The 142,173-nt window shown below is 47.8% G+C and overlaps 1 protein-coding gene across 1 annotated transcript; it reads right to left on the reverse strand.

Annotated features, from left to right (window-relative positions):
* Positions 1 to 43,305: 43,305 nt before the first annotated feature.
* LOC144262234 (uncharacterized) lies at positions 43,306 to 118,823 on the reverse strand. Its single transcript, XM_077811915.1, has 5 exons — positions 118,639 to 118,823; positions 96,696 to 96,774; positions 92,388 to 92,878; positions 61,870 to 61,923; positions 43,306 to 43,456 (listed from the first exon to the last, which is right to left on the reverse strand). The coding sequence occupies exons 1-5, from the start codon at positions 118,741 to 118,743 to the stop codon at positions 43,328 to 43,330; spliced, it is 858 nt and encodes a 285-aa protein (XP_077668041.1). The 5' UTR covers positions 118,744 to 118,823; the 3' UTR covers positions 43,306 to 43,327.
* Positions 118,824 to 142,173: the final 23,350 nt, after the last annotated feature.

Raw genomic sequence — 142,173 nt, forward strand, 5'->3', positions numbered from 1 at the left:
ATTATTATTTAGGGGTCTGAAGTCAAAGGATGAGTAGGAGGCCTAGCACCTTGAGGTCACACCTAAAATCTGCATATATAGTTAGAAGTGATATGAACACCCATGAAAATAGGGAACTAATCCAATGAGAGCTAAAGCATTTACTTAGACAAATGCAAGTTGGGCCACTTAAGAGAAGACATATGCAGGCTAGCAAAGGGGGAGCAGATGGGTGAAAAGCAGAACTTGGAAAGCAGTGACGGGCCAGTGGTGGACAGCAAATGGGTTGGGTGACACATTCTAAGGTTCAACTCAGACCAGTGAGAGACCATATCGCCGCCTGCCCTGTAACCCTGGGTGCCTTAAATGCTCTGCTGCTGTGGCTCATAGTCCGGAAACAGCAAGCAGGCAAGCATACAGTTCCCTGAATGTCCGTGTGCTGCACAGCCCTGGTTCAGCACTCGGACCCCAGCAGCCTGCCTATAATGCAACTGCCCCACCCTGGTCTCCCCCAGCCTTGGTTACTACTTGCAGGGTGATCCCAATGCATCCCCAGTCCCTAATTTCCCCAAAACCATCTGCCCTGAAACATCCAGCCCTCTCCTGGAAGATTTGGAGGAGTAATAAGGTCCATTGCTCCTTAAAGAGACAAAAGCACAGAAGCTTGTTGCTTTAACTGGAGTTAACAATCCCTTCAATTCAAACACAGCACTGGGTTGGTTTGGATTAAAAGTAAAACAAGTTTATTAACAAAAAGAGAGGTTTTAAGTGAGTTTCAGCACAAGAGGAAAATACAAAATGGTTACAAGCAAAAGTAAAATATGCTTTCTAGTGTCTTAGCCCTGGTCTACACTAGGACTTTAGGTCGAATTTAGCAGCATTAAATCGATGTAAACCTGCACCCATCCACACGATGAAGCCCTTTTTTTTTACTTAAAGGGCTCTTAAAATCGATTTCCTTACTCCACACCTGACAAGTGGATTAGTGCTTAAATCGGCCTTGCCGGGTCGAATTTGGAGTACTGTGGACACAATTCGACGGTATTGGCCTCCGGGAGCTATTCCAGAGTGCTCTATTGTGACCGCTCTGGACAGCACTCTCAATTCAGATGCACTGGCCAGGTAGACAGGAAAAGAACCGCGAACTTTTGAATCTCATTTCCGGAGTCTGCGGGAACTGTGGGATAGCTACTCACAGTGCAACACTCCGGAAGTCGACGCTTGCCTCGGTACTGTGGAAGCACTCCACTGAGTTAATGCACTTAATGCACTTAGAGCATTTTCTGTGGGGACACACACACTCGAATATATAAAACCGATTTCTAAAAAACCGACTTCTATAAATTCGACCTAATTTCATAGTGTAGACATACCCTAAGACTTAATCAGCTGCAGCCTTGGTTCAAGGCAGATTTCTTCCCAACCTTTCTTCTTTGCAGCCATGTCTGACTTTCTCTGAGTCAAGACCTTCCACAGAAGTAGAAAGTGCTGGTTCTCTTTGTCATCTTAGGTGAGAGATCTTTGCAGGTTTCTCACCTATATTCAGTTTCCAGAGGCTTCAATCCCCCTGGCTGAAGGACCCATCTTTCTCAGTTTGCAAGAGTTGTGGTCCCTTGTGTCTGTCCAGTGATGGATGCCAAGATGACTGCTTCTCTCTCTTTATATCTTCCCAAACTCAGTCTTTCGTCGCCAGACTCAGGCTGACTTCATGCTGTTCTTCCCTTCCTGTGGACTGCCCATCCATCCCCTGTTGATTTGTATGTAAATAGGGTTTCCATTGTTTTTGGTCACACCTAGCTTAATTTCATTGGAGATAGGTGAATAGCCTCCTTCCCTCCTGGCTGGGAGGAAACCTGTTTATCCCTTTGGTCATAGACTTGGAAGCATAATGTCAGTGAGTATTCATAAAAAGAAAAGGAGTACTTGTGGCACCTTAGAGACTAACCAATTTATTGGAGCATGAGCTTTCGTGAGCTTATGAAGTGAGCTGTAGCTCACGAAAGCTTATGCTCAAATAAATTTGTTAGTCTGTAAGGTGCCACAAATATAGAGGTTGTCTTTTGGGGATCAGAAGTAAATTCTAGAGACTGCAGCTCTGATTGATACGTATGTTCATCTTTTAAAATGCAGTACAGCTGAACCCAAAGAAATCTCTCTAGCAGAGAAATGGATATTCAGCCCATTACCTGCACATTGGAGAAATGCCTCCAGCATTATAACCACCACCAAAACCAGCCATCACATGTATGAACTCCATCCACCTGGTGTTCTCTAATCTTCCATTCACAAGCTGGGGTCACGTGAACCAGCGTCAATCAGTGAACTGAGACAGTCCGAAATCAAGAATGATACCTTCCTCATTCAGAGATCAGAGTGACAAATTACAGATTTTCCAGTTTCTGTCCCAGCTCAGGAAAGAGTAGGAGGTTTCATTCCACTTGGGGACCTAGTACCAAATCCACCCAAACAAGAACACACACAGCTTTATCTAATGTATTTTATGCCGCCATGTTCTGATATCTTGTCATTGCCATTGGCCACATCTGTAGTGTTTGCAGAAGGTGGCCACTATGTAATTAGGATTATAAACAGTTTTGCAATCTCATTTGAATAAAAAATTTCATGCTCTAGGGCATAAGCCAATCTCTGACTGATGGGGGTTAGGAAGAAACCTATGGCAGCTCTACGCTTTAACCAGGAGTAGCCAACACGTTTTAATCATGACTTGCCTCGGTCTGTGCTAAAATGTGCTTAACGTTGTGTTAGTGAACATGTTCTCCAAGACAATCCCTGTATAGACCAAGCCTCAGTAGATTAGAGAGGGTTTTAACTGTGAATGTTTGTTCAATTTTTTTTATATCTGTAGGGTTTAAAGGAAAATAAGTGTCCGTGTGTTCAGAGCCATGAAGGGGTGTGTTTTAGATCAATCTAAACAAAGAATACAAAGGAACTGAGGGTCTGTGTAACACTGGAAAGAGGCAAACACCACAGTCACTCATACACAGCAAGGCAGACTCTATAGACCAGGGTTCCTCAACCTGTGGATCGGGACCCAAAATTGGGTTGCCAGAACATTTTGAAGAGTCACGTGGCAGCTCCTGTCTGACGGGGCTGTCTGGGCTCACCTCCCTGCTGCAGGGCACTGCAACCTCTGGGGTCCCAGTGCCACTCAGGTTTGGCCCAGCCATCACGATGACAGGAGTCGGGGTAGGCCAAATTTGAGTGAGTGGCACTGCAACCCAAGGAGGCAGGTCATAACTCCACTCGCACAAATCTGATCCAGTTAGGGGGCAGGGCCCAGAGCAGAGAGCCAAGCCCAGCCAGCCCCAAAGCGCAGGAGTTGCCACTGTGGGGTGAGTGCCAGGCAGGACCCAACTCCCCCGGGGGGGCAGGACCCACGGAAACCACCCTTGGACCCCCCACCCCAAGACTTATTTACTGGGTTGCGATAGGCTATAAACATTTACAAAGGGGTCCTGAGCCCAGAAAGACTGAGAACCTCTGCTATAGAAAGTTGGACTGTTTCCTCAGGGAGATGGTGGAATCCCCATTGGTCCTGATCCTGTAACATGCATGTTAGGTAGTATTACTCATGCAAATAGTCCCACTGAATGCAATGGGGCCACTCCTGCGAGTAATGCTACTCATTTGTGTGTTTGAAAGATCTGGCTCATAGCTAGTCATATAACAGCAGACTGGGAAAGCAGTGGAGAATATCCTGTAGGAAGCTATCCTGTCCTGGCAGGAGTGGATGGACAAACTAATCTTCCATTGTGATTCTATCATTCGGTGCAATCTTCTGGCTAGATGTGATGCAGTGGGAATGTTCTGAATGTTTTTCTAAATACTGTGTGTATGCCTCAGTTTCCCTTATGTGTTACTCAAGTATCTAGGTGGTGGGACAAGGGTGTGTGATCATTGCAGAGACCCCAAGAGGGCAGGTATGACTGCCGTCTGGCTGCCTAGGCACAGACAAGGGCCAACACTATATCCTGGCAGCTGCTGTCTCGGGCCCATCCTCTGCAAGAATCAGCTGGAGGTGCAGGCCAGGTGACCTATTTGCCCAGGAAAGAGGCAAAGGATGGAGGCGGGGCAGAGGGTCTTGACTGAGTCTGGGCTGCTGGAAGCTGATCAGTCTCCTGGTTTGGGACTCAGGGGCAGAGCTCTGGGCTCTGGATTCCCCCTTTCCTCCAAGATGGACTTTGCTGTAACTTCCTACTTTCTGTGCTAACAAGATCTGTTCTGTGTTGTGTTCCCAACAACTAATAAACCATTCTGTTTTACAATGCTGGCTGAGAGTCACTGCAGACTGCGAAGTTGGGGTGCAGGGCCCATGTAATGCTTCCCCAGGTGTCCCATTCAGGTGGACTCCATGCGTGAAGCTGATGGTATGACCGGGATGCTGAATGCTCCGAGGTCAGACCCAGGGGGCACTGATGCTGAGGAGGCTTCTTGCCCTCATGAGAGTGTGCCCTGAGGGGAGACATACTACACTCAAGTCCTGTCTGACTTCGTTCAGAGCAGTTCCAGAGCACTGAGACTGTGACTCCGTGACACCAGTAGATGGTTATTACGGTTTAATTAAATGATCAGCTCTCTGAACCAATTAAATGATTCTCTTCTGTCAATAAAAGAGTGTTAGAAATTAGCACTGTATGAGGAAGATGCCCATTTAACTCCCTTTTCATGAGATCCTGGATTGGGCCTTATTTTTCCTTTAGCTCTTGTCACCTTTTGCACAGAAACTTAGGGCATTTCTGAATTCCCTTCAGCCTGAAATAATGTCTCTGCATTTATAGCACTGGTTCTTCCCCTTGTGAGTGGGTGGGAAGCTCTTATTTCAGAAGCCTGTAAATAACCAGAGTAAATGCGAACTCCAACACGCACACATCCTTTCTAAACAGGCAAATATTTTCCCTAAGAATAATTCCTAGGTTAACCTTTTGTCAGGAAAACATGAAGGGTGTATCGTGATTGAAAACACTGCTCTCGTGTTGACGAAAAGGAAAAGGCAGTGCTTTTGAATGGGTTTGGAAATGTCAAGTGGGAGACTGCACAGCATGAATTATAAAAGCCAGTAGAAGGCAGAGAAACAATGGGTGAACAATTATTACGCTGAAATAGCTGGTAATTCCTTGTGTACATCACAAATCCCTCTGTCAAGCTGCGAAATGATCTTTAGCTTCATTTAATTGTGCAGTCAATAGTTTTCTATGCAATGGGTCGAAATCTGATGGGGCGACCTCATTTGGTCAGCGGGAGATTCCAGCTGTGAACGTGGCTTGCAGCCATATTTCCTCTGATTTTGAGCTTATATCGGTGATTTGCACTGCCTTCAGTAGATTTTGCCATGTTCTGGGGAATTTTAGGATTCTCTTATTCAAAGAATTGGATTGTTAGGGAAACCAGTATTTGTGGTCCCATGGACTGGGGAGCAGTTCCCAAGATGAGGATCCCTAGCTATTGGCTTCCTTTAACAGCGAAATCCAGTGCCAGTCTAAGGTTAGTAGCAAGGTGGTAGCATTTGTCTGAAACTCCCCACCCTGTTAGCAGGGATTAATCCTGCTGGGAAAGAGTTAAATGGATCTGCTGACTGAGTGAGGTAGGTGGTGTGGGTTGAACAATCCTATGGTAGGAACCCTAGGAGCAGCCAAGTTTGAGCAGAAGGCATGAGCTGAGCTTTATCCCACTGTTGTGGTCAAACCCCAGACAGGCAGTGTGTTTGCACTTTACACGGGGTGGGCTGTGATGCAGTGGACCCAGACATCTCCAGGCCAACTACTACCCAAAACAAATAGTGCCAGTAAACCAAGGCAAAGAATTTTCTACAAGCTGAGAAACAGCTTTCCTTTGAGACTCCAGATTCAGTATCGAAGTGAGACAGTCCCTACAGGGGCAGCACCACCTGTGAACCAGCGCATGGGGGATTCCGCACTAGAAGGTTGCCTGGGGAACACGAACTATCTTCAGCATGTGGTCCTGCTCTTGCTCCCATTGGCATCCATTGGAGCAGGATTGGGCTCCTTGTGAGTCTTCTCTGGGGAACCCTAGTCCTAATCTGCTCGAATTCCAGCCCTTCAGCACCATTGAGCTATGACCCAATGCAGATTTCCAAATGGTGTCGTGATAAGCCCCCTGTTCCGAAAGTGATGGTGCCTGACAAGGGAACCAGGAAGGAAATTAGCTATCACTCCAGAACAAAAGAAGCTCCTTCTTGTGGGAATTGGAGCCAGACATTTGCTGACAAAGCAATTCCTCACCAATCATCAACACTAGGAGACTGCAGGTCAACAATGACAAATCTGCAGAGAGCCTGGCTTTAGAGCATGAATTTCCAGATGGAGGAAGAGGATTTATTCTCTAGCCAAAGACTTGGTATTAAGGGAGCACCTGTAGTTGTGGGCCTTTTAGCCCTGGAGTTCTCCCTCCTTGGAAGGGAATAGGAGAGTCAGAGCCCTCACCTTCTTAACCCAGTTCAATATACTGTTGCCATTCCGATGTGTGAATCAGAGCAGCGGCATTTGTACCATGACATGTTGGAACCCGCCGTGACATTTACTTTATGTGCGATCCCCTCCTTTTCTTTTTCGTTTTACCACCTCCCACCCACCCCCAGCGGTGTGTACACGGGTGCTGTGATTTGTGCACAATGCAACATTCATTGCCCAGGCTGTGGCACTTAACATTAATGGGATGAAGTTTGTCATGGGATTTGCACCGGAGACTGCCTGCTCGATTAGCGCCCACCGTTATCCGAGGGGGAGCGTCAGAGCTGAGTGACTGTTTGCTGCTGAGCTACATGGGTAACACACCAGTTGTTGGGTGACCTCACCTTCCCAACTCCCCCCATCTGTCTGCCTGCCTGCCTTTATTTGCCATTTATACACATACCCTCCTATTGTGCATCTTGTTTGTCTTTAACAACCAATGAGCAGGAAGGGGACATTTTTGAAGACAAACATTTGGATGGAGTTAGTCCTTTTCTCCCATGGTAACAAATCTCCTTGGCTTACGCTTGTTAACTTTTACTGGCACAGGGGATTGAAGAAGCAAAGAGGAAGGGAATGTAGTGGAGAATCTGAGAAGAAGAGGGAGTGTCCAAATTCATCCTTGGTGTAACCCTCTTGAGTCAAGTGGAATATTTTTGTTTCAGATGAGCCTATATACACAGTCGTCAGCTGTGTTGTTGAACCTTTATCAAACAGAAAATCTCTGGGGGGAGGGATTGAACCATGTGCATGGGTATAGAACACTGCTATAATGGGTGACAATGTAATAGGGGCATAATTCCAGGAGTGGGAGAGAGATGTGTCATGGGCTGTTGGTAGTATTACAGAGCAACTTGTGATGACCTTCAAGCATATAAAATAATATAGGGAGTCACTGTACAGTCATGCACCTGCCTCATACTGATCCCCTACGGAACTTACTAGTCGAATGAAAATATTCTCCAGCAATTGCAATACACAATAGGAAGCATCAGAACATGGAAAATCGGAACAGTACCTCTGTAATTCATGGGAGGCACCTTTTAAATATATTGCTCTCCATGCTTGGCCAAAGGCCTTGCAAATCTCACTTAGGGGATCTTGCCTCTTGCTATAGTATGAGTGTGATATCAGTGCCGTGCAGGGTGTCCAGTCAGTGGGGAGCAAGCTTGGAGCCCACACGCCAGGATTCCAGAGATCCCTACATGACGAGAGCTTGCCCCAGAGTCTGTGTGTGCATGCGGTAATTCAGTGTTAAGGTTATTTCTAGCTGCTTTTCCTGCCATAATAAATGGGGAGTGTTTTGAAAGGAATTAATGAAAGACTTAAATAGTAAATCAAAATGTTCAATGCATTTCACCTTCTCTGCTTCAATATTTTCAAGACTACTAGGAAAGCAAATGCAGACACAGGAAATAAGGAACAGATGCACAAGTGCATCGTGGGATATATAAATTAACATGCAAGTGAGTGGACGTGTGTAGTAATAAGGAGTTATAAGACCACACATGTGCCATTGACAAGGGGCTGTAATTTCACATGCTGCCAACACCCTGGAGTACCATAGCAGAACAAACACTGTTCTCTCGTTGGCACTGGTAAGCCTGAAGTCAGGGACATTGGCTAAAAGTACTTAGCCCTTTGCATACATTAGCTAATCCGCTATCACACTGGCCTCCCACAACTGAGCAAACTTTACAGAGGGGCTCACAGACAGACAGGTTCAGTGTGACTTGCCCAAAGCAGCTCACGGAGTGGGTGTCAGAGCTGTAGGCATTCCAGGCTCCCAGCCCGGTACTCAGGACACTAGACTGTTCCTCTCCCTCAGGACCAAATCCTGTTTTGCCTTTGCAAAGACTAAATACATGAGACATCCCCAGGGGCAGGGAATGGAATACCAGTGCAGTCATTCTGTTGCTGCTATTCCAGCCCATAGGCCATAGTGTGGCCTGCACTTCCTTTACCCCCACCCCCATGTGCATAAGAAAGTGGTTTGGGCCACTGAATGCACATAGTTGCACCCCTGCTGCCTATCTCCCCAACACTCCACCAACCCCTTCACCTGCAGGAGTGCCTCCTGCAGGGCTTTTCTCTGGCCTGACCTCCCTCACCGCAGAACCGCTGCAGAGCCCGTGCTTTGCAGGCGTGTGCCCATTCAAGAGGGCACATGCTTTGGTCCTTGATGAACAGCTAGAACCACCTCAGTGATGTCTGTTCAGCTTGATTTCTTCTCCCCTCATGAGGGCGGAGTGGCTTCTGCAGTGCACCGTGTGCTTCCTACTATTCACAGGAGGAAGGGCTGTGGCTGACCCGCCAGCGAGGCATCTGAGGCGCTGCCCCACTCAGAAAAAGCAGAGACTAAAGTGCCGTCAAAACGAATGCACCTCCATCGCAGTGCTATGCTCCACTCACAGCTGTTAACAGCCTACCTAGCCATCTATGACTTCTGTACGTGCACCATTGCACTGTGCCGTGAGGAATTAGGCCAGCTGGAGTATTTGGGCCAGATCACTGCTTCCCCCAGGGAAAGCATGTGGAAGGAGAGACAGGGGAGTGGGGAGGGTGATGAGCCAAATTCCGTGTGGTTCCCCTACCAGAGGATTTCGCCAGTTGTTCCATCAAGGGGTTAAGGTTTGCCACCCCCCTGAGACAAGCAGCGCTTCACCCCTAAACTGTGCTGATCCCTCAAGATCCAGGAAGCTATAGCCTGTTCTGTAGCTAAGTATTCCACACTCAGGGGTTATGCTAAGTAACATCGTGAATCATGAGTAAGTAAAGTGAGGGGGGTGATAGAGACCAAGATCTAGGGCCAGAAATAGGGGGTCTCTGAGTTACTGACAGGAATGTATCACCCTCCCTTGCTCCATGTAGCAGATTTCCCAAGCATGTACTGTGATGAAGGTGACGTGTGACACGTGTACGCATGTAGAGTGGCGTGGCGGGGAGCTGTGAGAGGCGGATATTCCACTGGGGCCGAAACATGCAGTAGAAATCCCAGAATGGAAAGGGAGTGGGGGGGGGGAGGCAAAAGCAAAGGGAGGAGGATAAAGAAAGCAACAGCAGTAAGTCCCCATTGGTTGTCGGGGGGAAGATGGTGAGGGGGGTTCTTCTGGTGAAGGAGCCATAACAATTTCTAATGATCTCCAGCTGAAGGAATGAAAATCCTGCTCTGGGATTCATTAATCTGAGTAAAGGCCTCCAGTCCTCTTGTAGGAAGTTTGGGTTATTGGAGGGATCAATTAAAAACCCAGAGAGGGGAGGGCAGGATTATTTTAACATCTGGTCTGTGAAATACTAGTACCTTGTTTGGAACAGTGGCTGGCCGGTCTGACTGTGCGGAGTGCCCCCCCAGGCAATGTATTCAGCAGGCATTTCTTGGTCTTCAGGGGGTGGCATGGGGAGGGTTGTCATGGGGGGGAATAACATTGGTGGCAGCAGCAGGATTAGAGCAGGTATGAAGCAAACACCCAAAGCAGTCAGCGCTTCTATCAAGGAATGTGAAATGAAAGAAAAGCCTCCTACCCTAACGCACTGTTGGTGCAACTCCATGAGCCCTAAGGTGGGGGAATGTGTCCCCTGCAGGGTAAATCTTGTCCAGTTTTCCTCCATATAGCCATACCCCTCCACGCACACTGTCCATCACTTTTAGAACTGAAACCTGACGCTTCGGGTCAGTCAGTCATTAGTCAGACAGATGCTGTCTGGCCTGTGAAGAGTAATGGGGGAGGCAAGAACTTAATGGGAAGCGAGTCTCAGTGATTTGCTCAGAGGCAGCCTTTGAGCGAATACACAGAGCCCATTTCAGGAAGCCCCGAACTGCAGGTCCTTATTCCATGGGAACAGATTGGAGAGCGAGGGCAGCGGGGTCTGTCCATCCGTTTGCCATGCCTCTCACTGGAGCTCCTCCAGGGAGCTATGGAAGACTTTTGTTCAAAAGCCCCCAACCACTCCGCTGGTTTCAGGTCTCGGCTTCTCTCACCCTCTTCCAAGTGAATCCCTGGCTTCCAGGGAAGATTTATGGTTCCCTTTGAAACCATGCAGCAGCTAGCAGTTTCCAATGAATATCATTTTAAGCCAAACCCCAGACTCAGAGTATGAACTCACACACTCTGAAAAACAAGGGCGGGGGTGGGCAGGGCCAGGGGTTTGCACGAAGCCCTGCAGCCTGACCCATGTCTTAACCCCTGCAAACGGGAACGGTGGCGTTTCACACGTTGCTGCAGCCAATGATGACCCTCCTCACTTCTGTCTAGGGCCTGAGATGCTCAAGAGGTGGGCCTGAGCCACACAGTGCAGAGCCGGACGCAAACATTCCCCACGACAGGTCCAAGCCACCAAGTTTGGATCAGAACTTTCCCAGGTTTGGGAAAAACCCCTCATGGTCTTACTCATGCACAAATATGGAGCTCCACCCTGCATAGCAGCAGCAGTGGTGCGAAGACCAACCTTGATTGGTTAGGAGATGGACTGACTGGACAAACTCTCCCCCAAGCCCTGGTTGGGTAGTGTAAGGTGATGAGTCAATCCTGTGCTAGGCTCCAGCCAATCCACAAGCTAGGAACTGGTCTAGTGACTCTCCGGGCAGGTATATAAGCCTCACAAGGGGCCTAGCAGCTTAGTCTGCTCAATGTCTCTCCAGAGTTTGGAGCGCTTCCCTGCCTGACAGTGGCAACAGACTCCCCAAACCTTAGCCTACTCCAGACCTGTTCCTAGTCCTGCTCCAGGCTTGCTCCCACTCTGGCCTTGCTCCAACCCTGCTCTGGACTCCTGATTCTGGCTATGGCCCCACGGCTCTGACCATGAGGCCTGACCATCCCCATCATGGCTTCTGGTAGGAAATGTTAACCCTGTCCTGTTGCTAGCTGTACTCTCATTGGAAGCTGGGAAGGACATTCTATAAAAGACCATAAAAGGGGCCGGGGGGTGCATGCCTGAGTATGAAGTCACTAGGTTTGCACTATACTTCACTCAAGAATCAACCTCTGCTCTGAGAGCTGGTGGGTTGAAGCTGGAGGAGCCATTGGACTGTACGGTCACTGATGGCGTTAGAGCTCCTTTGTTAAGCAGCTTGGATTTATTCATTCTACTTGCATTAACTCTGCCAGTTAATGATAGTGTGGTTCTGGCCACGCAGGTAAAGTTGTTGGACTAGCTCTGTGACTCTGGGTAAGTTCCCAGCTCCCCAAGGGCTGTAGTAGGGTTTGCCTCCCCAAAGCAAGGGGTGGGAGTTTGGAACAACCTATCTTTGTGAGGGGAGCCCCCTCACACAATTCCAGTGACGTTCAGACATGGGAGCCCATCTACATATGCGCGTACACACAAGCTCACTCTCTTTCATAGATCCTCCTCCTTTCTGTCTCACATGGAGCTCTTCTTCACCTTCCTGTCAGGTCCTGGATGTATTGGCTTTTCTTCTCCTCGGACCTCTCTCCCCATGCAGCTGCATGTTCTTTGTATGTTTCACAACTCACTCTCTCCATGCCCTTGACATCAGGTGGGTTTGGTAGGTTCTCTGCCCCCAAAGGCAAGCTGGGAAGTCAGTTGACAGCTATTCCTCCCTGGCCAAGTGCTTGGCCAGGTAGAGTTAAAAAGAGGGGCTGTTGCTATGGGGCTCTTTGCATACCAGCTGTCAACAAACGCAAACAGTATGGAAAGTAAATAGCAACTTTTGCTCCCACCCTTCATAAGCACAGAACAATACTTAGCCTGAAGAGCGGTCATTGTTTCCATTCTGAGAAGGCCATTTTGTGTCACGCCCTGAAGCGTCTTGGAGGGAGGAAAAATCTCCATTTACTCCCTTTCTCTGTCTCCACCCTTCCCCCACACCTTTTGTGGTCTCTAGAATATCGTGACCAACACCCACAAGGCTAGAATATCTAACCCGGGACACTAGAACAATTTTTATAGTGGGAGTGCTGAGAGTCATTGAACTAATCTGTAAACCCTGTCTATGATGGAAACCACTTCAAGGTGGGGTGCAGCAGCACCCCTAGTTCCAGCAACTCTAATCTAACCTTTTCCTCTTTGAAAGCTGAGCTCCTGAGGTTAGTCTCATGTCAGACTCCATATTTTCCCTGAGCTAGTCAAGGGAATATTTAGAGAATGAGAGCAATCTTTATATTAAAGACAGGTCAGAACCATCTCTGGATCTGGATCCAGGTTGGAGCTTGCTGACCCAAGTCCAAACACCAATTTCCATCACCCTGAAATCAGTGGCAATTCAGATTTGCAATCCCAATGTTTAGGATTGCACAGATCCAGGCAGGGATTTAGCTTGTTCTCTTTGCAAGATGAGAAGTTTGTATCTGGATCTGCAGTTGGGATAGAGGGTTCTTGTCTTCTGCTACGTTATATAGACCCTTTCATCCACATGGATCCCAAAGTGCTTTATCACTTTGTCTGTTGCCGCAATGAAGCCACAGGGGGGAGTATTGCAGATCCAGAAGAACAACCTCCAATGATGCTAAAGAGTTTCATTCATGAGATGAAGAAGGCAATTGCATCCAGTAGGGGGAATTTAAGGTAGGCAGAATGTAACTATCCCAACTGGAATTTTACAAGAACAGAGTAGCACCCACCTCTTGTCAGAACCTTGATCTCACCTGTCCTTAAAAAGACTGAACCCCCAGTAGCACAGTGTCTCCCACCAGCATGCTGGGACATGGATCTAATAGGGAGTCAGAGAGAAGAGCGCCACCTACTATGAAGCATCAACAAGCTTCTTGTCAGTCTCATGACATACAGAACCATGGTCTCGGTGCTTAGGGCACCAGCCTAGGGCTTGGATGACCTGGGCTCAAGTCCCTGTTCTGCCCCAAACCTCCTCTGTGACTGTGGGCAAGTCACATAGGCTCAGATCCACAAAGGTATTTAGGCTCCTAATTTCAATGGAAGTTAGGAACCTAAATACCTTTGTGGATCTGGGCCTTTGCCTCTCTGTTCCTCAGTTCCTTTCTGTTCCCATCTGTAAAATGGGAATTGTAGTACTGCCCTGTCTCCCAGGGTTGGTGGGAGGATAAATGAATTAAAGATTGTGAGTCACTCATAAGTGTCACAGTTCGGGACAACAGCATCTGTATTTCCCCTCCAGGGTCCAGGAAGAGCACCCACATTCAGGCGCCCAGCTCTCCACCCATTTCTTGGGCAGAGACACATGTATCGCTCTCTCCTGACCGGGTATCTTCAGGCTAAATGGTTCCCTGACCACACTGTGAGTTCCCCAGCAAGTCAGACTGCCTCAGGAGGTCTGCTTAGCTTTCTCCTCAGAGGCTATAAACAGTGTAACTGTCCCTAGGTACATGGCACCACACAGCCCTTTCTGAGCAAGCACATTTATGCTTAAGGTAAAAGCATTACAGAGAAAACTGCTAAACAATAAAAGAACCGACTCAAGTGCTAACAAGGTTACCAGATCACCCCCAACTCCAGCAAGGACTCTGGCAAGTGAACAGTCCTTCAGACCCTGCCCAAGGGGTTTTTCCAAGCTCACAAGTTTATAACAGCTGTTAGCTCAGAACAAGCACCCCCATGAATTTGAGAATCACTCCTTTATGCAGTTTGAGCCTCTGGTCTAGTCCTCATGTAACGGGTGATCAGCGGACAATGGGTTTCTCCTCAGGGGGCAGCTTCCTTTTTAATACAATGAGCCGCTAAAATACTTAAACTTAACTCTGTAAGGTGTACATTAATTCAATCAGGTTTGGCCAAGAAATTGCCATACCTGTCACAATAAGTATCATTCACAGATAGTCTACTGCTTCCCTTCACTCTTAGGATCCCTTATAAAATAGGGTGGCTGGGGATTTCTGAGCCTCTCTGAACAGGCTTGTTTGAGTCTGTTGACCCAAAACCCAACCTTATGGGCGTAGCAGTCTCAATGCCACCATGTAATTGATGTTCATGTTGCCAGGTGATTGTGCTACAACTGCAGCCCAGAAGAACTTGTGCTCCAGGAACCCATCCCCAGAGCAAAGGTGGTAGGAGCAGGCTCATGACACTGGTCTGTGACAGGACAAGAAGAGCCTACAATTTGGGAGGTGAACTCTGTGAGTGGTAGGAGGGTCTCTACAGCAGGTGGCATTCCAGAAACCCCTTTATGGAACATCATGAAAGAGAAGTCAGGAGAGTTCTCCATGCTGACAGCCCCTCTCTACCACCCATGCTTCATCCTCATAGCATGAACTCTACTGTGCTAAGCATCATGTTATGTACGTTACTACTATGTAAACACATTGTGATGCAATCAGAGTTTGAAGAAACTATGAATCTAGAACCTGAACAAGACCCATATTTCTTAGGATGTGTTCACCCTAAAAAATACCATTTCCCCCAGTCCCTAATCAAATGGTTCAAGCTAGAACCTCTTCTCTCTTCAGGATCCAAGGCATCACTTAGCAAAGATCTCTGGGGTGTATAGGGCCTGGAAGGTGCTAGAGAGAACCAAATCTTGTGTTCTTCATAGATACTTTTATCCCAAAACACATCGCCAGAGCTAGACAACACAGTTACAGTATTCAATAGCAGGAGGAGGAGGGGAGCGTGTTAAGAAGCACTGGTATGGAATTAAAGAGACAGCATCTTTTCAAAAGAGAGTTAGAGAATAAGTGAAGAGATGGAGAATCAGAGAAGCCAAGAGATACAGGAAGTCTGCTCCAGACTGTTGGAGCTGCAAAGGAGAAGACTCTTGCATCAATAATGCCAAGATGGTGAGGAGGAGTGAAGGGCTACAAAGGGCATATCTGAGTAGAGAGGGTGGGAGGGCTGTAAAAAGATGTCAGGACCCTAATTCCCATTTCTCCAGGATATTCCCATCCCTGTAACTCCATTGAATTCTGTGGGGTTGCTCTGGATTTTCACTATGTCAGTGAGAGGGGAATCAGGCTCCGGGATCTTGAGAGAGGTGGCATTAGCTCTGTCCTGGAAGATTTTTAAAAGCAAGGAGGGCAGTTTGGATCTGGACCTTGACACGAGCAGGGAGGGGAGCCAGTGGAGTTGTTTGAGGCCAGAGATGGCGAGCACTGACACAGCATGCCTCTCGCTGCACAACTTCAGAAAACTGGCTCGCAATAATCTGTTGTCCAGTGCAGCGTTCGAAACCCAATCTTAGTAAACTCCAGTATCGGCTCTAGATTTCAGTAGTTGTTATTATCCGTATACTAAACAATACCAGTGCCTTATTGAAAGCACATTTGCAGAAGTTTAACAGCAATTAAATGCACATGCATCTCTTGCATGGGAGTTTAGTCTCCTGGAATATGGGTTTAATAATTGAGTGGTATTTAGTTTACATGCCGTGAGTGTGATATTAACTCTAAATGAAAACCTCATTGGAGATGCCTATTTTTAAAGCGTGGTGGCCTTTGCAGCTGGAAGCAGGATCCATGGGTAAGATGTGAGAACTGCTTTGGAGATGCTCAGGCTGGTAAAAGTGTGAGGATCACACAAGTATAACTAACCTCCATAAATACAAGGGCACAATGGTCATGAGTGGAGATTGAACCCAGAATGTTCCTCACCCAAAGCACAGCACTTGAATCTGAACTAAAGTAGTGTAGGCTAGTAAAAAGCTGTTGAAATCACTGTGACTAGCCACTAGAGGGAGACATGATCACATGCACTATGGTAGATGCTAGACCATGTCTCTCACTAGTCGTTGTTGGCCACAGTGACTTTAAAAGCCTGGTAAAAGTTCCGTCAATTTTGCCTCACTCCCTCTTGTCATTTTTCATTTTGGGGATCTCTCTTCACATCCTGGCTCTGGGCTAGAGAGGAAGCAGAAAGAGCACTGTTTCCATTTTGGCTGGAAGCAGGCAATCCTGGAAATCTCACCAGACAGCCCTTTTCAGGAGATGTCCAGCCCCATTTCTGAAGACCAAAGAAGTTCCAAACTGGTTCTGAGCACAATCTCCATTCTACTTCATGGGAGTTGCTGGTGCTCAGCACCTTTCAGGACCGGACCCACAGTTGGGGTGCAGGCATCTGTTCTTTGGGTGCTCATGTAAAACAAGTCTCTGAAAGCCCTGAGCTTCATCTGTTATGAAAACACACTTCCCTGATCCCTGGGGTTACAGAGTGTGGAATCATACATCTAGCCCTTTAAAATTGCTCCAGTCCTGGAGGAAGAAGCTCAGTGTAACTCAGTGGAATTCACCCTGAGGTAGGAAATCCTCTGTAAGACAGGAGGAATTTTAAAGAGCTCCCAGAAGCAGTGTGAGCTAGTGATGAAGGCACTGAACTAGGATTCAGGAGGCTTGGGTTCTCTTTCTGACTCTCCCAGTGAGAGCAACCTTCAGGAAATCACTTTGCCTCTCTGTGCCTCAGTTTCCCCACCCACCCTGTATCTGTCTTGTGTATTTAGAGGGTAGGCTTTTTGGGGCAGAGACTGTCTCTTACTATGTGTTTGTACAGTGCTTGGCACCATAGGCACCAACTCTGTGGGTGCTCCCATGGAAAAAAAAGGTGGGAAGAAGCGGGGCAGGGGCTTGGAAGAAGGGGTGGAGCGGGGGCCAAGCATCCCCTGGGATCTGAGTAAGTCAGTGCCTATGCCTTGGCACAGTGGGGTTTCAATCTCAGCTGGGGGCCTGCGAGTGCTAAAGTAATATAAATAATAAAAAACAACAGGACTTGTTGTCTTCATGTGTAGGTGAGTGAGATTTCGGAAGATAAGGCCTATTAATGCTCCATTCCTTGGAAGCCTTAAATCAAGGCTGGGTATCTTTCTAAAAGAGATGCTCTAGCTCAGCCAGAAGTGATGAGCTTGATGCAGAAATTACTGGGTGAGCTTCTCTGGCCTGTGCTATGCAGGAGGTCAGACTAGATGACACTAATGGTCCCTTCTTGTCTTAAAATCCATGATCACTGCTTAGGGTTAATTTCTTTGCCATATAGTGTGTTGAGGACTTTCCTGCAAGGAAAGTTGCTGTGGGAATAAAGGGGCTGAGATTAAACGGTACCTTCTCTTCTCAATATTAAAAACCAAGCCGAATGGCCTGGGCTGAGTTTCTCTGCCTCAGAGCCATGCCTGGCTAATGTCAATGTTTACCTAGGAGATAGCAGAGCTGTCAGGATACAGTCCATGTGGCCACACATGGAAACACAGACAGGATTCCTTGGCCCAGAAGGATGAATGAAGGAGGGGTGAGGGTTATAATCACAGCAAAAAAAAAAAAAAAAAAAACCAACAAATCACAAAGTCACACAGCCAACTAATGCAACCGTTCCTATTTTTACTTAGCAATTTACATCCCTGGCTCCCTTCCTTAATTCATCCATTATTAATCTACAAATATCTCCCAGTTCTGCTGAGATAATAAATCAGAGGCTCTTTGAAGACGTTGAGCAGCAGTACAGCAACAGATACACTTTCTGAAATAAACATTGTAGGGATGAATTCTCCCTTTGATGTGTGGCATGCAACCCCCATCCCACACACCACTGTGATTAACACATTACTTTCTGCTAACACACTGAGACTGTGTTAATGGACATAGCAGAGTTCTAAGCATGACAGAAATGTATAACACACACACAAAAAATACTAGGTTAAAAGAACATTATTAAGGTTGCAAAGTCAAGCACTCAAAAACAAAATGGCAGCAGTGGTAACACAGTACCTCCTAGTCCTATGCCGGGCTAAGGGTCAGTCGTGGCTCAGAGACAAGAGTGCCACTTGCTGATCTGACACCACATCATGCAATAGCCAGGCTTTCCCTTTAAGGATTCACATCCATGTACTGACCTGGACTGACCCTGGTTAATTGATATGAACTGACAGGCTCTCAGCAGGAGGTAGGAGAACTGTGAGCTTATTGTCTGAGCTGCAAGCTGATTCCACTCTGTCTGCAGGGCGGCCTGAAGCTGGGAGTATGAAGTTAAGGGAGGCGAGATTCTGTGAAGCGCTGTGTAAGGGAAAGTCACTGCTTCTCATTAATATTTGTAATCGTCAAGCCCCCGTGTATTCTGCAGTATGTTGGCCACAGAATTGGGCTTCTAGAATCCAAGATTCCATTTGAAAAAATGTTTCTAGCCCTTATGGTCATGAAAAAAACCACCTTGAAGATATGACTTGAGTGTAATTGATACAATGTTGTCTTCCTGAGTCTGCAGAGAGCCTGAAACAATAGGTCTGAGAGTGATGCACTTTTTCCATCTCAAAAAGCTTGTTAACTCTGAAACCTAAAGATGATTCAGGTGTCAGTTTTGTTTAACTGTTTCACTATTGGGCATTTTGTCAGAAACATGCAGCTGAGGTTTCAGTGCCACAATCCTAACCAGCCTCTCACACCTCCTCTGGTACCGAAAGCTCCAAGTGCCCCTTGCTCACCTGCCAAAACCTCCCGCTTCTCCCCTGACAGCATTTTCAGTGCAGATGCTTGCTGTCAACAGAGAAATCTTTGGCATATCAAAAAATGAAAATGTGGCAACAGCTGGGGGTTGCATGGGGAGTACCTGGACACCACTCCAGACTGACTGGGGAGGCCCCCTGCACTGGGGACATTCCATGGGGCCATCTCTGCCAGTTACCCACCCAAGGCATAAAGGGGTGGATCATAACAAGTATTAGGCCCAAGCCTTCCAGTTCCATAACCTCCCACTCCCATTTGCCCCAGGTTGTAGAGGCCTGGCCATCCCCCAAAGTGTATAGGAGTTAGGGGGTTCACGTCGTGCTTTGAGGCAACCACTCTGGCTTTTAGCAGTCGATCCAGTGGAGATATGTTCCCAGAATCAGCATGCACTGCAGCAGGGACAGGGTAAGTTGGAATATCAGTGGCTTATTGAATCAGTTTCTTCTTCATATTCCCTTCCTCTGCTCCCCCAAAAACAGCAAAGCAAAGGAAGGACTGAAGAAATCATCTGACGCAAATTAATTTCCTGTAAATACTGCTGAGCGAGTTTAACCAACCCCTGACATCCGACACAGTTCAAGTCCTGGTGAGACAACTTGACAAGGGGGATCCGGTGAGCTCTATAGGCCTCAGTGTGAGCTGGAAGCAAACCATGCCGAGCTGTTGTTGATTCATCTCAGGGAAGCGGAGGAAGGGGCTGGTGTTTAGACAGATGTAGGTTGTATATCACAGGCAGAAGAGCTGAGCAGAATGCAGAGTTCCCAATAATCTGTTATGGATTTTTTTTTCCATTACGGTTTTAACGATCTCAAAAGAGCTTTCACTCCAGCTGCTTCTCAGCCTATCACTCCAAGCCGTTGAAGGCTGCTTTGATTGAGGTTTGTGGATGAGATGTTCTCTGCTGAGGAGTGGACTATGCATTTTCTGTCAGGCAGAGATCAGTGAGGAATAGTCTATTGTGAGTGATGGCTGCAGGAGAAATGGAGACGCAAAGAAGTTGTGACTGGCCCCAAGTTGCAGAACTGTGACTAGAACTCATGAGTCCCAGGCTAATGCTCTAACCACTCTCTCCTTTCTCTTTTGAGATGCTTAATCATTTAGTTTTTTGCTTCTGTCTCAGGAGTCTTGCCGTTTCCTGCCTCAGGATTCACTGAAGCCTACAGCAAGGAGGGCTGACTTCAGTGTGATTGACACTTGTTATGGGAGAGAAGAGCCCATGCTGTCCTACTTCCATACAGCAGGTTAGGACACAGGAACTAACCTTCCGGACCCATATCTGAACAGAGACTGGAAGGAATTCATAGGCACTCTATTAGAGATGGACAAACATCACCAGGTCCCAGGGGTTCCATTCAGGTGAGCATCCAGAAGTCTGGGGGCCTGATTCTCCTCTGACTTAAACTAGATTGACACTGGTCTGACGCTACTGATGTCTCTTGAGTTACTCCTGATTTATATCAGTGTCAGTGAGAGGAAAATCAAGCCCTGGATTCTCATCTGAACCTTAGTCAAGACTCTTAGCTCTGAAAACCCTGAGAAAACTGGTTTTCTCATGAGATTTCTCATAATACCTCTCTTAAGTCAAGTTAGAAATGCAGTGATAACAGCCCTTCTCAGGACATTTGAATGAACACTAGCACTAGTGGTTACAGTGCAAGCCTGGGGATGGAGTTGGAGAGATGAGTTTTGTTCCTACTGTGGCCACTGATTTGCTGGATGGCTAAGTCATTGCAACTCTCTGTGCCTTAGTTTCCCCATGTGTAAAAAGATAATAGCACTTACGCCTCACAGAAGGTGGGAGTGGGAGGGTTGTGAGGCTTAGCTTGTGCATGTTGGTGCGGTGCTTTGAGATCCTTACATGGTAGGAGCTACATAAGGGCAAAAGTTTTCAAGAAATACATTTTTAACTGAAGTATTTCCACTCTCACTTCCTATCAAAATTAGGCAGTGCACAGGAATAACAGAGACATGGGCCCAAACCAAACATCCGAGTTTTCACCTTGAACCTGTCTCTATAATAAGCCAAATCTGACCATCCAAAACCTGGAGGAAGTTCAGGTTCAGCTATGGATTTTGAACCCCTGCTCTCTCCCCCCAAAAAACCATGAAATTTAAAAAATAATAATAAATGTGGGGTTATTTTTCTTTGCCTTCTGGTGTCTGAGTCTTTAGGGGTCATATCTTCAAGCTTTTCTTTACAACCACAAGGTCTAGAACTGTGCTTTATTTGTAAATGAAAGTTGAAATTCTCACATAATCACATGACTCCAGGAGCTGGGGCTTTTGTGAGACATGAGATAACATCAGGAGCCTTGGCACCAATGGGTATGTTTGTGTCTGGTAGCCCAGTTTAGAGACATGGGGCCAGATCCTCAGATGGTGTGAATCAGTGTAGCTCAGCTGGCACACAAAGAACTATGTCGATTTACATTAGCTAGGGATCTGGCCCTCAAAGTTACCGAACCTTTCAGAACTTCTGTAAAAGGTCCCAGTTTGGGTGCTATTGGTGGTCGGGAGTCTTCCCAAACTGATTCTTCCGTTCTTATGCTGTAGCCATTGAGATGAACAGCAATACTTCTGCATGGGAGTAAACACCAGTGTGGTGCCTATCTCCGCAGAGCAGCAGAGACTCCAGTGAGAGGTAGCCACCCTCTGATCTTGACTTGCTTCAATGGACTATCCCAGGAGCTGTCAAAAGACATTTCCCTGCTTACATTTTGCTCCTCCAGTCTCACATGAATGCACAGAGACATTTGCACTTGGGTGGTTTAATGCCACATTGCAACATTACAATGCCAAAGATCACAAAGCAGATGTCAGATATTGTGTTGTCACTGAAGATGTTTCAGGAGCTTTTCAGTGCCTTGCCTGCAGTATGAAGGACTAGTAAAAATAGTAGGGCTGGCTTGGGAATGCCTTAACAAATCTCAGGCAGATGTTGGACTGACAGATAAAGTCAGGACAAAGTGGTGGGATGCCTTTACTTTTCACACAGGAGGGAGTGTGAAGACAGATTCCAGTCAAGAACAAAGAGACAGAAACATGGGGAAGCTGAGGGGAGGAAGGGGAGAGCTGTAGATGTTTTTCCTTGCTTCCTTCAAATCTCCATGAGCTTCACACGGTTCCATCCTTCTCTCTTCACATTTGGAACCTCAAGAGTCTTCCAGATGGGCTACCAATGAAGGTCACAGCTCTGAGGTAATATCACCACTGGGAGTCTTAGGGAAGTAACACGTGTGAACTTGGCTATAAAACTCAAATCACCGTCAGAAATCTGATGACACTGAGTGTAAGGTTCTGATGGGAAAACAGGTCACTAACTGTGTGGCATTGTTCCATCCTATGGAAACAGCCTAACCCTGCCGAGGTCTTCAGACAATGAGATGCTTTTATGTCTGTGAGTTTCATAAATGACGAGGGCCTGACTCTCCACTGCAGTGCTCTAGTTTTATCCTGGTGTAAATCCAGTGATTCCAATGGAGTTACATTTGTGTAAATCAGGAATAAGGCAGTTGAATAAGGCATTCATTTTTAATGGGAAGAGTAATTAATCATTGGAACCATTTACCAAGGGTTGTGGTGGCTTCTCCATCACTGACCATTTTTAAATCAAGGCTGGATGTTTGTCTAAAGCTCTGCTCTAGGAATTACTATGGGGAAGTTCTATGGCCTGTGTAATACAGGAGGTCAGGCCAGATGATCACAATGGTCCCTTCTGGCCTAAAAATCTCTGAATATATTAATAAACTCTGACATTACAACTAATGTGGATCTTGGCTTATAGACTATCTTCCCAGACATAAACTTACTTCCTGGAGTCTCAAACTTTGTTTATAACTAACCCCTTCAGATTTAGATTGTAAAGTCCCAAGATAGGGACTTTGTCTTCTAGTCTTCCGTTAAGTATCATGGATTTTTATGATGCTTATATAAATACTAACATCCCAGATTACATTGTAACAAAACTGTGATAACCTGGGATTTCACAACTGTTGCAGTACTTCACACCTGTCACTTGAAACTTCGCTACAAACAATGGGGCTAAATGCCTCTCTCAGACCTCTCTGTTCTAAAAAGCATTGGCTGCTCTCAGTCAAGCAGAAGGAGGATCCCACTTATCTGCTTGCAAACTAGGGCCTATGACACACAGTAGAGCCATTCTCATTTTCTCCTATAGAGGGCAGTAGTAGTGCACATTTGCAAGGTCATTCAAAATGTCATTAGCCAGGTTCTATTTTTCTTGCTGGAATCCTGATGAAGCTTGTAACCCCCGCCAATGGTTCTCCAGAGGTTAACGTATCTATTTGGATCTTGGTTAACAAGCTTATGAAGCTCAAGCAGGAATCTGAGGCCTGTTTTATTTCCTCATAGAGCTCGTGATGGGGACAGGGCTCTGTTGATTACCTCAGGATGCTCTTTGACAGCTCAGCCAAAGCGCAGATGCTTTGTGTTCTGACCCCAACATTGAAGTCAATTCTTGCTACCAGCTTTATGGAGGAGAGGAGGAGCTCTGGAGCTCTGCTAGTTGCTTGCTGAGGGTCCCTTTTAATTTGGTTTAGTAAACTCTAGCAATGCTTTCAAACACAGCCTGCTTTAATTCACAGCAATCTCTTGAGTGCACCATGAAAGGAGAGCTCCATATGGGCTGGATTATATGGTGGTGCAGTTACTTTTATAGCTGTAGATTCCTGCATGTGTTTCAGAGCTAGGCATACTTATGCACAGAGAGCCTCCGGAGATAAGGGCCAACATCCCAGCTTGAGACACCTTAAAGGGCATGGAGTTTCACAAGGCAGGTGCTCCACACTTTTGAAAATCAGGCCTAAATTGTGTCAAATAAGGCCCCTTAAAAAAAAAGCTGAGGTAAGCTTATGCTCAAATAAATTGGTTAGTCTCTAAGGTGCCACAAGTACTCCTTTTCTTTCTGCGAATACAGACTAAAACGGCTGTTACTCTGAAACCCAAAATCAGGCGAGTCACTTGAAAATATAGGCCAATGGGTGGGAGTCAGACACACCAGTGTGAAATGGGTGTGAAAACACTATCATGCTGATTTGTGAGCATTTTACATCTACTCTACACTGAGTTTACCTGAGTGTAAATGACTGCCCTGGGTGAAAGGCAGTGGAGAATAAGACCCAGAGTAACACCACTGACATCAATAGTGTTACACCAGATTTACACCCATTAGTAAGCCAGGGTTAAATTCTGCTTTCAGTTATACCATTCATTTCAACAGAGTTACTCTGGATTTTACACCATTGTAACCGAGATCAGAATCCGGCCCCTTAGCCTTTCACCAATACCTCTGTTTCTCACATGTCCAGAAAAAGCTTCTTGTAGTTGCTCTAGTGTTTAAGAAAGGAGACACTGATAATGTGTGGATGGGAAGGCCAAAAAAAAAAAAAAAAAGCAGTGAGATTCCAAAGAATTTGCAGCTGTCCCTCCTTTCCACCCCCATCCATTGTCAGCTGTAAATATTTATCTGGCAGGCTCTAATGAAAGACATGGACCAAAATAATCATAATTTCAACATGGCTGCCCTCCAGAGCTCTGAATTCAGAGGACTGCATTTTCCACCAGCGTTGTGTTAGCCAATGGTGCTGTGGGTTCATATGCACTCGAATGAATTCTTTGTAGAGAGTTGCATAACATCACAAATGTATTTTGTTTAAAAAACAATAAAAACCCAAGTGTGGGGATGCACGTGAGCCCTGCCATCCTGCAGTTAACAAGCTGGCACTGGTTTGGAATAGAAATGGTGAAAGTCAGAGGAAATGTGAAGTCAGATGGGGTTAGTTAAGCATTTGTAAATCTTTCCCAGAAGCAGCACACTCATTGTACTGATCTTACATTTCTATAGTTCATCCCAAAGTGCATTACAAACTCGGCAGAGAGGGGAGTCACTTTGCTCACCGTTGGCAGGTGGCACTTGCTACCGGTTCTGTAGCCTATGGCAATGCTGTGCAGCAATTTCGTACACGTGCAGAAGAACACCCGTGACCAGCAATTGTGTGCGCCTCAATTTGGTGGTATCCCACTTGCAACTCTTGTTTTTCAGAAAGTTCTGCTCTCTTACTGCCTGAAAATCGGGCTATGGTAATGTGTCCCCTTTGGGCACCCAAAATCACTAGTCACTGGACAGTGTAGGTCACTCTCTCCAACTGAGAGTGCAAAGGGGATTTTAGGGAAATAGAATGTCGTAACTGAGTTAGAATTTGGCCAGGAGAGTGGTGTTAATGGCCTTGATCTTGTGTGGGCGCGTTAGCTCCAAAAGTGGGCAGGACCTCTTTGTTTTTTTGCATCTTATGTGTATCGTGGAAGGCTGGGTCTGTGGTTGTTGCATTGGCCTGGAACATCAGAGACCTGGATTCAATTCCCTGTGCTTCAGTTCCCTGTCTGTCAAGTGGAGCTAAAAGCACTGCCCTACTTCACAGGGGGGTTGAGAGTGAGTGCATTGAAGATCATGAGGTGCTCTGACAGTATGATAATGAGTAGGCAGGGGCTGTGTAAGTAGAGAAATAAATGAAAGTGAAGGATGGCACAGAACCCCTGGCTCAGGGATAAAAATACCTGTCAGCATTTGATGGGGGTCAGTGGTGTACGTGAGAGGAGTGAGGTCCTTGGGAAGACCGTTCTTAAAACTCTGCCACCATATTGAGAGGATGTCCTAGCTTTTGATGGAGTCACCTTCTCTGTGAATGCTGTAAAACCATCCCAGGGGCTCCAAAAATATTTCTGAAGTGCAATTATTTGTGCCTTTGGAATAGACCATTGCAGAGATTGAAATGTCCCAGAGGAGGATTCTCTCCCCCCCATCACACACACAAGTTCTTCACCCCCACCTGCACCACCAGCAGCCCTAGCTGAGCACCGTGCTATATCTCAGCATGCTCAGGATCTTTTTCTGGAACAAAATCTAAACATTTCCAGCAGCAAGTGCACTTCATAGAGCTTGGTTTGCCAAGTGGCGCTGCCTCCTTCTTTGGCCATGGTTAGGAGAAAGTGTTTCTCTTTGAATGGGAAAACAAACAAACGAGCTTCCCATGTCCCTCACAGAACGCCTCTGCAAATTCAGCTCCACCCCCGACTACCCCCATGGGGCACAGGATTCATCACTGGGGATGGGGGTGCTATTTCTATGGGAGCCCCTGGTTAAAATGTTGGCAACACATTGCTGCACTGGGGTGTTTAGGCGCAGGGCAGGGAGGGGCTGTTTTTATCTAGTGCTCTACCCTGCACAGACTAGTCCTATTTTCTTCTGTCTTAACCACCCCTCCTTTTTACCTTTCACCCATCCCTCTTACCCCAGTCACATCCCCTCCCACTTTGTCTCTCTTTCGCCATCATTAAAAGTGCTCATTAAAACAGAGTGAGGGAGTCTCTCTCCTGCTCTGGCCCCTCTATGTTGCTGTGGTGGCTGCAGGGGTCATAGATAGCCAGCAAGGTGCAAATGAGGAATTTCTCCAGAGCTGAAACTATGTTGGACCACCATGGAGGATCCTATGCAGGCCCACCCTCAGCTTGGACACAGGGGCTGTGTTGGGGGTCGGAGGAGGCATGTCATACGGAGTGGGGGCAGGGCCACCGCATACCAGGCTTTGGCCACTGTGGCTTGTGCTGCAAGCCATAGGCCACCCTGGGAAGTTGGCAGTAAATTAGAGCAGTCCCCCTCTCCTCCCACACATGGTGGCATAAGTTAGACCAAGGTTTGTTTCCGCCCCCACAGTAGCCTGATCCAAAGCCCATTCAATTCAGTGGGAGCCTTTCCATGGTTTTGGATCTGGCCCTGTATGTACTGAGTTAACCAAGCCTTTGCTACTTGCCTGCTAGAGAGGCAGCAGGCTGAATTAACTTTGGTCCTTTACTTCCAGCGTCACAAACCAATCTGCTGTACAGCTCCCTTTTGTAAATGTATTGAGCGAGCCAATAATTTAGTCTCTAATTAATGTGTCTGCAGCATTGCCTATGCTTGCAATTTTATCACCGGTCTTGTGAAATTTGGTGTATTTCTTAAAGCCCCAGCCCCTGGAGCCAGGTCATTATATGAAAACATCAGCTTGCATTTTTCAAAAAGTAAGTTTCTAGCTCTTGAGATTACAAGAAAAATCTTGAAAATGAGACTCAAGTGCATCCTAAAGGTAGAAGAAGAAGAACCCAAAATGTTTTTTTTTTTAAATCTCATAACTTTTAAACCAATTTCATGATTTTGGGGGCCCAACTCATGATTTTTGAAGACTTGAGGTTAACAATACTACATCTGTTACCTGTTCAAATGGACACAACTGTTCACTTCATTACCTGTGTCTGGAGCATGATGGTCAATGGTCAGTCAGTCCAATAAACGATATTACCTCACCCACCTTGTCTCTCTAATACCCTGGGATTAACGCGGCTACAACAGTACCGCATGGGATGCTCTCAACTGGTACTAGCATCTCGTAATGTGTGTGCCTTTCCAAACTGACATACTGGCCTGGATCAATGGACTCTTGACATTTGTGGATGTACCTTATGGGCTGTACGGCAGATTTCCAGCGCCACTGGACCAGCCACGTGCAGTGTGGAAGATTTCACTCTCTCTGACTTCTCTTCAGACCAACTTCCCTCAGGAGCATTTGGAAGCATTGCAACCGCGTCCTCTGAATTAAGCTTACTCCTGCCACCCTAGAATGAAAGAGGATACACAGACGAATGCTAGGACAAGACCGATGTTATTGCCTGATGCCAGTCACATGACATGAGCCAGGGTTACAATAGGTTGTTCCGTTGTCACATGGCAAGGCTCAGCATGGACTGACTCCAGCAGCTATCATGACAGCAGACCCCCTTATTTAAGGGGCAGGTCTATGAGCAACTGGGTGTTCTGTCTGCCCAGTAGGAATGGCTCCTGCTTGCACCCTCAATGGGTTAAAGCTGTGCCCGGCTCCCTCAGCTGTACTTCTAATCATCTGTTTTGTAACAGGCCCGACGTCTGGCAGACCGGAGCACGAGGTAGCTGGCTCCTCTATCATTCTCATGTCTTTCAGGGCTGACCGTTACCACAGCGATCTCCAAGCCGAGGCAGACTGTGGCGGGGCGGAGGGTTTATTATTTCACTGCAATACTGAAAGTGCTGCCGTTCTGCCAGCCGCCAGCCTGAGTCTTGTTATCCCACGATCCCTTCACCTTTCTTTCAGCTCACTGGGTGAGATGCCAGCTCAGACTATCGCTGCTGGCTGCCTGTCAGTGTGTGGGGAGGCTGAAGGGCTCCTTGGCCTTTGCTCTCGAGTTTCTAGCCCAGACTCTGAGCAGGATGCCCTTTCGGTGATGCACTTTGTCCTCCTGCTTTACTGAACCAACAGTTGTAACCTTAATAAAACCTCAGCGTAGAAACAACTCCTTTTATCTCTACCTTTGTTGGGGCTTGGTATTAACTGAGCCCACATTAGGGTTTCTAGGCTCTGCATTTGCTGGGAAGGAAACAAGTTCCACATGCAATGTTTTTTTAACTGGTTCTTTGTTGTTTGGGGCTATCGCTATTTCAGATCAGGGGCACTTTTCATTTTGCATGACCCTGTCAGCTGGTTTGTGAAACCAGAGCTCTCATTTTGATCTCACTCCTCCAAGTGTGCAGAGTCACCCAGAGAGGGCTGTTGGAGAAAGCAATCCAGTTTTGCCCCATTGATTTTTTTTTTCTGTTGCTGTCATGTATACCAAGCAGCTCAGTTAGGCTGAGTTCATAACATGAAAGGACAATCTGAGCTACATCCTGTGTGTTTTCATCTCTGCTCTTTTGGCCCAATCCCAATCCAGATTGCTAACCAGACACTGAGGGAGGGGATGGGGAATGACTTTGTGATCAAGAAACCTTTGATTTTAAGGAGGAAGAAATATTGCCCACTCTGTTGTATTATATCGCTATCCCGCCCAGGCAGCAAAGAAAGGAAATCTGTCACTCCCTTCTGTTAAATCTCACCAAGAAGCATCCAGGCCCAGGGGCTGGCTTTAAAAGACACGGCACTTGTCCGGAGACTGTTCCACCTCAGGCTAAAGTGGCCATAGCTGGAGAGAAAGGTTCATTGTAACAATCTCTATAAAGCAAGATGCCACAGTGGAGCCAGCCCTCATGGGCAGACTCAGTAGAGTCAAGCAACACACACGCAAAATAAAGGGTGAAATCCTGGGGCCGTCATCAATGGCAAAGCCATTGACTTCAATAGGGCAAGGATTTCACCCAAAGGGCTGGTGTAAATCAGCATAACTCCACTGAAGTCCACCTCAATTTGCACCAGCTAAGGATCTAACACAAAGGGTCAAATCCGACAGGGTTTAGGGCAAGGGATCCATTCCTACCGTCATTGACATAGTGCAGCAGCAGTGACCTCAGGTCGAGGACTGACTTCACCAGAAATTGTGCCCTGCCTCCGACAGTGAGGGCAGAATTGGGTACAATGGACCAAATGTATCTCTTGGGTAACTCTGTTCAAGCCAATGGGATTACACCAAGAATGAATTTCACCCTGAAGTTACCCTGAGGAAGACCTGAAGCACTACAAGGTTATTGCAAGGAAGGAGCTCAGTTTTGCCAGGCAAGTGCTAGAAATCTCTAGTCTAACAGGCCCATGCAAGGAGACAGCAGTGACTAGTACAGCTGTGTGAGATGACCTGGGTTCTATTTCCAACCCGCTACTAGCTCACTGTGTGATCTTGGGTAATAAGGTCACCTTTTGCCCCATGCTCTGAGAGGACCAGTGCTCCCAGTGAGTAAGTGTGAAGTCTGACTATTATTATGTTAGTATTAATATACCTAGACGGCATTGCCCTAAGCCAAAAATATATGGACAAAGGAGGTAGGGTTCCCATGACCCACGAACGGTAATACACATTTTTCATTTAACATAACTCCAGCCGGGGCTACTGCCAGTTATCTGGTAGTAATTTGGACGGTTACTCATCCTGCAAGATCTAGCTAAAGCTTCCTGGATAGAACAGACACTTTAACCACCCAATTCCATTTCTGCCACAGTCATAAATTCCAAGTCAGCCACTGGAGGGAATTCAGCATAACAAGATGCTTGGATCTCTCAGTTTTGGCCAGTCGTGCCCAGCATGTGGCCAGTACTGACTCGCTTCCTGTACATTCCTTTTACGTGTCAGGAAAAATTTGAGTGATTCTTCATCTGTCTGCGGGCTACTTGGGATGCTCTGACGGTTTGTCTAGCTGGAGCGGTTGTGTGCGACAAGTTAGGGGTGTCAAGCTGTGGAGCACGAGTTTGCAGCCCACTAACTGTCTGTGTGGACCCTACTACCACACTATCAGTTCCCTAGAGCATGCTGACCTAATCCCATTTGAAACAGCAGTAGATCAAAGTTAAAAAGCGTGCTCCTGAAGTTTGATCAGCTGAAGTCCAGGTCTTGGTTCAAGATACCTTCCATAGCTGGTCCTCAAGAGGAAAAGTCATGAAAAGAAGGAAGGCAATGTGGTATAGCAGTTAGAACAGGGGTCTTGGCAGCAGACACCTGGGTTCTTTTTCTGATCCTGCCACTACCTCGTTGTGTAACCTTGAGCCAGTCATTTAAATGCTCTGATGCTCTTACTGGCCATATGGGCAAAATAATGTTCCTCCACCTTTGCAAAGTACTTTGAGATCTTCACTGCAAGGTGCCAAGTTTTATTCTTAACACCATTAGTTAATGCCCTGTAGCCGGGGCTGTACATAAGAAAGCAGGGCTGCATATGGCGAGTGTCCTGCTCTTGGGCTGTGCAGCGAGGTGCACAGGCAGAGCACTCTTAGGCCCAGACCCTCACAGGTATTTAGGCTCCGTACTGCCACTTCAATTCAATGTCTTGGAGGATCTGGGCTTTACCACCTGAATCGTCACCCTCTGTCAAGCTGGCATCCTACTGGCTCATTTTTCCAGTGTTAATGGAGTTTTCAGTACGGATGGGCCTGAACCAAAACCCTGGAATTTGGGAGGGGGATTGGTTGAATTTTGCAAATAGCCCCTTACCATGCTGGGCTGAACTATAAACCCAGAGCACCCCAAATTCCAGCTCCAAACGTCCTGATTTGTGTCCCTCACTGTTTTTAGAGGACTCACCTGGCTTTGGGCAAGGTTATGATGATGAATCCAGGTTGGCGAACTTTTCTTTGAGCCTTGGAAGAAGAAATGGCTGAGCCCTTATGGTATGGTTTTGCCTCATCATAAAACTTTTTTTTTTTTTTTTTTTGGCTGAGCTTAGCTTTGAGTTTCTGGGGCATTTGAACTTCTAATTCAAGGGCTTCAAAGCCACGTGAACCAAAGGAAAAAGGTTTACACAACTTTCTGCTAACTAAACCACCAGGATTTGCACAGCTCCATCTGAGTATCTGAGGGGCAAAGGGATGGTGCAGGCTTTCTGGAGGTGCGGGGGGAGTCTTTTTTTTATGACATCACCATTAGGAGGAGATAGAGAACCCATCACCGCTTTACCAAATTTACCAGCCATCCACCACTGACTCAACCAGCAGGCAGCTGAAGGGGACAGTTCATCTTTTCCCAGCACAACTGAAGCTTTGGCATATTCACCTTCAGAAAGCAGCACACGTGAAAATAGAAAACAGATCTTCAGCAGTACTATAGCACCTGGCTGTGTGCGCATGGGAGGCGGGGCACCTAAATTACTAGTCTCTGAATGGCCGCACGATCCAACCATTGTTCAGCTGTGTTAGGCACACTGTGCACTATAAAGGAAGGGTGGTGGTGAGGTTAATGTGTGTGTGGGGGGGGGTAGTATTTTGGGGGTTTAGTCCTGCCTCTGCTTCAGATATTTTGTGATGACAGGCAGCTTGCATCACATCTCTTTGGCTTCCCAGTCTGTGAAATGGAGCTTGAGCTATTTTGCTGCCTCCCTGAGTTGTTTGGAGGCTTTGATGACTAATGCTTTGCAGTCCTTGGATGGAAAGCTCTGCACCAGGACAAAGTACAATTATTAAAACACAGCCACTGGTGGATGGGATCTGTGAACATCCCACTTGGCAAATACTAAATAAGACTCACAACATCCCTGTGGAAGTTGAATGCACTCAGCGCCTCACAGTATCGGTCCTGTACGGACCAGTATCAGCACCTTGAATTGCTCTCAGAAGTAGACAACCAGTGCAGCATATGGTGCACCAGCAGGATGTGCTCCCTGTGGCTATCCAGTGTTAAGCAGGGCTGTACGGATGGAGTATTAGGGCTGAACCACTGACTGAGCTGCCTCAGCGTACAGAAGCTTTTCCTGCCCAGGAAGGTCAGCTTTCAGGGTGAGTGCTGAAGCCTTCTTATTTTTGGCAGGATGAATATTCTCATCAGTGGGTGAGATGGCAAGGCCGGTAAGAAATCAGTGTAACACCCACTCCACCAGCAGGGGGTACACACACCATGCCAGGCCTCTAGTTCCTTCACTTTTAATGGGAGCAACCGCTTCTAAGTTCTGGGCTCCAGGGTATGTAGGACCTGATTTTCAGGAGCTGCTGCTGAGCATTTACATGCCCCTTTATTATAACTGGAATTGTGGTTGATCAGCACCCATGAAAATCAGGCCCACCCAGTTGGGGAGGGGTTGGGGGGATTTGTGAGCAAACGATACATCCTGGGAGTAGGAAACATCAATCAGCTGAGCAAACAGCACAGGCTGCCTCTGGGGGACAGGTGGATGGTCCCCTGCACAGGGCAGTAGACTGAGATTCTGAAGCCATTGGTTCAATTCCTGCTTCTACCGTGACCTTGCATATGACCTTAGGCAAGTGTTTCAGTTTTCTGTAAGGTGGGGCTGATACCTCACGGGGGTATTGTGAGGCTGAAATCTCGTAATGATGATGAGAACTGTATAAATACCACTGTAGAGAGAGGTTCTGTGGCATAATATGAACTGTGTATGCTACCCAAGGAATATTTACTGGTGAACTCAGCATCCTGAGTGGCCCCTTGCACTGGACTCGGCCTGAACCACTGCATTACAATGGTTGCTGCAATCTTCTTCTTCTTCCTTGTGTTAATCCCAACAAGTGGAGTCCCCTCTATGAGGCTTCTTCTCCCTCCAAAGTGCTCTGTTCAATGCCATATCCTCTATGTCTTCCTCTATGACATGCCACCACTTCTTCTTGGGTCGGCCTCTATCTGTTTCCTTCAGTCTTGATCTGTTGGACTCTCTTACCCACATAGTTGTCTGGACTGCGCTTTACCTGACCAAATAGTCTAGGCCTGCACTCCCTCATTCTTTCATTTAAGGGTGTTACTTTGAACATGTCTCTAACATACGCATTCCTCACATGGGTCTTCTTGCTTACACCACTCATCCATGTTAACCTTCGCATTTCTGTGGAACAGATCATTTGTTCATGTTTCTTTTTTGTTGCCCAGCATTCAGCACCATATATTAAAACCAGACAAACTACCGTTTTATAGACTGATCTTTTCCTGTCGCATACTATACTACTTATGTCTTTCTCATTTGAGTCAGGTATTTATTATCCTAGCTCCAATTTCATCCTTCATTTTCCTGGCTTCTGGAACCCAGATCCTGAAAAATTTGTGTTATTGGTACTGTGCGCCCATCTAGTTTCAAGGATAATTCTTCAGAATTTAGATTATTGAAATGATATACCATACGCTCTGTTTGTCCTTTGCTTATTTTGAGTCCATGTCTCTCCAACACATCAATTTATCAAGATCTTCTTCTAGACAGTCTTTCTCCTCACTACATAGAATGATATCATCTACAAACTGCATGCACCAAGGTGCCTCCTTTTGTATGCTCCTTGTGAGGGTATCCAGGACAAGAATAAACAAGAAAGGACACAGATGCACTCCCATTTTACCGACAGTTCATCTGTTTCTCCACTAGAAATTCTGAGCACTTACCCTACGTGGCTGGACCAAGCCGCACATAAAGTGCTGGTACCCTTTACTCGCTTATTCCCCGCCAGATGACTCTTGGAACTTGGTCAAAGGCCTTTTCCAGATCAATGAGCACCATGTGGATATCTATCGTCTACCTTCCTGGCACAAAGCCATATGGATTTGCACTAATAGCTACTGCCTTTCTTGGTCTCTTATCGATGACTCTCTCTCATCGTTTAATTGTATGACTCATCAGCTTTATACTGCTATAATTTGTGCAGTTGCCAGCAGCACCTTTTCTCGTGTATCTCAGCACCAAGAGACTTTACCTCCATGGGTTAGGGATCCTTTACTATCTCATGATTGACTTGAACAGGAATGTCAGCAGATGGATGCCTTCTAGTTCAAGCTTTTCCCACGCTTCAGAATGAATTCTGTGTGGGTCTAGGGTCTTATTATTTTTCATTTATTTCATCTGATGTGATAGGCTCCACCACACCAAAGTTCATTATTTTGAAGTCACATTGTGCCCTTGGGTTTTCTGCACTTAAAAGCTGTTCAAAATACCTTCTCCCTCGGTGCTTTATTTGCCTATTATTAATCAGCACCATACCATCTTTGATGAACCTCACTTCCTTTAGAGCTTTGTTACTTCTGTTCCATGTGTTCACTAGTCTGTGTGCGTCTTTTCCCACTTCCTTTGTTCCTAGTCCTACTTAAAGTTCCTCAAACACCAATGCTTTCACTTTTGCAGCGACATTCCTGGCCAATCTCTTTACATCTTTGTATTCCTCCAGATCTTGTTTGCTCCTACTCCTTTGCCAGAACCTAAACTTTTTTCTCTTATCTTTTATCACTGCTTATACTTCTTCACTCCACCACCAAGTTTCTTTTTGAAGAAAGGTATTTCCCTTTCGATTCATCCATAACTTCCTTAGCACTCTCCAGTACATTTGTGGCCATCAAATCCCAAAACTTATCCATTCCTTCCATGTGGTACGGACCTCTTCTTCTCCATAACCAGCTCCCTAAAATCCTTCTCAGCCTTACCCTGCAGTTTTTGCCACCTTATCTTTGGTGTTATACTATTTGATTTCCTCTGTATCTTCATTCTAAGAGACATATATAAGATGAGCGGTCTATATTGACTAGTAAGACTCCCTTCTGCAATCTCCTTGAGGTCTTATATCTTTTATTTTCCACCAGGAACCAAGGCAATCATCAATCTGGCTTCTAGTCCTTCCACTCTTGTAAGCAATCAGCTCTTTTTGTAAAGAATGCGTTGGATACATATACATATATGCTGCACTTTCACCCCTTATTCTTGGATTTATAAAGGACGAAGATGCTCCTCCAGTACAATTGTGATGGCTTTGAATTCCTTTTCTGCTTCTATTTGTATTGGATTTTTCTCAGCGGTCTAAGGTAATTGTGCTATTGAATTACCATTGACCTGGCTCCTCTGCTTTCCCCTCTCTTGTTTAATATCTGCTTTGAAACAGAGGTGGGTGGGTATGTTTGAATAATATTACATAGGCCACAAACGACTGGGGTTTTTTGTTAAATGTTTTATAATGATCTAGTTAATGCAGTATTTATCATCATAGACAGCAGCATGTGGTACCACCATGGGTTTTATGTTTATGGGCCTAATGCAAAGCCCTCTGAAATCAGTGTGTATTTTTCCATTTACTTAAATGGGCTTTGGAGCAGGCCCTGAGCCCTCAATTCGGCCCTTGGAGCCTTTCAGAATTATCCCCATCCAACTGAGGGTTCAGTATGGTTAGGCCCAAATGCTGGACCAGTGCATAGCAGAGTACCCAAACATCCTGGTAGTTTACAAACTTCCTGCCAGGCCATGGAGTGGCAGGGGAGCTAATCCATGGCCACTGCTACCATCTCAAGGATGCAGTGGCTCCTGATGCTACTGTGAAAAACCCTCCTCCTCCTCCTCTTCAGGGGGAGGAATGGGTGGTGGATCCATGTAATCAAGCCAGATTGACTCATTTAGTCTGACTGTCATAATCACATGTTACTGTGCTCACTCGTGAAGAAAGAGACTCAGCAGTTCTGGGTTCTAGCCCTGTCTCTGCCACATATTTCCTATATGATCCTGGGCAAATCTTTAACCTCTCTGTGCCTCAGTGATCCCATCAGTAAAATGGGAATAACATTTCCTTGCCTTCCAAGATGCTGTAAGGCTCAGTTCATTAAGATCTCTGAAGTCCTTCACTGTTCTTGGATAGCAGGTGTTACGGAAGTTCCAGGTATTATTAATACTGTAGCAATAAGCCAAAACTGGGTTTCTGACCTGGCTGGTTACGGCTTGCCTCAAGCAAGTATCAGACTCAAAGACTGAGGGACTTTAACAAGACTTTCCCCAAGTGCAAGAACCCTGTATAGCCTGAGTATAGCTGTTCTGACATGCCATCACAAAACAAAGTTAACAGGACTGGATATCTTGGGGGCTTATTCATGGGAATAGAGAGCTTTTCACCTGTATATCACTGGGGCCAATCCAGGTGTAGGACAGGAGAGGCTTAAAGCGATCACTGTCCATTGTCCAACAGCCTGTTTGGTGACTGATGTTGAAATGACTTGGTGGTTCCTTGAAGCTGAACAGCACCAGCACTTGACACCCTTAGTGCCAGGCACAATCTCACAAAGCCAATGAGAAACAGGCCTGCTGCATTCACCGCTACCATTCCTGGGTGCTGCATGGAGGAGCAGCACCCTTTGCAGCCAGTGCACCAAGGACCATTTCATAACTGAGGTGAAGTTGTCTCTGCTTTCTTTCCTGCCACGAGGACACTGCTCCTGCTCTGTATGCCCTGGGGAGGTGGGGAGAGAACCATGTATAGCAGACAGATGGCCACACAACCAGCTCAGTTATTACCCAAGTAAATTAGGTAAATCACAGGCTTAACAGGCACTCTCCCTGAGGTAGGAGTAGAGCTGAGGCCATGATTGAAAATTAACAGCCTCTCAGAGGAGGCAGAGGCGATGCGGCTGGGAAGCTTGCAGTGCTGGGGAGTTACACTGAAAAGGGTGTTGTACGAGACTGTGTTATTATTGCACTTTAAAGCACGAGAACAAAATGTCTGGGACATGCTAATGACACCAGGAGAAACAGCCGCACTTTGATTGGGTAGTAATTGTTCTAATTATTTTCCACCAGAGCTGACATGAATATAACATAATTGGCCTGATTATTTGTCAGCACTGAACAATGCCCATAAATAGTGGTGGATTTATTTGGGGGGATTAGTTTAAAGCTAGAAAAGGGCAAAGCATCCCTTCAGGAGAGGGACCAATAACCCACTCACAAGCTGGAAAATTTACAAAGGCACTTCAGATTCAAAGGAGATTTATACACTCAGGGCTTTGCTCTATTATAGACGGATTGGTAGCACTGCCTAGTGCTCGGGTTGCCCAACACTTCTCACCATAAGAACCTGTATTCATTTGCCAAACTTTAACCGTTCAGGCTGAAATATTCCATGCCAAGTGCCTGCCTGAGGCAGAATTGGTTTTGGAAAGTTTCAGCAAAAATGGCTCAGCCATTAAGGAATGGGGTTAAGGAAAACTACAGTTGCCCATATCAAAACTTTCTTACAACTGAGACTGGGACAAGGAGCCCAGAGAGGGAGACTGGAGCGAGAGCGTGTGGGAGAGACACTAGGATCAGATGAGGTGCTCTGTGGGGGAGACTGGGACTGGCTAGACAAAGAGCCTGGGGAAGGAGACTGGGACTCAGAGGTCTGAGTGGGGGGGACACTGGGGCTGCCTATGCAAGGATACTGGGATAAGGAGCCAGGGGTGGGGGTGGACTGGAGTGAGGGGTAAAAGATATAGGGCTGCGACAGGTTGGAGGGCACAGAGCAAAGAGGTTAGTCTTGCAGGGAAGAGGGACAGAAGGTTGTATGACCATTAGAGAACACGCCCCCTCAGAGCCTGAAATGAAACCCAATATTCCTGAGTCTTACCAGTCCTCTGCTGTCAGCAAATTCCTCTGAAATCCATTGGCAAAGTGTGTCTCATCCCCTTCTCATCCCCACATAGAGCATATGCTCACAGGAACTAGGGGCACCCCCAGGCTTTGTGCAGGGTCTCGGCCACCAGCCCCACACCCAGGGACTCTACTGCTGGCCCCAGGTCCCGGCTGCTGGCCCTGTGCCCAGGTGTTCTGCTGCCAGCCCTGGCCCGGGGCTCCACACCTGCCCCCAGCCATAGCCCCAGCCTTGGCCGCCTTACCCCGTCCACGTCCCCCGCTCCCGGAGCCACAGCCCTGCTCCCGGCCCCAGCTCTAGGGGGCGGTGAGGGGTGCAGACAGGAGAAAGGGGGGCGCAGCTCAGCACCCCCACTCTGAAAACTGGTCCAGCACCGCTGATAGAGGATGACAGTGTACTACTGCCATCAGTTACTATGTTAGTTCAAGGTGGCTGTGGTGTGTACCGTTGTGATTATAGTGAAATTCCCAGAGGGCCACTCTGTAGAAAGCAAATTTCCTGCTATTGAAGATGATGAATGTTTTGCAAGTAGAAGTGGTTACTCTTTACATTTGTCATAAGATGCTTTTTAAACACATCCCTCTCTGCGTTTCTCGGCTCAGCGCTTTGACCCCCTCCCCCCCGCCCCCAGCAGTTTCAGTGCTTGCACTCATTTGACCTCGCAGCTAGTAGGCTGTGAACGAGTCGCATTGGGACAGGCAATCGACACCAAGCTGGCCAACCCGCTAACAGGCAGAGCTATTATTATAGTGGGCCGTGATGTGCTGTAGCCACAAAAAGGAAAACAGATTGTTGGGCTCCTTGTATGTCCGGAGCTATCTGCATATCCTGTCCCGGGCTAACTGAAAACATGTGGTCAAGCACTGTCAGCCTGGCTTACAGCTACGCCATTTGCTAGCTCCTGAAATCTCAACGTCTTTTCTTTCCTTAGCTCATTGCTTGTTCCTTGAATAAGTCAATTAAAATCTAACTGACTCTCTGCCAAGATGCCTATTGTTTAAATGCATTTGTTCTCTTCACAAATACTGCCTGATTTTCCTTTTGAGGATGCCATTGGCCTTTGAAGAGTTCCTCTCTCCCTTAGTGAGTCCACTTGCCCGTTGCATCATGGGGCAGCGAATCATCGAGGGAAGCCTGCCCTTGCTTGTCCCAAATCCCAGACAATAGATCCTTGCTCACCTGCACTATGCCCATGTGGAATTCACACAAAGCACGGTGGCTTCTCGCTATTTCTCAGCAGAGACTCAAGGGCAGAGTCACTAGTGAGGTCTTGCTTTGCTAAGACTTTTACAAAATAGAGGCCTGATTCTGCTCCCATTTAAGGGAGCAGAAATTTGGCCCCTGGCTTCAAGGCAAGTAGAATCAGAACATTTGGTAGCAGACTGTGACCTCCTATGAAACAGAATTAAAACTACTTTTGTCCAGTGACAAAGTGCAATTTGTGATGGAGCATCTTTGTTTTTAATTATAGTTGTCCATTTAAGGCCCAGATCATGTGTCTGTTAATGTGAACAGCAAAAACACACACTGACGTCAAAGGTGCAGAATGAGGCTCTCAAAATTCTTGACTTTTCAGTCAACACAATTTGAGGAGACTTTATCAGTGTGACAAGCTGGGCAAGGGGTGCCAAAAAGTCTGCCAGTTCGTAGTGCAAATTGCCAAAATGCTGAAATCCCATTTCAGAAATGTTGCTGTCTCCCCTGCTCCAAAAATTGACCCAATATGTGTACACATACCCTACATGCATACACCTCCACCTACAAATCCCCCCCCCAACACACATGTCCTGCCCACCCCCCACCCCCTCCACACACATACTGTAGGGGACCTCAACGCCCATCAGCCCTCTCCCCACTGTATATCTCCTTCCTCCTGGCTAAGAAGGGGTTATGATGGTGTTTTTTTTTTTCAATTAGTTATCTTGGGCCTGATTATGATTTCACTGACTGGAATAAGTCCCCTTGCTTCGGTGCCATGACTTCTGTTTTACCCTCAAATTTGCCTAATGGTGGGTTATTAGTGAGAGCTTTGTGCTGGAACACCAGCTAGCGGTTAGAGCAGGTTTTTAAATGCCTTACCTTTCCTAGTGTGTGGATGATAAAAAAGACATGCCTGCTGCAGGTGTGACGCAAACCAGTCATAGTAAAGCAATGCATAGGATGGTCTGGGCGTATTGAGGGGGGACTTTGGATGGTCAAGTGGATAGTAAATAGATTTCTATGGGGATGGATGAAACTCAAAAGGACTGGCAGTTTGGATAAGCAGCCAAAAGGTCAGATGCTCATTTCAAGCTCCTTTGCCCTGGGAATGGGGCCAGATAAAGTTAATAGGATTTCTGGTCAGGTGGCACATACAGCAGCCCAGTTGGTAATGCCCTGGGCCACACTCTCCTCTCATGTCCCTGAAATTCATGAGGAAGGCCTCCAAGATCGATGGAGAATCCGGCTCCCCTCTCCCCAGCCACCTCCCCAGGAATGGTGAAGGCAGCAGAATGGGAGCTTCTGGGCCACACTGAGGCATGACAGTGTTTCCCACGCAGAGCCCAACAGTCTGTTTTCTGCTCTGAGGGGAAACACCTGCATGTCTCCAGCCAGAGACACTAGTAGCAGGGGTGAGGGCTGGGAAGAGAAGTTACAGGCTCTGCCCTATTACTCAACCACAAGCAACCCCCCGCCCTCTTCCCCCCCAGTTGTGTGTAGCAGGGGAAAGGCTCACTCTGACGCTGAGATCCCAGGAATCAGGAGGAGCAAAAAGAAGCTATGCTGAGCTAGAACGTGCTTTGTTCACATATCGCATTTTTATAGTGGGTGACATGATTCCTGGATATAGTTTGCGCAAGGTACTTGGGAATCCACAGGGCTGAAAGGAGCTGCACACATCCAAGCTATTTATTTGATTACTGCTATTGTAGTTGATTGAGAAATTCCCTTTTGCCAGCTCGCGGGATCTTGACGCAAGAATTGTGATATTTGATCTTTAACTTAAAGCCCTAGCTCCTAAAGCCAAATGACATGGGCGGAGACTCAGCTTTGGATTTTTTTTGAAGTAACCTTCTAGCCCTCATGGCTGTAAGAAAAGCTTGAAAACATGACCCAAATGCACCCTAAAGGCTCAGAAACCAAAAAGCAAATGATCCCCCCCCCCCACGACATATTTATGCAGGGTTTTTAAGTCAATCTCCTGATTTGGGTGGGAGGGGCTGCGTGACTCATAATTTTTGAAGACTTGGAGATGGCCGTACTGCCTCAGAGCTTGTCTCATTCTCCATTCCCTCTGTAAACACACCCAAGCCTTAAAAGCCAAAGAGACGAGCTCAACAACAGGCGTGAATATAGCAGCTGTTAACATTTAACTTTATTTTTCTTCTGATTGAAAAAGAAAAGAGAGAGAAAAGTTACAAAAGTACTAAAGAAAGGCAACGATATTGACAGGAACTTTCTGTTGTCCAGTCCCACCTCGTGGAATATCGTAAGAGACGGCAGCACACGGTATCTCCTCGGGCCAATAAAAACACCTCACCTTGCTGGGCGATCAGGGTCCGATTCCAGCAGCACCGACTGAAGCCTTAGAGTTGGGGGCACCCAAACTTTGCAACACTGAGGGCTACACTGGCAGTTTGAGGCCCATACTGAATATGCAGAAAAGGGAGCCATGATATGGCTGCCCTCGTCTTTAATAGGGAGGGGTGCGGACCCAGGGGATGACAGTTCTCACCGTGCAATGCTCCAGCTTGAGCCGGAGGCAGTTAAAGATCATGTAGAAGGTATAAACAGAAACCCCTCACCCCCGCAGGGAGAAAGATCAACTGGGAGCGACATCTGTTTTGAAATGAGCACACCCTGCCGGAAGCCACTAGAGCTTTCATTCCCAACGGAAGCACCCAGGGAATAAATCAAGCCAACGCCCTTTATTTAATGCTGGTGAAAGGGGCTTTATCTGCGGCCCTGAAATCCTCTAGTCACAGCAAGGGCAGTGTCAGGACACAATTCCCCCCCCACTGCCCTCTCCTGCCAATGTGCCTCAACTCGGAAGTGCAAGGAAAGAAGGGGTGTTCAGTCTCTGTGGCCCAGCTGGCTTCTCTGCTGAGGTTCGCAGCAAAGAGGCCAGTTAGTATTGGTTTGCCATGTGAGCTGTCCTAGGAGAGTGGGATTGGGAGCCCACCAGCTCATTTTATATGTGGCATCAAAGAGCTCTCCATACGAGAGCTCATGGAAATTTTTCAGAAACTCACAATTCCTCCACTGGACCCCTCGTACGCCAGAGAAGGAGAGGAAGTTACTGCAGCCGTGCAAAGGATGCAGCTTATGCCCTCTCGTATCTGCCCAAGGCTCAGAACACTTGCTCAGAGCGGGGGAGCAGCCAGGGAACAGGGGCTTCTGCACCAGACAGGGACACAGGATCTGAGTGCACCAAGCACGGGGCCTCCGCAGCTCAGTCAAGTGAAACAAGGGCAGCCCAACGTTAACTGCACCTTTCATGGCACAACCCCCCCCCACCTCCCCGGCTGTCCAGTGAGACCTCAAAACTGGTTCAAGTCTCACTGGTGACAAGGCCTTGTGACATGCCTGTGACATGCCTACCCTCTGGAAACTGCCGTGGTCTGACAACAAGAGCTCCCTCCAACACGCACCACCCGCCATGCCTGTGTCAAAATCATTTGCTCTGCTGGTGTGACCAGACTCAGGTGAGCTCAACATTCACCCCAGCACAGTCTACAAGGCACCAGCAGAATGAGGGTTCAGCAGGCTTCCCAGAGAGCGTGTTGGGCTCTGCTGAACGTCGGGTGGTGTCACCAAACTCAACCCTGTCTGGGGCCAGTCACAGGGAGACACCCGACGCCGAACCCCACCACACCTCTAGGGTGGACACAGCCCCAGTGGAGAGGGGCCCCCAGGACGCCCCACCCCACTCGGTTTTTCACTCTAGCCCTGTAGCATGAGGACTGAAAGTGGATGTCTCACTGTATCCATGGACTGCTGAGGACAGACCTTCCATTTCCCACCGCAAAGCCCAGCAGAGGACATGGGGATTCCCTTAATGCCGGTGCTCTCTGCCTGCCCATTTTAAGCATCTTTAGATCGGATCGATGCCCCAACAGCAGAATAATCAGGGTAGGCACCTGCAGGCTCTACATTCCCCCACCCCAATTCCCAGGGCCCGTCAACTGCAGCAGGGCTTCAAATGAGCAACCTCGCAGAAGGGGCCCATTCTCTTTGTAGGGCACCCTAGGCAACCTCTGTCTCCAGCCCTGAGAACTCTTCAGTTTGGGGGAAGCGGCTGGCCCTCCAGCAAACCATTAGAAGGCAGAGCATCTGGGGAGAAATCTGCTCAGTTCTGGTGGGCATGCGGTAGCAACCTGCCCAGTCTCCACCACTGCCCTCTACGCAGTGACTGCCTGCTAGCCCTGGAGGGCTAAATACACCTGGCATGTCCGTGGGGCTGACGCCATCTTCATGGCTTCACAGTAGCTTATGAAGCAGACTTGCTCATTTCACTCCGAATGATGTGAAACTGGGCCCTGGTGCAAATCCACCTGTTTCTCCACTGCCACGGAGATTGCTATTGCAAAGATGTCCCCATCCCACCCACATTCCATCCCATCCCTGCCAGGGGGATTGGTGGTACGACAATTCCTGAGGTTTTGGAGAAACTCCTTCAGTAGGCACATGACGGTTCTTCAACTGGAGCTATTGGGCTCAGGGACTTCAAGGTGCTGAGGGAACGGAAGGCAAAGGTTGATGGGTCGTACACCAAGTGGGATGGTGGGCGGCTCCCGTTCACACTCTGAATGGAAAAAAATAAAGGCAAAAGGAATTTGTCAGTGCTCATGCAAGCAGCAAACTGGTTTGTAGGTACATACATGACTATCCTCTCCTGGATGCAATCATATCTGCCCCAATGTGTGTCACAGGCCCTACACCAACAGCTAATAGCAACAGCACAAACGGTAAAGTTATTTCCTCTTTTTCTTCGTCCCAAAACCATGTCAGACTGGAGGCACCTGGGTACCTGTGTGATTAGGACCCCTGGCCTTTGCCAGTAGTTCAGTAATGCAGAAGTGAGAAATAGCGGAAAGGATGTACAGGGTGCAACCAGAGTCGGGGGGCCAGAACAGTCAAGCAACCACAAAGCATCCCAGTTATGGCCAGTGAACTTGAATTTAGCTCCTCAAGTGGGTGCTGGGTTAGGATGTGAATTTAAGAATCATCACTCCCAGGCCTGTCAATTCCAAGCTACGTTCCAGATTATCATCACAAAATAAGCAGCTTCTGGTATGTCAGTCAGTATCTGTTAGAGGTGGCCCAGACCCAAAACCCTGGGCTCATGCACCCTGAAACACTGAGGATCTGGATCCAGGCTCTGCACCCTGGGCCCATCTCTACCATGTCCCTCTCAAGTCTCCCATCTATTCTCTCTCATCTCTCTCTATTCTGTCTCTCTCTCTCTAATCTGTTTGATCTCTCTAATCTCTTTCTATTCTACCCCATTGATCTCTAATGTCTCTTTAAACTTTCCCATCTCTAGTCCACCCACCTCTTGCTTTCTGTTGTCTACCTCTCCAATCTATCCCATTGCTTATCAAATCCATCTCTCTCTCTCTCTCTCTCTCTCACACACACACACACACACGTTGCTTCTTACCTAGAACCACGTCACCCTTTCTCTGGGGAGGTTTGAGTCTAACTGGGATTATAGTTTGCCCATGAACCTATTGGATTTGCAGTCTCCCTCCCTCCCTCCCAAAGGAGTTACCCTATCTCAGTTCAATATAGGCAAGTTCCTCTGTATGTGCCTTATTTTCAGAAGCTCTGAGCATCTGCAGCTCCCACGGAAATCGGCTGGAGCAGCGTGCGCTCAGCATATCTAATAATCATGCCCTCTCTGGATTTTACATGTGGTCTTGAGACATCCAGCCTGCCATTCATTCTGGGCTAAACTGAGCCCCACGCCTCAGACCAGCATCACTGTCCAGGCTTCCTTCGTGGGAACAATTCCACATGCGTGAATCAGGTTGAATAAACAGGAAATATAACAACCCACAAGGGTGCAAAGACAGCCCAGGATGGAAAGCGGGTAGGTGGTGACCAGTGGAGTCGATCTTTATCTGCAGAGCTGGGAGAGAGCCTGTCCCGCACAGCAGACAATGCAGTCCCAAAATAAACCACACTGCCTTCAAAGAATGCCCAGGAGCTGGCCGGAGCTCACTCAGGGCCCTACAGATCATTGCAGTCAGGGCCTCACAGCCTGGTTTGTACCACAGCCCCCATAGATTCCTCTAACAACGAATCTACCCCTAGAGCATGACACCATCTCCCCATTGGCCAGGAGTGGGTATCCGTTAGCACCACCAGGGGGCAGCAGAGCATTCAGGTGGAAATCCTGTGTAGCCCCACAGAGAGTTTATGCCCTGGAATTGGGATACTGTCAATTTATGGTTAGCATTCCCCAGTCCTCTCCTTCCAGTCCCATCCTGCTTCCACTGAAGTCATTGGGAGTTTGGCTGTGGTCATCACTGAGAGCAGTGTGTCGCCAGAAGAGAGGGCAGCTGTGGGCTACACCTTAGGCCACCATGGGCTACATTTGGCTCAAAGGCTGCTGGTTGGATGCACCAGGACCCGATTCCAGCCTCCGCACAGTCTCTCCTCTGCATTCCCTAACAAGGACTCGCCGTTTTCCTGAATGCTAGTGTTACTCGCCCAGCCTGGGTGGACGGCCCTTTTGTGGAAGGAGCAGAGCTTTTAGAAACTATTCGCAGCTCTTTTGTCCCATGGTACAGAGCCATGACTTCTGACACCTCAAGGTCATGTCTAACATGTGGCGGTCACCAGAACCAGAGGCCTCAACCTTTGATCCCCTCTTCTCACTCCCTGATGAATTTTAATTTGTGATCAGCGGGGGGGTGGGGGGGGGTTGTCAGCCTTTCCCTGCAGGCTTTCTGGCCAGCTGAGGTAGTCAATGGGGTTGTTACACCATAGAGATGGAAAAAATCTGTTAGATCATCCAGTCCCTGCAGCATTTACTCTAGTGCAGCGATGAGAGCAGGGATTGGCGTGCGATGCAGGAAGTGCGGGGGGAATCAATGTTTCTAGGTTCTATTCCCAGCTTTGCCATGAACCCGCTGTGTCCCCAAGTGACAGCATTTATTTTAAAAGGAGACCAGCACAAAAGCATGCGTGCGCCCTGCCTTACAAGCATGGTGGCCTCCTCATCCCCAAATTGAGGTGGTCCGTCAGCATGGAAGATGCCAAGGTTGTGCGTGGCATCAGCTCGGCCCACAGCTCCAGCCAACAAATCGTGCCCTGCTACCTCCCCTGACACCCTGGCCGGCCCAATGAGAAACAAGAGAGGCATATTTAAGAGCCTCTGCTCAATAGACACCTGCTGTGGGGTTATATATGGTGCGTGCTCTGGCAGGGCTTGGAGCTGGAGAGTAACATAGCAACCCCTATTCAGAGCTAAGGGGGCAGAATAAATCAGCAGATTTGTCCCTCTCCTGAGCAAAGAAGCTGCCTGTCAATGCGAAGAGGGGAAGGGAACAAAGAGCTGGCAGTGCCCTCCATTTTGAAATGCCAGCTGTGATGAGGGGAGATGTCTAAATGAGATGATTTCTGCAGGGGGGAGCAAAGACCCAGGCAGCAAGAGAAAGATCTGGGGAGAGAGGGACCCAGAGGACCTAAGAAAAGCCACCCACAAAATTCATCACGTCTTGGGCAGAAAGGAGCTCTTTCGTTCTCCAGGATCCACGTGTGGATGAAGTGGCCTTCATACTGGCCCCTGAAGAACCCAACGTGAGGAGCATGGCACAGAGCGAGAGCAGAGGTGGAGCCGAGAAAGACATGGTGGGAAAGGAAGAGTTCCCAGGAGGCTGGTCTGCTCCGAGAGCTGCTTCTAACTGATCCATTGTTGCCCTGCCTCGAGCCCAGCCTGTTTGTTGTGTAAGCAGTGTCAGGATGAGCTCCACCCTGACATCTGGTGGTGAGGTGTGGCAAGTTGTGGAAAAGAACTTCAGGGGCTGATCTCATTTGCATAGGCACACCCACCATGCCTAGAATGAGGCCATAGCTGCCCAAATGGTCACTTTGGCTGCTGTGGGATCCCCAGTGTCTCTGTTATTGGGGCAGGAAGAATAAATTGTTATTACCCTGATTATGGGAACTGTGCTTGGAACTGTACTTGGCCTTTTGTTATGATGGAGGGACTCACCATCAACTAAGTGGCACTCGCTAGGCAAGGGTCATGGGTTCCAAAACTCTGTGAATTGAGAGAGGCTGGGGCCAAGTATTAATACTTAGTAGTATGGGCCCCTTGGTAAGGGTCTTATGTGCTAGTTGCACTTTCTCCTCTTTCCACTGTGGAATATCATAGCTAATTCTGATTTCATTAGAAGTCTAGTTACAGGCTGCTGAGCTCACTTTGGGCTAACAGTGCACCAGCACTGAGGCTCCCCTACTACAAGCTGAATTCACCAAAGAGCTGAACTGACTAAGAGCTGAAATCACTGAGCGTTGTGCTAAGTAGTGGGGGAGCCTGAAGATATATTGTGGAGCAGTTTGCGGGATGGCTGGAGTGCCTTGTGGACAGGCTGGTGGAGCAGTTCGTAGGACAGTGGGAGCTGCTGGTGGGACGTGGAGCAGTTTGTGGGACGGCGGGAGCTGCTTGTGGGCCGCGGAGCAGAGCTGAGCGAAGGAGTTCGTGGGGCGGCTGGCGGAGCGGAGTGAAGGCCTATGGAGCTGTGGGGCGGTCAGCTTCAGATCATGTAAGGTGCCTCTTACCCCCATCCCATCTCCACCCAGGTTGGGAGGTAAAGCTCCGCAAATAAACTTTCGAACTCTGGGGTTGCCCTGACCAGGGACAGAGACTTTTGGGTCATTGGACTTTTGGGACTTTGGGTGATTTGGGGTTGCTGGACTCAAGAACCAAAGGGAAAGGGGCATGCCCCAATTTGCTTGGGGTGGGTTTTTTTTTTGCTCATGGGTTGTGTTATGAATCCTGTTGGTGGTGTTTCCCCAACATAATGCCACATTGTTTCTCTCTGTTATTAAAAGGCTTTTTGCTACACTCAGACTATGTGCTTGCGAGAGGGGAAGTATTGCCTCTTGGAGGTGCCCAGCGGGGGTGGTATATATTTGTCCCAGGTCACTGGGTGGGGGCTCGAGCCAGTTTGCATTGTGTTATTGGAATGGATCCCCTAGATATTGAACCCGGCCCTTGTTGCTGCCAACTCTGATGGGCAGAAGGTTACAGTTGTACCCAGCTGTTGTTTCACATCACACGCAGTTGAAAGGGATTTGGGGCAGGGCTGTCTGTTTACTATATCTATGTACAGCACCTTCTACAATGGGACCCCCATCCCTGATTCTGGCTTCTTGGTCTGGGTAATAATGACATAATAAAAGAATAATAAATAATGTTACGTTTGTGTCACTCCTTTAAGACAAAGGCACTGTAGAGACGGTACTGTAAGAATCATTGGAATGCAGCCACCTCTGAGGTAGAAGTTGGCTCACAGTGCACAACAGCCCCACACAACAGCTGCGGACAGGAAGTGAATATTGTATCCAATTGAAGCCACAGGGGAGACAGAATCATAGAATCGTAGGACTGGAAGGGACCTCGAGACGTCTTCTAGTCCAGTCTCCTGCACTCATAGCAGGACAAAGTATTCTCTGGACCATCCCTGACATGTGTTTGTCTAACCTGCTCTTAAAAATCTCTAACGATGGAGATTCCACCACCTCCCTAGGCAATTTATTCCAGTGCTTAACCACCTTGACAGGAAGTTTTTCCTAATGCCCTACCTAAACCGTCCTTGCTGCAATTTAAGCCCAATGCTTCTCAGAGGTTACGAAGAATACTTTTTCTCTCTCCTCCTTGTAACAACCTTTTATGTACTTGAAAACTGTTATCGTGTCCCCTCTCAGTTTTCTCTTCTACAGATTAAACAAACCCAATTTTTCCAATCTTCCCTCATAGCTCATGTCTTCTAGACCTTTAATCATTTTTGCTGCTGTTCTCTGGACTTTCTCCAATTTGTCCACATCTTCCCTGAAATGTGGCACCCAGAACTGGACACAATTCTCCAGCTGAGGACTAATCAGCTTGGGGTAGAGCAGAAGAATTATTTCTCATGTCTTGCTTACAACACTCCTGCTAATACATCCCAGAATGAGTTTGCTTTTTCTGCAACAGTGTTACACTGTTCACACTGCTTAGCTTGTGATACACTATGACCCCCAGATCCCTTTCTGCAGAACTCCTTCCCTAGGCAATCGGTTTTCCTTTTGTATGAATGGAATTACTCGAATTGAAACTTACTTAGGACACCCGTAGACTTGCAGAAACTGCCACTGGATCTTTTAAAATCTCAAGTGGTCAGGATCTGTTTGATGTCTGATCCAAAAGATGGGCTCTCCTGCAGCACAGCACCCCTGAGCAACATGGATTCAGGAGTGGTTCAGAGGGAAGAGCACCCTTGACTGAATTGCCATTATCACTTCCTGCAGAGCTGGTGTTTTCTTTGGAGGTCAGCCTCTCATCCTCCAGGTGACCAGACCTGACCCTATGAGACCATTTGGGGGTGCAGCGTGTGGTCATCTCGCTCTAATACTCAGGATGATGTGAAGCCCTACTGATCTCCTCCCAGAAAGGAGGACTGCCAGGTGGGAGAACAGAGTCACCCTCTGGTTCTGCCTAGTGCCTTCACTTAGTCAGGGGAGCTTTCCTACCAGCCCTGTCCTTTCCTCCGGCATCTAACTGTGCACTGTGGCCAAGGTGAGGAGAGCTGACTCTTGCTGACACAGGAGATCCAAGTCACTCCTCTGTTGGCAGGTCTTCGCAGAGCTTGCCATAAACCTGCTCAGCAGCTGCTGCTGTGCGGCCACAGCCCGATTCTTGGGGCAGCGCCTTGGAAGGCAACGCTGCGGCGGGTGAGGCTCCAAGGCACGGCCTCCACTGTAATGGCATTCTGGGCAGCTGGGAGACTCAGACAGGCCGCAGTCTAGGATGGCTGCACATTCACTGCAATCATTAACCGGGGGGGGGGGCGGCCTTAATGGATTAAGCAATGTATTTACACAGCTGGAGAGCAGGCTGACAGGCCTCAACTCAGCTGCTGACAGAAGGGCGCATACTTGCGTGGACCCACACCTGCTCAAACACACACAGCTGGCAACGACTGGCACACTTGCTTGCACAGGCTCACTTGCCCCTTCACACGTGCACACTCGTTCCCACACGATCACCGGCATGAGCACACTTGCACGGATCGCTCACCCTGCCCCCCACACACTGTGACACACAGGCACTCACAGGGCTTGGCTTCCGTGCACCGTTGCCCTAACTTGAGCCCCAGCCACACCCAGAAGCCTTCACGCGGGTGGGGTGGTGCTTTTAACTCATGTTGCCTGGGCCTGGCAGGAGGTATCCGGCTACCGTTTGCACCATCGCCGGCTGCTGACCCCATTGCCCCGTGCAGCAATCCAGTCCCTCTGTGCAGCTGGAGTGCCACTCCACCCTGCTGCTAGGCGAACACGAGGCAGAACCGGAGCGGTGTGAATGGCAGCTCCGGTAGCTGTACCTGCACTCGCCCTTCTCTAGCCACCTCACTCACAACAGCAGGGAGGACGCTGCAGCCTGGACTTCGCGTGGGCGGTGCACGAGCGTAGGTGACCGGGCGGGGGGGGGGGATCAGGCGGGCTTATGCAGCTGGCGCTGAAGCCCCTGCTGTGGCTGCATGGCCGCTATTGTTAGCGAGCTAGTTCGAGTCCAACTAGCAGCATCTGCCATTCATACCCTCCCATCTACAATGTACATGTACCCTGAGCCTCAATCACATGCACTCCCTAATGCCGGGGTTCTCAATCTTTTCCTTTCTGAGCCCTGCCCCCTGCAACATGCTATAAAAACTTCACAGCCCACCTGTGCCACGATAACTGGTTTTCTGCATATAAAAGCCAGGCCCGGCATTAGGGGGTAGCAAGCCAGGCAACTGCCCGGGGCACCCCGCCACAGGAGCCCCCACGAAGCTACATTGCTCAGGCTTTGGCTTCAGCTCCTGGTGGTAGGGCTCAGGGCTTCAGCCCCTGGCAGTGGATCTTCCGCTTTCTGCCCTGGGCCCCAGCTAGTCTAATGCTGGCCCTGCTTGGCGGCTCCCCTGAAACCTGCTCGCAGCCCCCCCACCAGGGGGCCCCAGACCCCTGGTTGAGAACCACTGCTCTAATGCACACGCACGCACACACACACACACACAAACTCACACACTTGCCCTTGTTTGTATATACTCACTCGACACACTTGCTCATGCGGACTCCCGTTCGCCCACTTGCACACTCTTGCAAATCTCGACCATAACAACAGCCTATTACCAGCGTTGTACAAATGCAATAAATAAGAAACCCATCTTGAAACACATTAACTAAAGATCAACTAGAGAAAGTCTGGATGACGACTGGACCCAGGGGCCCCAAAGGCAGGCAGGGACACCATACAGATTCAAGATGACAGAAGAAATCCAGAATTCCAGAGCCCATCTGATTGGCCTCTCTGTGAAAGCAGAGGAGTTTGCAGCTACCCCACAAATTGGCTTTCTGCCTGAACTGTACCTTAGGCATGAATAAAGAACCATGGAAAAAGCTAAATGGGGAAGAGATGGTGGGTTTAGGGCTGCAGAGCTTAGCCCCATATAAGAGTTAAAACCTAACACTACCCAGGAAAACCCAAGGAGGGAAGAGGATGAAGCCAGTGCTGAACCAATGCTGTAGCACACTGCTGTAGGGTGCTGTGTTGGCGATGCCATCTTTTGGAGCTGATAGAAAACCAGGGGCCTGACAGCCTAACAAAATCCTGGTCCTTGTCTTTAGACCGAGGAACTTAGCACTGGTTTCCTGGCCAAATTCAAACTCAGGTTAATTCGCACACTCTGCCAGCCTAAATTTCCTTTGCAGTTTCAACTGGACACAGGAGTCTTCTTTTCTCCTTGATCGACGTTCTTGCGAAGTGTTGCTGTGCTCTGTTAAATAGCTGCTGCATTGCACACCAGAGGTGGCTGCCTCTTGGTGGTGGGTGAAACTTGTAGGTCCATTTGTGAAGTCCTTTGAAATGAAAGGCACCATGTAAAGGCTCATACGATCCCCCCACCATGTATGGAAAGGAAAAAGTCCACAGTGGGGCCCTGCAAAGGAAAACCATGACTGTGCGTGGTGCTCTGCCTTCCTGAGTGGGCAGGACCAGAAGTGTACAGAAGGATGTTTCCCAGCCACCGCTTGCAGAGGAGCCTACAGAAAAGTCGGGGAGAGTTAATGCTGCCTGAGTCCACGTGGCAGCATTGGCGGGCGCAGTGTTTTTAATGCCAGTTCCTTCTCTCCTTCCTGTCACCCCTGCAACATTGTCACAAAGCACCAGAGACCTTTCAACTTCGATGTATAAACTCATAAACTGTGTGGGAGGAATCAGGGATCTAGTCCCAGCCCTGTCATGGACTCGGTGTGTGGCACCAAGCAAGTCACATCACCTCTCCTGTGCCTCAGTTTCCTATCTGCAAAATAGGGGGATAATCCCCACCCCACAGGGATGTGCTCAGGACTAATCAATTAATGTCCATGTGCTGAGATCCACAGAAAGGCAGTTTCCTATAATTTACTCTCTTGCTTCAGGTACTTTGCAAAATATAGATCCTCAGGCAGGGTAAACTGCTGTAGCTCCATTAACTTCCATGGGGGTCCAATGGTTTGCACCAGCTGAGGCTTTGGAGCTTAGTCTGGGATAATATCCAAAATACGTCTCCTGAAAGAACTTAACTTTGGGACCAGGGTTATATGTAAACACAGGTCTCTCTATTGGAGTTAGGCATGAAATCCCAGATCCAAACACTCCCTCGCTTGAGGGAGTTCAGAGCCAGAGCTGAAGTCTGCAGCTGTGGCCTGTCCCTAATGTTTACGGACATCTTGCTGACTTTTCCATCTCCCCACATCCTTCTGTACAATCATGGAACTCTCCAGGTCTTTTCCTCCATCAGCTAAGAGCTACCCAGCACCCACTTCACATCGTACAGCAATGTTGCTAGGGCCAGTTCAGCTTGTGAAGGTCACATAAACACACCGGTGTCCTCACAGAAGGGAGGGGAAAAAACAAAACCGCCAAGTGTTTGCAAATGTGTTTGCAGGGTTGTCAGGTGGCAACTGGCAGTGCTACAAAGGTGCCACCAGACAATAATATGTGAACTTCTTTGGGAAGACCTTCGAAGAGGCGTAACACATGCTTTATGGTCAGTTACCCATAACCCAGGAGAGCAGGAAATGTGCCAGATCTGGGTTCTTGCTGACGCCATCCTACAAGATAAGCCTTTTCCTCCCCTCTTTCTGGCATGTTACTGTGCCTTTGAGAAAGCAGATCACAGGCCCTGATTTAGCCTGCCTAATAAGCTGAGGCCCAGAGGGCATGTGATGAAATGAAAACAGCAATATATTTAGCAAGGTATGCTTCTGAATGCAATATGGCTCAAGCTGCGTGGCTCACTTGCCACGGAGACTAAATGAAGACCTGCATTCTGGACATTGTTCTCACTATGCTCCCATGCGCCGGCCACTGCGAAGCACAGCAGGGTCACAGCTCATCTGCTTTGTCCCTCGCTGCTTTGGAATAGCTAGTGCCCCAAGCTGTAGCCTGTATAGTGCAGGGACTGCAATTATGCCTGGCCCCTGTGCCGAGGGCAAAAGGCGGGATCTCCTGACCTAGCACACCCATGCATGGACAAGAGACAACCTGGTCCTTATTCTCTCAATTACAACTCCACCGAGTCTTCCCTGATCACTTGCCTGTACTCTGCCCCCCGTCCTCTTCCTACGACAAGGACATCCACCCCCCTACAAAAGGCAACATGGCCTGGGTCTGAAACTTACACTCACTTTTAGTTCCATTCAGAGGCTGGCCCTGGAACCTGCAGAGCAATGGGACCAATTGTTTTGCACATGTTGTGTGCTTATGTGTGACCTCCATCCTCCACTCTGTGTTAGCCCAGGGCAGTGCAATTCCACAGAACTAGGTAGTCTGGCATGGAGGAGATTATCCTTCCAATTTAGAAAGAATCAAAATTAACAGCGCAAAGTGAATATTAATCATCCTGGCATAACTAGGCCGCTGGCACAGTGCACTTGCCTCTGGACAAACAGCCTCCGTCAGGGAAGCCAAGTACAGTAACTGGGGGTAGGATGACACGAGGCGCAGACGGAAAGAGGATTACTCTGCTGTGGATTGTGTGAGCGTGAATGGGAGCCAGCTTCTCACAAGCCTCGCAAACAAGGGGAGCCTGGAAACAACTGCAGCAGCACTAGATGCAGTGAACAAGGAAAGTGCCCCGCCACCTCTGGTTTTACTTCCTGCCGGCAAACAGAAGAGTTCTGATGCAGCACCACTAGCCACGGTGCAACCCTCATCTCCCCCTCACCCCAAAACACTCGTGCTGTGCCACCTCATGGGCCACTCATTCCCAGAACCCCCCAGGTGACCTCACAGGCCCCTTTCCTAGTTGTGTGACCCCATGCCCCCGTCTCAATTCCTCTGTGCAACCCTATAGGTCCTCCCGCCACCTCACTTGTGATCCCGCAGGCCTGTTTCCTTCCCCCCACAACTGTCACTTTTTGCTTTTTGCTCCTTTGCTGCAGCTCTCCGTGTGAACGGCGCTTTCCAACTCATCTTCTTCGCAAGTCCCTCACGTAGGAGCACAGCAGCAAACATCAAGGATGGCGCCTCCGTTGGTGCTGGGCCAGCCTCAGAAGGGGCAAGGTTTCAGTTTGGAGGAGCAGCTGAATATCCGGATACTTCTCTGGATTCAGATTCAACAATGTACTGAAAATCTCAAGGAGAGTTTGGGCAACTTTAATATCCCACTCCTCTCTCCATGAGCCACTGGAGCTCCTTACGGTACACGATAGTGCTGTCAGCCTGAGCTCCCTAGAAGGGAAGGAAGGGGTGTAACACTACATGGTATGGGATGAACAATGATGCCTCCTCACTAGAGTCATTCCTCCCACATCCACGTGATTAGAACAGAGGGTCTTGGGACTAAAGCCCAGGATTGAGTTCACCTAATTAAAGACTTCTAGGTTCTCTTCCTGTCCGCCCAAGGTCACCCAGCGAGGCTTTGGCAAAGTCACTTCACCTGCCTGTGCCTCAGTTTGCCTCTCTGTGAAATGAAGATCATGAGATTTACTGGTCTGTGAGGCTAAATTCATTAACACTTGCAAAGCGCTGATAGATGTGCAAAATGCCATCGCCCTCTAGCTCCTTGGGAAAGCACATTCTTTGCGCCTTACTGCAGAGCGGAGATGTGCATCAGTGATGCTCTGCCACCTGGCATACTTCTCACTGGCAAACAGCGCGGGCCTTTGGCAAAGGGGCTAAGGCCAGCACATCTTCCTTTTGGCTCCAAGATGAAAGGTTCCCTTGTTTTAAGGGAAGAGAACATGGTGCGGTTCTCCAGCAGCCATTTAGGATACAGACGCCAAAGATAAGAGGCGGGGAAGCCATTCCCGGGACCTGGCCCCTGTCCAAGCAGGGGACATTCTCAGGCACTGATAAGACTGAGGCAAGAACACAAGGGAGTTTATGTTCTGATTTCTAATCCCTGTTTTATTTTCACATTGCAGAAAACATCTCCCTGAGCGGGCAGATTATCAGATTGGCCCAAAATCCACACTCCTTCTCTGCCTGCCCCCGCAGAGCTCTTGAGACACATGGGCTCTTAGAGGTTGTGTCCTCTCCATGCCTGTTGCTGCTGAGATAAGAACAGCTCTGTCAGGCTCTCATTCAGGGCTCCTGCACGCACGGTATGTGAGCGAAGAACAAGAAAATAACACAGGGTGATCCCCAAGAGGCAGGGGACAAAAGATTCTCCAATATTATCACGCAGCCACCTTCCTCGGCCAATTGAATGCCTCCCTTCACACACCCACACCCGACCCCACTCACGTACATTATACCCACAGACACACACACACGCTATTCCGCATGCGTACGTACACTGCACAAAAATGCACTACTCACATGCACTCACGCAAATCCCCAACACACACATTACACACACACATCCCCGCACTACATCACAGCTGCATATAGCCATTACAAACGTTGCACACAGAGAAACCCAATGCGCACTTTACCACACCTTGTGCACATGCACCTGCATTACACATGAGGGTATTGCCTGGACACATACTCCACATATCCATTACGCACACATCCGTATTTCACACACAGTTTGTTACCTCCTATTTATTTCTTCGCTCCTGCCTGTGGGTGGTGATCCTCCTACTCCATTATGCCTTGAACCCTCTCTGGGGATCTTGTCTTCCACCACAGCACCTGGTGCCTCAGAGTTGCTCTGCGGGTGCTCCTGCAAGTGTTTCCTACAAGGCCAAGTCGCTGCAATGTTTGGGGTTTTATCAATCACTCTCTATTAATCTGCCTAGGTTCTTGATAGCCCATCACCTTGCTTAAGAAAAAGAACTGCTGAGCGGGATGGAAGGGCTGCTGCCTCACACGCCCTGAGCTGGCATAAGGAAAGCAGCGTCTTAGTGCAACTGGCTGGGTGAGACAAAGTCCATGCAAAGGTAAAACCCAGGCTAGGTCAGCAGCCCACTCCCGGGAGCACAAATGTTTCTAAATGCTAATGCAGCGTGTGTGCTCCAGAGCAGAAGGGCCAAAACCGCTATCGCTCATCCTGGTCTCTGCTCAGCGGTGCTACTTTTCACACAATGCTCTCAAGTCCCAGATATTCCAGGGATGTGGGCAACATCCTCACAATGTCTCACTGAGACACGATAACGCTGGCAATGGAGCCCCGAAGATGTCATGTCACAACAACTATTTACAAGAACAATATTTTTGAAATGGCAACTCTCTCACGGAGATGTACGCTGCCCTCCTGTAGAGCCTTACATCTGAGATCTCAAAGTGCTCCCCTGACATTACAGTGCTAAGCATCAAAACACCCCTGGGAGGTAGATCAGTATCCCTCTCCCAATCTCACAGATGGGGAAACTGAGGCATGGAGCAGTGAAGTGATTTGCCTGAGACTATTCAGCAAGTCAGTGGCAGGGCTAGGAACAGAACCCAGGAGGCCCTTGACTGCAGGCCCCTGTACAGGGCCGGCTCTAGGCACCCACAAGGCAAGCACGTTTCCAGGGGCGGCACATTCATAGGCGCTGACTTTACCCAGCACCGATGGGTGCTTGTGCTCCCCCGGCCCCGCCCCAACTCCGCCCCTTCCCCATCCCCATTCCAACCCTTTCCCCAAATCTCCTGCCCCACTCCTCCCCCGGGGCGCGCCGCATTTCCGCTCCTCCCCTGTCCCTCCCAGGCTTGCCTCCTTTGCTGAGGCAAGCCTGGGAGGGAGGGGAGAGAAGCGGAGCGGCGGCACGCTCAGGGGAGGAGGTGGAGTGGAGGTGAGCTGGAGCGGGGGGTGGGGGGGGAAGGGGAGGGCCGCAGGAAGTAACACTTGGTGGGGGGCAGAGGAACCGCTCCCCACCCCAGCTCACCTCTGTTCCACCTCCTCCCCCGAGCACGCTGCCACTTCGCTTCTCCCCCATCCCTCCCAGGCTTGCCGCGCAAAACAGCTGTTTCATGGCAAGCCAGGGAGGGAGGGAAGAGAAGCAGCGGCGCACTCAGGGGAGGAGGCGGAGGCAGAGCAGAGGTGAGCTGGGGCAGGGGGGCGGGGCGGGGAGCTGCCGGTGGAAGCAGAGCACCCACCAATTTTTCCCCGGGGGTGCTCCAGCCCCGGAGCACCCACGGAGTCAGCACCTATGGGCACATTTCCAGGGGCGGCATTCCAGCCAAAAAGGGGGAGCGGCCAAAAAATTTTTTGCTTGGGGCAGCAAAAAACCTAGAGCCAGCCCTGCCCCTGTACAAACAATTAGACCACACTGCCTCTCCCCCTGCCTACACTTCAGGCTGACTCTGTTGCAATCTCTCCTTATGCTGCGACAGAATCTAGGCAGTTGCTAGCAATCTGAATTTAAAGAGAGATTGTAAATTCTTTGCAGCAGGGATCACTGTTTTGTTCTGTGTTTGTACAGCACCTAGCATGATGGGGTCCTGGTCCTTGAGTGGGGTTTCTTGTCGTTACTGCAATGCAAACTGATCTCACATAGGTACTTATGCATCTAACCTGCTTAGCCACTTTTGAAAATCCCACCAGGTGCACACTCGCACCTTTACACACCTAAGACCTTGAAAAGCTTGCCATTTTTGCATCAATGATGTACATGTATTTGGAATGTGAAATTTTTGCCTGCTTCTAATGTCAAACCATCCTTACTTGGAAATACTTCCATCTCCACTCAGAACCCAGCACTCTCAGTGGGAGGAGCAATCGTCTCAGTTCACTGCGAAGATCACTGACTTCCACGGTGGATTCATGAGCCACCAAGAACAGCAAGCCACACACAGGAGCGGAAATGCAACCGGCTTCTTTCCAGCAGCCCAGCCCCCACCCGCAAACGGTAATCATGGAAGCACTGATGGTAAATAGAGACTTCGCCTGTGATTCTGACCTTCCTGGATGGTAAATAGAGTAAATAGAGTAAATGTTTGGGGCCCTACGTGCATAGATTGTCAACACCTCCTTTGCTGAGGCAAGTCTACCACTCACCTTCAACTATTTAAGAGTCTGACCACTACAAAAGAAACTTTCACTTGGTGATAGAGACCTATGGAAATGACCATTCAGTGTCTCAGCAGCTGTCTCCAGGCAAGCTGAGTCGAGCACCTAGCAAAAAAATTTCCAGGGCCACTTGTCAGCCGCCATAATCCGGGATTGCTCAAAGTCAAGTTTCAGGTCGGGCCATGGTACAGAGGGAAGCCTTGCTGCTCAGACAGTTGAGCTCCGTATGCATCCTGCTAGGTCTCTCAGCCCCTTTTATACTGTTCATCACCAAGTACTCCTATCCCACCAGGTGAAGGGGGAACAGAAATGACTCATTCTTCTTCTCATACCAAACCCAGAAGGTCATTATGGGCATCTTTCAGAGCCCTCCCGTCTGAGTCACGCACGCTTCAGTCCTCTCTCCCATATTCCTCAACATGTACATGATGCAGTTACGGGAAACAGTGCAACCACAAGGGCAGAAGTGCTAGCCCAGTTCAAGGTGTCTCCTGATATTCAAAGCTCTTAATGGCACTGGGCCTAGCTACATGAGGGGTCAGCTCTCCCACAACAACTATATTCCACTGGAAAAATGAAACTATTGGGGAGGGGGGAAGAAATGAGCATGGGGTGCAGAACTTTGACAGGATCTGGGCCTACACTATGGAACTCACCCCTCACAAGAGGTAAGGATGACCAGGAATGTCACCTCATTCAGAAACAAATGCAAAACTATCACTGACATGGCTTCCCCTCAATACGATCCTCTCACGTTCACAAAACCCCAACAGTCTAATCACAAGACTTGCTCCTTCCCGCAGAGCAGCAAGAGAGAAAGGTGCTGATATTTTACATCCCTGGATGTTGTCATAAGAACCCAGATAGACAAATTTCCACTTCTGTGAAGTCCATGTGAGTTCCTCCAGAGCAAGGACTGAGTAAATGCTTCAGGAGTTGGACCAATACAAGTGTAGTAATACTTTGCACTCCAATAGGGCCTCACACCTAAGGATCTCAACATGTTTTGAATATTATCTCCATTTTATAGATGAAGAAAACGAGGCCCAGAAAGTTAAGAGATTTGCCTGAGGTCACACAGTGAGGCAGTGGTTTCTGACCCAGCTCTAACCACTAACCACAACTCTACCTTTCTAACATTTGGCTCTTTTCTGAATTAAACCTCCAAATGGCTTTCTTTTAGCCCATCACCAATTAGGACTGCACTGCATTGTTATTTATCAGCAATGCTGCAACAGGACTGACCCAGCCCGAGCCGCTACCGAACCAATGTCACACAAAACCAAGGCAACCACCCAACTCAACGCTGAGCATATGGCACTAGAAGTCTTCCATGTAAGAAGCTGGTTATGTGGCTAGACAACAAGAATGGTCCAGTGGTTAGGGTACCCCTGGGCCTTAGGTGACCTGAGTTCAATTCCCTGCTCTGTCACAGACTATCTGGGTACCTTCAGGCAAGTCACTTAGTTGTGTGGTGCCTCAGTTTCCCAGCTGTCAAATGGGGATAACAGCACCTCATGGGGTGGGAGGTGAGAATAAATCCATCAAAGACAATCAGGTGCTCAAATCCTATGGTAATGGGGCTCACATAAGTATCTCAGATTGAGAGATGCCCTTATCCCTGTTTTCCTGGGGTGACTTCAGAAGCATGAATCTCACCTCACCTGTCAGAAAGGTTGTGCTCTACTTGTTTGTTTTAGTGAGGCCTGACACGGTCTCAATAGGGAGGGAAGGAATAATTCTGTCTCGGCTTCTCCAGGGCATACGAAGTGAGCTGGAGTAATGAGCTCACAGCACTCGGGGAAACCTCCCTTGAGTCTCTCACCTCCCTTTTAATAGGTGCCACTGAAACTTGTGGGGACCGGTTACCCAAGCAGCACAGGAGTAGCCACCAGCCCAGGGACAGAAAAGACAAGGGGACTGAAAGTGCGTGTGCACAGGTGTATGGAAAAGAAGGAAGCTGATAAACAGCTTGCACCAAAATACGGGGGCCACGACTAGACTAGCAGCATGTGCGTGCAGGACAGATACTGCCCTGGGGAAGCCCAGTACCGCAACAGCAAGAGATGGTTGCTGGGAAGGCGTGAGCTGCACTGACAGAGCGCTCCAGAGGGTCAGGCTGGAAAAAGAGGGGGTGCACTTCAAGTCAGGATAGAGAGACTTGATACGAGCTGTGCTGGGTCACAGCTGGGGTTCCTGCAGGACGCAACTGGAGTGCCTTGGCAGAGGGGATTAGTATGGGGATGGGCAGGGAATGATGGCATGGAAAGATAGTGCAGCAGATTTGGGTACACAGAGGGCCTCGATGCTCCAGTTCTCAGTTCAGTTTGCTTTTGGGGTGAGATGTCATGAGGATACAGCGTAAACCAGGAAGACACTATCATGCATGTTGGTTTGCATTTGCCATTCATCACCTACAGCTGCCTAATTGTTGAATGCAATTACTGCAATGATAGTGGCTGTTTTTACACAGGGGACATTTGCTTTCTTCTCTCTGGTTAGCTGATGATGTTGTTTTCGCCTGTACATTACAGTTACACTGCAGATCATCTGAGGATCATTTGGGACTCAGCTGTTAGCTGACTGAGGCATTTGGTTTAGTCTCAGGAATGCTAGAGTGTGGGATATCACACACAAATCTCCCACAATGCCCTATAGATAGAATTGCTAGCTACTGTTCACCAATATGGAGCTAAGATACCTCTGAATGAGATGGTGGTTAGTCAAAGTGTCAGCGAGAACAAAGTCAGTGTATTAGGAGAGTATTGTGCAAACCCTTCCATGAAGCTCTACCAGTGGACCTCGATGCCAATGTCCCCTTGGAGAAGGGCAGCGTGGTTCAGTGGTTAGGGCACTGGCAACCGGGGTTCAATTCCCTGCTCCACTCCACCTTGTACAAGTCACTTAGCCTCTCTGTGCCTCAACTCCTCATCTGTAAAGTGGGGCTAATAGCACTGCCCTGCAAACTGTCAGGATACCTTCATAAAGAACGTGAGGCGCTCAGGTACTCTGGTAATGGAGGCCACATAAATACTTAAGACAGTCCTGACCTGCAGCTCCCATCCCTGGTTATTCCAGTCCTGAGTCCCACACAATTCTCTTCAGTTGTAACCTGTAGCCACGCTCCCTGCTACTCTGTATCTGGGACTCCCGCACAGCCCTGCCGATGCATCTCACTCCCACATTGCTATAACCCTGTTATTGCAGACCTGGTCCCCTCCTGATCGAGGAGGATCAGAAGTGCTCTATCAAAGAGTGGCTTTGTGTAATTACATGCATTTACAGGATGCCGTAGACTTTCACTTCAAGCAAGATTTGACCCAAGGTCTCCAGAGCGGAAAGGCCAATATATGATCCTCTTTAGCACCACGCCTCAATAATGTTGATTGTAGTTCAGGCTTGGAAAAACCCTCCAGACCGACAACTCAGAGGTAACCCTCCCCAAAGGAAACCTCTACAGACCAACTCTCATTTGTAGAGATTCAAAGAGTGCCACCTCATTCATACACATCTGGAAACACACCGGAAATAGGCAACTTACGCGAATTTTAATAACTCTTGTCTTTGCTCCACAGTTCTTCTTGAGCAGCATCTTCTGGAAGAGAAACAGAATGCAGGGATTAGTAGCAGTGGTGTGGTGGGAACACAAAGCTTGCATGGAGTCACTTTACGTCAAACAGGATGGAAGGTTCAGAGGACTAAGATAAGACAGGAATACCAGATCAGATCTGTGGTCCATCTAGCATACTGTCTTTTATGGTGGCCAATACCAAGTACTTCAGAGGACAGTGAAAGAAACCCTATAGAGAACAATTATTGAAGAACTTGCCCACGGGGAAGTTTTTTTTTCCAAGTTTTCATCAATTAGTGACTGGTTCAGGCCCTGAAGCAGGAGAGTTTATATTCCTTTTGAAAGAAAAAATTATCCTATTTAATGTACGTGTGGATGTTCCTGTTATCTGTATTTATTATATTTATTTATTTAGAGTTATATAATAGATTTTAAAAGCACCGACTCATGGCTCTACGTTCCTCTAGCAGGTATTCAAAAAGCCATCACACTTGTCATAAAATATGGAACCATACACCTTGAACAGGAGGAGTTTCTTACAGAAAACAGCTACAGAGACAACCAGGCTTCCACACAACTTGAGTCCCAGCTCTGTCTCCTTTGTTCATCAGAAAGTTTTATACAGCACCCAGACAAGTAGGGGCTGAATAACATCAGAGTTAGGCCAAAAAAATCTGATAAAAACTTTTGTAGTTGGAAAATAAGAGCTTTATTGAAAACTAAATATTTTATGGAAAAATATTTCAGTGAAATATTTCAATTTTTCAAAATGAAAAATTTGGAGGAAAAACCAGTTATTTTATTTATTTTTTTATACAAATAGTGGATTTTCTGCCCTTTCTGTTTTCCACTTTTTACTAGCTGGAAAACAGTAACAAAGTATAGAAAAGCGTTTTCTTCCTTGCTTTCCTACACTTTGCTACTGTTTTTCAACTTGAGAAACTTTCCCCCACTTTCTGTCTGATTTCCAACTTTTGCCAATTGGAAAATAGTAACAAAGTGAGAAGACTGGGGTACTCCCCAGTTTTTCACACTTTTTTAAAACCTTTCTCTTCATTTTTCCAGTGAAAAAACAGGCAAAATACATAAAGGGAGAACAAAGCATCTGAAAACTAAAATAAAAAACAAAAAACCACAAATACTCGGTTAAAAAAACTGAAACAAAAGTAAACATTTGAGGTAAAAAAAAAAAAAACATTTTTTGTCCTGACACAAAACAACAAATTCCCACGAAAAAATTTTGATCCACTGTGGAAAAAATAATTCCATTTTTTCACCAGCTCTAAGTAATCTACTACAAGTAAACACACCTTTACAGTACTAGTGCAAACAAAGAAAACACAGCAACCTCCCAAAACTTAGAAAGGGAAGAAAAAGCCACCCACCACCAGCACAAATACCAGGGCAGGGCACCCAGCCCTCCGCAAACCATCCCTCCCCAGATACCTGGGGAAAGAGATGGGTCTTGCAGTACATCTTGAAAGCTAACAGATTTGGGTTTGTTTAGACTAAGTACATTTCAAAGTATAGGTGCGCTGAGGACTGTTAATAGCTGACAAATATAATTAGTTACTTGCCTGAATCTACCATTTTCACTGGCCATCAAAGGGCTTTGTCGCAGCCACACGTATTAGTTCCCGCCCCAGAATTCTGCCCTGTAGCCACAGCCTGGGTGTCAGTGCAGCCCCAAGGTCTCTCACCCTGAAGGGACCGCAGCAGCGATTAGCACAAAGTAGGTGCAAGCAGACAAAGAGAATGGCGGAACTAACCCAGGTCTGTGCCATCTGGATCAGCAAGTACTTTTTTGGGAATTCCTATAAAACAATGCAGGGCTCCATTCCCAGCACTGCTATGGGGGAGTTATTCTAAACTTGGTATTTACTGAGAGGTGACTGCCTGTTTTTAAGACCCCCCCAACAATTGTTGAGTGAGATGAGGGGAGTGCAGGGAGGGGAACTTAGTGGGGCTAAATGTCCTTTTACAAAGAGACCGACTGCATGGTACAGGGCATGCGGAAGCAAAGAGTCGTGGGGTGTTACAGGGTTTGGTCCTCACCACAAGCTTTTCTTTCAAAGCCACTGTGTGAAGTCTCACTCTCACCATATCTACCCACTGGCTGGGAGGGTAAGGTGAGTCCTCCCAAGACAGCAAGTTTACATGCTGTTTGGCTCTGAGGGGAGGAACTGCATACAAAGGGGAGCAGCATGGTCTAGTGGTGAGAGCCTAGGTTTTAATCCCACCTCTGAGAGGGGAATGTTGCTAAAGCAGGGAACTGAGCAGCCAGGACTCCTGGGTTCCAATCCCAGCTCTGTTATAAACTGTGTGACCTTAGGCAAGTCACTTGACTTGAGGTAAAAAAAAAAAACAGACATTTTTTGTCCCGAAACAAAAGTTAATCTGAATTTATACTACTGAATTTATACTACTGTAAAACTGAATTTATACTACTCAGCAATCCCCTGGGGGGAGGGAGTTTCAACACTTAATTCAACAATACTTGTAAAGCATCTTCCACAGCTGAAAAGAGCAAAGCATTGTCAAGCAGCCTGCTTAGCCCAGCCCCTGCTTACAGGAGGCAAGCATGGTACCTCCCAGTCTCCCCTGCACAGCGTCCACTGATTCAAGGGTTCCCACTCATAGATCCCTTTACTCCGGCAAGGCACCATGTATTCACACCATTCCAAATAGCCAGTTTCAAATTAGCCTGGACACCAAGGCCCTGGTGTTTACTCAACCCAGCCTCTGACTAAACGTGGGGACAATTCACTGTGACTGCAGCTGCACTTACGTAAGTGCCTGATGCTGTTAAAGAAGAAGCCAAAAATTACTTGAATAAATACTACATATTTTAATGAACTGGCTTGGGGGGGAGGGGGAGTGAACGGATAGATGGATGGACAGAGCCCTCTGAATGGAACTAGTATTGCTCATCTGTATCATAAGCCCTATACTGCTAACAGATAAATGGAGATTCTCTTTTACCTAAAGTAGCAGGGCTAAGCTTTAAGAGTGAGATGATCTTAGTTCCATCCCTGCTTCTGCCATGAAGTTCCAGGTAGCTGTGGTAGACAGCATGTTGGTTAGCTATGAAGCCCTAGGCAGCCATGGACATGTTATTTGGTAATGACCTCTCTGGTATGCCCCCTGCTGGACTTTCCGTGGGTTCAGAAGTAAAATCTAGGGATGAGGGAATTCCAAGAGGTTCTGAGGTTTGGATAAGAACTGGTGCAACTCAGTCCTTTTGATTCTCTGCCTGTCGCACATAATGGTCTCGTCTCCTGTGGGCTGTAATACTTTGGTCTCAGTTTAGTTGTCGGGTCTAATGTGTGGCTGTTGAGGGGTGCTGGTGGCCTGTGATGTACAGAAGGTCAGACTAGATGGAGCTGGTGGTCCCTTCTGGCCTTAAACTCCATGCCTCTATGCGTGCCCCCACCCAGGCTCTTGGGTCTGCAAAGTTGGGCCATAAATCTCTGCTGAAAAGGCTCTCTCCTCTGAGGCTGCAGAGATGTCCGGCTTCTGCTTAGCCGGGAAATAAGGGGAGAGCAACTGTGTTGCAGCGTTTCAGCTTTGCCATGAGGATCCAGGAGGTGCAGAGGGGCATGAAGTGGCGGGGAATTAAATGTTTTTGCCCCTCAAAATAAGGCTGGGTCCAGCTGTTATTTTATCCAGTGAAATTTCTTGCTGCTTTGCTCCTAACCACGCTGCCATCACCCCTCTCCAGGTTGGGCTGCAGCACCCCAGCAATGGTACAATTACAAAATAAAATCAAGCCTCTTTGTATGGTTTTACGTCCCTCTGGTTCCCTGTTCCAGAGCCAGTTCACTGCCAAGCCCGAGCGCTGCCTTTCAGATTAGAAAGCTAAAGCATGCTGCTGCCTAGCAACAACGTGGGGGCTTTCCAAGGCAGCCCCTTCTCATCCTGGCTCTCTGGAGCTTTCGGTCCGGCTCTAAGAAGCAGAGACTCATTAATTCATAGACACATAGGTACAGACATGGCTGAAGTAACATTAACTTGGCTGCATGACTTGGAGCAGCTTAAAGCCAGGGGGAAAGGCCTAGATGAAAGGTGGCATGGCCAGTTACCACTGTGCTACCTTGCTTGTAACCCTTCATTTCCCATTTTGCAAATGGGGAAACTGAGGCAAGGAGGGGTTACATGATTTGCCTGCAGTCACAAACTAGCAAATGAGTGGCAGAGTTGTGAATAAAATTGGATGCTGATTCTGAGGCCTTTTAATCACAACACTATCCTTCTTCCCTCTACAATAAAGGAACGGGATGAAAGAGGCACCTTTCCTACTCCCAACCCCCTCATTTAAACTAAAATGTCCTCCTTGTCGACCACAAATTGGCTGTAGGCTTTACAAGCTGAACTACAGTTACCAGAGCAATGGAAAGCATATTGTAACAGGCCGGTGGCTCCCAAAGTGAAAGCAAAAACAAATTGACTGAAGAAAAGAAAAGTTTCTTCCAGGACCACATGCTGAGCAGCTCTGAAGTGAAGGCTGAGTGAGCTGACTGAGGGTTAAATTTCTGAGCACAGCAGAATCAGTTCAGCCTATGAAATCCTCCCACCCACTCCACCTCCTGCACACAAGAGTCCACAGCGATCCCCTTTATCCCAGACTGGGATTTAAAAGAAAATTCCAGTGATTCAATACAATCATTTAGAGAGTTACATAGCCACTGAATAAAATATTGCAACTAACCCATGATCCCCTAGGACTTGGCTGTATATCACAGCCATTCAGAGTGGCATGTAAACAGCAGAGACAAAATACTGAGCCTGCTGCTCTTAAAGCACCACCCTCCTAACACTTGTGCTACAGCGAAAATCTCCATGTAGGCATTAGCAGTATAGAGCCTATGATATGCTTTGGAGCAGTTCTGTTTCTGTCCAGTAGAAGTCACTGCACGTTTATGTTTATACAACCACACATAAGCTACCATGCTACCAAGTTCTTTGCAATCTATATTAACAGACAAAAACATAATTATCCCTTAAGTTAAGGTTGCTTCACTAATTAACATGAATGTTAAAAGATACAAATTCTAAATCATGTTACAGTTTTTAGAAAATGTGCATTTAAAACTATGGAAATGAACAGTTAAAGGAAAGAGCTGTGGGTTAATAATATGCAAATTCACTTGCAGCTGAGACAATCTTTTCAATGTACAAGTGTAAAATATCACACTACAAGCTGAAAACCAGCCTTAACTCTCCGCCCATATGCCTATTCAGCCTCAAATATGTATACATGAAACAATTTTTAGAAATCTCGGTTTCATTTTTACTGTCTCCACAACTTAAAACAAACCAAAAAAGATTGTTTTGTTCTTTTTTTAATGGCTGGGCTTCTTTCCACTCCAAAGTTGAACTCAGTAGAAGAAAAATTGGGTTTTACATCAATTTAGACAAATTGGTGCAAACTCCTGTGTGAAGAATCTTAATTCAGTTTAATATTGATTTCCATCAATTTAATTTAAATGAACAAGAGATCAGCTTAAGATAAACTGAAATAAATCAAGTTGAAAGTGAATGAAGAATGTCCATCTAGAGGTTTTGCACCAGTTTAATGAAAATAATTTTAAAACACACCTTTTAGTTTAACTGCTGTAACTATATGTGCAGATAACGCCTTCGTTATAATACAAGGAATGTTGAATCTGCCCTTCCCTGGTTTTGTGGAGGACTGGGAGTGGTCTCAGCCTTTACTGAAGGTGTGTGGGTTTTTTGTCAGGGGTTGGAGTTAAATAGGTGTTCACAAAGAAGCAAAAAAATGTAAATAGCCTGAATAAAAGTCACTTGTCCTCAGCCAGGTTTACTTTCCATTCTAGAGAGGATATCATACCCTTACTAGTTCTCCAGTAGTCCAAAGAGTCTTCTAGGAAAAACAGGGCAGGCAAGATCTGGTTTTCTAAAGTAAAAATAACATGCAGGGAAACAATTGCTTGAAAAAGAACTTTTCAGGGTTTTTTTAATCCATCATAAAGAAGTAAAAAAGGCAGAGAACATTTTCCCCCCTTTGCGGGACACCTTTAAAGAATCACCTTGCCTCCAGGGTCTTGCCCTGTGCATTCTGCCTTCTAAGACATCCACATTAACTTGTCACAAAGGGAACATATGGCACTTGGAGACATCATTTTTTAAGCACAGCAGAAGCTTTCAAACTTGCAGAGAGTGGGGATCAGGATGATTTTGGGGTGAGAGAGAAGGGAGAATACTGGGCAAGCAAGGGGGAGGAGAAACATATATAAAGAACTGGATGGACCCGTGGAAGAGTTGAGGACTAGTTTGTTTGCTCAGGGGACTGGCAATGGGCAACCCTTTCACCTCTAGATCAACAGGCCAAATGAGACCGAGGGTACTTGCGGTGGAAAGCCATGGCCCTCCAATGGCTCCTTGGTGGCTGAGGTGAAAGGAGTGGGGGGTTCCCTGTCCAGTTCCCACTGGGTAGGAGTCCACATCACCAAAACCAACATAACTCATTAGCCCCCTTGTTGGCAGAGCCACCAGAGAAGCTAAAGACTCAATGGGGCCACCGAAAGACTCCCCTCTTGCCCATAGAGGTGGGATGAGACAGATGGCCAGGGTGGGAGAAATTCTCCTTGTCCAGGGTTCAGCCTCCAGGGCTGTCGCTTTTCAGGGGCACTAATCCGCTTTACAGACAAGAACTGCCGCTGCCAAAAAGTAAAGTGCAGCATGTGACCAGGTGAAGGTTCCTCTAGGGCAACCACACAGTATCCCTCCTCTGCAGGCGCTCCAGGAGACCAGGGGCTAGCTCAGTCTCCCCCCACTGCCCCAGTGGAGACCGGCCCATCATTAGAGTGGGAACAGCAACCTACCACACCCCAGCCAACAGCACCAGCGAAGGAACAAAGCGACTTCCTCCCACCTCCCCAGCAATTATTGCGTCTGGCCCGGCGCGCTGAGGGTTAACACCCGTGCAGGGGAGGGAGCAGCTGCAGCTTGGTGGACAGATGAGGTCAGGCCCCAGCACAAAGTGGCTATTGTGAGGCACGCTGCTGCCGCTGCTGCAGGCTTCTGCTTGACCGAGTTCCACCTAAGTCTCACCGCGTGGCAGGACGCAGGCAGGGTTGGGGTGGGGGGATGGGATACCCGTGCCATCTAACACGCTGCAGCCTCGCCCCATCCCTCACCCCATCAGCCCAAATGGGATTTCAGCTGGATTCTATTCAAAACAAGGCCAGAAAGAATGATTGAGGACATGGAGATAGGCCATCTCCAATAACTGGCCAAGGGCTGCCCTCCCATACATTGCCCTCCCCGCCAGGAGCCTCCTCTAAAATGCCTACAGGACACAATCAGAGCTCAGCATCAGACCCAGCTCCTTCAGGTTCTCCTTCCCCTGCCACCTCACAGTTTCGCCATAAAACCATCTCAAAGCCTAACTCCCCACACCTTGTGCAGTCATGTACACCGCAGCGGAGCAGTGCCATGCTGCCAGATCACAATCAGAAGCACTCGAACAATTTGTACAGTGGGGGCACTGAGAGCTATTGAACTAAACTGTAAACCATGTCTATGATGGAAACTATTTCAAGCACGGGGGTGCCGCAGCACCCACAGTGCCAGCACCTCTGATCACAATAGTTGTGCTTTGCACTGGTGTGAATCACTGCGTAGGGTGCAGGGCAACAGAGAACCGGGCCTCACTTGTCCCTTCATTTCATTTCCTTGGCAAGAGGTTTCCCCAAAGCAGAAGACAGGTTTCACCTTCTTGTGAGTCTGGAGAGAACAAAGAGCGATTTCCCTATTGTCAAGGCTTGGGTTGGGTGTTTGGTTTTTGAATTCCTTAGCACTAAGCACTGTTGCTAGACCTTGGGCACAAATGCTTCGATCTGGTGAGGAGCCTACAATGCAAAAAAGCATGGGGGGAAAGGGTCAGATTCTGATCTCTATTTCACTGGAGTAAATCTAGAGTAACTCCTCTGGCTCCAGATTTACACCAGGTAGTGGGATCAGAATCAGGCTCAAACTGGATGGTGGGGGGAATCAGAGAGGCAAGTCGACAGATGCAGATTAGAAAGATTATTAATTAACTAGATTAGATTAGACAGATAGGCAGTCTATCTTTTTTTTGCTCCACTCAACACAGGCATCAAAGTGGGGTAAGGAAGGAAGGCTAAGGTGGCTTTACAACACTTTTACACCTCCCCTGTTCTCAGGGCTGCCTTAATTTATCCCAGGCTATCTGTGGCCCCAAGGGGCCGTTGAGGCAGCTGGGAATAGCCAGAGGCCAGTGTCACTGTGGTTATGTACTCTTTCCCTCAGCTACGCCCCCTACAGCAGGAGAAGGTTACAAGTGAGGGAGGGAGAATTGATCCCTTGCTCTAAATCAATTCCTCTCTATGAAGGGAATTCCCCAGTGGCTGGATCCACTGGCTTTATGGCTAGCACAATGAATCAAGCCCTGTGAGCTCATGTCCCACGCTTGGACTTGGGTCCCTGCCCAGGGCTAAAACTGCAGGGGGCTGACTTTCACATAAAATGTTACACCAAAATCTCTTCTACCCAGCTCTGGGAGCTGCTCAACTGGAACTCACAGACATCCTGGGACTTTTGGAAAAGGAGTATGGGATAATTCAGGTATCCTGGCCCATCCCCCCTCTTTCTGTCTTGCAATAAAATAGATTCTAACATCCCTGGCTGCATCTGAGCTATTGCAGCGTGTTAAATGGCTGCTGGATTCACCTACACAGTCACTGCCCCGGTAGCCCTAACGAAAAATAATACACTATCAGTCCATAACCCTGGGGAGAGGTGGTGAGGGGGGTAATACTAGAGTAAGCTGCAGTGATTTTGACCTTTACCATGGAATATCGTTGAATTTCTTTAAGGGAGTATTAGAGAGACAAGATGGGTGAGGTAATATCTTTTATTGGACCAACTTCTGTTGGTGAGAAGGACAAGCTTTCAAGTTACACACAGCTCTTTTTCAGGTCCCAGAAGTTGGTCCAATGAAAAACATTATCTCACTCACCATGTCTCTCTAATAGCCTGGGACCAACACAGCTACAGCACTGCATACATATGAGGGAGTATCTCTTTCTTGTTTATGTATTATTAATCATCGGTCTCCCATTATGCTTATCTCCAAAGATAGTATCTTAGTTCCTCAAAACCATTGATGGACATAGCATCACAACACCCACTGGAGGGAAAGAGGGAAGTATTACCACCCCATTTTACAGATGGGGCAGCAGCTGAGACCTACAGAGTTTAAGGAGTACGTTTTCCAAAGTGTCCATTAAATGTAGGAGCCTTTATTTTTGGGTGGCATATAGGGCCTGAATTTAGGAGCTATGGAGCACCTAGAGTTCCCCTTGATTTCAGTTACAGTTGTAGATCTTCAGCACCTCTGAAGATCAGATCCTATGTGTCATCTGAGGTTAGAGAGTCAAAATCAGGGGGCACATATGAAAATTGGATCTTAAGTGTGAGGAAGCAACTACTTCACTACACACAAAAGTCTCCCCTGCCCCGCGAGAGGATGAGAGACTAAACAAACCACAGGTGACAGATGTTAGTCACCTCACTTAATGCACTGCTGGAAGGCGCTCAGATCCTATAGTGAGGAGGACACAGTAAGAACCAATCTAGAACAGAACAAAATAGAATTGAACCCTAATTTCTGCATCACAGCTCGGTGGGGTCTGCAATTGACAGTGCTTCTGGATCCCACCTGTTCTTAAAGTCCAAGATAGCGTCAGTGACACCAGACAAGCCCACAGACGTTTTTTGGGACCACCCTTGAATAGCACTTGGAAGCTACAGGCAGTACAAAGTGCAGTTACCCACTTGCACAGAGCTATGAGCTCTCTAGGGAATTGGTTGTCTGAATATACGTAAGTGACTGACTCTCTATTGTTTTTGGGTTGTCTCTATGACGCATGGGCTCCAGGTATCTTTATAGACAGCTCATCTCCTTATGCACTGCTCAAACTGGCAAGATCAGCAAAGGCATCTTTGCTAACAGCCCTAAGATTTGATTTCTGAGGCCAGGGAGCTGGATATCCTCAGAGGAGAGTCCTCAGCTCTGCATTCACTTCCCAATTTGACCTGACAATTTGGCCCATGCCTGTTGATCTGCAGAGCATGTCATCAGGTCCATCTATTCACAAACAGCCAAATATTAAAGTCCTTTCTCAGTTTTCTCTCAGGCCTTAGGCAAGCAAAACTCCATTTGCACATGGAAATAGCCCTGTTTGAAAATACAGACACCTGGAAGGTGAAAAATAAACACGGAGGCAGCATTCATTAAATCCCTTTCAGTCCAGCTCGTCTGTACAGTATGTGCCAAGATTAGCCACTGCTTAGACAACAAGTTAACTCTCCTGTTTGCAAGACCCTGCTGAAATGTCTGGGGCTCTAGTTTCACAGCTGTCAAGCCTGGAAGGGGACTCCTCAGAAGCAGCTCAGAGGCTTTTGATTCATTGTTGCCAATGTGACATTTCCTCCCCAGGTTCCTGGTGCCGGCTCCCTCGCAATCCATAGGGAATGTCCAGTCTCGCCTAACGTATTATCTGATGTCTACATGGTTCATCTCACTTTTGCAGTCACCGCCAGAGAGCCTTGGAAATATTAACAAATAAGTCCTGGCTTAGATGTGAGCTGCAATCCTGCCAGGAATGTTTGCCATTGGCAGAGCTGTTACACCAATGGAGACATCTCCTGCACCACTTTCTTGCTCCCTTTCAAGTGCTGTAGCATCACCAAAGAGAAGAGGAAATTCTTGGGTACCTCTCATCCACAAGGCCCAACATGTGCCCATCCAAGGTTTTCTTGTTAGTTGTTTGAATGATGGCCCTGAGCGCTGTGAAGGGGTTAAATTGTTAACACAAATCAGGCAGTAGAGTAAATTAAGGTGTATATGCAGGATTGTTCCTTCAACAGCAACACGGGGACTTCTCAAGCTGGGGAAACTCCGCTGTAGTCCCTGGACGGGAAAGAAATCACTGCAAGACGCAGACTTCCTTGTCAACAGTTATCTTTTAGCTGGACATCAGGAGGGACAGGATTCAGAAACTTCTGCTCCCAAAATAAAGGTCACTTACAACTTAAGCTAAAGGAGGGGCTTATTTAGGCTTCATGGGCAACATAATTACATACAGCTGAGCAGGTTTTCTCCAGGAGAAGGAAGCAAAGACGCACACACCAATCTACACAAATGCCTAGCAGTTGTACTGGGAATACTGGGATTTCTAAGTTAATCAGATATGAGTGGTTTCAGAGTAACAGCCGTGTTAGTCTGTATTCGCAAAAAGAAAATGAGTACTTGTGGCACCTTAGAGACTAACCAATTTATTTGAGCATAAGCTTTCGTGAGCTACAGCTCACTTCATCGGATGCATACTGTGGAAACTGCAGAAGACATTAGATACACAGAGACCATGAAACAATACCTCCTCCCACCCCACTCTCCTGCTGGTAATAGCTTATCTAAAGTGATCACTCTCCTTACAATGTGTATGATAATCAAGTTGGGCCATTTCCAGCACAAATCCAGGCTTTCTCACCCTCCGCCCCCCCACACATAAACTCACTCTCCTGCTGGTAATAGCCCATCCAAAGTGACCACTCTCTTTACAATGTGTATGATAATCAAGGTGGGCCATTTCCAGCACAAATCCAGGTTTTCTGACCCCCCACCCCCATACACACACAAACTCACTCTCCTGCTGGTAATAGTTCATCCAAAGTGACCACTCTCCCTACAATGTGCATGATAATCAAGGTGGGCCATTTCCAGCACAAATCCAGGTTTTCTCACCCCCCCACACACAAACTCACTCTCCTGCTGGTAATAGCTCATCCAGACTGACCACTCTCCTTACAATGTGTATGATAATCAAGGTGGGCCATTTCCAGCATAAATCCAAGTTTAACCAGAACGTCTGGGGGGGGAGGGGGGGGGAGGAAAAAACAAGGGGAAATACGCTACCTTGCATAATGACTTAGCCACTCCCAGTCTCTATTTAAGCCTAAATTAATAGTATCCAATTTGCAAATGAATTCCAGTTCAGCAGTTTCTCGCTGGAGTCTGGATTTGAAGTTTTTTTGTTTTAAGATGGCGACCTTCATGTCCGTAATTGCGTGACCAGAGAGATTGAAGTGTTCTCCGACTGGTTTATGAATGTTATAATTCTTGACATCTGATTTGTGTCCATTTATTCTTTTACGATATGAGTGCCAACCTGCAAATAACACGGGGACTTAGAACCAATACAGGCTGGGGCCACTAGGAGGGGACACTATCATCTACACTTGAGACTAAGCCCTTGCCAGAAAAGCAATCAGCTTTTAGGCAATGCAGGTTCGGTGACTGCATTATGTGGAGCACAAGAGGCTCAGGGATGTAATGCTATGTCTTTGCAGTTATGCTATTCAGGCATTAGATGTCCCTATACTGCATAAATGTTTCTAAAAAGGGAGTGGTCTTGGGGAATCAACAAAAGGTGGAAACCAACTCATATTGTTAGTAGTTTGCTGCTCTCTTCCCCAGTAAATGCCTGCTGATCAAGGAGATCTGTGGCCCTGAGTATTATGACGGGAAAGCTGATTCCCTCAGCCTCAACAGCGCTGCTAAACGTAATCTTTTGGTGCCCAAAATAAAATCTCTTCAATTGCTTCAAATCAAACATTCCCCTCCAGAACTTGAGAGCCTTTGCAATGCACTTCTTCATGTATATATGTAACACTGCCCTCTGCTGAATGGAAAGTCAGACCTGCTGATGCCTTTCTGTATATGTAGCCCTCTAGTGGTTGGAGGACCGTAGTGATTATAAATCAGACTAGTACTGGGCCTTAGGGTGCTAACCTAGGACTCCAGAAACCCATGTGCAATTCCCTGCTCCACTGCAGACTTCCTGTGTGACCTTGGGCAAGTCATTTACTCTCTCTGTGCCGCAATACTCCATCTGAAACTTGGGGATAATAGCACTTTCCTACATCACAGGAGTGCTGGAAGGAGAAATACATTAAAAATTGTGAGGCACTCATGAAAAAATCAAAATTGAAGGAACCCCCGGGGAAAACAGAAGGTTTAAACCCCCAAAATAAGTCGTTAAACCATCTGATTGCATACTGTATTATAATATATATCAAGTAGGGTATTTTATGAAAGCTTATAATATTCTGAACTCAATGGTCATCACAAGACATGTATACAGACCATGGTTATGAATTTATGTATTTGTGTATATAGAAAACTCCACAAACTCCAACTCCATCTCATGGCAGGGTGGTGAGCAGTTAAGCGAGGAGTGGCGCTTCCAAAGTCAGATGTGTACACGGAACTGGCTTCAAATAACCATCCAATGTCCAGCCCAGGACAAAAAATGATGTTAATGGGAAGACACTGAGACATCCTGGCAATCATGTCAAGAGGGAATTCCTTGATGGGAATTCCCCACTCTGAATAACCATGGGGGGGGGGGGGAGAGGAGAAAGGAAAAAGCCTTTTAAAAAGAGGCTTGGAATGGAGGCTGGTCATCCAGCAACTCAGAACAACATTCAGGTGGATCCATGAATGCTGGATCCCTCTTATAGCTAGTTGGTACCCTGGGAACCTGTTCAAAGGCATTAGGTAGTTTGTATTAGAAAAAGGATTTTGTCTAATACCAAAGCGTAAAGCCTAAGGTTACATCTTTATGTTTATTTTCTGTGTAACTTGTGTATGTTTCCTCTCCCTCGCTATTTCATCTTTAATCTGTTGGTTTTCTATTAAATAAACTTTTGCTTTATTTTTATTCTAAACAGGTCTCTGTTGTGCAAACCGTGTGGAGCATGTGTGCCAAAATGAACTGATACCTGGAAGGCAGGTTTCACGCTTTTGAGGGTTACAAACCAGACGAGAATGGTCAGCATGTCTGGTACTTAAGAACATGGAGAGGACAGATTTGGGGAGACCCGGTACGTGATGGGCTGTTTGTATCATCCTGCAACAAGTAACTAGGCTGGTGAGCACCAGGCTGAGACCTTATGCTTGTGGGCTGGCTACTGGTGTCGGGGATCTGAACCATAGCAATATGGAACCACGGCACCCTGAAATTACAGGCCAGGTGGTGACAGAACCCTTTACAGCCCTGGGTGGCATTAAGGGCCATATAAGTAGACAGACTTGAGATTCTCCATTACCTTATAAGTGGCCGAGGCTGGTATTTTGGACCGTGCGTTCAGAGGTCTCTTCTCCATACCATACATATGCAAACTAGACAGTAACAATGGTGCCCGATGCTTAAGTCACAAATCCATTACATACTCTGAAGATATTTCTGTTATTACATCAGATTTATAAAACTTTTTAAAGAAAACAGGATCTAAATGTTAAGCTTTAAAATTATCTGAGAGTAAGTGCCCCTTTAAAGGGCAGGTGTACTCTGAAAAGTGGCTCTGTAAACACCACTGACAATGTTTATTGCCTTGCAGTGGCTCCAGACCAAATCTACTCACTTTGCAAGGTTAGAAAAGGGTTTTTTTTTCCCCCCTAACTGCCAGCCTTGAAACCTTTCCCCGCTGATCTGAGAGTCTGGTCTGATTTGGTCCTTTCTGACTCATTCATCACCTGCAGTAAGGATGAAGTGAGCTGTAGCTCAGGAAAGCTTACGCTCAAATAAATTTGTTGGTCTCTAAGGTGCCACAAGTACTCCTTTTCTTTTTGCAATAAGGAACCTGTAATCTGAATGTTGTTAAATCCAGCATTATAGTGGTGTTTCAAGTATTCACTGCTGTCAACTCTCACAATTTTTTTGAGCACCTTCTAATATCAGGTGTTTTGTTTCTTAAAGCCCCAGCTGCTGGAATCAACAGATTGCATGAGAATTTCAGCTTTCACTTTTTTTAAAGTAAGTTTCTAGCTGCTATGATTGCAGACAAAAATCTAGAAAACAAGAAGCAAGGGCAGCCTCAAGGCTTAGAAGACACATAAAAGCAACCCAACGGTTAACTGTTTGTGAAATCTCATGATTTTTTGGACCGTGACTTACAATTTTTGAATGCGCGTGGTGGACAATACTGTGTATTTGTGTTTAATGGGCCAGATCCCTGGGGCAGCTCAAAGCAGCCAGAAGGCTGTCCTAAAGGGGCAGCTAGCACAGGGGTATCTCTAGGTGGCATAAAACCAGCATTGCAAGCTCTGTGGCACCTGCCTCCATTCCCCTCCCCCACATATGAGGGGTGTATGAAGAGTTTGTCAGGTATGGGACTGGCATTTGGTTCAGCAGATCCTTGATCAGCACAAAGATCCCTATATGGGACCTCTCCAGCCAGTGTAAAGTGTAGCCCTCACATTGCTCTGAGTTACACCGGGGTCTTTCAGCAGCCTCAGGTGACTTAGGACCATCTTCAGCTCAGGATCTAGCCCACTAAGTTTATGTTGCCACAGGCTGCTTTGCTAACCCAGGAGACAGCCATTTATGGGGGGGGGTCAACAAACCCCCCCACAAAATCTGATCTTCACCTAAGATTTAAATGCCTGCGTGGTGGAGCAGCTTTGAAGAGGCAAAAGCTCATTATTTTGACTGCATCAAGGGCTCTGCAAAGCCAAAACAAGGCTGCATAAAACAGACACACAGGCCGCTGCTGAGACCCTGGGGTTTGCTTGATCTCTCTAAGCGCCATCCCTCCCTCCCAACATACACGCACCCACGTCACGACAGCCCATCAATGTCTTAGAAAGCCTTTCACCTTCACATGCCAGGGCTTTTTTATGAAGGATTAACTTCATTTGTGTATGCAAATGAGCACAGTTTTGCATAAATAAGTACAATATTGGAAATTACAGGCCAGGATGATTAACAGACTGAAGGGACTACTTCTCATAGCATTATGAGCTACCAGGGGATGAGAATAATACAAGACGACGACTAGAATAATAAATAAAATAATAAATAACAGAGGGAAATACTGGACTAACCCATTTGCTCTCCACCATTCACTTGCCCCCGTATTCCCTTCTGAACACCATGTACATAATAACGACACAGGGGAACACACTGGAGTTGCTGGCTGGCTAATAGGATAAAAGGATCTCACTCTCCAGTGAGCTAATCCATTTATACGACACGTAATTAACCGCTGTGCTTGCAGAACAGTCTCCCCAGCAGTTGCTCGGCTTCCTAAGACTTGCATGAGGCCTGAATGCAACGGAACCCTGTCTGCACCTGCTTCATATCAAGATCGTTTCACTAGCTGGCAAGGCTTAGGGCCCATCTGTGGCAATAGCACGTTGGGCTGTGATGGAGTTTGATCTCACGTGCTAAAGGGCTAGACCATGCACCTGGTTGAGTAATCACTACGGAACACGTCGGACTTGCTATTCCACCGCCTTAGCGCTTTGTCTGTCTTTCAATGCATTGCATGTATATGGCCCTCATCACTGTAGTCTCCAAGCACTGTTTGGATCGGGTAGCATTTTACATCCACTTTGCTCCGTTCTAAATCACTGCAGGTGGTGCACGGTGGCGGAGAATCAGGCCAACAGGAGCTAGATACTGCAGGAAGTGGAGTGGGCAATTCAATAGGCAGCACTCTTCCCTGTACCCACATACACACTTCAACCCATACAGGACTGAGCTTCAGCAATTATCCTTGCCCCTGGCTGTTAGCACACATCAGCCGCCACACGTCACACCATTTTAAATTTCTTATGGCAAGAGAGATCCATTTGGACTTCATCAGACCTCTCTTGAAACTACTTCTGCCTCCTCTGCATTCGTGATCTTAGTGTATGTCAGTGCCTTCTTTCAAGCAAATTCATTCCTAGCACCTTGACTGAAACAAGCTGCTGCCTTAGTGATGCATTTGGAGCCAAGATTTTGATCCAGTCCATAATAGCAACAGTCAGAGTACAGATGCAAATCTGAACTTCACAAGTTGTGTTTGGCCCTTATGCCTAACGACATTAGGATAAAAAAAGGCATGAGCTTATGTATATATATATAAACTCGTGCCACACATGCCTATGTCTTTTAATACACATGATTTGGATCCAGAAGTTTGGAGGGCAAAAGAAACCAGTGGCTGAATTTAGTGGAGAGTTCTGTACTGCAGAACGAGCGATGTATGCAAGTTTCAAAATTGCTAACTCCAGCCGCTTTCTATCTCACCCAACAGCCCCACCACATACCCAGCAGCCGCACTGAGAGGAAAATAACCTGATATTTTTCAACCTCTTGTGGTTTATGGTTTCACCCATCTCTGAGGTCTCCCTGTAGAATATTCAGAGCATCTGCCTGTAGTTGGAGAGCTTGCAAAATGTAGCGAGCAGAAGAGAAGGATTATGGCAACATAAAATGCCTTTCAAGCACACCATGCAGGATGACTCAGTTAGATATTACAGAAAAAACATTATGGTGATGATCAAAATTGCAGAGAAGACACAGGCATATTTAAGAGGATCCTGTACTATCACTATCTTGATCAGTGCACAATGTATTTTTCAAAAGCCCTGAAAGCATTTTCCAGGTGGCACCAATTCCATCCTTGACAATTAGACTCACTCCAAAAAGCATTTCAAAAAGAGACAAGAGGGGTAAAGGTGTGATTTAGGGAATGATGAGAACCCTGATTAAACTGAAAGAATGTTTTAAAAACACTTTGCACATGGTGTCTTTGTGTTATAAATAAACGACAACCAAATAGCGCCCATCATGATATCACAGCGACATGTCAGGCAGTGAGTACTGACCAAAGCACTCCAGCTTTGCTTTGGAGGTTTGCATTAAGATACGCTGAACTTATAGTCTTCTCACCTAGCTAGGCAGAGTGTGTTCTTTCTCTCTGTATCGGTGTGCATGTGTCTCTTCTCTTTCTCCGGTACAGAGTGACACTAGACTCCTCAGAGGTAAAGGCTGAAACAAGCCTTCCATTATAAACCTCATTATACTCTCTGATCTCCAACAGCTTCACCACACCACCCTGCCTGCAATGTCACAAGCGTGAACTTACAGCAGCACAGAATTTATCCATCCAGGAAAATTGGACAAGGTATTTGAAATGAAACGGGGCGGGGAGGAGGCAAAATCAGAGGTGTTCTCACTTTGTAGACATTTCCACATTTCCACAGTGCAGGCCCAGTTATATGAGCTTCAGAAATTATCTACCAACCTGCCAGATGCTTCCTGAATACTACATTCGCCCCATGCACCGTTAAGCCAAAGCCTGCAAGAGCATCTGGCGAACGTACAAGGGGATTTCTACCCTACAGAGCTTGCAAACTCTGCAGGAGTAGCCAAAGTGATATCTGCACTAAGAAAAGTGTGTGTTTTTACAACAAAATAGCTAACGTGTTATAAAATCCTAATATAGGCAGGGCAAGCTGTAGTGTTACCTTGATGTACCTGGGCAAGTAGGGTTCACCTTAACCAGCTACACAGAGGTAAAACTACAGGTTGACCTGGCTACACTAGGATTTTACAATGTTAACTATCTCGTTGTAAAAAACACACCTTTTTTCCTGGCGTAGGCATGGCCATAGATTTTACAACACAGACTACAGGATTCCTACAACCCTTAGGAGAACTCCAAGCTTTGCAAGCTCATTCCTATGTGAGACCACTTGTATAAGAAATAGGCATGAAGGGTATGGGGGGGAGATCTCCCAGCTCTACTCTCCAATTTTTATTTTTTCACTTCCCTTTAGCCAGCAGAAATTATACATTTTCTCGATGCGTGACTTTAAAACTACACTTTGCTTTCCAGGGGTTTTCCTTTAAACCCTTGACCTTTCTCCACATTAACTGCAGCTCACCAAAGAGCTATGTGTACGGGAATAGAGCCGGGTGAGATTTTTCAAAGGCACTCAGCATTAGCCTAACTCCAGGGGGAGCAGAGTTAGACCAACATTGAAGGCTTTAAAAATCTCAGCCTAGGGGTTCAAACACAAAGGTCCCAGTCCTGAATGCAAAACACCCACTGATTTCAATGGGTGCCAGAAAGGCAAGATAGGCCCACAAAGGTGCAGTTTTGTAACTTTAAAAGTCTCCTTTGAACCAACAAGAGATGGACTACTCAGAGTTAAGGCGGAAAAATCTAAGTTAGGAACTCAGCCCACGCTAGGACAGCTGTGCTAGTAACAGCTGGGCTGCACAGACTCCCAAGCCAAAGCTTTTCCAAAAGATTATTTCCTAGAGTATTAACACTAGTTACAGGACCGATGGCACACCCAGTCCTGCCCATCGAACTGGAACAACAGAGACTCTCAAACTTGGCACAGGAAAGCTCTGTAATAAGTCGCTCTAATTCTGTTGTGGCACAAGGGGAGTGCAAAAGCCTGGCATTACTTGCTAATCCCATATCATCATGAGACCATCCTGTTTCTACCGCTTCCATATCCAAGCCGCAGTCTCTCCCTCGCTTCCCTGCTCTTCTTGCACCCAGGATCTCTCCATGGGGAGATTACATGATCCAGACACATCTGTGTCATGTCTCATTGCAGTAATGCTTGGTGCTGTCAGTTAAGTGCAGGAGGGTGCTATTGGAGGGAGAGGGTATAATGACTAGAGCAAAGATATGTCTTTTGGGGTTCTGCTCCCACATCTGCCACCAACTCTGTGTAACTTTGGGCAAGTCACTTACAGCCAAGAGCACTCAGCGGCCAGCTCCCACTACTCCCCTCTCAAAAGTCTGGCCACTGAATTAGGTGCCTAAACAGGAGCTGGTCTCTTGAAAATCTGGCCCGTAACCTCTCTGCTTCAATTTCCCCATCTATATAATGGAGATACACACTAACACAGGGGTGTTGTGAGGTTTAATTAATGAGCGTAAAGTGCTTTGAAACCCTCGGATGCAAGCCAAAGTGCAACATATCACTGACACTAATATTGGATTAGCCGAACTATGTGGAGAATAGCTGAGCATGTTCCAACAGCCACGTGCCTTCCATTGCCCAAACACCTCCTGGTCCTCAGCCATCAAATGCTTTCCCCTGGGGATTCCATTTGGGGCTCGGGCTTTCAATGCTAGCAAAAGGTGTGGCTTTCCAGGCCTGGAAACTGAAATTGATTCACCCACAGAACAAAAACAACATGGGTAGCGACAGCATATGGAGGAGCTGCCTGCCCTCTCCCACTCCCACAGTGCAGTAAGGAGTGTGCAGAAAACGTGCGGTATTTGCATCACAATGAAGCACCCACACCAGGGTGGGTTGGGCCCGGGAGACAAACAGTCCATTCAGAATCCTAGCTGTCTTCCTAGCCTTGATATGCCAAGGAGAATGTTGGTGGGATAACCCAACCCTCCCCTCTCTCTATCCAAGACCTATAGTGCACAGGTCAGACCCCATCTGTACATTCCCAAGCAGCATCTACTAACTTGTCCTGCAGGAAAGTACAAACAAGTTCCAGCAAAACTTTTTAATCCACCAGAGCCCTCAGAGCCAGTTGGGGCAAGTCCAAAGCCAGGAAGAAAGCTGGCATTGTCCTCCTGGGCTGGGTTGAAAGAACGCGTTTGGGAAACCCTCTGCAGAAAGGAAGCACCCAGCTATCTGAAAGAGAAGTAGGAGGGAAATCCCAGTGGACCGCTGCTCCTAAGGATCCAGCCTTGCGTCCACGCAGTGAAAGTTGCTCGTTCCTCATCAAGTCACTTTTGTGTTAGGACAGCCCTTGACTTACAACCCCACCCCCAAGAACCTGTCTGGCCTGTACACGACCTGCCAGTCCAACACGGACAATTCCAGAACTGGCAGACAAGCACCCAGCGGAGGAGGAGGAGGAGGAGGAGTCAGGCTTTGCCAAGCCCTGCCATATGCAACAATATGACTGAGTGACAAAGACACTTAAGGTTCAGACCCCAGCACGCTCCTCCCCCATGCAGATTCCCCAACAGCCTCTTAGTGAGCGGCCTGTCTTTTTGCTCGGGGGCAAAGTCACATGCCATTCACCAGCCAGGCCAGGCCACCTCTCACCAGTAACTTGGGCTAGACCACCCCATCTCACGGATTTGGTCCTTAGAGGCACATATACATTTCAGCTCCAGACCAATCATAGATACTGGAAACACTCCAGACATTGCCCTGTGCTGGATCATCTCTGAAGTATCCATGCCAATGTGCCCATCTGACCTCCTTTCCCTCTGGCCTGCAGCCAGAGCACCAGACAGCAGGGCTGGAAAGGTTTCCAGCCAGCCTGCCAACCCCAATTAAAAGCCAGTAACTTCAACTTCAGGCTCACAGTTTAGTGTCCCTGATGCCAGGTGCTATTACTGTCTCTTTGAAGATCCCAATACACCCCAGATGGCTTCCTCTCTTGCTCCTCAGTGGGCTCCTCTGGGTCTCTATACCCTTCAACTCATTCTCCCCCAGCCCATGCACATCCGATTTCCTTCCCTTCTCAATGCCCTGCAATGCAGCCACAAGCATCGTGAGGACTGAACAAGACTCTCTTGGGGACTTGCTGATGCCGCCATTACGTAGCCGGAAGGGGTTGCTGTTGGGTCACTGCCTTTCTCCATGAGGGCTGAATGCATTACTGTTTCCCATTCTCTGCTGTCCTGGGGAAGGAGCGACTGGGACTATTAATCCAAGTGTAACCTCCCGCTTGGTAGGTGACCACTAGATCTCAGGAGACTGACTCCTGCTCCCTCAGGAGACGCCCAATCCTGCCTTCAGTCAGGAACCAAAGCAGGAGCTCATCAGGGCAACAGGCTCCAGATGCTCCCAGAAGGAACAGACGTGAGTTTGCTCCTGCTAGCTGATAACAGCAAGAGTGGTGGTATGATAGCATGACGCTCAGATCAGCTATATCCACTGTGCAGGTTTCTCAGTTGCACAAGCTCACAGGGACGGAGAGCACAGAGGAGGCGATGCTGTGTTGCTGGTCCCTTAGGGAGAACAAGATGGAAGCACAGCTGTCTTTTCCTGACAGAGGCACCCATGCAGAGACTCACCCACCCATCCTCTTTCAGCCTGCTTCCATTGCGTGTATGACAAAGGCAACTCTTAACTGGCTCAGGATAGGCCAGGACCTAAACCAGAAGGAAGGCACTGAGGGACAGTAGCAGAGATGTGTGGGCCTAGGAATGGAATAGCAAATGTATTCCACATCAGGACTGAAGTGCCCTGGTAGAGTTGTGGCTGGAATAACAGGAGATGCTAGAAGGTGGGAACTGGGTTCATTAGCAGCACAGCTATAAGGAGACCTAGACATGGAGCAGCAGCAGCTGCTCCAAGTCAGCACTGAGGGGCAATAGCAGAGCAGACCTGGGGGCAGGAACTGGAAGAGCAGAGGGGTGCTCACAAATCAGGATTATTGATGTGCACCCAGAGAGCTGCGTGCAGGGAGCCCACGACTGGAACAGCAGGAGGCACTGCCAATCAGAGCTGCAGGAGAAGTTATGAACGGTGAGTCACTGAGGTGGAGACGCACCAAAGGATTCGTGGTGACCCATGCTCAGAGGCAGCTTTGCTGATCAAAGCGAGCTGCAGCTCCTGCAGAACAGTGGCTGATCTCTAGCTGAGAAGCAGCTCTCCTCCTACTCCAATTCAACCAGCCGTGCCAGCATACAAGAGCTTCCACTGTCATGTGTGTTTGCACAGAAAACATCTGCCAGGCATTCCATGATGATAACCATCCACAGCGCACTCACAGGGCACAATGGAAGAGAGAGAGATAGCTGCTGGCTGGCAGAATTATAATCACCTCCTCAGAGGCAGGGTGGGGGTGCCCACACCCTCCCCATTGAGCCTCTCTCTACTTCCCAGCGCCTGGGTGTTCTCAGATGGCACCCCTCCCTCCCTCCCTCCCCTGCTCTCTGCCTACACGGACTCTATAAATGTCTTAATCAGCAAACCAGACGTTAGCTCCAACGGCACAGAGCCAGAGATTCTCTCCAGTAAACACTGGACCAAGAGGACAGAACAGCCGCTATCTCCCTGCCTCCTCCAGGGAAACAGAGACAGGGGGCGGGAGAGAGAATGGGAATGATCTGCCATTCCTCATGGGCAGCGAGTGTGGTAATGTCTGATCCCTTCTCTGCTGCAGGGCTATAGTTCTTTGTGGGCTTGACGGATCGGATGAGCTAATAAATCTTTTCAGTCCGAAACTGCTACAGTCCTAGGATTGCCTCACAGCAGTCAAGCCCCCCCCCCGCCCCACCCATAATGCTCTGAACCCCTTATTGTGCCTGGCATATCATCCCAGAATGTTGGCTGGGGGAAGGAGCACAGAGCGGCAGGAGACTCCCCCATTGTGATAAGGCAGAATTGCAAGATGCAATTTGGCGGGGAATCCAGGATTCCATAATTGCAGAGGCCAGAGGGTTATGAAAAGCAGGAATCAGGACACTGATGGTGCCCTGGGGATCAGGCTGCTGCTGTTGTGGTTTTTCATGATATGGCTCCAACTAGGAAGCAGAGCAGCACTTAGACACAACAGCAGCTAAGGCCCACATTTTCAAACTCCAGTGCCTATCATTATGCCACCCAGTCAACAGCTTGATTTTCAGAGCTGCTGAATGATCACAACTTCCACTGAAACCAATAGAAGCTGTTGGGGCTAGATTCATAGATTTTTAAGGCCAGAAGGGACCACTGGGCTCATCTGGTCTGAGCACCTGCAAAACTCAGGCCAGGAAATTTCGTGATGTATGGCCCTGGAGACTGAAGTCCGCCACTTAACCACAAAAGAAGAGCAACATAGGTAGTGGCAAGTTAGCACCAACTGTGGCAGCTGTTTTGCAGGATCCATCAAGCAGGCGACGAAGGGCTCAAAAGAGCCAGCAGATAAGCATTCTAAGCAATAGTCTAGGCCGGATCCCGAGCAGCTCAAAGGGGCCCCCATTCACTATTTAGTATGTGTTGGAGAGGCACAAAAATACTCCTGCTTAGGGCTCCCAATGGGCTCGCAGGGCCTCTGCAGCAGACGGTAATAATTTTCAGTCATTAACAACCTGGGCTTGATTCAGACTGGTGACCTCTAGAGCCTTCTCTGTCCAGAGGCTGCTTTTCCGGTCTCCATTTACCAGACAAGGGCAAGCCCCAGCCGCCATGGGGATTTGTAAATCACCACCATCCCGCAGTCCCCTTTTACTTAATGCAGTGAAGTCAGCTGCATGTTTACAGCTCAGCAACCAGAGCTAAATGGGTGCCGAATTCCCATCACACTGGGGCAGACACATGCATACACACGCACACGCTTCCCACTCTTTCTCTGCTCCTTCATATGACCGTTATGAGGGCCAAGTGAGCTTTCAGTGCTGCCCCACATGGCAGGTTCATTCCACCTGAAATGCCAGTATTCGTCAGCAGGAGAAAGGAATGGCAATGTGACCTGCAGCCATACAGAAGCTGGAGCAAAGGAGCTAAAGGGTGGATTTTGTGGATAAGTCCAGAGGAGAGGATTGCCTTGAGTAGTCAGTGGAGCAGAAGTTTCTCAGATCCTTCACATTTGGTATGATATCACTAGGCCCTCCTCCCAGCTTGGTTTGCTCACACACTGAAGGTTTGTCCGCCCGCCAGAGAGGATACAAAGTCAACAGGGGGAGCTCCATTTCTCCCTTAGGATACGCTCCAAATGAAAACACCGGATAAGTTTTCCTCTTCTATAGCCCCTTGCATCTGAGGATTGGAATGCACTTTACAAATAGGAATGAATTACACCCCAAATCACCCTCTGGGAGTTAGATATTATCCCCTTTGATATATGAAGAAACTGAGGCACTGAGGTGCACTGACTTGCCCAGAGTTTGGGAGTTCCAAATAAACACCGCACCCAACCCCAGAGGCCAACAGCAGCCCCAGCCTTTCAGGGACATGCACAACCCTCATTGAAATGCATGCAGCTGGCATGGACGCTGCCCAAAGACAATGATCAGACGGCAGCTGGACCGGCTATTCACTGGAGCTGTGTGTGCCTGCGTATGCCGGGGCATTTCAGCCCAATTAAAAGAAAGAATGGAAAAAGATCTTCTGGGCTAATTTTTTTTAATCCTTTGCAGTAGCAAAGAAAGTTTATTGACCGCATCATGCCAGCTCCAAAAGGCAGAGACTGTGTGGCAGCCAGGCATGGCAGGGAATGGGGCTGCCACTTGTCCAAGCTCGTTGCTATGGCACTATGCGGCACCATCACGCTGTGATGTAATGCTGGGAAGGGATAGCCAGACACCTGCCCATAATGATTTTCTTTTAAAACTCCACCTGTTTAGGTTAGACTGAGAGGCCAGGCCAGAGTCCTCTGGTTATCTACAGGACCGGTAAGGTGTGAGAAGCAGCAGGGCAAGCTTCCCCCATACACTATACTTCATAAATGTGTATCAGTCCTGAACCAGGGGCACCATACCTCCAGAGGAGAGAGGGGAATTCAGACTCAAAGTCCATTATTTGTATTCTTGTAGCATCTCGGAGCTCCCCCCACCAGGGCCCAGGACCCTGTTGTGCTAGACATTGTTGTGACAAAGCTCTGTCCTTGTCTCCGTGGGTACCGTGTTTCCTGGCAGATTTCGCTGGCCTCAGAGGCTCACTGTGACCCTCCACGTAGCCCTTCTCTCTCTAGAGACAAGGGTCACAGCCTACTGAGCCATTTTCATCATAAGCCAGAAAAGGAGGTGAGGAGAAGCTACCCTCCCTTGCACAGTCTCTGTTGTCTCCCAGTCTCAGTGGTAAATCAGGGGGGCAAAGGGGGGAGCCCGGGCCCACCCTCCACTCTGGGCTTCAGCCCAGAGACCCTAATAGTATCAGCTATGGTAGCTGACTTTTTAGAAACAGGACGCGTACAATTCCCTGGGCTGCTTCCCCACAGCAGGCTCTACTTCCTCGAGCTTCTTCCTGATATGGTTTGTACCACTCAGTTTCTCCAACAGCGCAACTTCCGCCTACAGCTCCTGACACGCGTGCTCACCTGACTGAGAAGTTTTTAACTAGTTTCAGCCAGCCCCTGATTGGCTTCAGGTGTCCCAATCAACCTAGCTGTCCTCCCTGCCTTCTGGAAAGATCTTAATTGCCCCCAGGTGCCTTAATTGACCTGGAGCAGCTGCCATTTGCTTATTCTGGTAACAGGGATTTGTTTAGCCTGTGGCTAATATATCTGTCTCCCGTTACTTTACTTTAGTCATCTGGCCTTGCCCCATCACATAGTATAAACACAGAATAAACAGATAGTCCCTGCCCCAGATTGCTTAACTAGCCAGTCCTTGGCCTCTCTTCAGAGACTGCCAGGGAGTGGCCAATTGTGTCAATTTCTTTGGACACTGGGAACAGGACTGAGACTCACCATCTCATTTCACAGAGACCCAAGCAACTGTCTGGATCCACTTTGTGTCACTATTCAACCTAGACTGGGTTTGACATAGAGGTGAAGGACTCAACATCCCACCTCTGCCTCTAATCCATGCAGTCCCCACTCCACCAAAAAAACAGGCTCCTTCTTGCTCAGCCCCACATCTTTGCTCCCTGCCTGTCTGAGTCCTACCTGCCAACTTCCAGCACCCACTGCTGGCCGTGCAGACCCAGTGCAGCCAGGGGAAAGCAAGCCAGCTTATTTTCCTCCTTGCATCAAACAAAAGCATCAGCTACATTCTGCTGGCTGAATGTGTATTAGTAAAGATAATGAACAAGGCAGAAGGAACAGCTTGATGTTCAAAGCTCAGGTGGCATCTGCAACTCCTGGCCATTTTTATTACTACTCATTTGAGTTACACCAGTATCCAGAGACCAGGGCTTCATTGCACCAAGTGCTATACAAGCATATCATATTAAAAGAGACAGTCTCTGCCCTGAAGAGCATGCGATCTAAAGAGTCAAGTCAGACAAAGAAAGGGTTATTAGGTTATTCCCATTTTATGGATGGGGAATTGAGGCACTGGAAAATTACATGACTTGCCCAAGGTCAAACAGGAAGTCTGTGGCAGAGCAGGAACAGAAATCAGATCTCCAAAGTCCCAGCCAAGTGTCTTAATCCACAAGATCATTGATTTAGCTGAAGCAAAGTGAATCTGAAATGAGTGGGGGAAACTAAGGCCTGGTCTACATTTAAAAGTCAGGTTGACAGTTACAGCACTCAGGCACATGAAAAATAAATACCCTTGAGCACCATAGCTATGTCAACCTAAACTCCATTGTATACACTGTTAGGCTTACAGAAGAATGCTTCTGTCAATGTAGGTGCTGCCGCTCATGGAGGTGGAATTCCTACAGTGATGGAAAATCCCTTTCCATTGCTGTAGGAAGTGTATGGTGCCGTAACTGAGTCGCTGTAGTGTAGACATGGCCTCAACAGTCCACTCAATCATGTTACTTCTATACGGATTTTTCTGGCAGTAGCCACCCTTCATTGGTGCTTTTAGACCAATCCTCAGAACACAAGGGAGTTTCCCTGGACCTGGGTCTGTCCTGCAGAACCGGGCACAAGTAGCAACCAACGAGGGCATAAATTAGAGGCCAGACAGCCCTTCTGAGCTGTGATCATGAAGCTCTAAGTCTGCAAGTGTTTGGTTAGCTTATGTTCAATATTTTTAAAAATAAATTTGTGAAAAAATTCAAAATTGTTTCCATTTCGCAGGTGTCAAGATGGACTGACCCATTTTATTCCTCCCCACCCCTTTTTTTTTTAAATCAAAACCATTATTGAAGTTTTTCATTTACCAAAACCTGGGGTTTCTGAAAATGAAAAGCGTCAATAATGTTCTCAATCAAATTTTCTTTGAAGAGAGTCATAAAAAAATTCTAAAACGGCAACTTGCAAAATGTTTCATTAAAAAAACAAAAACATCATGTTCAAAATAATTCCAGCCTACTCTCCTCCTCCAGTTCTCATGCTGTGATCCGAGCGGAGAGGAACTACTGTGGAAAAGGCCTGTCCAGTGGAACTTCCATCCTCGCTGGAAGCAGGAAGAAGCTTGTTTCTGCAAGATTCCCCAGCTCCACTTCACGGGTTCTGAAAAGCCTCAGCAGTTTGGGAAGCTGAATCGAAGGAGCCTCCAACCCTTTTGAAGTTCACCCTTTGCCAACGCACACTCGTAATCATGGTGCTGCGCAGTGACCATGGGAAGAACCAATTCATGCCCCTGACTCTGAGATTAGAGACATGTGTCAGGTCCCAAGAAAGGGTCCCAGTCCCTCCAACCATACATACACACACCTCCCGAAACGGACACATTTTGCTCAGCTGAGCACTGGCTCTTCTGTTTTTTCTTCTCTAACTATGCAGGGCCCTGATCTGTGCTCCTTGCCCAGCTAACACTTCTGTAGGCATCAGTGGAAGTTTTGGGTGCACCAGGAGTACAGAATTGGGCCCTCTGAATGTTCTGTCATTAATTGCTCATTGAGCAGGGCAGAGAGGTGGGCGGATGGGGGTAATGTGCTGAAATCACGAGGCTGGGCATTATGCATTCATGGAGCACATGATGCCAGCCGTGATAGAGAGGGACAGCTATTGTGATAGGGGTGATGATGTCTTGGAGACAATGGAAAAAGGGGCCCTTTGTTCTGTATTTTTTTTAAAGATACAGAACAAATTTGATCTTTCTTTTAGAGGGACCCTCACACAAGTTGAAAAGGGGCCTTGTTAACAAGGCTAAATTCAGTACACCAAGGCAAAAAACAGAGCAGGAAAAGTCTGAGTTAGAGGCCTGAAGGCAGGAAATTCAGAATTAAAATAAGAGGCTCTGTCCTTAACCTACTGCACTCCACTAGGGTCACCAGATGTCCAGAGGCATATGACACCCATTTTCCACCTGGTGGGATTTTAAAAACTTGACACTACATCAGTGTAGGAAGAAAAGCAAATAATAAAGTGAGAGTTCAGATACTCAACACTGGAATAATATTCTAGTGAAAGAGACAGATCAAACAGGCATGCAACAGAACAGCCAGTCCTTCCAGAAGCAGGACATCTATCCAGCCCATAAATACCAAGTTTATTTATACTCAATAAGAGTCAGTGCAAGATCCAGTGATTTATATGTCTTGATCCTGCTACATTGTGAAATCAGGAGCAATGCCATTTAAGTCAATAGTTACACCTGAGTAAAACCCATACGAGTCAGTGAAAAAGTAGGCTCAAGAGTCCAAAACATTTAGAAAGGGATCCAAATTGTCTGATTTACAGAACTACATTTATTCATACAATGAGACTTAAAAACAAGACTGGGCTACCAACAATCCCTGCCTCTGAATAACTGAGCGTTGTGGGTGAACCTAAGACCTGGAAATAGTAGCTATAACTCCACTGAAGTCAACCGACTTGAATCTGGCTCTCTATAGCACAATGAACTGGCTAGCGTGGCTGTGTCCCCTCCGCCCTCTTAATGGATGGAAATCAGGACTGCTCAACTGTGTCACACAGAGTCAGTACAGCTAATGGAGCCTTTACCTCAAACAAGAAGTCCTAGCTGGCCACGGATCTAAAATTCTAGAGAGGAGAAGAGGGATGGACTGATGATGCAACTGGCCTGGTTGCCGCTGAGGTAGGGGTAGTAACTCTGTACATTGCTTGACTTCATGTGAAGTTAGACTTATCAGCCTGTAATTGCCAGGATCGCCTCTGGAGCCATTTTTAAAAATTGGCATCACATTAGCTATCCTCCAGTCATCTGGTACAGAAGGTGATTTAAGTGATAGATTACATACCACAGTTAGTATTTCTTCAATTTCATATTTGAGTTCCTTCGGAACTCTTGGGTGAACACCATCTTGTCCTGGTGACATTACTGTTTAATTTATCAATTTGTTCCAAAATCTTCTCCACTGACACCTTAATCAGGGACAGTTCCTCAGATCTGTCACTTAAAAAGATGGCTCAGGTGTGGAGATCTCCCTCACACCCTCTGCAGTGAAGACCAATGCAAAGAATTTATTTAGCTTCTCCGCAATGGCCTTGTCTTCCTTAAGTGCTCCTTTTGCATCTTAATCATCCAGTGGCCCCACTGGTTGTTTGTTAAGCTTCCTGCTTCTGGAAGTACTTAAATTTTTTGCTTAGTTTTTGAGTCTTTTGCTAGTTGCGCCTCAAATTCTTTTTTGGCCTGCCTAATTATATGTTTACACTTGACTTGCCAAAGTTTATGCTCCTTTCTATTTTCCTCAGTAGGATTTGACTTCCAATTTTTAAAGGATGCCTTTTCGCCTCTAACCGCTTCTTTTACTCTGTTGTTTAGCCATGGTGTCATTTTTGGTCCTCTTTTTAATTTGGGGTATACAATTCATTTGAGCTTCTATTATGGTGTTTTTTAAAAAGTTTCCATGAAGCTAGCAGGCATTTCACTCTTGTGACTGTTCCTTTTAATTTCCATGTAACTAGCCTTTTCATTTTTGTGCAGTTCCCCTTTCTGAAGTTAGATGCTGCTGTGGTGGTGTTCTTTGGTGTTTCCCTCCTGCCCCCACAAGGATGTTAAACGTAATTATATTATGGTCGCTATTACCAAGCGGGGTTCAGTTATAATCACCTGTTAGACCAGATCCCTGTGCTCCATTGAGGACTAAATCAAGCATTGCCTCTCCCCTGTGAACTGCTGACTTTTCCTGTGTGAAGCTGACTTACCTGCTGCATTTTTTCCAGGTCAAGGCTGGGTCTGCTGACTTTGTCCCCGTAGCCTTGCCGGTGTCTCTTACAAGGCATGACTTGCTCAAAGCCGGCCCCAACACTTGTGAATATCAGAGGCCTGGAGGCTGGGTTCCGCACCAGGGGCTGGAGTCTCTTAGGAGGGGAGGCACTGAACAGCACGGGGCTGGGGCTAGCATGCAGACCATCGGCTTGTTCCACTACGGGCCGGAAGGACATGCCACACAAGTTCTTCACTTCCTCGTCACTGGAGGACGTGTTGTTGCTGTCACCGCAGCAAGAAAGCCTGCTGACCTGAGACCACTTCCGCTTCTCGGTGGCAAACTCTCGGTTGATGCGCTCCAATTCCTCTTCTGAGCTGTGGCGATCCAGGCTAGCATGGAAAAGGGCCCGGACCTTACAGCATTGATTCTCCTGGTTCTGGAGCTGATTGGTCGCAAGAGGGGTCAGTGCGCAATTCCGTCTTCTCTCTGAGGGAAGGAAGAGAAATGTGAGTGGTAGAACAGGTCTGAATCACACCTGCTATACAATCAGGCCCATTAGCTTCTGATCACCCCTCCTTGCTCCTCCAAATAATCGCCTCAATTGCTCGTTAGCATATGGCTGGAAGTCCACAGATCACAGCTCAACTTTAAGCTGGCTCACTGGACCCCAGCCGGAGAACCACCAGTTGGACACAGACTGTACAGCAAGTGTATTGACACACCAGTTATTTCAGCACCTGAATCTATTAAAAAGCTGGGTCCCTATATAATGTGCTGGTTTTGTGTGTGTGAACAAGTGGATGACGTTGCCTTCCAGTGGCTGACTCTGTGAGATGATATGGGACTTAAAAGTAGTGTTATTTAAAGGAATTTTCCTGAGATTCTAACAGCTGAAGTGGTGTTTTTGAGCTACGTATGCACTACCAACCCCCCTCCAATTATTAAAGTCGCGGAACACTTCATTATTAGATCCTGTTTTCAGTTGCTTATAACTTTGCCAAACATTAACCATTTGTGCTAAAATTTTCTATGCCAGGCGTCGACCTCAGGCTGAATGTTTCCAGAAAACTTCAGCCACAATGGTCAACTGGTTTCCAAGAACAAGGCTAGGGAAAAACACATTTGTTTTGCCAGTGTTAAAAAAATTCTGCTGACCTTTTCTTTGAGAAGCTCTAGTGCCCTCGCACAGCAGGGAGTTAAAATTTGGCATGGGGAGCCCTTTATGTCAGGCATGTGCCTTTTGCCCTCCCCATAAAAATCCACCCAGATTTGCACACTCCCTCCCCAAAAAAAATGAATTCACAGAAGCTCAGCAGAGGCTTGCTAGAGTTTTGCAGCTAAATTCTCCAGAGATTTCATTGCACTGGGCCTGCTCCAGTTGAAGGCTGAGCAAGACTTCCCCTGCACTTCCAACTGCTGTGGACCATGCCCTGGAGCTGAGAGCTCTCAATGACTCCCCTGCTGGGTCCAGACAGTGTGGAGATGGATGCTGCTTGTTCAAATGCAGAGGGGCCAAGAGCCAGACCTCAGAGTTGGGGAGCAGAAAGAAGTGAGGACAAGGAGTCTGGGAGAAGTGGAGACTGGTACTATTTGGGCAAAAAGACTGGGAGTTTCTGGGAGAAGAAACTGGGAATGGTTGAGCAAGAAGATTGATACATGGAGCCGGCAGAAGGAAAAGCGTGGGGAAGGAGATGGGGTGCAGGGAGCGGGACAAGCAGTCTGGAGGGATGAGACTAAGACTTGCTGGACAGCCAGACTTGGAGGGGATGAGAAGCCAGGGGACTGGAGAGAGGGATTGGCTAGGTGAGGAGAATGGGGTGGGACAAGGAGCCAGAGCGGGGAAGAGACAGGACTGTATGGGGTAGAAGGGGTCAAGTTTGGGAGGAAATGGGCAGAAGAGTCTGGAATCCTTTCTAGAGCCTGGAATGGAACCCAAGATTCCTGAGTCTCACATTCCTTTTCTGTCAGCGAATATCTATGAAACCCACTGGCCACATGTCTCATCCCCCTCTCACGCTGGTCCACAGAGGGGACGGCAACTTGCTACTGCTGCTACCCGTTACTTTGTTAGCCCATGTGGCAGTGGTCTCACTGGTGGATCTCAAGGTTCCGCCCAGCTGCTGACCCACATGGGTGTTAATCTGATGCCACATGATGGAATTTCTGTTTTCTCCGTTTCTTTTCAGAAAACCTATGAAATGGCACCCCCAAAACAACTTAAGTTAAAAGAACCATATGAAGGGTTGCAAAGCCAAGCTCGCAAAAGTCAAGCAGCACCAGAAGTAAGGTTGCCTGTGTTTCTTTAAGTCGGCCCCCTTGGTGTGTGCCTTATGAGATGGTCTCAATGACATGAACATACACTATTTTTTCCACAGGACCCTGCCTCATTCAGTGCACACGATCGACCATGCTCTGGAGATGAATCATGATTGCGTAGCGAAGGAGAGGAAGACTGTGGCCTATACAACTCCTGCCTCATATGTGGAGTGCAGGTCCAGTCACTTCAACAGAATCAGGTGTGTAGTGACCAAGGCAGGGGATTATGCAAAGAGAAGGAGTGAACTCATGATGTAGACAGTTGAATGCCATTCTAGAGAATTGGATTCTATCCCTGCTTTTGCCATAGAGTTCTTACGTGGTGCTGGGCAAAACACTTCAACCAAACTTTTCACAGGTGGCCATGAATTGTGTGTTCCTCATCTTCTGGGTGCCTGACCTGAAAACCTGGGATCTCATCTGCAGAAGTGAGTGCTCATCACAGCTGCAATTGAAGTCAATGGGAGCTGTGCTTTGGACATAGAAAGTGCTATCCAATGATAAGTTCGCTGAAAAATCAAGTATTATGTATCTCAAATGGGGCACAGGTGTGTTGGGAAAATAAATTCATTACTCTTTGTGAAGCACTCTGATACTGTCGTGATGAGCACCATAGAAAAACCCAGGAGGAAATGAATCATTGTGTCTTCACAGCAAGGTTTGAAGAGTGTGCAGTAAATAATGAACACTCAACAATGATGAGAAACCAAAATATTGAAGAGCTCTCCTTCAGTGAGCATTGTACATTCTGGGCACTCAGTGAGCAATGGGTCCTGTGGAAAAAAAACAGTATGTGCTCATGTAGTTAAAAACTGTCTCATAATGCATACCCCCAACGGGACTGATTTAATGTAGCACACGCAATCTTACTTCTAGCACTTCCTATCTTCTGAGAGCTAGACTTGGCAACATTAATCATGTTCTTTTAATGTACTTTTTTGTGAGTAACATGATATTATATAAAAACTAGGTCTGTTATCTGAAACTTATGAAGAGAAAGCATTGTCCAGTAGATAGGGCTCTGGATTGGAAGCCAGAAGACTGGGTTCTAAGCTCTGCCATTGACCTACCCTGAGACCTTCTCCTGAGCTACTGTTTCCCTGCCCTTAACAGGAGGTTAATGATACTTAGGGCTTGTCTCCACAAGGACTCTCAATTGAATTAACTAAAGGTGTAAAGTTAAAGTGCATGAACCCCACCCCGCCACGTGGATAGCCTCATTCAAAAGTAAAGAGGAATTAGTTCACTTTTTCTTCACTCCTTTTAAAGGAGGATTAAGAGCTTTGTCTACACTTGAAATCCTACAGTACACAGCCACACCACTGCAACTGCGCCACTATGCACTTCAGTGTAGACACTACCAATGCCGACGGGAGAGGTTCTCCCATTGCTGTCATTATTCCACCTCCCCGAGAGGCAGTAGGTAGGTCCCTGTGCAGACAAGCCCTTAGAGAACAGCTTACAGAACTGCGGCGTTGGTCCTGCAAACACTTGCACAATTTCATTGATGTGAGTAGTCCCATTGACTTCAAGGCTGCTCTGTCTTACTCCAGGGACTGAGAAGGTCTATGCATGGTCTCAGAATCTGTGGGTGCAAGACTGGCTTAAAGCCACTCGAAGAGAACAACTGAAATTAGTCCAATTGTGTACTTGTACACTGGCTGGGACCTGTTCATGTACAGGGAGCTTAAAAAGAATCCTTTCTATTGATACCCTTGCGAGCTGCTGTTTACAACCCCTGCTGATTCCAGCAGCCCCATAGGGCTTCCTGAGCAAAGGTTGTCAAGCTAAGGAGGATGTGCATGGAGATGGGAGCATACGCAAAGCATCCACTAGGGAGATGCGGGCAGGACAGTAGAACTGGCTGTGGTGCAGGAGGGATAATATGAACTGGAAGGCAGGTCTCCTTCAGGGCAGAGGGTCAAGGCAAAATGCACTTCCACCATGGCAGCCCTGATTTATCTTCTTGATTTCCTTGTCCCTTTACCTCTGTCGATCTGAGCAAGCTCCTGGTTCTCTCCCTCAGAGTCGTCGCTGTCCTCCTCATCACTTGGGGGATAGGAGATCTAGGCAACAAGTCAGAAAGGGAAGGTTTCATTGTTGGTATTAAACATCTGATGCCCCCTGCACCGCTGCTGCCCACACCCACTTCCCCAACCTCTCCCACTCATACCCTACACCCCTCACCCCCATGAACCACAATCACGCTGCCACCATGCAGACACTCTGCGTAAACATCCTCCTTTCTTCCCAACCTCAACTCCACCCCCACCCACAAGTACCCAGCTACCGAAACCCAGTACAAACGCACACCACCTGCTTCCACCTCACCTCCCCATGTCCCCGTAACACAAACACATCTCCTCCTCCCAATCCCCCCAAACACACACACCCTGTAACCACACCTGTAACCCTGTAACCTGTCTCCACATCCACCCCACATGTACGCCCACTTCCCCAACTCCTCCCCACCAACACAGACACCATGCTGCTACCAACTCCCCCCCCAAACACACACACATCCTGTCAACAACCACACCATCTTACAAACCACACACATGGCCCTACACCAATCACCCAACGTACGCACCCATCCTCTCCTTCTAGGAACACATGAACCACCTAAGAACATACATGCCATGCCACACTTTCTGGAAGAGTCCAGTGAAATTTACCAGGGATGATATAAATTAGATCCTATAGAAATGTCATAGGGCTGTCTAAAATTTACTCTCAAAAGCCTATGGAATATGACAGAAAGATTCTTTCTATAGGCCTTTTAGAACCAACCCCCAAAAATTTTATAACAAATTAAATCCTATAGGACAGATGAAAAAGATCTTTAGAAAGGTTCTCATTTGCTATTATGTTCTATAGCAGTGGTTCTCAAAGCCAGTCCGCCGTCTGTTCAGGGAAAGCCCTGGCGGGCTGGGCCAGTTTGTCTACCTGCCGCGTCCGCAGGTTCGGCCGATCGCGGCTCCCACTGGCCGCAGTTCGCCGCTCCAACCCAATGGGGGCTGCGGGAAGGGCGGCCAGCACGTCCCTTGGCCCGCACCACTTCCCGCAGCCCCCACTGGCCTGGAGCGGCGAACTGCGGGCAGTGGGAGCCGTGATCGGCCGAACCTGCGGACGCGGCAGGTAAACAAACCGGTCCGGCCCGCCAGGGGCTTTCCCTGAACAAGCAGTGGACTGGCTTTGAGAACCACTGGTCTATAGACTCTTCCATAAAGGACCTTACACTTGGCCATGCAGCATATACACCTTTCTCTCCAAAGCCAAAACACCCACAATGCCCCTTTCCTACAGGCACACATGCCAGGCCACCACACGCCCACAAATGCACATGGCCTGCCACCACTCAACCCACACAAACACCCCACCATTAGGCTTTCCCCACTAGCAGCGACTTGATTTAGCAGCCACTCTGACTGGTGCTAAATGTTCTAGGTATATTTGGAATAGACATTTCAAGCTGCTGACAATTCCAGATATACCTGGATTTGGCCAACCAATGAGCCTGAACCAAAACCCCATATCCAAGCACCTACTAACATGAGGGGTATGGGTTTGTTTGGAATTTTTTAATCTAAATTTGGTGGATGGCCCCTGTGCCTGAGATGGACTAAAGCAGAGCCCCGGATCAAATTGCCGCAGCTTGCGTCCCATTCTAGATAGAACACATCTGACATTCTGCTGAACATTCCACATATAGCTGGGGAAAACACACCTATTGTGTTGCCAAATGTGCTGATACGCCTATGGAGGCTGTGCCTGCCACACTGCTGAATGTGGCACACATCGGTATTACCATAGTGCTCAGACCCGATATCCAGCTAGCCCGTATCCCATCTCTGCTAGTGGCCAGCACCAGATGTTTCAGAAGAAGATGCAAGAATCCCAAGAAATCCCACGTAATGGACAATTTTGGAATAAACTGCCTGTAGAAGAATTTTCTTTGTAATCCCAGGCAATTAGTGGTTGCCCAAAGCATACAATTTTCTATCCCCCATACATTTTTAATCATGCCTAAAATAACTGCATGTTCCTATTATTCATCTAATTATCAACATCTTTTTCTGAATCCTGCTAGACTCTTGGCCCACAACAGTATCCTGTGGCAATGAGTCTCACAGGTTAATTATGAGTTGTGTATGGGGGAGGGGGAGAAAAGATACTTCCTTTAAAAGTTTTTAATAGGCTGCCTTTTAAATTGCATGGTGATCCAGTTAGAATGCACACATGATGTTGATACACATCCATCTTCTCATACTCCACTGGTCCCCAGGAAATATCACAGGAGTGACACAGCCCAACAGGTGCACGCAGGACTAGCAGTGAAGAAGAAAATTCACTTCACTGGGGCCATATGTGGAAAAAACAAATAAGAGGAGTGGAGAAGGTCTACAGCTGGCACCCAACACAGGCACGGCAGCTGTATCAACCCAACCACCATCCTGCAGTCTGATGTAAGTGGACATTGGCAAGTATTCCCTACATCCCTTCACATTTGCTTCTCACCCTCCTGTATTTGCAATGCCCTGCTAGAAACTGGAAGTTATTTTCCTTCCTGGGCGGTTTGATAATTTCCCACTACTACTTGTCAAACCATAAAACTGCAGGAGCTGGATTTTCCTGAGCTTGGCATGCTGCTGAAGTTAATGCGGTTGCTTGTTTCTCCACAGCAGCTAAGATTATATTGTGCGCGTGCTTTCATGAGTACACACACACACACACACACAAAATTTAATAAGGACATTTAGCGCTGAGGAGAGGTGCCACGTTAACAGCCATGGAGTATGAAGTCCTCCAATTGTCCACAGAGCTGATAGAATATGTTGCTATTATTTGTATTACAGCAGTGCCCAGAGGCTCCAATGGAGACTGAAGCCCCACTGTGGGACACGCTATACAAACACACAGTGGGCTTCTCTTCAATGCAGAGTTAACAACTTGTAACTCGATTGCTGGCCCTAACTTGAGTTCTGTCCACACACACTGAACTCAGTTGTGGTTGCTGTTAACTCAAGCTGGCTGGCTTAGCAAGGGGGATAGGCTAAAACTTGTCAGCTGCTAACATGTCCACTCTGCAATATGGAAGCAGGTTACCTCCTCGAGCATCGCTACTCCTCCAGTGCCTTCCCACAATGCCCCATGTGCCCAGAAAGGGCAGACAAGTTCTCCCACAATGCCCTGGAAAAGAATACACAGAGCGGCTCAGCTTACTGCAGTGCTAAGAAGCATGGGATATGTCGGGTTGCCAACTTTGGTTGGTTGAATTCCTGGAGATTTCATCATATGACATTATCTTTAATTAAAGATTGATCTTTATTTCCTGGAGACTCCAGGACAATCCTTGAGGGCTGGCAACCCTAGGGACATGCCCTCAGAAGTCTCAGCATGCCACACACCGTGGCAGCTGGAGTGTCATTTCACGTTGTGACTGCTCTCGCTCAAGCTGAGTAACTCCAGTGGAGATAACGAGTTAACGCTTCAGTGAAGGCATGCCCAGCAAGAGATGGTCCCTACCCCAAAGAGCGTACTCTGTGCTTTTAACGATGATTAGAATGGAAAAACTGAGCCCGTGGCAGTAATACCACGGGAGTGCCCATAAGTGTTCCCATACTCTGGTACAGAGAGCAGAGTGATATAAATGCCCACATGGATAGATGTGGCTTCTAGCATCCGTATAACTATTTATCATACTGAGACAAATAGGTTTTTAGCACTAGCCACGCGACAATAAGCTATGCTCCGTTCTACCTCACATGGCATTCACAAAACCACCAAGTGAGGTCTAATTCCAGAATCACAGCAATTAGAGATGGAAAATACCTACTGTCATAAATATAAAGGGAAGGGTAACAACCTTCCTGTATACAGTACTATAAAATGCCTCCTGGCCAGAGGCACAAAATCCTTTCACCTGTGAAGGGTTAAGAAGGAAGAAGCTCAGGTAACCTGGCTGGCACCTGACCAAAAGGACCAATAAGGGGACAAGATACTTTCAAAATCTGGGGTTGGGGGGTTTAAGGTTTTGGTCTGTCTGTTCTGTGTGCTTGCCGGACACAGATCAAGAAAGCAAGTAATCCAACTCCATTCGAATTAGTAAGTACTAGCAAGGGAATGTGTTAGCTTATTTTTGTTTTGGCTTGTGATTTTCTCTGTGCTGAGAAGAAGGTGTATTCCTGGTTTTCTTTCTGTAACTTTAAAGTTTGGCCCAGAGGGAAATCCTCTGTGGTTTTGAATCTGATTGCCCTGTAAGATTATCTTCCATTCTAATTTTACAGAGGTGCTTCTTTTACCTTTTTTCTTTATAATAATGTTCTGTTTCTTTTAGAATCTGACTGGGATTTTTTTTAGTGTCCTAAAAAACCCCAAGGTTGGTCTGTGCTCATCTTGTTTATTCTCAAGCCACCCCAGGAAAGGGGGTGTGGGGGCTTGGGGGATATTAGAGGGGGGGAGTAGGAACTCCAAGTGGTCCGTTCCCTGATTCTTTGTTAAATCACTTGGTGGTGGCAGCGCACTCTCCAAGGGCAAAGAATTTGTGCCTTGGGGAAGTTTTAACCTAAGCTGGTAGAAATAAGCTTAGGGGGTCTTTCATGCAGGTACCCACATCTGTACCCTAGAGTTCAGAGTGGGGAGGGAACCCTGGCACCTACTAAGTCATCCTATCTCTCCCCCAGCACTTCCCTGGGGAAGCCATTGCACCATCCAACAGATCTTACCAGTAGAATATGTCACCTGATACTCAGTCTAGACTTTTCCTTTGTTCAATTACATCCCAATACTCTTATTATAGTTAGACCCCTAGAGACCACACTTAAGAGTTACTCTCCCTTTTTGGTCTTTCCACCTTACAAATATCTGCAGACAACGATCATGCATCTCCATAGTTGTTATTTAACCACGCTAAACCTGTGTGTGAAACTAGCAGGAATGGGGGTCTCCAGTTCACACACACACACACACACACACACACACACACACACACACACACACACATCTGAATGTTCCCAAGCCACAGGTCATGGGGTGGAGCACGAGGGCCAAATGTGCATATAATGTCTGCATGCATGTGTGTAACCCTTCTGCCCATCAGAGTTGGCAGAAACAAGGGCCGGGTTCAGTATCTAGGGGTTCCATTCCAATAACACAATGCAAAACTGGCTCAAGCCCTCACCCAGTGACCTGGGACAAATATATACCACCCTCGCTGGGCGCCTCCAAGAGGCAATACTTCCCCCTCTCGCAAGCACAGAGTCTGAGTGTAGCAAAGCCTTTTAATAACAGAGAGAAACAATGTGGCATTATGTTGGGGAAACACCACCAACAGGATTCGTAACACAACCCATGAGCAAAAAACCCACCCCAAGCAAATAGAGCCACCGTCCCACCCAGGCGAAGGGGGAAAGGACAATTCTTCTGCTACCAATGTGGTCAGGATGGACACAGTGTTACCAAGTGCCGTAATGAAGAAAATCCCTCCTTAGTGTATGGAAAGCTGAGGATCAGTTGGGAAAGATCCGGCAGCTGCCAGAGGGTCTGGGGACAGGGACCGCCTGCAGGATTTGAAGATTCCCCCAGAAAAGACTGTCCAGGCGGGATCCCCACAGGACTGATAGGGCCTCAAGCAGAGGTCACGGTGAGCATTGAAGGGGTGGAGTGTAAAGCAGTGCTTGACACTGGATCTCAAGTGACTATTATATTTCAGTCATTCTACCAACAGATGCTTAGGAACCTGCCTATACAGCCACTGACTAGCCTTGGCCTATGTGGCCTCAGCATGGATGAATACCCCTACCAAGGGGATGTCATAGTGCACCTGGAATTCCCAGAGGAGGTGGCTGGGGTAAGAGAAGAGGTAGACACAGCTGCCTTAATATGCCCTGATCCTAAAGGGACCTGTGTCTGTGTCTATGCTGATAGGGACCAACTTCAGGCTCTTCAAGGTACCCGCGGATTACTGCAGAAGACGGGCTGGGGACCAGTACCTGAACACCCTGATGATCCATATGCTTTGTGCTGAAGCCTATAGCAAAATTGAGAGCACTAAAAGGGAGACATCTGAGCTACTGATTGGGGCACTGAAGTACGCGGGCACAACCCCCTTCGTAGTGCCTGCAAGGACAGAGCAAGAAGTGCTTGTCATGAGTACCTGGCTGAAAGGCAGTAAAGGGACGTTAGCAACGATAGAGCAGCCAATGGGAGGAAAGCTCCTGGAAGGAGTGCTGGTCCCCAGTGGAGTCATAACCCTGCCTGCTGAAGCCCAAGACAAGATGACTATACTGATAGCTAATGAAACGAGTCGTGCTGTTGTTGTGAAGCAAGGACAAAAGATAGCAGACCTCTTTGAGCCTGAGTCGATTGTAAAACCCCAGTGTGAAACTCAAGTTCCGGCAATAGACCCAGCAAAGTTTGACTTTGGAGATTCACCAGTGTCCGGAGAGTGGAAAGATCGCCTGAGGAAGAAACTTTGTGAAAGATCCAAAGTATTCTCACTGCATGAGTGGGATGTGGGATGTGCAAAAGGTATAGAGCACAACATCAGACTACATGACTCTTGACCTTTCAGGGAGAGATCTAGGAAGATTGCTCTCTCTGAGATGGAAGATGTGCGACATCATCTTCAGGAGCTGGCTGCAAATGGCATCATTACAGAGTCCCGCAGCCCATACGCCTCACCCATTGTGGTGGTCCGTAAAAAGAATGGGAAAATCCAGATGTGTATTGACTACTGCACCCTAAACAGCCATACTGTGGTTGACCAGTACATTATGCCTCGAGTCCAAGATGCCTTAGACTGTTTGCTGGGAAGCCAGTGGTTCTCTGTGTCGGATCTTCGAAGTGGATACCAGATCCCTCTGGAAGAAGAAGATAAGGAGAAGACAGCCTTCATCTGCCCATTAGGGTTTTATCAGTTCAAACGCATGCCCCAAGGGATTTCTGGAGCACCTGCCACCTTTCAACGTCTCATGGAGAAAGTTGTGGGAGACATGAATTTACTGCAAGTGTTGGTTTATTTGGATGACTTGATTGTGTTTGGAAGAACCTTAGAGGAGCATGAAGAAAGACTTCTTAAAGTGCTTGATAGGTTGGAGAATTATGGTCTGAAGCTTTCAACTGACAAATGCCATTTCTGCAGAACCTCAGTAAAGTCTGTGGGTCACATCGTGTCCCAAGAAGGTGCGAGTACTGATCCCGATAAAATAGAAGCACTCACTACATGGCCATGTCCAAGTAACTACAGAGAACTCAAGACCTTTCTTGGATTTAGTGGCTACTACCGCAGATTTGTGAAAAACCATGCTACGATTGTAAAGCCTCTGAATGATCTTACCAGGGGATACCAGTCCAGCAAGAACAAATCTAAGAACAAGAATAAGGGGAGGTCCCCATAGCCTCCTGTGCAGCAACACTATGGCCCCTTCGAACCATTTGGGCCACGGTGGGATGAGAGATGTGAAAGGGCTTTTCAAGAAATCATTACTTGCCTAACTCATGCTCCAGTCCTAGTCTTTGCTGACCCAAGCAAACCATTTATCCTGCATACTAATGCCAGTTTGGAGGGTCTGGGAGCAGTCCTGTACCAGGAAGTGGAAGGCAAACATAAACCCATAGCCTTTGCCAGTCGAGGACTGTCTGATAGTGAAACTCGCTATCCCACCCACAAGCTGGAATTCTTGGCCTTGAAATGGGCCATCACTGAGAAATTTCAAGACTACTTGTATGGTGCTCAGTTCCAGGTGTGGACAGACAACAATCCGCTGACTTATCCACAAGTGCTAATCCACAAGTGCTAAGCTGGATGCTACAGGGCAGAGATGGGTGGCTGCCTTGGCTAGCTATGAGTTCAGCATTCAATACCTATCAGGGAGAAGCAATGTAGATGCAGATGCATAGTCCAGGCGTCTGCAGGCACCAGAAGTTGCTGTGATACCCACAGATGGAGTGAGAGCTATTTGCAGTGTGAGTTGCCGAGAGCCAGAGGCCCGTGAGAGCCTTCATGGATGTGTTGCAGAAGCTTTGGGCCTGCCCCCTGAATGCGTGCCTTCTGCTTCAGTGAACTATATTGCATTGGACCAATCTCCCTTGCCCATGCTCAATGCAGCTGACTGGCAAGAAGCCCAGCTGCAAGATATTGACATTCATGATACACTACTGGCCAAAAGGGAGGGGCGAAGCCCAGCTGCGGTTGTCCCACCTAACCCGGAGGGTAAACTACTATTGAGAGAATGGACCAAACTAAAACTGATCCAGGGAGTGCTACACCGAATGACCACCGACCTTTTACAAAAGTAACAAGCACAACTAGTGCTGCCAAAAGAGTACAGAGCCCTGGCCATGAGGGCCCTGCATGATGACTTTGGGCATTTAGGGATGGAGAGGACCCTGGAACTTATTCGTAGTAGGTTCTATTGGCCCCAGATGGCTGAAGATGTTCGCAAGAAATGTGAGACTTGCGCTCGATGTGTTCAAAGGAAAACTCTGCCCACGAGGGCTGCATATCTCAAGAACATCACCAGCAACAAACCTTTGGAACTGGTATGCATTGATTTCTTGTCTTTAGAGGTAGACAGGAGGAATGTTGGGAACATTCTAGTAGTGACTGACCATTTTACACGGTATGCGCAGGCATATCCCACAGGTGATCAGAGGGCCACCGCCGTCGCTTGAGTATTCAGGGACAAATATTTCTCAGTCTATGGATTCCCAGCCCAGATACACTCAGATCAGGGGTGGGACTTTCAGAGTCACCTTCTGAAGGAGGTGCTGAGGATAGCGGGAATTAAAAAGTCTAGGACAACATCTCATCACCCACAAGGTGTTCCTCAGCCAGAGAGGTTCAATAGAACCCTGTTAGATATGTTGGGGACTTTGCAACCAGAGCAGAAAACAACCTGGAGCCAACATGTCGCATTTCTGGTGCATGCCTACAACGCCACAAAGAACGATGCTACAGGAGTCACCCCATATCTCTTGATGTTTGGGCGAGAACCAAGATTACCCATAGACTTGTGCTTTGGTGCATCAGAGGATGGAGATAGTTATGAAACTCATCAGCAATATGTATCCCGACTAAGGGAAAAGCTGCAGGATGCCTATCACTTAGCTTCATCTGCGGCTCGGAAGAACACAGACCGCAACAAACATCGATATGATGCTAGGGTACGTTTGCAGGAGCTCCAGCAGGGGACAGAGTCCTGCTGCGGAATTTGGGTATTGCTGGCAAACACAAGATAGCTGACAGATGGAAGGCAATACCTTACCTGGTGATGGAAAAACTGGGAGACCTGCCGGTCTACAAGATCAAACCTGAAGAGGGTCCAGGGCAAATAAAGACAGTGCATAGAAACCTTTTGCTCCCTGTGGGGGAATTGGTAGGCACCCCTTATGAGATGGACCACAACAGGGCAACCGGGCAGGATAAAGGTGCTAGACCAAAGCCACCATCCAACACGGACAGCGGGCCCCCTGCAGCTAACCTACCCCTATTCAGCACATCCGAGAGTGAGTCTGAGGAGGAAGACACAACCATGGTGTATCCTGGAATGGAGACAAGATTTCAGTCTCGATCAGCTGAACCAAGAGAGATCTCCCCCTCCTCCGCCCTAAACCCCATGGCAGAGGTATTTAGGCCCGTTACTGGTACCCCTGTGGCACCGATGGGACCCGCCTGTGATGATGCACACAGATTATTGGACAGTGGAGACATCCAGGGGGAGGGGGCCCTAGTCACGTTGGACCTTCCATGGTCAGAACTGGAAATACAGGGACCTATACCAGTAGCCGAGGGATCCTCAAAGGAAACCTCTCCAACCGTTGCTCAAGAAGATGTCCTGCCTACCCCTGCAACAGAAATTCTCAATAGACGAGATAGGGTAATAAGACCAGTAAAACGGTTAACGGCTGGAACGGCTCATAGGACGGCTGGCAGAACAGAGTGGCTGGTGGAGTGGAGCAGTTTGTGGGATGTCTGGAGTAGCTCATGGGGCGGCTGGCAGAGCAGAGCAATTCGTGGGACGGCTGGGGGAGCGGAGCCCTATGGAGAGGTGGGGCAATTGGCTTTGGACCACGTAAAGTGCCCCTTAAACCCCCCCCCCCATCTCCACCCAGGTTGGGAGGTAAAACTCTGCAGATAAACTTTTGAACTCTGGGACTGCACTGACCAGGGACAGACTTTTGGGGTGTTGGACTTTTGGGACTTTGGGTGATTTTGGGTTGCTGGACTCAAGAACCAAAGGGAAAGGACACACCCTAATTTGCTTGGGGTGGGTTGTTTGTTCATGGGTTGTGTTATGAATCCTGTTGGTGGTGTTTCCCCAACATAATGCCACATTGTTTCTCTGTTATTAAAAGGCTTTGCTACACTCAGACTCTGTGCTTTGCCAGCCATCCCGCAAACTGCTCTGCTCTGCCAGCCATCCCGCAAACTGCTCCGCAATATATCTTCAGGCTACCCCACTACGTAACACAACGCTCAGTGATTTCAGCTTGTAATAGTAGAGCCTCAGTGCTGGTGCACCATTGGCCCAAAGTGAATTCAGCTCAACAGCCTGTAACTAGATTCCTCATGAATCAAAATTAGCCCTGATATTCCACAGTAGAGAGAGGAGGAAGTGCAATTAGCATGTAATACCCTCCCCCATAGGGCCCATACCACCCAGTATTAATACCTATCCCCAACCTCTCTCCATTCACTGGGTTTTGGAACCCATGACCCTTGTCTAGCGAGTGCTGCTTAGTTGATGGTGAGTCCCTCCATCATAACAAAAGGCCAAGTACAGTTCCACTGTCCTTGATTCACATAATCAGGATAATAACAGTTTATTCCTGCCCCAATAACAGAGAAACTGGGGCTCCTACAGCAGCCAAAGTGACCATCTAGGCGGGGTGGGTGTGCCTATGCAAATGAGATCAGCCCCTGAAGTTCTTTTCCACAACCCACCATGACTCGCCACCAGATGTCAGGGTAGAGCTCATCCTGACTCTGCTTACATGTGAATGGCAGTTCATCGGTGCACATGTGAGACAATGCAAGCCAGTATATCTGGAAGCATGTCTGGGTGCAAGTATAGATGTGTGGCTGTTGTGTGTGCACGGGAGCACCAGGGAGTGAGAGCAAAGGTATGTGCTTTGGTGCATCCATGCAAGTGTTTGAACGAGTGGTTGTGTTCACCTCTCGGTGCTAGCAACATTCATCTCTGTGCGCAAACGTGCGTGTGACAACATTGCTGAGCATGCGTGACTGCGTTCAGGACAGAGAGGCTGGGAACGTATGCGAGTGCACGACGCACACGTGTGCTGAATCAGAGATCTGCTCCTGCTGTTTCCAGGACTCCCCATGACGCACATATCATCTCAGGGGGAAGCTGGAGCTGTGTAAATACATTTATGAAACAAACCATCATCGTGGCTGGAAGGGAAGGGGATTAACTGCAAATCATCCTCAATCTCGCTCATTCACTCTCCCCCTTCAAGCCGGAAAACTCCTGCCTTTCCTCAAGCAGCAGCTTGTTCCATCCAAACTGGTGACATTAAGTGTCTGAGGCAGCTGGTCTCACCCCGGACACACCTAGGAAAGCAGGCCACTTCTCAAACGCTGGCTTCCTAGGATAGTTACCGCTGTGCTTCAGAATACAGAGCTCCTTGCTGCATGGGCTTAGCTCAGCCCTGACTCTCCAGAGAGCACCTCATCTACTACTAAATGAAGGCCCAGATCATGCGTGCCCTGTAGAGAGACTTAACTGAGCTAGTCTCAGTGGTTGCAGTGGGCAAAGACAAACCTGTCGGAGAGAGACAAAAGCCCCAGCCCTGTTGCTGATTACATAGCTAGGGAGAACTCATTCCTGCCCCCTCCCCCCTTGGATTTCAGACAAGGGGCTCGGATCAGCTCTCACTTCATTCAAAATGGTTTGCCCAACCATACTGCGGTGGCTCCACCAGACTTTACAGTGATAGGCATCCTACAAACCCCACAGACAGACTGGGCCCCTGGTGCTGGCTCGCTTCCTTCCCCACTGCGAGGCTGAATTGAGAGACTGTTACAATTTGCTAAATATGTTCCCAGTATTCTTTTTACAGGTAAGCGGTGGCTGTAGTTTCCACTGGGATGTTACAGGCTCATGAATGGGAGGAGGCAGTCAGCATGATCGCGAACAGGAGGAGAAGTGTCCACAAGAGCTGCATTCCGCCTTAAGAGATGGGCAGGCGCTGGGTCGGGCACTTAGAAGGGTGCCCACGGCGAGACGGAGCAAGGGGTGAAAAGTACAGCCACCCTGGAGCCATAAAGCCTTCAAATTCCTCCTGGCCTGCTGGGCATTTTCTGCTGTGCAGGGTGAATGCCGCTGAATACCACCGAGGTCCTGCCGGCAAAGACAAGGCCTGCCCTTCCTGCCAGACAGCAGAAAGGTATGGGTCCAGTACTGTAGGGTTCCTATGCCTTGGAACGCCCAACCGCAGAGGTAACTAGTGAATTTGCAGGCGGTGAGGGGCAGGGGCGTTGTCTCCTCAAACCAATTATACGTTGTTAGCCTAAAGGGCCGGTAGAGTCTAGCAATTTATTGTGAGGAGGAGGAAAATTGTGTGATTCCCTGATTCTAGTCTTGCCTTTTTCAGTCAAACATCCCATCCCACATCTCACCCTCCAAGACAAGTATCTGGCCTCCAACAAGCTTCTTCCATAAGAAGACACACACACCCCGAATTCAGCCTGGAGCAAACACCCCTGCCACAGCCTCACCTTGGTCAGCAGTTAACCACACACGACACTGCCACACAGTAAGTCTCTCTCCACTTTTGTGTCTCAAAGCTCATGGCTTTGCTGATGTGGTCAAAAGATTTCTGGGAGCAGCACAGGAGGGCACAGGGCCGGGCGGGGAGGGGGTTAGTGGAGGAAGGAACTTGCAGAAAGTTGCCGCACGCACTTAGTAGAGGGAATAAGTTAGGGAGAAGGGAAAGGGAAGTGAAGATTGGGAGGGAGTGATACCTATTCACAATAGTGACCTCAGCTCATGCAGCTATGGGTGGGGTGGGGAGATGGGTGCTGCCTACAGCGGTCCCATCCCCAGATCCATCCAAGGTCAGAGAGGAAGCTGAGGAAGCCGTAGGACTTTAAATACACATGCCTCCCAATGGAAATGCATTGTAAGGGGCAGCACAGATGTTTCAGGCAACCCAGATAAATCCCAGTTTAACCCTTTCGGGGCCAGTGGATCTAAGTGCCCCATCCCCTCGGGATGTACATCATTTACATTACATGCGTTTCACCGTCAAGAGAGCCAAGAGCGAAGGACTTGCCGTTCAGGATCAGACCTTGGCTCCACCTGCTCAAATGTCTCCTCAGTAAATCTCAGAGCTTGTTAGCCACACAGTTGTCCAGTTCTGGTGCCCACAATCTCAGATCACGGGAGACGCTGCTGGCAGAAATCAGGACCATCTAGAAATTTGGGGTGACCCTAAGTGCTTTGGATCCTTTCGAACCAGGCAGCAGATTTTCCCCAGGTCCTCCCATTTTGGAGAATTTGATCTTGCAGCACAAGAACCAGCCAGCAGGGCTTCCTCCCCATCACACACATGATCCGGTCCAGTGGTAACAGGCCAGCACACCTGAGCCTCTGCATGATTACATGCCAATGTTACACGGCAATCCAGTGATGCCCCAAACAGAAACTGGGATTGCTTTTACCCTTGCAGGTTAGACTCACGCAATTCAAGATGAGTAGCAACCCAGCTAGCCAACCTGGTGACCAATGCAATACACTGTGCATTGAGCCGGAGCCCTGTGCTCGTCTTCTCGCTCACTCAGGCTAGCAGAGGGCAGGGAAAGCTGTGGCACCGGAAAAAAAATTGCTCAGTCTCTAGATGAGAGGAGGCAAAAAGAGTGGGAGGGAGCTGCATTGCTCTACAGTGACCCCTGCAGGCTGATTGAGGAATGTCACCGACAGGTTTCCCAAGAGAGAACTGTCCAATCCGAACCAGCTGAAGTGGCCTCTGTTACCCAAAAATATATACCCAGAAGGTGTTGATCTCTCGGTCTGTCAGCTGGGCTCCCCCTCACCCTCACACGCACACATCTGGCAGCAGCACAGCTCCCTAAAAGCCACTGGCCATGGTGCCAACAGCAATATTAATTCTTAGTTGCCTCACTGTCTTGTTTATCTCCTCCAAATAACAAATCTGACTTTAGACAAACGTCTGGAACAAACACGTTGTTTCATATGTAATAGGTGAAAGGGCAAAGGAGGATTTCTTTTCCCCCCAGCTCAACTGCAGACCCTTTCCCACCAAATTGCTGTATCTGGCTGGCAGGCTGGCACTCCCATATCGAGAGAGGAAATTCCCCATTCAAAGGTCTCCTCTTCTACCTCATGCCCATGTACGCAACTGCAAGCTATGACCTCCAACACAGATAAGAGAAATCATCACTCAGACAAACCCACTCCAGCCTGAAAAGGACAGAGATGCCATACTTGCTCTGGGACTTTTAAGGATGGGGGAAAAAAAATAAGGAGGAACTAGGAAGGTCGTTTGGACCAGCGACAAGGGCCAAATGTGCAAAGCCACACACAGATAGAGGGCTTCGGGTAGCACCTTGAACGCTTGTGGTGCATTTTAGACACACTTCTGTGCATGTTTGCTGCTGCCTGGGATCCGGGAAGGGAACCCAGCTCAAAATGGACCATAAACCAGAGCAAGTGGACCAAACTATTTTCACTGAAATTCAAAAAGTAAATGAATAGTGTTACAATGAAGGTAAAGTATATTAGGATTTTTTTAATTTTTAGATTCGATAAACTCAAGGATTAGTAAATATAGGGACAAACCCTGAGGTCCCTTCTTGACCCACAGCTAAGGACATTTATTTTTTAAAACTACAGGTTAGATCTTTATCAGATATAAATCAGTGTCATTTCACTGGCTTCTCACTTCTAGTTACACAAGGCTCACACTGTGTGATATTTTTCTTAAATCCCCAGTTTCTGAAGTCAAGAGATTATATGAAAATCTCAGCTTTCAGGTTTTTTGTTTATTTAAGTTTCTAGCCCTCATGACTGAGGAGAAAAGCTGGCAAATGTGACTCCTAAAAGTTCAAAACCCATAAGCACCCCCAAATTTGTTCAAGGTCTCATAATTTTTAAGCCAATTTCATGTCTTTTGGCAACCTCCTGAGTCATGATTTTGAATGGCTGTGGGTTGGCAATACTGTAATATGGATCAACTAAGGATCTCATTTTAACCTGCTGGTGTAATTTTAGGCCCCAGTTCCACTAGGTATTTAAGTATATGCTTAACTTTAAGCACATTAACAGTTCATTTTAAATCAGTAGGTGTACTTACATGCTTAAAATTAGGCACATTGCTTAAAAGTACCTTGCTAAATTGGGTCCTTAGTTATTGCTCGACGCCCCAAAAATGCTACATAAGATTGAAACTAACCAAAATAGCATAAAGCCGCGAACAGTGATGAGGAAAGGAAAATGTCTTCAGTTCAGATTTTTAAACGGAGCCTGACGATCTTAAGGGAATGAATTCTTTGTGATGGGAAGAACTAAACAGGCATGAGCAGCAAGCAGAAAGGGAAGAGGGAAATAGCCTCCTAAGGAGACAGGGATGAAAATAAATTCCATTGAGCAAGACTTTCATCAGCTGAATGAGCAATCTGGTAGGAGGCCAGCGGATAGATGGAGCACACAACTGCAGCAGCAGCAGAAAAATCAGAAAGCCAATACTCTGCCCTGACGAATAATAATCATGAGCACTTATGCAGTGCTTTGTAAGGGAACCCATTCAGCATTAGTAATGAGCTAGATGGTAAATACTATTTTCCTCATCTTACAAATGGGGAAACAGAGAGAGAGAGAGGGGCCAAATTCAGACCTGGTAAATGGCTAGAGCGGTTAAGTGGCGTGCCCATGGCAATACAGAGTAATGAGTCAGAGCAGGGTCAGAAGTCCCTGTCTGCCAGTCCCATGTTTAGCCCACTCGACCAGTGGTTCACCTTTTTCATCCAGGGCTCAAAATCCGTCCATGGCTTCTTGCCAGGACCCATCGAAAGCTCAGAGGGTCACGGCAGAATCCCGTAGATGATTCTGGAGGCAGACACTGGGGGAAATAATTGAAGGAGTGAGGGGGCTGATGAGGAGACTTCTCTATTGATTAGACCAGAGGTGGGCAAACTACGGCCTGCGGGCCACATCTGGCCTGCGGGACCCTCCTGCCAAGCCCCTGAGCTCCTGGCCCAGGAGGCTCACCCCCGGCCCCTCCCCTGCTGTTCCCCCGTCCCCCGCAGCCTCAGCTTATTGCTCCGCCGGCACAATGCTCTGGGCGGCAGGGCTGCAAGCTCCTGGGGCAGCTCAGCTGCAGAGCCCAGCCTGACCCGGTGCTCTGTGCTGCACGGCGTGGCTGCCTGTCCTGGTGCAGCCACACTGCCAGCCACCAGTGCTCCAGGCAGCGCGGTAAGGGGGCAGGGAGCGGTGCGGAGGGTGAGGGGGAGGTTGGATAGAAGGCAGGGGAGTTCAGTGGATGATCAGGGGTCGAGGATGTGGATAGGGGCCAGGGTGGTCAGAGGATGGGGAACAGGGGGGTTGAATGGGAGCAGGGGTCCCGGGGGTTGGATGGGGCAGCGGGGGGCAGTTAGGGGCGGGGTGTTCAGGGACAGTCAGGGAGAAGGGGTGGTTGGATGAGGCAGGGGTCCTGGGGGGGCGCAGTCAGGAAGAAGAGGGGGGTTGGATGGTGCAGGAGGTCCGGGGGTGGTCAGGGGACAGGGAGCAGGGGAGGGTGGATGGGGCAGAGTTCGCCGAGGGGCCATCAGAGGGCTAGAAGCGGAGGGGTCGGATAGCTGCGGGGGGCTGGGCCACACCTGGCTGTTTGGGGAGCCACAGCCTCCCCTAACCAGCCCTGGAATACAATTTCAGAAATTCGATGCAGCCCTCAGGCCAAAAAGTTTGCCCACCCCTGGACCAGACCATATTGCTCTATGCACTGAGCAGTCATGAGAGGCTGTTCTCTGTTACAATGAGACTCAGATGAGAACAACATTTGCCTGCCTTTCATGGGCTAAAAAGTAGACACCCTTCTCGTTCCCCTACCCAGAAAACAGTGCTTCACACCAGAACAGAATTAGTATTCCAGATACAGAGTCATTTCAATAATATTCTGGATTAAAATAATAAATGTGTTGATGTTACAGTAATTCAACAATTACTGTGTTGTCAATAAAGTTATTCACTGTTGTCATGGTGTCAATAAAAAGTGGTTGGCTAGAACCTGTGATGGATGCATCAACGCTATAAATTTTGTGCCCCTTGGGCTAGGTATTTCAACCTGCCACTGATTATTTGCATTGCAGTAGCACGTAGGCGCACCACTCAAGGCCCTCGTTTGACAGGCATTGTATAGACACACAATGAACACACAGTCCCTGCCCCAAAGAGCTTGAAATCTAGGCTTAAAAACTAGACTCGTAAATTGCACCAACTACATGCATGCAGTAGTGACAACAGTTAATTGTGGATGGAAAAAACGCATCTGTGTGATTTATGTGAATAAAAAGAGTGCTACGGCTGCACATGCAAACTCATTTGGACACAATTAGCCATTTTGCTCCTATCGCTGTATATTTTTGCACACTCGGTTACCTGCATCTTATTTATCCCATGTACCTAGGTACAACTTCATGGCATATTTTTGAAAACTGGCCTTCTGTGGTTAGGCCTAGTTTTTCCAGAAATGATCTCCAATGCAGTGAGCCCAAAACTGGGGCGTGATGGTTCTCTGCATACCCAGGACTGTGAGTCACCTTATCATCTTCTGCTTCTAGAGAGTGGGAGGCTTACCCTTACCCGTGGTCACTGGGTATTAGCTCCCTAATACCACCAGCTTATTAACCATTCGAACACTCTCCTCTGGGCTAAGCCAGCCCTGCCTTTGCCCTGCAGATTACCAAGAAGTGCACCCCAGTCGCCGTGTCCCTTTGAAGCATTTCCCTGTGACTCCCAACCCCTGACACCAGCTACTCACAGAAATCCCAGATCCTCTGTGCCTCAGTTTACTAGGTTTCCCTTAAACCACCACTCGTAATAATATACAGCATTTGTAACGAAACAAAGGAAGGTTTATTTAAGAAAGAATAGCAATTCCCCTAGAAACAAGAGAGAGTGATGGAAACAAATGAATACAAAACAAAATCAGAAAACAAACTAGGGCCTATAAATATTAATAGTTACCTTTCCTATCTAATACACGAGGCTTTCCCCCCAAAGTTCAGTCTGTTGCAGAGCTGGCTGGTTTCACAGGGACCAGGATCCAAACGTACACGAAAACACCCCTGTTCAACAAGATGTCTCCTCAGTGAATGGATCCAGAGTGCCTCTCTTCTCTCTGTGTTATACTGAAACATTCATTTGTCTCTATTCATAGGCAGGGCAATCCCCTTTTCTGTTGTAATGGTCCTTTTTTACCTCCAAGTGGCTTTGCCTGTTTGCAGTTGTCTGATGTTTTTCCATTGACTGTTCTGGGATGGGGCAATGGTAGACAACTGAGCCTGGAATTACCTCACCAGCTAACTAGGGAGAAGCAGCAACTTCCTCCTTCATGAACAGGCTGACACCAAGTAATATCGTTCCCTTGGTAATCCTTTTAACCGTAAGACCACAAGGGCATAAACTTCCATATAACTACATTATTCCTTACATACCACATGTACACACGTAGCACTATGATTATGAATATCACTAAGTTGCAAGCTTTCAACAGAGACCTTACATGTTACTCTTTATGGATAAATACCCTGTAAGCAATGTACTTGATGTATTGAGTTTGTCAGGTCTGAAACGACACTTGTTAGCAAAGAACTGGGGATCATTTGCCAGTGTGTCATGTTGGAGTACAAATAACTGCACTCATTTGGATATCTAACTACCTGCTTCAGGGGTTCAATTCTGGAGGCCTCGTTGAGGCCCAGCTAAAAAGCAGGACTCTTGGAGAGGTATGGTTCTCTCTTACTCCCTCACTTGGAAAATTTCAACAAAATGCTGTTCTCAAATTTAAACTCCCTTTCTCATTCCTCTAGACACCCTCCCCGCCCCTACAGAGTCTGTTCTACAGCTGACAGTTGTAACAGAAGATGGGTCCCACACTGTAAAATTCAGATCTGGCTTTGCCTCTAGATTTCTAACACTCCATCGAGGTTTTGAGGGTTTTGTATTTCACGTTTCAAGTTGGGCCTCCTCGCTAGCAAATATGGTCACATGACAAAGGCAACAGGTGAAGCTGTATGGGACAGCTCAGTGTAAGGAAGGAATGGCCACTTGCATAAAGACACCATCTTTAGTAGGAATAAAACCCAGAGCCGCCAGCACTGACAGCACAAGCAGCTCCAGAGTAGTAATTCCATCAGCTGCTACGGTAGCAGGTTCTTATTCTCAACGAAGCCAGCCACTAAAGCAACATGACCAGACGCACTAAGCCCATTTATTACATTCCGTACCATTAGTTAGATCCACAAAATGTTCAGGGGCTCTACTCTGAGAAACATCCAAAAGTTTGAGTGCCAATCTAAAAATCTTTCCAAACTTCTTGAGTCTGCAAAATTGGGCTGGAAATCCACTGAAGAATGGTGTGAGTTGCAAGATTTCAATACTGCCTGCTTCCAGTAGTGCTAGAAATGTAAGAACAGTCCGTTCCATGGTATTAGGAACTTCCAGCAAGCATGTGAAGTGCAGAAGCGCAGGACAATGTGCGTGGAATCAGCTAAACAGATTTTTTTTTTTTTTTTTTTAAAGCTCAGAAATTGCTTGGTTTGGGTTTTGGCTGGAGGTCAGATCTTATTTTATCCAAAGTGATTCACTCATCCTTAGTCTGACAACCAGGGACCTGATATTACTGCCATTCATGGCAAAACTCCCACTAACTTCACTGCCAGCAGGACTGGCCCCTTAGACTTTCGAAACAGCCTTGGGTGAGTAATTGTAACCCAATAATACATGCGTCACGCACGCAGCAAAATGTGCACATCAGGAAGCTGAGGAGATGCTGACGTGTGCTCTGAGAATGGGGAGCTCAGAGGGCCCGTTTGCGACCAGCTGCTCCCAGCATGTGTACAGGAGCGGGTGTGGGGTTGGGGCAGGCCCCAGACACCAAGCACAACTCTCCAAACCACAGGGACTCCACGTGTCCCCAGTGGTACCTTCCCCAAGTCAACAGCCGCTAGAAGATCTATCCAGACACACAAAGGATAGTATTGTGTACTCCATGAAACAGTGGGGAAGGGATGCTGGCCTGAGGTAAAATCCCAGCCAGAGCTCCCCACAGTGGTTCAGCTCCACATTGTCCCCAGTGGCCATTAAGGCACGTTGAGTCCAGAGTGTGGAAAATCTGGCTTCATGCCCACGCACATTTGTGCCAGTCATTGTACTAGCAACTCCGGCAGGTTGCAATGCCACTTGCACAGGCCTAAGTGTCAGGCTTTGGAGACACTGAGATTTAAAGGCCGTATCAATAGGCCTTCAAAAATGCAAGTTGCTTGTTTGCGCCGCAGAACCTTGGCGCTTGTGTGAATAAAATGGCTGCTGATACCCTATAGCACCAGTTTCTGTGAACACATGTGCATCCTGAAAGCCTATGGGGCCCTCTTGGTTCTCAACGTCTCACCTGCAGCCCCAGAAATCCTGCAGGTTTCGGAATTCAAGTTTCAGAAAGAGAGAAAGAAAATTAAAACAAAAGGTGGCTACCGCCACACAAGGCCCAAAGAAATAGTCCTGCACACTGCCCACGCACAAAGCATGTCCAGCGTGGGATCAATCCGCCACAATCTAAATGTCCCTATTGCCTCCTAACAACTCCCTCTTCCCCCCACACCTCAAAAACAACAGAATCCACAATCCAAACTGGAAGAAGTGAACGGGACAAGAACATGGAGGAAATATCAGCCCCATTTCTCATAAAGTTGCCACCAATCTAGCCAGAGCAACTATGCAGTAGCACAGATGCATACTACAATCTTCCCCTGTGTAATGCATACAAAAGACTCCACTGGAGACTGGGGCATAGCGCCCTCCCCCCCCCAAACCAGGCAATAAAGGCTGCTACTTTTCCCTGGTCCCTTCTTTGATTTGCGGCCAGATTCTGCTCTCACCTACACCAATGCAAATCCAGTGAAACTCCACTGATTTCAGCAGGATTACTCCAGATTCACCCCCAGTGTCCTGAACCAGAACCCGGCACTTTTTGTATTCCTCTCACCATGGCTCCATTTTTATTTCACAGCATATGGTTGATAAATTCCTCCTTGCCTTTTGCAGAGGGGGCTTGGATATACATTGTCCTGAGTTTTCAGTCCCTAGCTTTCCTGTACAAACTAAACAAGGATATAAGCAAGGTTCAGAAAGCCTTAGGTCAGTGAAGTGAGCCAGGCTGCAAAATCCAGGTCTGATTCTGGCCTTCAGATCCAGGAGAAAGAGAATTGCAAACATACTGAAGCGAATGGAGCTCAGAGCTAGTTATGTTTACACAGTGCCTACCACAATGGGGCTCCAACCTGGCTGAGCTCTCTAGGTGCTACTGCAACATCAAAGAGGTGTGATACAGATACAGTACCTCTGCTAGGCAACTCTCTCAGCACTCAGACATGCACCTTATTAAAAATATTACTAGGCTAAAAGACCAATATATATGTTTCTCCACCACACACCCCTTCTATATTATATCCTGCCTTGGCAAAAAGGCAGGCCTGCCTTCAAAGGAATGGGTCTTAATAACGTTAATGCAGTACAGGCCAATTCCAACCCTGCCTGGCACTCTGAGCAAGGTGAAAGGCAACTGACCCAGTGCACAGAATGCTGAAAGTTAATAGCTTTATTATCCCTGTTATTAATTAGCTGCAGCATGCCAAAAAAAAAAAAAAAAAAAGACATGCTGGGAGCTTTTCTTACCTTTAGCTGGAAAGGCTGGATCTCATTCAAACTCTGGTCCCTGAGCTTTTTGGTTAGGATCTTCAGCATGGTATAAATCCAGGGAGCAAAGAAAGGGTTAAGCATGCACACCCGCACACATCTACATCTGCTGAGCTGTTGCTGCTGCAGCTCTGAGTGCTTGGAGGCACTCAGAATAGCTTGCATTCAAGCACCCCCCCAGGTACACAGACCTCCTAAAGGCGGCCAAGCTTCAGCTACCCTGATTTCTGCACTGCCCCTCCCCTTCCTCCTCCACCACGCTCTGTCTTTTGGCCCTCGCTTAAAAAAAAAATCCCTTTTCAACACTTAAAAAAAAATGAAACTTCCCTTCTTTCTACAGGCTGCAGAAGGAGTGAAGGTACCAGCTGGCAGGGCTCTGCAAGGGACAGGAGACATTTGGTGGAATATGTTTTTATTAAGAAATGAAAAAGCTGTTTAGCAGAGGCCCTGGGCTCTGCTCATGGTAATGGTCTAATATGCCATCTCTCTCTCTCCCCGATGCCTGCTGCTCCAAACAGGCATCCTCCCTCTCTGCCTTTCTCTGTCGCGCCCCTCTTTGCTCTCTTCCCCCCCTCATCCACGCTCCCTCACACACACACTGACTCTCTGTTTCTCTCTCTCAGTCTCTGTGTCTTCCAGCAATGTGAAACTTGTAACAAACAGAACACCCAGCCAAGGCTCCCATTGGCCAGTCAAGGAGGACTGTGTCAATTTCAGTGGGCAGGGCTTCCATTTAAAGGGAAATGGAAGGGGGCAGAGAGCCACCCCCTCCCCCAAACCACTTTGTGGGTCCTGGAGTGGCAGAATAACAGGTCTCCCCCCCACACACACACACACACTATAAAGCTTGGAAGGGGGATTCAAGAGAGATCACTCGCTGTGTAGCAGAAGGAAGTGTTTCTTATTAAAACAAAAAAGAATCAAGGTGGGTTTCTACTAGCCTTGCCCCTGCCCTCCTCTCTCATACACAATCTGATCCTGCTGTACGGGATCATATGGCTGCCTGTGTTGTCCTATGGCAACTACTGACAAACGGGGGAGAAGCTGAAATCCAGGAAGCCCATCAGCTCCCTGAACCCCCCTAAGTGCACACACAATGTCTGGCTTTCCCTTTCTAGCAGGGAACTACAAGGCAGTGAGGGCAGGCAGGGGTGAGCCCACGTACCAGAATACTGGGAGGTAAGAGTATCATCTGCTCATGGACTGAGACGTTCAGAGTAAGGATGGCTTTAGGAATCAGTAATGGGATATGGAGTCTTTCACCACTGGTTTGAATCCACCCACATAGTGGCAGAAAGTCCTCATTAACTAATGGGCACTGAGTGGTCTCTGTCCAGTGGGCAGGTGTATCCATCACTATAGGGCACCCTTGTTAGCAATCTGCTCACACAGGAGAAGGAGGGAGTGGGCCACATGAACTGACCTCCTGAAATCTGTCTATCCAAGTCAGATTCAAACCCATGACCTAGCACTGAAACATTCCCTATCTAACCCCTCAGCCATCCAGGCCCCTTTGGGAAAGGCACCGCAATGACAGCCTTGGAGACAACTCTTCTCTCCGCAGCGCAGGTGCAGTACGGGTAGTGACAGCACCAACTTCCTCCACACCACGGTGCCAATGTGTCTGCAACGACCCGGGGTTGTGCAGGTCCCAGGAGCCATATGCTTCTCAGCCTTGCTGGCGACCCTGCCAACAACGGTACCAGTGGTCCTTGGCCACTCTGAACTAATGGTCGGCCACCAGCTCGTTTCACATAGGCTACCATGTGGCCTTCGGGATCAGTAATGACAAAGTTATTTCAGTCACTCCCAATTTACACTGAATCTGAACCATCAGTTTATAGGTGAAAGGCCCCATTGCCCACCCTTCAAGCCAACCAAGCCTTTCAGCCCCCCTGTCCCTGGGAAAAGGAGGTCTCAGCTAGCGTAGGAATCCCAAGGAAGGCTGGCGTGGTTAACACGTCAATTCTCTGTTCTCAGCCAAAGTGCCTGTAACAAGATAAGGCAAGAACTGATAATCTGCTGGCTGTGGAGAAGTGAAAGAATGTTTTAGCTTCGCAAGAAAGGGACTGAGTTCAGCTCCAGTCAGCAAAGCTATTTTTCTTAAAGGGCCACCACACTCCCTGAGCCTACATCACGAAGACACCCCCTTCATCTTCCAATGCTGCTTCCTTACAAGGTGCTGGGAGTGGAGGACTTCAACACTTGCATCTGGTATTGTGTACTCAGAGCATACTCCACCTCTATCAGACTACAGGCCTGATTGTTTCATTTTCAGTGGATTTTCCCTATGTCTCTCCAAGAGGTACTCCCAAATTACACCAAAGTGAAATCAAACTCAGACCCTATAACTATGCCTCAGCAAATATCAGGAGACTGTCTAGATATCTCTATCTATGTGTTTCATGTACACCGGAACATGGGTGTTGGTATATCAGATCAGACCATAGGTCCAGCTAATCCAGCATCTTGCCTCCAACAGAGGTTAATACCAAATGCCAGACGAAAACATAAAACCTCCACAAAGCTGTGAGATATTATGTCCTGTTGGGCAAGGAATTATCCCTAACCTCCATTTGGAAATAGGCACATGCCCTGACGCATGAGGATTCAGAGCCCTTCTAATTTTGTTGTTCTAATGAGTGTCACTGCAGGAGTTCACGCAGGGCCAGTTCCTGAGGCCTTTATTTACTCCATATTCAGGCACTGGAGACGTGTGAGCTTTGCCTAAATAAGGAGTATGGGCTGTAAAATATGACCCGTAAACCTCAGTCAGCTAAAACTACAGGGTTTGACTCCTTTCCTGTATTTGAGCAACCCCTGGGACCATGCCAGGCTTGCTCACACTTCCTACCAGGAACCAGGACAGGCGCGTTCCAGAGCCCACTTGTTTGCTTCAGGGCAGAAGAGGGGATAAAATAACTACCTAGAACACAGTGCCATTCCAAAGGGCCTGCAGGTTGTGATAGAACCTGCCATCTGACAGGCCTGCAGCTGGCAGCCTCTGTGTAAACCCGCATAGACCCAGCGGAGTGCAGAATAGCCACCATGAAAGTGACGTGACAGGTCCAGCACCAGTGGAATCTAACACGTTTCCTGGATTGGTGCTGCTAACAGAGCATGCAAGAGAAAACAACCGTGAAGGGTTGTGATTGTGCCAGAAACATGAGCAGACCAATAATATTTATACTTTGTATTGAGGCCTGATTCTGCAGCCCTTACTAACGCTGACTAGCACAAACTCAAACAAGCAAGCCCGTTTCGGACTTACGTTGAGCAGTACATCTCACTCAGTACATCTCAACATCTCACATCTCGCAGTGCTTATGCAATACCGAGAGACCCCGATCGGTGGCGGGCAGGATTGAACCTGGGACTTCAGTCATGAACCTCTACTGCATGAGCTAAAAGCCATGTGGCTGTTAAGCAGACTCATTAATCTCTCTCTCTAAGTGGTCTTGGTGCCACTACATGGGAGAGAACAGCACACCCAGTAGGTGTGCGGGTTACACTTACTCACACTGAGTGGCTCGTACTCGCATGAGTCGTCCCACCACTTTCTCATGCTGGCAAGCACATGCTCCCACCGGCAGTCCCAATGGCTTGTGGGATGTTACACCTCAACATGCGTACAGGTTGCAAAATCTGAACATAGTAACTTTCACACAAGGATTGCAAAATATTTTCCAGTGGTGGGTAAGTAGTATTATCCACCCCAAAGGAGAAAACTGAGGGACAGAGAGGTTAAGTGACTTATTGAAGGTCACATAGGAAATCAGTGGCAGATCCAGGAACAGAAGCTATGTCTCCTGGCTCCCAATTGCATGCGCTAAGCACTATACCAGATTGCCACCTAACTTGTTGTTCGATGAAGGATCATAGTACTGGAGCTATGCAGAATTCAGTGGTTTCACTTCCAAGGTTTCATATGAACATTTGCTTTGGTTTTGATTCTTGTGGGTTTCTCACCCCTGGAGTTTTGCTTTGAATATTGGGTTCACACCAAAGCTCAATCTCAAACTGAAACTCAGTCAAAAGGGTTTAGTTCCATCTGGCTGCACAATGAAAACACAACAAAAATGGTGAACAATGCACAATGATGATGTAAAACAGAACCCACGAATCGGCTTCAGCACCCCCCAAAAGGTTAGTGAAAATAGCACATTCCCTGTGTCCATGCCAAGAGAAAGGGGTGAAGTTAAGGCAAGAGCCCAGAACACTACCACCTTTACCACTGTACCCCATATTAACTGCGTTGTGACATTTTCACCCCCATATTCCCATGCTGTGGTGCAGCATCATAAATAATCTCAGACCTAGAGACAATTTCAATGTCCAGTGAGCCTCAGCCTAGGACATGAGACAGCCCATCAAAACCAGACCCCATCCCCTGGGATGGGATCTGGATGGAACGGAGACTAAGGAAGGGAAAGTGACTAGTTCCCTGTACAACACAACATACAACATTGCAATTGCACAGCCAGGCCAAGGATGATGCTGCGAGCCGAGCCAGCTATCTTCAGTGAGACCCACCTGTTGCATTTCTTATTGCCTTGGGGAAGGCAGCTCCTGGAGAACATGCCTTAACTCTCTGTGTGATGCACCCTCCTCATCAAAGATGCTGCTTTGTGGGAGCCATGCCAGAGCAGTGCAACTGGGGGGACAGGACACCATGTGTGGTTAAGCAAGGATTAGTTTAGGGCACGGATTCCCTCTATGTTCCCCTGTCCATTACACCCCAGGGGACAACACGATACCTGAGGCAGCTCATCCAACCCATCTGTCCCCCTGACTCCCTTGTTTCAGACACAAGAGCAGGAAGCTAACAAGCGGGGCACCACATCCATGCAGCAAGCCAAGCAGGCAGGCCCAGGCGAAGGATTCTTCTACGAGAAGAGCTGCTGTGGACATCATTAGGGGATTTTTTTTGGCCCACAGCACTTTGTAAACTGATGGTCTCTCCTACCTTCCCTCCCTCACCTACCAAGCCAAACTGCATTGCGCTCTCCAACCTAGACTGTGGATTGAACAGGCCAGGCTGTAGGGGAAATGAACTGCAGGCCAGATGGTTCAAGCGCCATCTAGTGGGCATCTCCTGTCATTACACCAAAACAAGCTGCAGAATTGGAATGACCCCAGGGCTGCATTTGGCCCCAAGCATGGAACCAGGGACCCAAATGGTTTGCAAAAGTTCCCAAAAGTTTTGAAAAAGTTGATAAGCAGGGGCAGCAAAGCAAAAGCAGGGTGAAAGCTGAAGCTAGAGCAAGGCTGCATAGGGATACTGGGCCAAAATGAGGTAGATCCAGGGGAACATGACTGTCAGTCAGATTTCAGTGTCTGCAAAAAGAAATGGGGGAGGAGGATTGTTTACATAGCCCTGATATGTATAGAAATGTTCTCAAGAAATTGTAAGTGGTAAAGGAGAGGTAGTGTGGACCATTGGCCACACCACCGTACAGAGGCACTGGGCTCTATTCCTGGCTTTGCCTCTAATCTACCATGAGCAACTCTTTAACCACTCTGCACTTCTATTTTCCCTCCCATCCTCAGTTCCTTTTAGATTATAAACTCCTTGGGGTGGAGATTGTCTCTTACTATGTGTTTGTACAGAGTCTAGCCCGGTAGGGGTCCCAGTCTTGGTTGAGGCCTCAATGCACCACTGTAATATGAAAAATAATGACATAAGTGACCCCACTGCAAGGCATTGCTGTGAGTGTTGTGGTTAGGGTGGCCACCCCTGCATCCCCAGAATATGGGGCATTCTGGTACTTCAGGGAACATTGTGGGCCCGCCCCTGTCTGCGTGGCCCCACCCCTGCTGGCGTGACCTCACATGCATGGCACATGCGAAGTCACGCCAGCGGGGACGGAGCGACGTGCTCTTCAAAATGGCATCCTCCAGGTGTGATGCTGGACAAAACCATGTCTGGTTTTACACAGTACCAGACAGTGGACAGACCACACAAAAACAAGGCTGTCCGGCTTAAAACTGGACAAGTGGCCTGCCTGGGTGCAATCCACATCAATCCCCTCTTATGTCTGGTAGCATGAATTCAGAGGCAAGCACTGTGCTCTTCATGCTGCAGCCCCCAGTGGCTTCCCCTAAAAACTTGCACACCACAAGTCACTGAGGATTCCTTCACTAGGGCTACTAGAAATAAGGGATGCAAACAGCTTAGGCTCAAGATCCAATCAACTGAGTAGGTCACTGTCAAAAAAATCCTGTTTGGAGAACAAGGAATGGGTGTGTGATTAGAAAGCCACTTAGGACTAGACACTGAGAATGTCCAGTTATTGACAGATGCTCACCCCATCCCAGAGGTCTCTCTAGAGTGTGTTTGAGTAGTGTCTATTTATCTGTGATGGCTGGTTTGGGCTGATATATTTTATTTGCATTGAAAAGAAAAGAAAAGAAAAGAAAAGAAAAGAAAAGAAAAGAAAAGAAACTGTAACATTGGGTTCAGTGGCTACTGACCCCTTCAGTGTGAGTGCACCCATTGTAACCCTGACCCATGCCATGTGACTGGGACCAGTCTCTTAACAGCACTGTTGTGTCCCCTCCGCTTTATTACAATAATTCAGGCTACAGCTGGCTACTCATCCCTTCCTCTGCTTCTGCCAGTGTGGCAGCCACTGTCTCACCAGGCCACCAGGGATCGAGCCAGGGACTTCCAGCATAAAAGCACCAGCTGCTACAGCTTGTCATAACACTCCTCTAGTTGGGGACTGTAACAGACTCATTCTCTGTGGATTGGCATAGAGGGAGGCCTTGTAATACAGTTATACTCACAGTGCCTTATACCAGTAGTGCTCGTAGTAGGCCGCAGACAGGTGCTTAGCCCAGCTAGCAGATGGCACCAGGCCCATTGCTATCAAGGCAACCCTGCACCTCACAAACTAAGGCAGACTAGAGGAGAAGACTCTCTCAACTCTAGGAAGTTGCTTCCTTTTAACCCTTGGAGGAGGGTGTGGCTTCTCCTCCCCCCCCCCCCCTCCACCACACACACTTTATCTCCTTCCCCAGCAGCCTTCCCACCACAAATACACACAGAGCTGCAGAAAAGCGGGAAGGCTGACATCCACTTTGTCCCTATGCAATGTGCCATGGCCTCTCACTATCCCCTGCCGCTCTTGCCATAGATATCAGAAAGAACCTGGCTGGGGATGCTCTTCCCACTCCCACCCCACTCCACCGCCCCGTGCACTTCTTGCTTCCTTTGGGGATGCGCTCCCCTGCTTCCCACCCTTGGAGACATTTGGTAGAAACTCCACAGTTAAGGTTGCAATAATGGTTTCATTAAAATGCAGCATCCTTGTTAATGCAAAATCAGGTTCCCCTAAAACATCCTGTCCTGTTTATTGCTATTTACCCTGCAATGAGGTGAGTAGCTCTCTGCACCTGTGCCATGTAGAAAGCAGCCTGAGTGGCAATTCAAACCTGTACTGCTAAGCAGAGATGAACAAATGTCTGGATTAAAAATAGAAGGTAGCACTTCAATACTATATTTGGGTCCTGGACTCACAACGTCTTTCTGGCTCCTTAGGCGTTTCATTCTCTCTGAGCTCATGCACCGCACCTGAATCTTCAAGGGATTCCCAGATATAAATGTTTGTAAATCCACAGCAGTGACTCACACAAACCATCTGGAGCATTGGAGTTACACACACAAGAGAGACTTGAAAGGCAGGAAATTCAAAGTTTAAAATAAAACACCAAAAGTTGGGAAGTCAGGAAATTCATAGGTGAGACACCATAAACAGCTTTCACTCTGAGCTCAAGTTCCTGGCCACCGGGGAATAGTTATTAATTTGCCATACCAATGATTTATCAAAGGATTTGAGTAGGATTATAATCTACAGTTCCAGACCTGCATAGTTTCAGTAAAGCCTCTCAGATACATTTCTTATGGTATCTTCTGCCTAGGTATTTTTATGTCCCCCTTCAACATAGCATCTGAGCACCTCACAATCATTTCTGGATTGTTGTCCTCACACCACCCCTGTTAGTTAGGGAAGTGGCAGATTTGACAGATGGAGCCGAGATGCCAGCTAAATGAAATGACTTGTCCACACTCATGTGGCTGAGCCAGAAATAGAACCAAGGTCTCCTGTCGCTAGGTGGGGTTTGCTACCCAGCTCAGTGGTTACCGATGTCAGACTGCCTTCATTAGAAGAGGAAAAAATTAGAGAGATAATCGGTGAAAGAGGGGCCAACAGCACCAGAAGTGTCCCTCGGCAGTCGGCAGCCTGTGTTACAAGTGGGGAATGTTAGCTAGGGGATCGCTCAGAAGTCTGAGCCAGAGTTTAAAAAGCCGTCTGTGTACCGAGGGGACCACCAAGTCAACTCTGGCACAAGAGTCCATTCAGAGCCAAGCTGTCAGCCCAGGTCATGTGGCTAACGTCTCTGGGTCCAAGAAGTGACTGAGCATTAGAGAGAGGTGTTGTTTTGTTCTTGTCAAAGGCCATCAGCCTCAAACAAGTTCTGTCATGTCCCCCACACAGGGTTCTCCAAGAGGCAGTCTCCCATCTGGTTGCCTCCTTCCAAGTGTGCATATTTCTCTTCCTGCAAGCATGGCCAAGTGCAGGCAATTGAAAGACCAAGGAACACTTCCCTTGGTGCTGCCCCTCATACTGTAGCCCACCCCTATGATTGGCCCCACCCATCCTTGGGAGTTAGGATGAGTGAGGCAGTTCAAACCTCTTGGAGCTAGGGTTTCAGGCTGCCTGCATACTCAGGTGGACATCCAGCACGCTCAGTTCACATTGTCAAGCTTTTCTTTGCATCTGTAAAGGCTAGAAGCAGGGGTTTTAGATGAAAACTGAGGCGCTGATCTCACCACACCACTCCAGGAGCTGGGTCTCTAAGCACGGGCTTACAGTGCCTGTGTCTGACAGCTGCTTGGCCCTCACCGGGGGGCCTGCTTTCTTTACTGTCTGTTCTTAAGGAATGTTACACACTGTTACAAGTCTCACCACCCAACAGCACCCCCTCACAGCATGACTCAGTACTGCAGCTCTCCCACCACAGATTCCCCAAACACCCTACAGCCTACACCCGCTGAGGAGGTGACTTGGCCCTCCAGCCACGCCACTTTAAAGCATTCAGCATGTACCAGGGTAAAAGTCCCTTAGTCCAAGCCCAGAAAAACATCAAAACAAGAGTCTTCTGCCCCCTTCCCTACAGGCAGGCTCCAAGCAGCAATGACTTGTTCCACCGTCTAACCACCAGTTCTACCCAGGAATCATCTGAGTCAGGTCTACCTCCTACAGAGCAACCTGCCCACTTTCCTAGCCAGCATACCCTCTTCCTCTTTTTCAGGGTGGGGCTAATTTAACAGGGCTGCCTGGCCCAGGCCTCCTGGCCCTTAAAGTGGCAGGCCATCCTGTAACACACCTCCAGGATGAGGTCTTTAAAATAGAGGTGTTCTCATCCCATTTTTCTCCACCTTCTCCAAGACCAGGGTATGCAGAACCTGAGCAGTCCCCAAAAAGTGTATGCATCGAGAGATCGCTTGAATTTCATATAGTTATAAACTTAGAGCAACATCATACTCCAGTAGCCAGATTCTGCTCCCTGTGACACTGATGTAAATGTGGAGTAACAGCATTGATGTCAGTGGTGTAACACTGGATTACATCAATGTAACTCAGAGCAGAATCTGATCCCATCATTTCAAGTATCTTTGTCAAGTCCAGATTTCTAAGAACATTCTGTCTTCAAATCTGCAAACCATAATACACCAAGTACAGTCCTTGGCCTTAGGGATGTGTATGATGCATAAGTGAGGAAGTCTTAGTCAAAGCAGAGCAGTGTTTGGAACGGGAGCTTGTGGGTGATGATGAGAAAGGGAGTGGTAGATTAGGATTACCAGGGTGGGCAGTGAGGATTAGCAGTGCAAGAAGTAGAACATGGAAAAATGACCATGGTTTGGTCAGTTGGAAAGGGATTGTTGGTGAAAACATGGAGGATGGATCAGAGTTAAGGTTGTCTGTGGTAAATTAAATATCATTCATGCCTACCCCTAATTCTAACTTCAGGAGGGGAATGAGAGTTTTACCACTAACTTTAATAGGTGCATGCCCAGGCCCAAATCCCTTAAGAGTCAAGGATCCAGTGTTCTGAAAGGAGTAAGAGAAACACAGGCAATTTATTTATTCATTTTAAATGTATACAAAACATCCGTTGCATCATCTAGGAACATGTGCATAGCCATTAAAGGCAGATCAATTAATGCAGAGCCAAACTGATGCCAAGGGGCCCAAAGAGGATGCCCAGTAAAAACACAAACTTAATATAAATTCACAGACATGCCTAGGTCCTACTGTAAGAGTGGCCATGTAAATACTAGGCAGAATCAGCCCCCCCTCCCCCATCAAATCACCCCTTAGGTAAAAACCTTAGCAAATATATAGGCATTGCCTGAAGTTCAGCAGAGCCAGGCTCTGTCAGCCTAAGGGGGAAGAAGATTACAGCGTCACGGGGTCGGCACTGACACCCCAACTTTGATGATTGTCAGAGAGAGTCCTAGCTGCCCATTGGGTACAGCTGAGAAAGGTGACCGCTGGGTAAGCAGGCTGCGGAACAGTGCATTGAAATGAATTAGAAGCCAGCACGTTCTACCATGGTCTGTGTGGGGAACGCCGTGGAGCAGCCGAATTTTCCACTAGCAGAAGTTTCTGAGTGCTCTTTAGGAGGGAGCAAAGGCATGGGCAACAAGGGCCAGGCCTGTATCCAAGAGGAAATGTCACACTCTCCTGGCCAAACAAAGAGCACTCCTTGAGGAAAACCCTCTGACCTAGGAATGATAAGTCTAGCAGAGTGATGTTTTCTAAATAACAGGAAGTTACTCCTGGGAGCTGCTGGCTCCTTTTTAACTACAATTAATGGACAACATTAAATAATCCCACTCTTACTATGTGTGTTTTTATTCAGTGGGACTCATGGAAACAGCTGGAATTAAAGGACACTCAAATTTTCCAGTCCCTGTTGCTCCAAGCAGAGAAAACAAAGTGGATGCTTGTCACTATGGCTAGTACTGAACAGCAGGGGGCTGCCAAGCCCTGCAGAACTCACCCAGGCAGACAGCAATGTGACTATTAGCCACCAGGGGTCAGCAAAAGAACGTGATCGTGAGAGCCAGTCACATTTATACATAAGACACAGTCCAAAGTTATTCATAATTATATCTTTAACTGGAGTCACTAAAAAGGGAAACTTTAGAGCAGTTTTTAAGGCAACGGGCCAGATTCAGCCCTAATTAATTCAGCACCAGCTCTTGTTGAAGCTGATGAAGTTTTACCTTGTCTAAATTTGATTGATTATACTTTGTTTTATTAGCAGTTAGAGAAGTAAATGTGTTCCCAAGAAGAAACTGCCCCTTCCTAGGAACCTAATAATCCTGGGTAATTATATACTCTCTTATATTTGAGGATCTCAGAGCACTTTGAATGAAGCCTCAACAAAATGCAAGGTAAGGAATATTATCACCATATTGCAGGTGGAGAAGCTGAGGCATGGAGTGGCAAAGTGGCTTGCCCAAAGTCACACAGCATGGCTGTGGCAGACAAGGGGGTCTCCTAACATCAAAGCCTCCCTTGACCACTAGAAAATGCCACCTCCAAAAAGACATATAGAAGATCTTCAGTAAACCAGACTGAACTGGGGGCCTGTTTAAAGTTTGCTTTCATTAAAAAAAATAAAAAATCAGTCTTGATTCCTTAGCCCTGATGGAGCATCTCAGGACATCCCACTACTACAGTCACTCAGTGGGATTAGCTATGTGTAACTGGGGCCTGCAACAGGCAGCCTGCCGTCAGGTCTGCTCTCCTGTGTATCCCACCATCTGAGAGCTCAGTAAGACACGCAGTTCCAGGCATGGGGATGGCGTAGCGTGGTTGGATTTATTATTTCCTGCATACACCCTCCTCTGTGCTTCCCTCCTCAGATAGTTGATGAGGTTTTGTGAAAGCAGGATGCTGTAGAGCAAGAAAAGACATTATGTCACCTCCCCCTCTAGGATTCCCGTCTTGGGTGAGTTGGGACACTAGATGATGTCGCAACTCCTTGCCAAGATTTTCCCATTGTGATGGCTTGCAGAGTTCCTTCCCCTTCCCCCACCCACCAGATCCTGCTAAGTTACTGGAATTACTGCAGTCATATTATTAGCATCTCCAGACCACACATGAGTTCCCCTTGGAAAGTGACTTACGCTCGCAACTCATTGCAACAATAGGGCCTTGTCTAGCCCCTACCTTGTCATTTGCCACCTCCATTTTTCTCTCTGAACGCGGCAACGGCTTTATTCTTAGTTTTGACACCACTAATTACTAAAGCAGGCCCCCGAAGCAGAGCTGAATCCCACTGCCCAAACGCCGGAGGTACTGCTACAAAAGGAGCCACAGCTGAAGCACCTCTAACTTTGAAAAACAAATTAATCAAGAAGGGGAGAGGAGCTGCAAACCTAAACCCAGTCATGGGCCTCTGCCACACACCTAGTTTGTCAGCACAGTCCACCCAGAGACAGGTGAGGAGGTGTGCAGCCTGCATGGAGATAATCGTAAAATACACTGGAGAGGGAGAATAAAAATTAAACCTGAGGCAGTAGGGTTATGTAGCTGGTGTGGTCTAGGGGTAGTGTAACCCACACACCTCCTGGGTGTGGTGTTCTGTCCCATCTAATGGCACTAAGACCACTTAGAGAGAGAGTTAAATGAGTCTGCTCTATAGCCTTAGCTAACAGCCAGTTGGCTTTTCGCTCATGCGGTAGAGGCTCATGCACTAAACTCCAGAGGTTCTGAGCTCAATCCCGCCCGCCGACAACCCAGGTCTGTTGTAGCACAGTGGAGCAGGATTCCTGGGTCCTATATCCAGATTTTTCTACTGACTGTCTTCAGACAAATCTCTGAACCTGCCTAACTATTTTCATTGTGACAAATGTGGATAATACCCACCTCTGCAAGTATTTGATCCCTCTGATGAAAAGCTCTCTGTAAGGTTTCAGAGTAGCAGCCGTGTTAGTCTGTATCCGCAAAAAGAAAAATTTATTTGAGCATAAGCTTTCGTGAGCTACAGCTCACTTCATCGGATGCATGTAGTAGAAAATACAGCAGGGAGATTTTATATACACAGAGAACATGAAACAATGGGTGTTACCATACACACTGTAAGGAGAGTGATCAGGTAAGAAGAGTTATTCCCAGCAGGAGAGCGGGTTGGGGGGAAGGGGGGAAACTTTTGTAGTGATAATCAAGGTGGGCCATTTCCGGCAGTTGACAAGAATGTCTGAGGAACAGTACGGGGGCGGGGGTGGAAATAGTTTTACTTTGTGTAATGACACATCCACTCCCAGTCTTTATTCAAGCCTAAGTTAATTGTATCCAGTTTGCAAATTAATTCCAATTCAGCAGTCTCTCGTTGGAGTCTTTTTTTGAAGTTTTTTTGTTGAGGAATTGCCACTTTTAGGTCTGTAATCGAGTGACCAAAGAGATTGAAGTGTTCTCAGACTAGTTTTTGAATGTTATAATTCTTGATGTCTGATTTGTGTCCATTTATTCTTTTACGTAGAGACTGTCCAGTTTGGCCAATGTGATCTTTTAGTGAAGATAACAAATAAGGAGGCAGGGTTCTTGTGCTATCTCTACCACTGACATCTTGTATGGTCTTGAGAAAATCAATTCACTTCTCAGGGCCTCAGCTTCCCCATCTGTAACAATGTGACAATAATTAATTAATGGTGGTAAAGTACTTGGAAATTGTCAAATAAAATGCACCACCTAAGTACAGGGCATAAACAAAATCTACTATTGTGATGGTAAGACATATGCCAAATAAATAGCCTCTGTTTACGTTAGGCCCTAACGTAAATACTCACTTATCAGGTGACAGTTCTACTTCTCTGGATCCCTTGTTTCCATGCTCCCACTCCCACATGGGACAGAAAGACACAGCCCATGCCAGTTCACATTGCCCACTGCCTCTGGTCTCTTCCTACAACCTCAGGCTCTGTTTCTGTGGCCTTTCTGTGCCACCAGAGACTGAAATCCTTATCTGCAGCCAGGTCCACTGCTGAACTCTGAGAATGTGGCTCCTTTGCACAGTGTTACAAAAAAGCAATCCAACAGCAGCAACCTGAGAGCAACTCCTTTGCCTCCAAACCCGGGAAGCTTGTCTGTGCGCTTCAGTTTCAATGCCATGGCAGAGGCAGTGTGGTCCAGCAGTTAGAATAGGATTCATGCGGTCTAGTCCCACCTGAGTGTGATCTTGGCTAAGGCACCACTCCTTCATGTGCCTCAGTTTTTCTTTTGGTAAAATAGAGCTAATACCAATCAAACAATGAGGGCGGGGGACAGGGGAGTTAGGTAATTAACATTTGGAAAGTGATTTGAATTTGACATAGGAATAGCCAGTATCCACCTAGTCCAGAGCAAGTTTTTACACAGCAACTACTGCCCATCACTGTTGACCTAACCTGGAATGAACCAGATTACCTAGTGGTAACTCTTTGGGTTCTGTGTATGTACTCTCCCTAGCACAATGGGGTCCTGGTCTGTGGCTGGGGCTCCTAGGGGCTACTGCAATACAAATAATACAAAACAATAACCCTTTAGTCACCTCACTTTCCTCTTTCCTTGAAGTGCAGAATTGTGATCGTCTTATTAGCCAGCAGAGCTGGCCTATGTGCCATTGGGTATTTCAGACCTGATGACTCATCCAACATTTCTAAAGAGGTGACTGAGGATGAAGAAGCCACCTGTATAATTAAAGCTACACATTATCTTGCTGGGGTTTCTCAAAGAAGAGGTTTAAGGAATGTAAATCGCCTGGGTGTTTTACGAAATCTCCAGAGGGGTGTTAATTTTGTGTTCACCCTCTCCCTTAGTGGTATATTTTTACTATCTTCCACAATCAGTCGTGCTGTAGCTCACAACTATAAATATTTTGGCATTGCCTGACAGCTGCAATGTTCCATATTGTTCCACTTCAAGCTTCACATCATCCATTATCCAGGCCCCTTTGTAGCAGAGTTTCGGTACGGACTTCCTCCTGCTAAGCCCAACAGAGTGCAGACCTCCAGCTGCAACGTAGATCAATGCCAGGTACATTAAGAGGCAACTTCAAAGGAAGGAATGATCCCACCCCATGTGGTGTGAAGGAGATGCAAACGGCAGGACAGAACCACTAGAAATATTAGAGGTGTCCACTCACAACCCAAGGAGATGGGGTGGTTGGAGAGAAAGGAGGAAGACAGAGAGGTGGAGTAGTTTGGGAGAGGGGTTGGAAGGAGAAAGGGAGTTGAGGAGGGAATGGAACGTGTCCTGGGGAGAAAGTGGGGTGGGGTAGAGGGAGAGAATAGTGCTCATTGGTGGAGAAAATGGGATAATTTTGGAAGGAGGAAATGGGATGTCTGGGGGAGAAGGTGGGTGATTTGGGGTAATAGAATGGGGCTGTCTGTAGAGAGAAAGCCCATGGCTTGTAGGAAGTGAATGGAGGTCTCAGGGGAGATGGTGGAGTGCTTTAGAGGAAGACAATAGTGGACGTAGATTGGGAGGCATGGGGGCAGACTGTTGGGAATTTGGGTGGAGAATGTACAGGGCTGTGAGGGAAAGAATGGAAGTGTCTGTGTGGAGACTATGGATCCCACTGTCCCCAGGCTCCTTTCATGGTAACAGCTCCCTCCAGTCGTGTGCAAACGCCCTAGAAGAAGCCAGTTTTGCTGCAGGCCTTGCAGCTGATGCCTCGGTCGTTTCTGACATGTCGCTAGCGGGGAGAGATTTAACATGTACTTATTCAACGTCGCTAAAAATACTTCAGCAGTTGCGGGGAATGATGGAGGAGGCTGATTAATGGGGGAGGAGGAAAGGTACTGGTGACTTGCAAGTGCTGAACTGCAGTGTCCAGGTACTGAATTTGGAGGGCTCCCTGATGAGAAACCACTGAATAACCAGGAAGTCTCTGTCCATACAATCTGCTGTCAAGTGTCACTTTATATCAGGAATAATGGGTGCTGGGGTCCAGAGACACCCTCCTAATAAATAAAGTCTGATTAAAGGGTGGAAATTACAACATTAGGGTCTGGTCTAAATCAGTCAGGTTCCTGCTTAGAAGGTGCTAACTCAGTTTCCCTGGTCAATGCAGAGAAGGTCTTATCTCATTTCATTCCAGACAGGCTTGTATGTTTCTTTGTTGCAGTGAGTCCCTTTGCTGCCATGTCTGGACTGACTCACAGCCCTGCAAGCCTTTGTCTACTTCCCAGTTTCCCCATGTGGTCGAGGGAGCAGACGGGGCAGAAGGCCATCACTCACACTGACACCCTGGGGCACAGCTGGGTGGACCATTCTCTTTTCCTTCCCTCACTTGGTAGATCCCGACCACCAGGTGTATCCAAACCCATATTCTGCTGGGCTGTGATGCTTGCTTCTTCCCCCAGCTCCACAACTAGGTTTTTCTCTTCAGCCCATCCAGGCCCAAGAGGGGGGAGAGATTGTTCTCTCTCCTGCCCCCATATGGTGGAGAGAGAAGATCTATGGGGCATTTGAGATGGGGGAACGCCCCAGGTAGAGGAGTCAGCAGAGCACAGAGAGTCACTGCAGTCAGGTGATGCCAAATGCCCAGGAGATGATCGGGGATATTCTTCCACACCAGACAGCTCCGTTCCCATCCCTGTTAATGAGAGATGCGCCTACATGAAGAGCTAGGATTCAAACATCCTTGAACACTGAAGGCGCATGGACCCAGATCAGAAAGTGCTTGGATGCCATGGTGACTGGCACATTAGAAATTCAATAGATTGAGGGAGCACATTAGAAATAGATAGCACTTTGCAGCCTTGGCCCTTCTCTGCCAGTTATTATTATTAAAGATGATGTTTCACATCAGCTTCAAACTCCTGTGCAGGGAGAGAACAAGTAATCTCAGCCACCTAGAAGAAGATTGTCTGGATATGACAATGTTCAACCCCAATGGGCTCTGCCATGCTGCATTATTTAAGCCCGGTAACCAAATTTAGTAACCACCCCCCTGAGGCACTCTGAGAAAAAAGCAGCTCCTAGAGATTCATTCCCCAGCAGCGGTAAATCCAGCAGTAGAATCATAGAATCATAGAATATCAGGGTTGGAAGGGACCCCTGAAGGTCATCTAGTCCAACCCCCTGCTCGAAGCAGGACCAATTCCCAGTTAAATCATCCCAGCCAGGGCTTTGTCAAGCCTGACCTTAAAAACTTCCAAGGAAGGAGATTCCACCACCTCCCTAGGCAACGCATTCCAGTGTTTCACCACCCTCTTAGTGAAAAAGTTTTTCCTAATATCCAATCTAAACCTCCCCCACTGCAACTTGAGGCCATTACTCCTCGTTCTGTCATCTGCTACCATTGAGAACAGTCTAGAGCCATCCTCTTTGGAACCCCCTTTCAGGTAGTTGAAAGCAGCTATCAAATCCCCCCTCATTCTTCTCTTCTGCAGGCTAAACAATCCCAGCTCCCTAAGCCTCTCCTCATAAGTCATGTGTTCTAGACCCCTAATCATTTTTGTTGCCCTTCGCTGGACTCTCTCCAATTTATCCACATCCTTCTTGTAGTGTGGGGCCCAAAACTGGACACAGTACTCCAGATGAGGCCTCACCAATGTCGAATAGAGGGGGACAATCACGTCCCTCGATCTGCTCGCTATGCCCCTACTTATACATCCCAAAATGCCATTGGCCTTCTTGGCAACAAGGGCACACTGCTGACTCATATCCAGCTTCTCGTCCACTGTCACCCCTAGGTCCTTTTCCGCAGAACTGCTGCCTAGCCATTCGGTCCCTAGTCTGTAGCGGTGCATTGGATTCTTCCGTCCTAAGTGCAGGACCCTGCACTTATCCTTATTGAACCTCATCAGATTTCTTTTGGCCCAATCCTCCAATTTGTCTAGGTCCTTCTGTATCCTATCCCTCCCCTCCAGCGTATCTACCACTCCTCCCAGTTTAGTATCGTCCACAAATTTGCTGAGAGTGCAATCCACACCATCCTCCAGATCATTTATGAAGATATTGAACAAAACCGGCCCCAGGACTGACCCCTGGGGCACTCCACTTGACACCGGCTGCCAACTAGACATGGAGCCATTGATCACTACCCGTTGAGCCCGACAATCTAGCCAGCTTTCTACCCACCCTATAGTGCATTCATCCAGCCCATACTTCCTTAACTTGCTGACAAGAATACTGTGGGAGACCATGTCAAAAGCTTTGCTAAAGTCAAGAAACAAGTAGCTGTTGGCTTCTTCCCTTAAAGCCAACTTTACCTCTCCTTCTCCAGGCCGGCTAGAGTCTGATTCTCCATTGCCATGTACCTTATGTTGTCATTTACATACATGCAAAGTGAGCACTGAGTGAGTGTGAAATGCTACTACGTCCAAATGACTCTTTTACACCCCTGTGCACAAAGGTGAATGGTGACCTAACATGCAAGGCAGTGGAGAATAAGGCCCACACAGTTTTTCTAGCAGCTACACTTGGTGGGACTAGAAGTCATTAAAGTTTTCAACCCTTATGCTTCAGGGCATAATGGGATCAACTGCTGGGGGGTCAGGAAGACCACTCCTCCCCACCCCCACATGCCAGGGTACAGCATTGTACAATGAGATGCACAATGGAGGCTAATCTGTTGTAAATGAGCGGTGGGCCTGGCCCCAAAACCCAGCTCCAAATATCCCTCAAAGCTGGGGCCTTTTCCCTATTATAAAGAACAGCAAAAGGACAAGGCAGGTGATTATACAATGCATTGCAGTGAGGGGGGATGGGGGGATCTTGGAGGGCTTCCCTGTCCACATGCACCCTAGGCACTTGTCCGCCCCACCACCATTTTCCTGCCTGCTTGTTTTTAAGAACCAGGTGCCTTTCCTAACAGCATTCCATTTCCCCATCTGGGCTGCAATCTGGGTCTCCTGGGGTATTGCTAGGAGACAACAGAGCCCAAGGCAGGGTTTAAGACCATGCTGCCCTAGGGGATCTGGGTGAAGGAGGGGTGGGATAAAGTAAATATTTAACCAGCACCAGGCCTGATGTGAACACTCATCCATTGTTTTATTTATCATTACACAGGGGTGACCTCATGTTTACACTGAAGGCAGCAGAAGGGAGCTCTCCCTGGATCCCAGCAGAGCTGGCTTCAGAGTTCTGGGATTTACCTTGGCATGCGAACAGGCTGTTTCATTAAAAGCTGAGCTCACACCCCCCCCCCCCCCGTGGGAGCCAGGAAAGGATGCTCAAACCTGCCTGGACCAGAGGTGACTCCCACTGTAATGGTTATTAACTGCAAGGCGTGTCTGCTCCAAGGCGGCGAGCAGACGCCGCAGCCTCTTAAACCCATCTGCCGTCTCTTGTATCCCTCCTTGGCCCCTGCCCGGGGCCTGGCGTGCAGCGAGACGCAGACTGGTGTTTCAAACGCAGGCTTTATAACCCTGTGTGGAATAGGGAAAAGGCATGAGCCCAGCTGAATGGCCCCGGGAAGAGTTTGTATAATTGGAGTGTGCATGAATTGTCATCCTGATCCACCTCTTGTGTCCCAGCTGAACCACTTCCGAGCTGCCAGGGGAAATAGCAATGGTTTCAGAAGGCTGTTCATTGCCTTTTTCCCAGTGGAACGCCACACAGAATCAACCCTCCTGCCCAAGCTCCCTTTGGTCTCTAGCCATTGTGACAGATTGGCCAAGCTAAGAACATTTGGGGTATACTTGGAAGGGAGACCGTCCAGGCAAGGGATAGCCTGGGGGCTGCATGAAGCTGTCTTGATAACTCAGTAGGCAATGCCGTCTGCTTTCCCCCACGCTCGCAGCTAGGGGTCAGCTGTGTTGCTGGAACTGCCCTTTTTCAGCAGAGATGTATCATCACCTGACCAGCTGTGGTTATTAAAGATTCCTTGGCATTTTTTTCAAGAGCATCTATATTAGTCCCACGGTCCTGGCCAGATACTAATGTGGGTCATTTATGACCTTCCTTGGACACTGTTTCAAATATGGCCCACACAATAGTAACCCAAACTCATCACTGTCTGTCGGTCATGTGATTCGTATGGCATTGGGTGGGTCTCAGTCTTCTTCCCGGGGCCCACATCACAAAAGTGACCACCATGGTTGGTGTCAGTGTTGGCCCCCTTTGTTGACACTCCTAGCACAGAGGCTAAAGTCTACATAGACCATGGAGAGTGAGCTACTCTCTACTTCTTAGACATGGTCCTGTGGCCCATTCTGTTCTTGCCTTCTTGGCTGAAACTGCCAACAAGGTGGTGAGCTGGGACAGCAAGGGCTTTGGTGATGGGGACACTGGCCCATTGGGAAGGGAGCCCAGATAGGATAGAGATGACTTGCAGCCACTGCTGAACTATTCTGAATCTGAAACCACAGCCTGGAGAGGGGGGAAGTTCTGGGATTAAGATCTAGCAGCCACCCATTTCTAATCTTTTCAGAAGCCTTGTCTACATGGAGAAACTGATCAGCACAGCTACTGTGGACTAAGCTATTCTGCAATCGCTATTCCGGCATAGCTCCACATATGGACATTGTATTCTGGGTTAAAAATCACTTTTCTTCTGAGAAAATTACTCTGCTTGGCAAGTCTGACTGACTCCCTACTCCCCACCCCCCTCCTTCATGACATGAAGATGACGAACCCTTTGGAATTAGATTGCAAGTTCTTTGGCCAGGGGCCACGCCTGGGGTGTGTTCATGCAGTACCTAGCACCATGGGGCTAGAGTCTCAAGCGGCTAACATGACACCAATAATAAACTGAGCACCCATGCAAAGTGAGCGTGCAGCAGCCAGGGAGTCTCAGCCCTCCCACGTGGAAGCCAGGCTGGGAAAATAAGAATAAAGATCTTAGCGTGATTACAGCAAAGGCTTCCAGCAGCTATAATGAACACACGCCTGTTTGGCAAAGGGTTAGGGCTCCACCTCGCTCTCTCTCCAGGGAACCGCAGCAAGGGCACAAGTGGGATCCTTATCTGATGACAGGGAGGGTGGGGAACATGTATCCGTCCAGCCTGGGATTTCCCTGAGACTATCACAGAGCTAGTGCTAGTCCCAGGCAGACCCAGGCCAAGTGAAGCAGCTCCAAAAGCAATCCACAGGAAGGGGGAAGGCGTAAGGCTGTGTGTGTGAAAAAACAGATGAGCTTAGGCCAGTCCAAAGCTATTCTATTAGGTGCTCTAAATGCAAGGCCCAGCAGTCAGCCAGCAGCCCCAGACTGTTCTGCCATGCTAGCTGGGGCAGGCAGGGTTCTATCTGCTAGGGGGGAAGTTGAGGCAGAGGATGTTTCTGGAGTGGGTGGACTGGCAGGCAGGGAGGGGAATAGTGGCTGTTGACCAGGCCAAGGGACAAACCTGCAATGTGTCTCAGCTGTGATGTGGAAGGAGGCCTCCCGTTTCCTGCTGGGGCTCAAACTGACTTGTACAATGCTCCTGTCAGTACCCAGCAGCGTGGGCACTGGAGCATGTGTGGGAAATAGCAATCTTTTCCTGCAAGGATGGGCCCTCCCTGGGACAGCAGGCTTCACAGCCTGACCCTGGGACAGGCTTCCGCGGGGTTGAACTGGCCAGGGTACAGCCTAGGGTGTGGTGCTGCAGGGTGGGAGCCCTGCACCAGCCCGGGGAGGAGCGTGCAGTAAAACAAGGCAGCACAAGCTGTGCTCGTTGGCCTGGGAGCTAGAGAACCGCAGGGCAAATGTGCAATCCAGCAGGCTCAGCAGAGACTCCCCTTTTCGACTCATCACAACTGAGTCGCGTCTCTTCTCTACCGTGAGACGCCCAAACGCTGGTGTAACATCCTTGGCTTCAGATGAGTTACACCGGGGGTGAGCTTGGCCCACTGTTGATTGTTTTTACATCTCCCGGAGGAAGTTGTTTCCCAACTGCAGCCTTCGCATTCCTTGTCAGGTTCGCTCTCTGCGGCGCTGACATCCACCTCGAGCGGAAAAAATCCTGTCAGAGCATTCAGCCCTGCAAACGGCAGGCCCAATGCTGCTCCCACTGGACTCAAAAAGGGAGCTTTGCCATCGACTTCAGCAGGAAGAGGATCGGTCCCTTGGCTAACTAACCTCTGAGCCCCAGTTGCAAGAAGGCTGGGGAGAGAATTTCTAAGAGGCAATGCTAGAGAGGAAGTGGGTGCAGGAGAGGGGAGGGGGGCCAGGGAGGTGGAGAGGAGGAATACGTATGTCATGGCTTACCTCAGAGCCAGAATTAGAAGCTGGGTAAAAAAATAAAATCACAGCAGGAAATAATGTGTTGCTTAAAATAGCAACATCAAGTGGGAGAGAGAATGGGGAGTGGGTGGCGTTTGAGGTTGCTGTTCAGTTCCGCCCTCAATGGCAGGCTGATTAATATGTCTGCACTTCTTGTGTTTATGTAACAAAGGCCACTAAAGGCCAAGGCTGTATTTTTGTTCACACTGCAGGGGAGTCTGTGAGCCTTTTCTCCCCCCCATAGCATTAAGTGGGAGGACACGCACTTGTACTTCCTGCCCCAGAAAAATCCATGCTTCAGCAGCATACACGCAATTAGGTTGCCATGGCTTGGCCAGCTGGAGCAGAGTTCCTCAGTCCTTGGGCCCCGTTTTCTTTCTTCCCCACACAACGCTCCTGCTCTCCAGAGCATACCTGCAAGCCCGCTCTTTGTATTTCGTAATGAATCATTGCTATGTGAGACAGGTCAGGGAGTCCATTTCCCTGCCAGTGCAGGGCTGTTCCCTACAGTATATTTAGTCCCTCGCACTTCCCTAGGGAGTCTTAGCTCTTTCTAAACTGTGGCCCATCCACATGGTCATGTGCTGTGATCTCTGCTGATCTCACAAACTAAGCCAAGGCAGCTCTGGCCAGTACCTCCAAAGACACATGGGAACCCCGCCAAGAAAACCCAAAGTGCTGTAGCAAATTGGTGTTTCAGCAGGTCTCACTGGCCTCTGCACCTTTGAATGGTGTGGGAGGATGCATTGCTTGAGGCACCCTCTCTCAGCTGTGTGGTAAAACCAAGGCCCTGGCCACCAGTGACTATGACAAATCCCACAGCAATATTCATAAGGTTAGGAACATTAGCTCTGGTCTCCTGGCTACATTCCAGCTGAGGGGATTACATTTTGCTTCATTACAAATTCTCCTGGCAGTTTCAGTGGATACATTTTTTAATACCGCACCCCTGGGTGGATGCTTGGCAGAGGAGATTGGTCTCTGGCGCTAAAGACATGAGCCACTACTGGGTGAGCTAAAAAAAAAACTGGCTCTTTTACCCCAGCCTGTAGCAGGCTCATGAGCCACCGCTAAAGGGAGCTAGAGCACCACTCTGAGTGGGTGTGGGTCGCACATGCCCCTTAGCTGAGGAAGCTCATCCCGAACTTTTAACACTGCCCTACGACAGAGAGCGATGCGGAATAGGTGTAGGTTACCCAGTATTCTTCTCACTTCCTGCCCTAAGCTGTTGGCTGGTATTTCTATAAGATGACAAACAGCTGCTGAGTTCTATCTCTTCAGTGGCTCCATTTCAGTGGCAGG

Source organism: Eretmochelys imbricata, chromosome 3 (genome assembly GCF_965152235.1).
Source record: "Eretmochelys imbricata isolate rEreImb1 chromosome 3, rEreImb1.hap1, whole genome shotgun sequence".
In the NCBI taxonomy this organism is placed as follows: Eukaryota; Metazoa; Chordata; order Testudines; family Cheloniidae; genus Eretmochelys; species Eretmochelys imbricata.

Coding starts and splice junctions, on each gene's coding strand:
- LOC144262234 (XM_077811915.1), bottom strand. CDS start 118,743: ATGCTTAACCCTTTCTTTGCTCCCTGGATTTATACCATGCTGAAGATC. Junction 96,775..118,638: donor TCCAGCCTTTCCAGCTAAAG/GTAAGAAAAGCT, acceptor CTTGTTGCCTAG/ATCTCCTATCCCCCAAGTGA. Junction 43,457..61,869: donor CAAGAGTTATTAAAATTCGC/GTAAGTTGCCTA, acceptor TTTTCCATTCAG/AGTGTGAACGGGAGCCGCCC.